The 136,314-nt window shown below is 38.1% G+C and overlaps 1 protein-coding gene across 2 annotated transcripts; it reads right to left on the reverse strand.

Moving 5' to 3' along the window:
• Nucleotides 1–4,635: 4,635 nt before the first annotated feature.
• Nucleotides 4,636–113,956, reverse strand: PIP4K2A (phosphatidylinositol-5-phosphate 4-kinase type 2 alpha). Of its 2 annotated transcripts, none has more exons than XM_005518740.3 (10): nt 113,676–113,956; nt 55,757–55,854; nt 54,581–54,677; nt 38,200–38,352; nt 25,884–26,030; nt 23,161–23,199; nt 13,562–13,675; nt 9,950–10,193; nt 8,717–8,820; nt 4,636–6,950 (listed from the first exon to the last, which is right to left on the reverse strand). In XM_005518740.3, the coding sequence occupies exons 1-10, from the start codon at nt 113,814–113,816 to the stop codon at nt 6,870–6,872; spliced, it is 1,218 nt and encodes a 405-aa protein (XP_005518797.1). In that variant the 5' UTR covers nt 113,817–113,956; the 3' UTR covers nt 4,636–6,869. The 2 variants fall into 2 exon arrangements, with proteins under 2 accessions (XP_005518797.1, XP_087918364.1); XM_088062238.1 differs by lacking the exon at nt 4,636–6,950 and adding an exon at nt 7,157–7,228.
• Between the last annotated feature and the right edge of the window lie 22,358 nt (nt 113,957–136,314).

Consider the following 136,314-nt stretch of genomic DNA (forward strand, 5'->3'; position numbering starts at 1 on the left):
TGCAGCATCATCCAATAAATTGGTGAGACACATGATGCACCTTCCCCAAGAAGGCAATTTAGAGCCCTGTTTGCCAACTTGAAGGCTGAACTGAGAGTTCAAAGCTAACTCCATGTACTTGAGAATGAAGAGCTGCTTCGCACTGGACCTTAGGAGAATGACAGTCTTTCCCACACCCATCTTCTCATCTGAAGACACTGTTCCTCTGTCAGCTCTCTCTTGCCCAAATGTGCCCATGAAAACAAGTGTGTTAGGCCAGACAACTCGGTACTCTTAATGAAGCCACACACAAGGTGTTTGTGGGGACTGTGTCTGATGAAGAGGCTGAGTTAAAACAGCTGGAGATACAGGATGCACAGAGCACGAGGAAATGTTTCTGTCCAAAGAATATCCCATCCAAACAAAGCATTTCCTAAGGGTGGTTTGGGTGATAGAAACAGCTTATTTTGATAATGGAAATGTTCCATGTAGCCATCTTCCTGCTCAGTCTTTTCTGTATCAGCATACTATCACATGACCTAAGTCCAGCAGTTTAATTATGTTTTAGGGGTATCTCTCTGAACCTTTTACTGCATTGCTTATAAATATGCTGTGGGTTTAGGCTTTTTTTAGGGTTGCTATCATCTGCTCTCTAGGCTGATCAGTTCCCGCTGATCAGTTCGCTCTACTTCCAATCTTACACCATAGCACTGTTCTCATTATTTCAGGTGAGAAGGTAATTATTGTAAAACGCTTTTATGGTGTTGTCAGTGTAGTAATTTATGCCTTTCCTTTTGGCATCATAATCTTTATGGTCTGAAATTTTTCTCTGCTCCCATGTCCTGCCCAACTCCAGAGCAGATGCTGATAATGCCAAACTCAGGGAGTATGTTCTGTGTTGCTTTATATTTTGTTTCTTATACTCAGCTTTATTTCTTTACTGGCCTCAGCTATGTCTCTTCCTTGCCACTTCAGAAAAGGTTTTTTGGTTTGTGCTCTCCTCTTATCCTAAACCCTTGTTACTGCAATCTCTGGAACCCCACTACTGACAGGTCCCCAGTCTGAGGTCACCCCATTCACTGTCACCCTTTCTACCCGACCCGTGAGCCAGCTGCTCACCCATCACATGATGTGTTTATCCAGCTGTGAGCTGGACATCTTGTGCAGAAGGACACCATGAGAGACAGCATTGAAAGCTTTACTGAAACACAAAAATATCATTGTATCAGCTGACTCCCCTTGATAAACCACTTGGGTTACCTTGTCACAAAAGGAAATCAGGTTTGATGAGCAGGACTTTCCTCTCAAGAGGCTGTGCTGGCTGTGCCCGGTCACTGCATTGTACAGAAAGCATGTTTTTCTCTCTCCAAAAGCAGCATTGTACTGCTGGGTGAAGTTTCAAAGTCACAGACACACTCAGCTTTCTCTCTTTCAACTGACTCAGTGCCATCCCACTCTCCTGCATTCTGGGGTGAAAGAGCAGCCCAGCACAGAGATGCTGCAGCCTGTGGCATGTGAAACACGACTTGCAAACTTCTGCTCCAGAGCACTTCACAGTGTAATCAGATCAAACACTGTAGTTCCTTCCATACAGATCTTTGCTCACCGAAGCAGCAGAGCAGTACTAAGCAGGCAAGCATGCACATCACTGCTTAACAAAAAGCAGGTTCTTCCCATTCTATGCTATGAAGAGATGATCATCACACGGTCCAATTTGATATTCTTATGCCTTAAATACAAAGTCCTTGGTGCAGCTGATGTACAAATAAATTTCTATCTAAGACTTACTTCTGAACTAAAAGAGTAAAGTCTTTAAAGGCAGAAAATGTTTTATTTTGTTACACATTTCCACAGTGTAAAAGAAGATAGGGCCCTGACCCAGAGTGTGAAGTTCAATTTAGCATTATGTGTTTGGTTAAAGTAATGCTAATTAATCAGACCTATTTGGCAGAAAGGATTCTTGTGCATCGCTCCAATCCAAGGTATAAACAGGGTAAATAGGCAAATCTCAGGAACACAGGACTTCCTCTCAACCAGAATCAAACATGACCCTGTTATTCTCAGGTGATGGAAGACAAACTAGAATTGTTGTCAGCCCAGCCACTGGAGCCACTTCTCTCTGCCTTGGTACCACACACACACTCTAGACATTACAGTGACTGAGGTATTCTTGTAACAAAATAGCTTTATGCACCCACTTAAAAATACATAAAATGGAAAAGAAAGTAGAGTGCTTTGGCCTTGGGCAAGGTGAAATACCAGAAATGTAATGAGTTAAATTACTGTCCAGGCTTGTGTGGAAGTGCTAAACCTCTTCATAATGCAAGGTTCTTACACAAACACCATTTATTCCAATAGGACACACACTGCTAAATAAATGAGTCACTATGAATGAATCAGGTGGAGTTGGAACAAAGTAGAAGCTTTTTATAAGCTCAAAACATATTGGGCAATAACTAAAATGCCTACATTTATTCAGAGTACTGGGTAAGAATGAATTTATGCCACCTTGCAAAAATGATTTTTTGTATCTTAATACTTATAGCCAAATAATAATTTTGATTATCACTAACAGATGAGACAGGAAGATGTGAAAAGGGAATATGATAAGAAAAGCTAAGATCATGATATTGTTTACTTTGGGAAAAGAGAAAAGCAGTATTTTATTGCAGTTATAGCAACAACTACAGCCAAGGATTAGCTGTGCTCATTTTGAAACTGCATTTTGTGCAAACAGCAATTATGACAATTCTTTCATTAGATAGATGGTAAATGAATGGCTAGGAAATTCTCAAAACAGAAATTCAAGAAGCACCATTTAAACTTTTTTTTTTTTTTTAATTAAAATGGAACAGGCCATTCTGCCTTGCTCTAACCATTCTGATAATTTTGTTAAATAAAAGAGGGAATATTCAATTTAATGTGTGCAAAAGCTAATATTTACATTGTTCAGTACATAGAGGCAGGATCACATTAAGAGAAACTGGAAGAAGAAGAGAATAAACTGTTCTTAGGGTCCACCGTAGACAGAACAAATATTAATGAGATTAAAGTGTAGTAATGTAGTCAGGTAAGATTTTAGGAAAAAAATCTTTGTAATGATAGAGCCAGTGAGGCATGGGAAGGGATAGCACAGGCAAGGCATGGAACTACCATCCCTGGGAAAGATTAACTCAATTTTCACCAATGTTTATTTACAGCTGAACTGCTCTGGGACAGACTACAACTATCTCTTCAAGTCCTCTCCAGACCTGTTTTTTAACAGTTTTAATAAAGCAATTGTTAATGATTTCACCTCACACTAAAAGGTTTTGTCACTTGACTTTGTAAGGGACATGCTGATTGCTGAAACAATTCCTGCCGTAGAGAAATCAGGACAGAAAGAGATGAAACAGATTTCTCCTTGAAGTTAACTGCTATTTTGTATTTTTTCCCCACTAAATATATGAGTTTGAGAGAAACCAAATGGACTGCACATATAGAGAGCAGGCACTGGATAAAGGCAGGCTTTGAGACCATCAGAATGTAATGGTCCCATGATGCAGGGACTTGCTAACTAGTATTACTTTGGAAAAGAAGTGTGCACAAGAGAGGGAGCTGGAAATTTGGAGTATACCTTTAGGTTATACAGTTGACAGAAAATTACTGTTTCCAAGAATTTTAATTTAATTATTTCTTTTGTTGCAGTCCTTGCATTAACAGACCAGCTGGTTCTCCTACATGGGATATCATCACTGCCTTCAGGAAAGATAACTTCTTCCACATTGTTATATACACACATCTGCTAAAGACAGGGTCCTGCAGCTGCTTGCTGCCCACTGTGGCTCACGGGCCGTGTAACTTGAGCAGCATTCCTCGAGCACCATGCCCACCCTAAACTCCCAGCAGCTGGAGCAGCTGTGTGAAGTGCAGCCTTAGATTACTACAGACATCCTTGAGAAATTAAAAAGCTGAATCTCCAGTCTCTATCATTTCACCTACTTTTAACAGAATTGCTCCTCAGCCACCTTGTCTTTGGGGTATATCTACTTTATCATTAACTCAGTCATGTATTTTACAGGTAATACTGCTGGAAATATTGTTTTGCAACATCTGTGCAATAAACTGAAAAAACCCAAAGTGACAAATGTATTAAAAAGAATTAAAAGTTAAATCAGAATAAAGTCAAAAAGACACTTTTCTACCATTTGCCCACAATGTGCAGCACAGGCTGTATCACACACTGAAAGTCCCGACAATCAAAGTCTTGAAAACCCTCTCTCCCTCCCTTCCCATGAAAGTTTGGACTTATTCCCAAATACTTTAAAAAGAATTGGTCTAGCATAAGATCACAACTAGCAAAGTTCTGCCAATCCTTCTATCAATTAACTATTGTGGATGATCTTCCCATTTTATTATTAATACTAGGATTTAGTCCACAGATTTGCCAATTACAAACCTCAGTATTTGCTCTCAGAACCAGTCTTAGCCCAAAACCCCAAAGACTAAATATTCCAGGCCCCTTAAAGTAAGCATGGAAGAAGCAAGTTAGAATCTAGTGAAAAACTTAAAGTTTAAATTTTGTCTTAATTTTTTTTCCTTTGTGATACAGGCATTTAACATCCAAAATTCATCTGTAAGCAATCAAAACCACAGGTAAAACACAAGAACAAAGGATTTACCTAGTGAGTCATCAAAGTGCTTTATTTTATAAAGCCTTGCTCATGTTTGGAGTGTAATCTAAGCACTAACATACACAATAATGAGTCTTCCTTGCCCTGTCCAAATAAACGGTTTATCAACAAGAGTGAGTGACAAAAATGCTACACAGACAAAAAGAATGCTTTGCTGTAAATGTCAAAAATGGTCTAAAAATGTACACTCGTTGGCCGCAATTAAATATGTACTCCAAGTACCTTATTTTTACTCCAGAGTCTCCCTGTGGCCTCATACCTTCAGAAGCTTCAGAAAACGAAACTTGGGTGAGAACGTAGACAACCAGGGTGTTTAGGGAAAGGACAAAAAAAAAAAAATCAAGCCACAGTACCAACTTATTTAAATACAATACAAAAGTATACACATACATTACAGTGCTGCAGACATCACTAAGTCAAATGTAACAAAAAACCCTGTGGGAAAGGTTGGGGAAAGGAAGCAAAATTAGTACACAGCAACAGGGATAGTATTGCCTTTGGCCGCTGAAGAGAGTGTAATTAAGGGGTTGCTGTTGTAGGGGCTCCTCTGAAGTGAACCACAACGTAGGTTATGCACAGTTACAGGCTGAGCAGCACTGACATTAGTTATGGAGAAGGCATGCTGGCACTCCTGATCCCAGTTAGAGATGATGAGAGGGAGGTTTGACTTCTCTTACGTTGCCTACAAAATCTAACAATTTCAAGAAAGAAATTTTAAAGGCACAGCTTTAGCACAGTGTATAAGTAGATAAACTTTTAAGCATATGTAAATTTGTTTCTTTCAAGCATGGAGTCTTTCAGGGAAAAATACAAGAGGAGAAGGAATACAATGTTGTTTAAAAATTTTAAACAAGTTAAACATGATCAGCACAGTTTCAGGCAATGTACTATACAATCAAAATTGAGTAAATGGTAGGACAGGTCATTTTGATGCTGAAAGACAACCTTGGGAAAAATCCCTCCGAAATATCCTTTCGCATTTTATTGTAAAAGAGTCTATCATGGAGGTGAGCGAGACATTCACTTTAGTACACTACTGCACATTACCTCTTGGAAGATGACAAACATTACTTCATTTGTACTGCAAAATAACTTTACATGTAAACTCAAAAGTCTTATATTGTACACGGCTCTGAAATTCAGAAATATCCCTGCTTTCCTAATAATGTAAACAGTAAAATTCAGGGTTCATTATTCAAGGGATAATCTATAATAAAATACCGCTATTTCAACAGTACAACATAAGCATTTAAACTTCAAATTCCCAGTAAATTACAAGGGAATGGAATTTCTATCAGTGTGCACATCTTTCAGGATGGGTAGAAGATGGAGCTACTATTGCCCAAAACTATGCGCTTCTTCAGATAAGCATTTCTTACACTTGTAACATTATTAGTTCCTATATTGCAAGAGTACAAAACAAATGAAAACTTCAGGTAACAAAGAGAAATAAGCAAAGTTTTCCCTTAATGTAAGTTTACTATAGCAAAAATGTACACATAGCATGAATTATGTTAGCTCTTTGTAAGTTAAGAGATGCCAGCTCTCAGATGTCTGAGAGGCTGAACTTCCTGATGCAATGTGCTGAAAAAGAAGACAAAAAATGGGAGAGAGAAGAAAGAAAAGGAAAAAACCAAACTGCTAGGAACCAAAAGGGAAAAGCCTCCGGCACCAAGGGCTGTTGCAGCTGTGTTTTAAGGAGTGCCAGTGTGCAGGGTGTAAGTGTAACATTCGCAGTAAGGTCTCCAGTATAATCACCATCATCATCATCATGAAGAATACTGTCATGTATCTTTTTTCAAAAAATAAACCGATCCACAGTTTACAATTTGATATCAATATTGTAAATTTAACATGCATTTACTCTTTCCCACCCCCACCCCGCGCCTCTTTGCTCATTTATTCCATTTCAGCTGGTAGCATCAGAGTATTACTGTCACAGTGCACTCTGAGTAAGCTGTTCTATTTATTTAAATTATTTTAATTCTTTTTTTTTGCACACACAAAAGAGTCAGAAATAGCTAGAACTATGCTGGGAATATCAGGCAGCTGTTAAAGCAAGTACTCCACCCCACTTCAGTCATCTTTGCCAGCAGATGTAAACAAAGGGGTTGCTTTCTGTAAGATGAGTGCTTCTCTGAGTTCCTTTCTTTCCCTACACTTGTAGCCACTGCTGCTGTCCCCAGGTCTTGTGTCTGTCCTATGTAACATGATAGGTTACGTCAAGATGTTGGCAATAAAGTCCAAGAAGCGCTTTGAATACTGTTCTGGATTAACAGTTGAAATTTCTGCACCAGCCTATACAGAGAATTGGGAGAAGAAAGAAGGAAGAACCAGTGTTTTATTTGATGCTTTTGTGATGGAGGATGTTAATAAATTTCATGTGCAGTTTCAGAACCAGAGACTAGAAACACAAATTGTAATGGCCCTCAATTAGAATCTTACTGGTGCCTTTTTAGGCTTCACAGGAGGACACTGATAGTCAGTACTCACCCCTGTAATAACTATCTTCCATTTCTGAAAAATTTTCTTTTTACTTTCCATGTTTCTCTTTACTTTCGTTGTACTTCAGTCTCCTGCATGAATTTTTACAGCACATTAGCCATGCTACCCATTGATTCACCAGCAGATTCTGGTCTCTTGAGCAGCTCTCAAGAGACACATACAGAGAAGACTGAACTGCCATACTTAGATCTGGCACATCAACAGTTGTGTAACAGGTATTGTTACCTGAATGCTACATAGCCTAGTTTGAAATACATGGTAAGAGCAACACTTCTTCAACATTTACGCATTTAAATCTGCACTCACTGAATAAGCCATACAATTGTTATTTCAATGAAGTCATGATTTCATTTATATTTTTACTGGAGTTTTTCAGAGCCTTACCCACATATTTATTTATATTTTTCCTGTTTTACAAAAGAGGAAAGCTGCATGCATACAATTAACAAATGAACTTCAGTATGATGTGGCTCAGGATGGAGACAGAGAAATAAACAAAATAGATGTATGAAAGTAATGTTCTGTAATAAGTTCTAATCACAATCAGCTTCAATAATCACAGCGATTACTCACAACATATTTCTGTTATTTAAGCCAGAAGTGTGAGATTTTAAAGTCTGCTACTTTCAAAGTTCAGTAATAATTGCCAGATAATGGCTGCATATGGTCTGTGTCAACTTTCAGCTGTCCAGAAAGCAGAGTAATGAGAGCATTGCTTTATAGAGACAAAAAAAAATACCTCCTACAGGCCAGGTCACATCATTCTCTACTGTAACTAAAAAGTCCAGAGCCCTTTGCCTAAAATTTCCCATAATGCCCTAACCCTTTAGATACTTAGACACAGGAGGGATTTTAGCCTCATGAATTAATATGCTCTTTTTAAGAAGTTTATGAAATTTGAATGTTAAATCACCACAGGAGTGATAATAGTAGATATAAATCATAAACCTGGAAGACTGGGCTGTTTCACCACAGTTCTTTGGTGTCTGCTGCTAAGCAGCAATTTCAGTCAAAATGAAATAATGGCAGTCAAACAGAAGCTTTCACCAAACAGTCTCTGAGTATTTAATATATAAATTATATTTTTATGTCTGATTTTGTAAATTGTACTTTTTATTTCCTGAAGAAGTCTTCTAGAGTGAACCACGTTATATGCTGAAGAACTAGCTTTCAGCAGACTGTACCAAATAATGAAACCATCATTAGGGCCCTGCATCCAAAATTAGATTCATGACAGCTTTCATAGAGTGGTGAACAGCTTTGTTTGCAAGAATAAGGCGCATCTCACAAATTTAGGACAAAGTCTTAAAAAGCATCTCACTAGAGCTCTTTGTGGGTGAGAAAGCTGTGCACACAGCTGAAAAAGGAGTTCCACTCTCAGTATGTAATGTATAGCAGTTATTCTACATTTTTATTGCACATCAAACTTGAAAAAATAAAAAAAAATCTGATCTAATTCGCCTTTCCCTAGATTTACTGAACAGTCCCATATCAGGGCACTAAACAAAAATGCATGAATATAAAGGGAGTAAGAGGAAGAAACCAAGCCAGATACTTACCCCATGCTTTACCGTTTTTGCGGCATGGGCAGCTTTCTTTTTTGCATCATAATGAGTAAGAATGTCAATAATGGCCATGAAGTACACCTCCTTCCTGGGTGCATCTGCCAACGGCAAACACAGGGCAGTAAGGACTTCTGAGACATCTTAACGAGTCCTCCTTCTAACAAAGGAGACTCAAGTAAGACTCAATCAGCAGCTAAGACACATCAATGTCAGTCATAACCAAGATGTCTAAAAATCACAAGCTCAAGCTGTTTTTAATTGAGAGTTTAACTGCAGTCATATATAATGCAAAACCCCCTAAATGAGTGCAAAATAAAAAACTAGCATGCAGAAGTATGAATTATTGCTCAGTTAAAGTAATGTGGATTTCATCTTTGTGGGAAAACTAAGAAGTTCTATATAAAAGGTAATGCTTCTGTGTCAACAAACAGGATCACAGAATGAACTGAGTTGGAAAAGACCTTTGAGATCATCAAGTCCAAACTATGACCTAACACCTCCTCATCAAAACTAAAACATGGCACTGAGTGCCACGTCCAGTCCTTTTTTAAGCATGTCTAGGGATGGTGACTCCACCATGTCCCTGGGGCAGATGATTCCAGTGCCCACTCTTTCAGTGAAGAATTTTTTCCTGACATCTAACCTAAACTTCTCCTTGTGCAGCTTAAGATCATATTTCTTTATGAATAAAACCATGTATTTATCTATGTCAATGCTTACAAACAAAAAGAAAATGTAACTTTCCCGTCTTGAACAGCCAGAAGTACCTAGTTATACTTAATTTTACACACTAACATTAAACTCAGTTTCAGGCTTCTTACACACTCCTTATGATGATTTTCTTAGCTGCAACACAGAATGTGGGTATGAGTGCACAAATTTTCAAAAGTAATCAAAAAAATGAAATATAACTTGGAATGCTTCTTGTCTCATTCTTTTTAGGCTGTGTTTAACAGTGTTATCTGTCAGAAAAGACCAACTATAGATACTAGACTTCCCAAAAGGGATGAAAACCCCATGAATTAACTGCTGAAGAACTGGTGAACTGGAATAGCCAAGCATTATAGAAATCTTCTCCTTTCTGCTGCACCAAAGAGCAAATTTCCTTTTCCACAGAGAGAACTTCTGTTTTTCAGTTTACATTTGCCTTTACATGTTTGTGAGGACTCTAGAAGTCTGATGCAAGAATCAAACCACCTTAACATAAAAATATTTCTTACTGCTTACTTTCATGGGATTTTATTCCGTAAACATCAATAGCTGGATCAAATTCCCCTGGAGCCAAAGGCAGTGAGCTGTTCAGGGTGTTTCCTGGACTGTCTGGAGGGGTTCCAATGGGGTGGGTCCCATCACTTTCACCTTCCTCTTCTCCATCATTCTCTTCACACTCTATTTCTTCCTGTTCAGCTCTTTCAACATCATGAATTCCAACCAGCAAGCTGTAGTCCATGAGTTTTAACTGAGCAAGGAACTAGAAAGTGATAATAAGCAGTCTATCAATATTGCTGAAAAACGTAAGCTTCACTTACAAACAGAAGTTACACAAAGGTATCACCAGTTGAGAAAAACTTCTAAGGCACTTCTGAGAGAGCAAAAGGGAAGTTTAAGTGATAAAGCTGGAAAAGAAATACCCGATTTTACTAAAATGTATTAGCAGCACACAAATCACTTGAAACTTATACTGTAGCCCACTCTTCCAAAAGACTCAGGGAAAAAAAAATGTGAGTAGTGGAGACCAGTGTGCTTGTAAGCTATTAATACTGTCTCATGTTTCAGTTGAATTACAGATTCATAGAATATCCTGGGTTAGAAGTGACCCCCAAGGATTATCAAGTCCAACTCTTGGTCCTGCTGTACAGAAACATTCCCAAGAGTCACACCATGTGCCTGAGAACATTGATCAAATGCTTCTTGAACTCTGTCAGGCTTGGTGCTGTGCCACCATCCTCTCTGCCCTCCTTCGGACAGCTTTGTATCTTCCTTATGTTGTGGTGCCTAAGATCACGCACTTGAGGTAGGGACTGCTCTGTCACAGCTCAGTGTCCAGAGCAGCCTCTGTGCTATCAGATGTAGAGCACACTATGAGCTGAACCCACCCTCCCAATCCCTTTTAAGTCTTTAATTAAAGAACCATGAAAAGTGTTCAAAAATTCTTGCAGTGGAAAAGCTGTGAAGTTTTACACTTTGAAGACATGAAGTGATGTATTCTCTTCAGTGACAGGCTCATGATTTGCATCACGAAAGCAAAACACGTACATGAATGGAAGGGTGGTTTTGAATAAAGAGTAAGGATGGGAGATGTTAGGAAATTGAAAGATGAATACACTCTATGTACAAACAAAGTTATTTTAGTTGAGGAGAATGGGATAAGGCAGAAAGAGGAGGATGGATATAAGGAAGGCATAAAAGCAGGAAAACGGGATAAGCAGCTCAAGGGGGTGAGGGATAGGCAGGACAGAGTTGTGCTGAAGCTTAAAAGAAGTACTGTGATTTCAAACTTGTGAAGACCATGCTTGTGGTATGTAGAGAAAGTGGCTTAAAATAAAAATTGCTTCAGTTTTTATAAACACTAAATGGTTATAAAAAGGAAGTTAGAGCAGACCAGGGAAGAAGGCATTTGAGCTAGACTTTGGCACAGAGCTAGTGATTGTGATCACTGAAAAAGATAAAATATTAGGTAATGAGAAACTCCGGTTTGTCAAAATCTGATTCTGAGAAAGTAGACAAGCTGGAGACAACTGTAAATTAAAGTTCTAGAAGAAATATTGTGAGACTGAGATGAGGTTTTAAGAAGAAGAAACTGCTTTAAATTGATTTCAGTATAATTTATTTCAGTAAAATAAAAAGTAGACTTCACAAGACTGGAAGGGATCTAAGTTTGAAGACATGATGCACAATATACAAGACAAATAGATGAGACTGGGCAAAGGCAAGGGGGTAGAAGAACTCCAGGCATATTAGTCACTACTTGGTAAATACAGGGGGAAAAAAATCTACCAATAATAATAAAGAACAGCATGAAAGAGAACGGACTCTTGGGGAAAAAACAGTAAGATACAAATTGGAAAAAAAAAAATCTGATTTTAAATAGAAAAAATATGTAGTTTTTCTCGGGACACTTGCAGTGGAATAAGGAGATGGGAGAAAAGACAAGGGACATCAAAATAGCAGTAATAATTTGTGTCTGAACACAGGAAGGGGACAGAGGACTTGATTAGGGGAGAAATATATAAACAAAGCTTAATGTAAAAAAAAACAGAGAGAAAGCTGTATAGCTCAGAATAGTACTCTATTATATGTTAAACTATAAATATTGTCTGATAAGATAATATACTAAGTACTGTGCATTTCTTTTCATTGTAGTGAAATGTGTGCTTTAACACATTGGTTACAAAGTGTGTCTATCAGTTATCTAGTAAGGGCAAAAGAACCAACAAAAGAAAACCAAGGTTAAAGAATAGCTTGCCATTGTCAAAATCAGGAGCCAGATCACTTCACACTAGTGGTTTACATGGATATTAAACAATTCTCTGTATAAACTTCAAACCCATAAAAACAGCCTCTCAAGTCATAATCTTCCATTATATTCTCAGTCTGGTAAATAATATAGTTCATAGACAATCTACTTTTCAGGGTAGGAAAGTATCTTCCACATCCCTTCCTCACACTTAAGATATTATCTGCAACTTACTTACTGTAAAAGCAGTAGTCAGCAACATGTTAAAAGAGCACAAAATTTTAACCCAAATAAACTTATCTCTAGAGCTGTGACATCAGTAGAGCACTATATTTTAAATATAAAATAAACACACATTGGTATTTCACAAGGTATTTATGTTTTCATCATCCTCACCATCATAAATTTCCCATTGTTACTATGATGGGAAATTAGATTTCCTCAGAAGCAAATTATTGGGTAAATTCTAAAGTAACAGTATTTTGTTTTGTACAACTAATGAGATGCAGATCTGAAGAGTTCAGAAAGTCAATTCACAGAGTTCTTTTGGTATAAATAACTGAAAGTCTTATTAAGTCACAGACACATTTTGCTACCAAGTCTCTTCCAAATCTGCCTTTTCACTTGAAAACAGATTTTAGTCTTTGAGTATAAGCTGCAAAGTACCATGTTTAGGAATAATATTTTAAATTATACAAACTAAAGGCAAGTTGTGTGAGCAAGTTAGTCTGATGTTTATTTTATTAGCTGAACAAAATCAGTAAAAATATTTCATTAAATTCATACATTAACACTTTTCTTTCAAGTATTTACTATATTCAGCCAAATAAATTACAAATGTATATTAAAGACTATATTAAGATGAGAATCCAGTTGCTGCATTTAGATTACTGAAGCACTCTACTGTTGTGATACTAAGAATGATTTAAAGCTGGATTACTATTATTAAACAAAAAGGTCATGTGCAGCTGTGAGCAGGGGAGATGCCCCTCCTCTGATATGGACTACAGTCCATGTTTGGCCTTAGCTCTGAGGGACCTCCACCTGTAAAATACAACTAACAATACTCACCTCTCTCTCAGGGGCATTTGGAAGTACTAGGCTTGTAAAGCATTTAAGTCCTAAGCAGTACCATCATTTTAACATCACATCATCAAGGCAGGAACAATGTATGGCAACCAGCTATGGCAGCAAGCCATTTATCACATCAGCAAAGCACTGACCAACTCCTGAAAGTTTAAATTGTGTTTCATTTAAAACAGCCAGTGTTTACAGTTTTATAAACAAGAGCTTTTACTATTGAATTACAGGTATGATTTCCTGGGACATCCATAATTTGCCACACATTTTAACCACACGTAACAGAACAGACACATTCTTACCTCAACATCCTTTTTGAGTTTCTCAAGGAACATCTTTTTGTTATTCTCATCGATATGAATCTTTTGGCCATCATTAATAAAATCATTGTCTTTGAACGTCGGCAGCTCTTTGGCCTAAAACAAACCAAAATTCCTGTAAGAGCAGGACTGTAAAGAGGAGTGTGGTGAAGCTGCTGGCCTGGTGCAGGCCCTGTGCTTCAGAAAGTCACTCCTAAGCTGCGTCTCTCCTTGGCACACAGCTCTCTGTAACTGCATCCATGGAGCTCTTTCCTTAGCGTATCCCTCGTGGAAATGCCCTAGAAGGTATCTGCCCACTGGGCAGCAAATGTAGCTAGGAAAGAATCTCCACTCAATACTGGATTTGCATTGAACACTGATTTGCATTGAGCTTCTTCCAAGATGTCATTTATCAAAGTGACTGGCAATAAGTGAAATCAAAACACAAATTACATCTCATAACAAAGGGCCTGCATCAGGTCTTACAGAGGAAGTCAGACTGGACTGCATTTTGCACAACTACTGTGAATGCTTACAAGTGCCCAATACCAAATAATCATTGGAAAGCATCAAATAAATATGAATTATGAAATTCTGCTTAAAAGTAGCAAATCCCAGAGAAGACCATTGTCTCTTCAATATGTAATTAAATATTCTTGATGTTGGAACGAATTGATTACCTTTGTCTTCAACTCCCTCATGAAGTGATTTGCAACACTTCAAATGGGCTCTGTTTTTTATGGGCAGTGACTAGAAGTTTGCACAAAAAACCCCAGAAAACTGACAAACAAAAGAGCAGTTCCTTCAGGAATATTTGGTCAAGCAAACTTGAAGTAATAATAACTCCTGCAGTCAAAGCCTTTAAAAAATTGACCCATTATAGGCAATCAACAGCCTTTCTCTCTGCCCCACCTTTAATCAATAGTATGGAAGAACAGGTTTCCTTTACAAAGAAAATGTTGAAGAACAACCAGTGGTGCAATTCCTATGAACTGTCAGTGGCCAAGAACTAGTGAGTACCCTGAATAAAATAATTTCCTCTTAATCTGAAAGTCCTTCTGCTAGGAATAAAAGGCAACTAACATCAGCCTACAGGAATGTCCTCTGTAAGTTTAACTAGCCAGACATTGCTTATAATCCTACTGGAGATGGTATTTTTCATAAAGTTTATTTTCTTCCTATGACACAGCAAGGAAAAGAACCTGAGAGCTTCTTTCCTCTGCTCCAATATATATACCTTGGAAAGCACAGCATTAAAATGTGAGCACCACAGCAGACTCTGAAAGGCCCTCATAGATTTTCACAGTAGCGATAAGTTTTTTTTGCTGTTAGGTTGTGTGTACTGAGATGGCCAAAATAGTCAGTTTCCCAACTGTCCAAATTAATTTTTTGGACCTGGAATTTGTGAATTGCTTGAGATCCCACAATGCTACTGTTTAGAAATAGATCCTTTTCTTCCAATAACTGCTCAAAACCACTTCAGAGATTAGTAGCATTATAATAGTTACAAATCCATTATTAAATCCACTGCATCCCGATACCTATGAAGTTTGAAAAAAACATAAGGTCCTAGTCTGGCTGCTCTGAATTATTATTGTCTTGCATCTAGAACATTCTGAAACATTAAAATACCCTCTAATAGTGATCCTCTATTTATATTTAGAAAAAAAAGAAAACAAACACCAAAGCAGCTGAGATGGTGCTATAACCATTACTCTATCAGAGACTCCACTTCCAAGGAGGTTCAGCACTGTTCTCCTGCTTTACTCAAAAACAATGCTGGACACTTTCTGAAGCTCACAATGAATTGTTTACCACAATATGACTGCACATTATGCATTGATTTTCTTTCTGGCCTACTCAGTAAGAGGTTTAGGACACAAATGAGCAGGGGTAAGCATTCCAGGCTAACAGCTGTAGAGATTACCATACTCAAGTGAGCATAGCGTCCCATGGACAGGGCTAACTCTGCAGAGGCGGGACTGTGGATCCAGGGATGTTGCCAACACTGGAGGATGGAATCCAGTGCGTGGGATGTTTAAGAATGGAGAGGAGATTCGGATGAAATAAATTAATATGAAGCAATAATGAAAAGAATGCAGGAAACCAAGATTCTTTCACTTTTATCCCAAAATTACTTAAAAAAAAATAAAAATCCCCAGATTATTTTTCCACCTAGTATATCCAAGTTATTGATGAAATCAGGCAGAGGTTAAAGTGAAACAAGCCCATTAACACAGAAAACTCCCCTACTAGTGCTGTTTAAAGCTAGGGGGTGAGCACAGTGGGAGGATGTGCTTGTGGTTAAGATGCTGAGATGCTTGTTTGCCTCTAGGCTCTGCCGCAGGCTTCCCACAGAGCACAGCCCCATCACACCAGCAGGGGTGTGAGTGGAAGCTGCCTCGCCACTGAGGACACTCTTATGGTAGTAAAAATAAACTTAAATTAAAAGCAGTGCCTTCTCTGGAAGATGCTAATGCTGGTAAGCCGGTTGTGCAGGTGCCATACTTCACTTTAACCTTGTCTCTGATCTATTTTTAATAAAAGTGAGCTAGCAAAGCTGACACTGCTGCAGTTCTTGCCTGCCATCACAAGACCCAAGGGGTACTCCCAAGGACGTTCCGGGCAGTGAGTCAGCATTCCCAAAAAATGCCAGACTCCTCACTGCCTTGCATGTAGGTTCCCCCAGCCCACAGTCATCCCTCTGACAATATTTATCTGAGGTAATTTTTATTCACCCAAATACCCATAGTTGTCAAGAACTGGCAAGTGTAGAACCACCTAAGTTAAAAGCCAGCTCCAAAGCAAGTGAAGAAAAAGGACAAAGTAAAAGCAGCATCTAAGCAACTGAAGCTAAAAAGCTCTGTGCCAGTGGTTGCCCTCGCTACATTATTTGTGGGATGCATCCCAGCCTATTCTCTTCCCTCTTTCTAGGTATTACTAGACAGACCTTTTTTTTTTTTTTTTGGTGTACTAGACAGTATTATTCTCCTTATTTATTTAAAGCCGAATAGTCCTAGGATACTGTTGCAGTCCCACATATTACTAATGACAGCCATTGATAAAAGTGATTCTAGTAGTACTTTAACTGAAATTTGTCTTAAGATTGATTTGTGAATTTAAGAATCAAAACCTATGAAACATTCAACCAGAAGAGGCTCTTGTAGTTATGTCAAATCAATAATACATTCATTTATGTTGAAAAATCCCACTATGTTCATTTCTTCCTTGGTAAAATAAACACAAATAGAGTCACATTGTGGCAGTTTAGAACATTATCTGAATAAAAAAAACCTGAGACTTTGCTTTAATGAAATAATTGATATGGTTAATTTTTTATGATGTCTCAAATATTTTCAATGAAGCACAATCCTTGTTGGAAAATGATTCTCCTAGAATGTAATTCATTATAATGAACATATTACTGTCATTAAAGAACTAAATATTTTAAGAGCTGCACAGGAGATGAGCATCTAACTACTTCCACTAAATTAATAATAGATTTTCTTTCTGAACCACCTCCACTGTTTTTAATCTCCTACTTAAAGATGCAAGAAAGGCACAGCAGATTTTATAAATATAAAATATTTATTTATTAAAAAAGCATGTTATCAGCACACTTCAGGTTTGCATTCCAAAGTTTGCCATGGTCACAGAGAATTTTAATGGCAGGAAGATTTCACTGCCTTTGAAAGGCTGAAAATCAATAAAGATTTCTACGTAACTAAGATGACAGAATGCGTAAAGCCTCTTCAAAATAAAAGTACACAGTAAGAGCTGATACTGCTTTGAATTAAAAGAAGTCTTGGAATATAAGAATCAGGTGAAGTTTTATTTCTAGATGAACATGGAAATAGTTTCTGTGTATTAGGACATCTTGGTTCAGCATCCTATCCTAATGAGTTGAAATGAACATTAACAATTTTTTTTTCCCACAAAGGGGTTTTTACATGCATTATGACATCAAATATAATGGTCATAGCTAACATTAATGTTGGCATTTTGGAAGCAGCTTGCTAAAACAGCTGTAGTTCTGGTAAGTTTCCAAATCAGGGATTGAAAAAAGAAAAAGACTAATTGTCCTCACGTTCTGGCAGAAGTTTCTCATCTAACAAAGACAAGGTTTAGATATTAGGAGAAATGTAGCATAGCAGCCTTATTTTTTCTCTGGAACTAGTCACAAGTCACATTATTCATGCAGATGATCATGTGAAAATCTGGCTTACAATTTATAACTTTCGAAAATTATGTAAAACATCTGCCAAGAGTTAAGGTCCACACCCTGGACTTTTTTAACAGCAAATGGCCCAAATACACCTTAATTTTTTAAAGTACTGGGCTCATCAGCATATATGGAAGACAGTGTTTAGAAAAAAAAAAAAGGCTATAATACTAAATAGAGTTTGCAATGACTTGGAACAGGTGATTTTGAATTGAATCAAAACTCTGGAGTCACAAGATCTACAAGATGGAGGAATAACTTCCTTTGGAATTATGCAGCTTCTTGCCTCCCATAGTTCTGTGAGCTGGGTCCAAACTTTGGTTGTACAAATTGCCTTGCCCCAGACAGGGGTTTCTATACAAAGAGTCTGCAGCTCCATTTGACATCAGAGGTCTGTAAAAGGCAATGGAAATAAAGCTGTAAACCCAAAACAGGGTTTGAGGGGAAACACTGGAATGACTTTAGCCAGTACAACAAACGTTTTTGTAGGAATGTAGGAAGAAAAAATTGTGCAGGATGCTGTAGAAGGGTTAAGTACTCAAGCATGTACCAAAATAGAAACTGTCTTTTCAATGCTCAAGGAAATGCATCCAGAATTATCCCTAGCATTAATGTCTTCCTGCTGCAAAATGAACATGCAACATATAAAGTACAACACAAAATTCCCCTGTTATTTTCTAAATTTTTTTTAACATATGGAAAGCAGACTTCTCTAAACAAAAATGAAACAAAACACCCCCACCCCTCAAAACCAAACAAAGGCAAACTAATACTTTGTTTTGAAAAACTGTAATGGGGTTGGTGTCATGAAAAGGCTAAAAATGCTGAAATCAAAACCCTGAATGTCTCTCCCTATCTTTGGAGTGTGATGTTTTGAAAGTTATAATCTCAGTACATTGCAATGTTTAGATTTATTTCACAGATAAATCTAAGACACTTCACAAGTCTCTTGTGTGAGATCAGCACATGAAGCAGACTGAAATCACTAATAAGAGGTAAGTACAAAAATGTTCTAAAATAGCAGGAAAAAATAGCTCATACTCTGGAATGAGGTACCTTGAATAAGGTTTTACATAGTGACACCAAAAGTAACAAAAAACCGAGTCAAGAGTGGGTGATCTTGTTGCTATGCTCCTCTACTAAAGCCCTTCCTTAGGTTATACTTTCCTCTCAGAAATCAATTACTACATGTTGTAATATATAAAGTAAAACACAAAGCTAACGTCTAGTGACAACTTTCCATCTAATTATCACAGCTGTGTATTTTGCATCCAATTTAATTAAGATGCAACATAGCTGTCAATTATGGCAATCTTTTTCCCAAAAGAAACTTGAATCGAAAATCCTTTATTCAATTACATTTGCTATAATTTTCCTGCATTTATGAAAGGTGATTTTGGAAACAACACATACTACTGAGGTGGCAATGCAACCAGTTTTAGACTGATTTAAAAAACATAATAATCTCTGAAATTGCTTGAGAAAGATGAAATGTGGTGGGCATCAGTTCAGTTAGGATTTTTCGTCTTCAGATTTCTTTCTGAACTGCTCACTCACAAGCAACAGCTTTTTTTTATCAGTATTTTTTTACATAGATTTTTTTATCAGTACAAGTAGACTCAGCTGTTACCCCTAATTTGATTTTTTACTGCAAGTACAGCATAATTGTGAGCAGCTAGACCACCAGGGGAGTTCTGCATTATTCTCATTTCACTTAAGAGGGCAAAATTGTCCAAAGAATGAATAGAAAATGCCCATTACTAAAATAAGAAAAATTTTTAAAGGAGCAGCTGTCAGAATCTAACAACTGCTGAAACATACTGTTTCTTTTAAAATCCAAGGTATCTCTAAGTGTATGTTATGATACATGTTGCCAAGAAAGTGATGCCTTTATTATCAAAAGTATCATTTGTAACACAAATGAAAGGCACTGTGTGTTAAGGTGAAATTTAACAGAATGGTGCTTGTTTCTACACCGATTATTACAAAATATTGAAATGACAGTTTTGGAACTGCTCATCCATGTGTTAGGATATTAAACAGCTGAAGACAGTCAAACAGGAGGTAAACTGTAAAAGGATGGAAAAGTACCATTCTCAATCTGACAACTTTTCATCCTAAAAACTGACTTTGAAAAATGTTTGAATACTAATACCTATTTTACACTACCAAATTAAAGTAGAATTATATTATTATCTCTGATTTCTTATTCATTAAATATTTTTGCATATTTGTCTCTTTTTCATTAACTGAGTATATAACTTTTAGTTTGACAGGAAGAAGATTCAAGAACATAAATTTCACTAAATTTGTTTTTAAAGTAATACATCTAGAATTTACAGTCTGCATTAGAATGTGACTGAAAAGACTTGCTCTTCTGTTTTCTGACTTGTCCAGCTTTAAGACAAGTAAACATTATTCTTGATATTCTGGTTATTTGAATGTTGTCATTTAAAACTCACTATGAATTACTTAAAAACCCATTTAAAAGCTAGCTACTGCCAGACAATTTAGCCATATATTTTAGTACCAAAAGCTTCCTTTATTACTGTCACATATGTGAATAGCTATATAGTTATAAGTAATTATACTGCCATTAATAGAAGTTTATTAATATTAATATAATTTTCAAAATAATATTAATAAATCAATGATTTAGCTTGCATCTGGCTAAAAATTAGCTAATAATTTACTACACCAGCTCAGTTTTCATATTGCCTGGTTTTGTTTAATCACTCAGGTCAATTTCTTGTATGATAGAACACGCCAAAATCTCTTCAGAGAATTTGTTAAAACGCCATTCCCCCCACCTGCCTTTCAAGTCAAATCTTTCCAGTTGTTTTCATATCCTAAGATTGATTTGAGATGCTCAGAGATGACAACAAGAAGTTTGAAATACTGGCATCTACTTAAGAGAAAATGGAAGTAAAAAACATGCTACAGGCTCCACTTGTCACTCAGGAATAATAGACCATTTACATATCCAGGTTCAACAGGTCCTCAGGTCCTGAAATCAGTGGCACATGTGCAGAGATACCTCTCATGACATGCTCAGAGTTTCAGAACCAAACTTCCCTTGTCTATTCATATAAATATACAACATCCTTTTCATTTAAACCTAAAAGCTGTGTGTTAAGAAATATTTGAGAAATTTGAGTGAGTAAATCTGTTGTCATGCATACTGCAGGAGATTCAGATCGTAGTGATGACAAATCTTCTCAACATCTGCAATCCACAGGCAAAAGGTATTCTGGCCCTTTCAAATCAAACAGCAGACTCCAAAACTTAAAAAGCCCCATGCAATAAGCAAAATACTAATTTTCCCTTGCTTGAATCCCTAAGAGTCTCGAAATATAAAATGTTATTCCCTCTATGAATTAGATGCCTATCCAGTAATTCCCTTCCTTAAAAATCTTTTTTCTGAATGCAATCTTGTCAATTCCCTGCTGCATTGCAGTGGGGTTTGAGGGGAATGATGAGCGACAGAAAACTGTTCTGAAAGCCTCAGACTGTCTTCTTACAACATCAGTAAGCTTTGTGCAGTTCCATCCCCAAGAAATCAAACTATTAAAATAGCAGAATAAGAATTAGGGGGTGATGAGGCTTTTATGCATTGTTTTGAGAGAAGTACTCAAAATCAAAGGGAGGGTTCTAGATGTGAAATTGGTAAGAATTTTTGTTACCTGCCTTATGGAAGTTATGATTTCACATTAAATTTACAGAATAATTATTGTATGCATTTATGTAAAAGTACACAATTTTGTTTCAATTTATCTCTAAGCAAGTTTAATAGTAATTCTTCCGTGAACTTACAGAGGAGCAAAATTAGGGCACTGTTTCTCTGAGGTTCTCAATGTATTAACTACAATATACATGTACTATCATTAATCTATTTATTAGTATGATGCATATTTCTAAAATTGCTCAAAACTACTTTGCTAAACATCTGTCTAGTATCACCTGCTGTACAGCTGACTATAGATAATATTTTTAAATTTAATGTTACTAGTGCAAGCATTAATGTTACAACCTGAAGCAGTCCCATCCAAACAATTTGTCCTCATCCTTTCTATCAGATTGTTTTAATAGTACAGCAGAGGTTTTCAATGACATGAGGTATTGTTTGTAAGACACTGAAGAGTTACTCCATGCACTTTAAAAACACTACAATTGCCACTAAACAAAACCAAAACCAGGTAACAAAAGGAAAGAATGGAGACCATTCAAGACATGATCTTGAGGGCCTGGTACAGCAAAAGAGAGCTAATGCTAATCTAGAGGCAATCTAACTGCAGCTCACATGTAGGGCCTTGGTACTGCCTAATGCTGGAAGAAGAATTTTAAGTGTGCCATCATGTCTTAGGAAAGGTGGAAAAACCTGGCACACAGTTTTTCATGTAGTGAGAACTGACATGTCCCTTTACTTCTTTAGTGCAGTTGTGTGATCTGTGGAAGATTCAGAGAGTCAGGTATGGTACAACTACTGCTTAGGAGAAAAACAAATTATCTGAATAGAATTTGGGAACAACATAAAATGAACTCTTTTAAGTGAACTGTTGAACAATCTCATGCTAATTCAGGAGGAATGTGCTCGGACAAATTAAGAAAACATGGGCCATGGGTTGTTAGACCTCACCCAAATTCGAGATCTAAGAAGTCTTGGATGATGGAGACTATGTTCCACTTCTAATTATCTGCAGAATCTCTGGAGAAACCTCTCCTAAAAGGTCATCTGGCTATTTCGCTAAAACCACAAAGAAAAACTGAGAACATTAAATTTTCCAAAAGAACTGAAGTTGGAGGTGAAGAAAAAGCAATCTATTTCCATTTAGAGCAAAGTTTCAGCCCAGAATTTGAGGGAGACTGTCTCTCATTATAGCTACATGTACATCCAAGTCTGTCAGTCGTTTGCTCATTTGTATGAGCTTTACATACCCAAGGGTTCTCATAATTCAAGGTTTGGTTCATTCTTGCTCTCATTTTAGAAGTGGTGTCCCATCATAGAATTCCATTAACTGACATAGAGTATTCATAAATCTCAATATTAAAAGAGGAAGAGAAAGAAGACGAAGCAGGAGAGAAGGGAACAAAGTTCTGATGTTTTCCTAGCACAGGATAGACTCTGAAGAAACTAAGAGAAGAGAAAAGGAAAAGGAGGAGGCAAAGGAGGTTCACTTACCTCTGAAATTTGAACACCTTTGCAAACCAACATTCAAAGGTCTGCAGGAAATAGAGGACAGATAAAGGAGGGGTAAGGTAGAACTCAAGAGGGAAGAAAATGGCAGAAAAAAGGGAAGGGATCAGAACAGCACCAATTATGTTTGTTCTGAGTCTAGCTAGAAGGTTAATTAATTTAAAAAGAAACAGAAATGTACCATACCTTTTCCTTGTCACTGGCTTCTCGAGCCACAGTAGAGCCCTGAAACAGAAAAAATGGATCTAAAAATGTGCATATGTCAGAAACTAATTAGAAAATGCTATGATAACAGGTCAAAAAGTGGATGAACTGCGTTCTTTTGAACTTGAGAAATGTTTTAAAGAATGGTGATACAGTAGGTAGAATGTCCAGGACTGCTGAACTGCTGCAATCATGTAAAGAAGATGCATCATGAGAGAAGAAAGATGGATTAAATCCTCAAATGCTCTACTTCTATTGTCCTCCTAATTCCTGGAGCTTTTTCTCATCTCTCATCCTCATTTTGTGTGTATTATGCTGGAAGTTCAGTTTGCTTGGCAGACTTCTCATCTTTCTGTGCCAATTTAGCAGTATGGATATGGAATAGCCTATTCTGTGTAACCGTCTGGACATTCATAATACACATTTGAAAAGGATGTCACACAATATAAACAACAAGTATTTAAAAGATCATGAAGTACAAACAAGAACAATGCATCTCACAGCAACATGGAGTAAAAATAAAAGAGACCAACTGTGGATTCACAAGACTTACAGTGCTTGCCAAAGACATTTTGGATTTTCTTTTTAAATTTATTTTTTACATTAAATGTAGTGGGTAATATGGTGCTTTCTGAATAAGCTGTGAGCTGCCAAAAAAAGAGACTATATTTCCTTAAAAATTTCTTGGAGCAGGACCACACCTTTAAATACCCAGCATCTGTTTATCACATAACAGTACTGCAAGAAATAGTAACTATAAATATGGTAACTGGACATTGAAAGATGGGTAAATTAGCTCTGCTGTTTGTTTAAGGGTGTGCATTATGTAAAGAAGTGCTGGAGTGGAGTCCTACTTGTTTAAAGAATGTGAGGATCCCCAAGCAGACCCTTTTATAGCATGTTTTATTCTGTTTACAGAAAGAAAATTAGAAAACTCAGAAGTGATGGAGAGAAAAGATATATGGGACAGTATCTCTTAGTTATTGTATATACATATGTATATACATATTATATATGTATGGCCCAGCAAGCAGGGATTTAATTGAATTATTCTTAACTGATAATAAAGCCTGGTAAAAGCTGAACATTTTAGTTTACTCAGGAGACATCTTTTATATTGTATTCTATGCTCCAACAGACTATTAGGCCGGAGAAAAAGATCAACTGAAAATCAAACTGAAGGAAAAGAAAAAAATATTCACAATAGAAAAAATTAGGGAGGATGTCAAATTTGACATTTGGTAAAAAAAATTACATTGAAGTAATTTTAACAAAATGCACCCATGGCCAAAAAAATACCCTTGAAATCCTATGCTGATCTGTGTTCTTTTTTTCTTGTATCTACAGAGGTAGAGACTTGTGCTACAAAATGAGTTCTAAGCTGGTGTCAAAAATATTCATGTACTAAAAAGAAATATGAATCTACAACTGCAGATGCCATAGCAAAGAATATCAAGAAAAAACAATTTATAATATATGCAGCATCACTATAAATCTCTTCAGTGAAGGAATTTGTTTTGAGGAATACGATATTGATGTTAAATTTGAATTGCATGAGATGTTAAAGCCATGCTGTCCAGCTGGACAAACTGAATAGACTACAGAAGCATTCACAGAGGTAAATAACAAAGAGTTGTTGACACCAATGTTAAGAACATACTGTATATAATTACTGTTTCTTTCTGTTGTGCTTTCGTACCCTTTTTAATGCACCTAGACATTACAATGCTCTAAACCACAGTTCTCTCAAATTAAAAAAAAAACTTTCTCTGGTAACAACTGCTGCCGATAGTACTGAATATCAGAAAGTAAATTGTTGACAATCTGGAAATCAGTTCTTATAAATCAAGTTCAGTCAACTATCTAAGTAATTGCTACAGACACTTGACAGTAGGAAAGGATAGTGCACTACACAGCATTACAAATCTCTTAATACAGAATGATAAATGAACATCTTAAAACAAGCTTGCAGAGGCACTTAGTGGTTCAGCACACAGAAATTAAATGTATTAGAAAGAAGTAGGTTTCTAAGGGGATACTTTACAGAGGAAATTAAAATACCATCCCTTGGGTAGAAAGACTAAGACTACATTTTGGGTATTTGTTGTAAGCACTGTATATTAACTACTGTCAGAATTACAATGAGCAGATAAAGCTTCTGAAACAAAAGTAAAACAGATATTTTCATAAAAACAGATGTTTAGGTTTTTTAAAGACTTTTCTCTTTTTCACTTGAATTATTTTTAAAATATTGGATAAGTTTTCAAGCTTTTGCAATAGTGATGTATTTTGTTAGCAGCATTTATTGGTTTAAATTATGCTATTCAGTTGTTTTATAAACCCCTTCTGCAGAATCAACTGTGGCTTTCCATAATGTTGCTAGAAACCTTTAAGAAGCAGAATTACTGCTGTACTAGTGTGAAGAGTTTTACCTTTAACTACTAGCCACATTTAGCAAACATACCTGACTAAATTGCTGCACATAAAAATGCACAAAACAGATAAATTTGTATAATATCTATAAAACCATCCTTTAGTTTTGCTGAAGCTAAATGTAGAATTAAATCAGTTATGCTGGCTCTTGTGTAATACAATTTTAAATTTATTAAAGTTCTGAGCAATATTCAAGCATCAGCATAATCTACCATTTATAGTAAAGATTTTCTGCGACTTTGTCAGTTATTTAATCAGCAGTTATTTCTCACCTTTAAATCATATTTTCTATAAACAGATAAACGATGGCTGAACACATTTCTTGTAACAACCATATATACTTCAACTCCGTCAACAGTAAGCCGGTACATGCCCAAAAACTGGGGAAGAAGTGTATTTCCATGACACTCCACAATAAACTGCAGAATGAAAAAAACAAACAAAAATGAGGTTTGACATATATTATATAAATACATATTTAGATTTTAGACATAAAATACAAAGAAACAACACATTTATTTGCTGAATATTTGTGTGGTGATAAACCTTCAAAAAACTATGCAAAAACAAACCCCCTCATCAGGAAGTTATTCTACTTTTAGGCCAGTGTTTAAAAATTAAAATCTTCAGCCACTTAACTTATAACTCTCAACTTCCACAGACAACCTCATAGAAAGAGAAGAGTCCATTTGACAGACCTTTTTAACTTTTATATTAACACAAAAAAGCAAACTTAAGCAGATAGCATGTATTTGGTAGTTATGTTGAAACCCAAGTACTTTTTTGAACATCACATTGCTATAATATGTACTGTGTTGTCCCAGACCATATTTAAATTGTATTCTCAGTATTTGTTTATTATGATGAACATTTATGGTGTTGTCACCAGCAAAGGGTTTTATTTACTGTCACCAGCTTTCTGCTACTTCCTATGTGGTGGTTGCATTTCGGGGTCAATACAGCTGAGCAATTAACTGTATTTTTTTATTTATGAATCCTCATATTTCCTTAAGGTCAATATATTCCACTAAAAAGGCGCTGTTCACCTTGAAAAAATTTGCCACCTGCAACCTGTCTTTTTTCTTCTAGCCACTTGCCTTACAAGTACTTGTTCTATTAGAAAGACCACTGGAGGAAGCAGAAAAAGCAGACATACATTGATGATGAGAACTATTAAAGGATAAATTTTTATCCTCAGAATAAAAATGCTCATATTATATTAATCCTACTCAAAAACATTCACTTATATATTTTGTGGTACCAAGGAAAAGTTAAACCACAATGATGCAAACCACAAAGGACTTGCCAGCTTTCCCCTTTCTGTTAGTAGCAAGTCTCAAACAGAGGAACTTGGAGAAAATGTAGAAACTCAAGGCCCAAATAGGAAACATGAAATCTAACCTACAGCCAGCTTTTAAATATTAATTGCATACTGAAGTTGCTCTTCCTTTGTGCCAAAGTGACCCAGTTATTAGAACTACAGATTTTAGAAGAATTTAGAAAAAGTTAACTGAATAAGCCATTTAAATTGTTTAACAATGGCAGGCAGTATTTGGTAGCAAATACTGTAACAAAGCTCTTGAAACCCTGGAGACTTTGCAATTTTGGGCTCCTCTGCTAATTTTAAGGAATTCTTCTCACTACCTTTATACTGGAATCAACACTTACCACAGACAGACGTTTTAATTGGCAAAATAAAAATAGACTTAAGACTCCTGAGAACAATTCTGTCCACCAAGAAACAAAGGAAATGAACAACAAATATAGAAATTGTTGACTGTCAATTGAACCCAATTTTGGCTGACATGTAAGCCCTGTTAAATCTTGCTGGCACATTTTGGGCTGTAACTCTACTTTCTGCCTGCCCTGGAGCTGTAGTGGAGGTTCAAGCCCTGAAGCACAGAACAAAGTAGTTGTGCCACTTCACAGCAAAGCACTTTTAAGCTCAAAGTGCCTATGAATAGGCAAAATACCTTAAGGTGCTGCAGAGACCCAGTGAATACAAATCAGAATCTTAGGAAAGGAGTGTGACTATATGCCCCAAAATGCAAAGAGAAGTTTGGCAGAAAAAGCCCACAAAACAAGGCCAGCTGTGAGCAGTGCACTAAGATTGATCAATTTGCACCTGAGAGGATTTCTGTATTTAAAAGATCCAAAGTTTTAAGCTGAAGTTCTCAGTTTGCAGGATTTTCAGTCATAGGGCTGTTAACAGCATCACAAAGCAGTTGTAACATATTACAAGATACACAACCTATTTTGACTATCATTCCTCTTAAAGATCCAATCATTAAAGTCCTAATCTATACTAGCAAAAATACATTGATAATTTTTTTATAAACGTCGAGTACTTGGCATATATCCTAAAGGTAAATACTTTTTAAAAGCTTTATAAGAAGTAAGAAAAGTTATTCCTGTAAAAACATTTACTAAGTGACTTTTACTTTAAGATTATTATGTTCTACAAGGTGAAAATTAATCTAGCTTCCAACAAGAGTTTAGTGTCACAGAATTTCTAGCTACTCAACTCTTTAATGGACCCAACCATTCATAATCTTACAGCTTTTAACTACAGAATTTGAATTAAAATAAAGACTATTGTTCCAGTTTTCCATATGGGCATCTGAGATGCAGAACCTTTATCTGAAATCATACAGAGAGTTTGTGCCATGTGAAGGAATGCCAGCTAGGCACATTGAGCACCAGACTAATAACTCCCTGCCCTTTTTCTCAGCTGTGCCTGCCACAGTATTGACACTTAAACTGTCTCTTCAATCCTAGCTACTGCTAACACTCAGATTTTAACCTTTCTGGTTCTGAGTGTACCCATCTGTAAAATGTCAATGCCATTACCAGAGCATGAGCACCATACCCACTGTAATATCATAAAATAAATTATTTGGTTAGCAGTATACAACGCCCTCACAAAATACTCTGTACTACGCAATGAGGACAAGAAGGCTACTAGTGAGAGTTGTTTCAGTTCTACTTGTAAGTTAGGGTTTTCCATCTGCTCGCACTGTTGTTTCATTATCTCAGTGTACAAAGACTTCTGAAAGGGCAGTGCTACCAGCATGCAACACAAGACATGAGAAGCTCTGCTAGTACTGCTCCTCTTGATAGAAAGGGACATGGCCATGCTCTAGCAGACTTCTAAGAGATCCTCTCAAAGCAGATCAAGGACCACACTGTTGTTTCCTATTTGCTGCTGACTGTGGACACCCATCCCATTGCAACTGAAAGAAAAGCCTCTACAATTATTTCAGTGTTTCCTATGACAGTATTTCTTATCCTGATAGGGAGACAAAGGAAACAGGGAGGAATGCCACTTGCTTTCAGCATCTACAAGGTTGGTCTAGAACTTCCTACCTTTGAAACTATCAATCCCCCAAATCTGCATCACAGAGGAGGCAAAACGTGTCATCTGTTTGGGTGGGAGTCCAGCAGGACTTGGTGATTGTGGTTGGCAGATTTTCAATTTGTCCATCTTGATATAAAGGAAGTAGCAATTTAGTCACCTCAAGGTGCTTTTTAGGAATGATTTCCTGAAGTTTCCCACTCACAGCTGGAAAAAAAGTGAGCCTAGAAAATAAGCCAGTACATGCTTAACAGGACTGCTAAATTTCAGTGAAAGAAAAAGACCTTCACTCCTTTATTTTTTTCTAAAAAGAACATTAAACAATTCTACTAAGCAGACTTGCTAAATAAAACTGTAATACTCAGCTAATACATTTACAAGTCTTTATATGCAGTAACAAAATCCATCTTTTTTTAAAATGAGTGTTGTAATAAACACCCCATCTTTTTTTTTTGTTGTTAATTTAGACAATTTTTATGTTTGTGCACAGCACGAGGACAATATTATTATTAACACAGTAAAGTGACATCAGCATATTGACACATTTTATCAGCTGTGCAGCACAGATTTCAAATAAGGAAATTTCTGAGCTCTCTTGAACCCCATGCTTAAAGTTGAAAATAAGTAAGAATTCTTTATGATCCTATTTTCTGATTAATATTTGTATAAATACAGCTTCAAGATTCCTTAGTAAGAATAAAACTTTACCTATCTAATTAGCTTCTTGCTTCCCTATAGCAATGCTATTAAGGTATCAGATACATAAAAAGATAACATAATGCATACCATTTACTGGCAAGAAGTTATACTACTTTTGGCTCTTTTTGGAAAAACAGTAAAATTCCTGTTTCTGCCATTCCTCCTCCTCCACTTGGAGATCATCTGTGGAATGATTTGACATTGGTGCATATTAAATCTTGAATTATATCTATCTTCGTTCTATGTGAAAAGTCAGCATTCCTATTTCTCACAGCCCTATTTTGGAAACATTAATTCAGAAATACACAACAAGCTCTTTCTCTATTGTCCCTTTATATATTATTTTCAAAAATTTTGGTATCATGATTAAGGCAAGCATTTGATAATTCAAGCACAATTATGTGACAAGTCTATACATTCACCAGGATACTTCCATTAAAGAAACTCAATAGCAAGTTACATATTTATTTAAAACCATTTTGGATACTGTGCAGGACCAGACATTGATAGTCATTTTTGTGCTCAACTGTTTCTTTTATATCCTTTTGTCTGCAATCAGAAATATCCTTCACCACTGTATTTTGTGCACAAGCTTCGACATGTGGAATCACTACCACAAAAAAAGACAAAGAACTTGTTCAGAGTTATAAATATTCCACTTATTGCCATTTTCCTGTACCCTAATAATTTCACAGAATATTATGCATTGGGTACTTATGTGATACATTGCAAGCATTAATTAGCCAAACTGCAGGACACACCAGAAAGTTACAGATTTTCAAGGCATATAAAGCTGTTTTCTTTGAATAAGTCATGTAAGAAAGTAATTTCATTTAAAGAAGTAATCAATAAATGCAGAGGTTTTTATATACAAGACTTATGATTCACAGCCTTACACTTCACATTGTTTCAGACATGGCCAGTTATTTTTACTTCTAAGTGCAGTGTAATCTCAATGTTACCACCACATGTGATTATCTAGGCTGCAGATCTGTTACCAGGAACATCATACTTCATACTGCTATAACTGACTCACTGTGTGGATTCTCTGTTCTGAAAAGCGCTGTGCACAACATCAATACCCTATATATATATATTAAACCCAACAAATACATAGAAAACATCTGCGGGTGAAACCCAGGCCTCCATAGAGCCAGTGCAGTCAAGACCTTTCTGCCATTTTGTGTATTTATTTACCTATGAAATGTCACACCTTTCAGGGAAGACTTTCAATGTGTTTTTATTTTTTTTGGTTACAGTTCCAGTCTGTGTGGTCCCTTTGCATATAAGCCTTCTGCAATTCCATCTGACAACCACACTAGTGAGTTTCCCATTTTTAGGGTGACCTTTTCTGTAGGAAGAGCAGGCCTGTTGGATGGAGGTGAAATACAGACTGTTTGGATGAGAACATGTACATTCTCATATCTCCTTTTTCTGCTTCTGTTTTTTCAGATGCTTTACAAGTCAGTTATCTTAGCACAGGGCAGGAGCTGCATTGTCTGCTGCCTCTTGATTCTCACGGAACTGCTGAAAGGATTTTTTTCAACTGCATTTCTTTGCAAACCTCCCAGAAATCTTCACCTCTTTACTATTTCAGGACATACAGTGTGAGGGTCACTGTTACAGCCTTCTTCATTCACGCTTGTGCTTAAATAGCATTACATTATACTGCCTTGCTTTGCCTTTTTACCTTTTTTTTGGTGATACATATGAATGCAACTCATGCAGCAAAAGCAGAGATGGGGGTTGGGAGGAAGCCACTGATAACCTGTGCACATACTGACATGGAGAGATGATGATACAAACTTTAATGTATCATATTTAATGTATCATAATGTACATAATGTACCATTATGTACAAGCTTTAATGTAGCTCTGCTTCAGCAACCTATAAGCTTGACAAGCCCATCCATGCCAGTCCAATTCCTAGGCACCTAGTCCCCATTTTCTTTTCTGGGATATTTTCCAGCTTATGTTGCAATAAATTCTTTGACTAAATTGCTTTTACCTACTATAATATTTCTCTATTTCAATATCTATTTATGATTTTAATTTTTCTCCTACATTCCCACAACAATCTGCTGCTGTTCCTTGAATCCTGTGTATCCCTGAACTCTATTATTGGTGCAATTTCTAATTTCTCCCATTTTCACCTCATTGCCTACATTTCCCCCCCCACTTTTATTTGCTTTCCCATTTCTTTCATATTTTTTCCCCTTCAGCAGCTGTCACATTTTTCTGCTTTTGTTTTTGTCTTTTATTTTTGTCTATTTATGTCTGTCATTTCCCAGTTTTTGCTCACTCTATTCTTTCCTTTCCTTCCCATTCAGTTCCCCATCACTCCACTGTTTGCTGCCTCTGGTAAACGGGCAGTCCCTCTCCTTTACCAGTATTCACTATTTCTGCTGGTTGCCAGGGAGACAAACAGGCAGTGCAATAGGTGTCAGTTCTGCATACAATTACCTGCCTAGGGAAGAGAACTGTGCCATCAACAGGGACAGCTGCCTACAGAAAAACTAAAGGAGACCTGCAGTCATGAGGAGCTTTATGCTGGAAGATTTGTACCCTAACAATTCTCCCCTGTTCACCTGCTTTGAGATGGCTTCTCTTGTCTTTACTAAAGTTACTTGGGTGTCAGCAACGAGCAGTAAGTCATCCCTTTTGAAGTCATTTTAATGAAAAAGAAAGGAAGTGTTTAAAAGGTGTTGGTTTATCCAAGACACTAAAATTGTTTTAATATATTTTTAAAAATGTCTATCCTGTCTGTTATCTGTTCTCAAAGAAAAGGGCTTCTCTTTTACACCAATTTAAGATTTAAAGCAAGTTAATGTCACTGGAAAGGGCTGGATGTCTTGATTCTGACATTTCAGATACCATAAAATCTGCTTTCAGAATTCTACTCAACTGTTACTGATTTCTGCCCTTGAAAACAACATTTGTATTTTAGAAAATATCTACAAATACAGCAATATCTACAATACATATTTTATATAAATTAATAAACTTTTTGCACAGGACAATATATCCAAAATAAATATATAAATGTACTAAATATATAGTCAAATATAAAGTTTTCATTTAGGAGGAAGCCAGGTATTACCCATTCCTTAAACACAGGGTGAAATTCTGACAACACACTTATCACAGATGACTATGCTGAACTCTCCCTTAACAATGCCAAAGGCAGCAGTAGGTTTTAACTCCATTTTTCTGGCCCGTGTTCTTGGGCTCACGGGCCTAGGTTTAAAATAAGATTCCACTAGATTTGGAGGTATTTCCAATGAATATTTGATTTTTCTCTCAAATACTATTTAATATAAACACCCTTGATCAACTTGCACAATTTTAAATGGTCCAGCTACATCTGTGAGCCCATACAGCAGTAGTTTTCCTAACACTTGAAAGTCTGACCCATTTAAGCATATCAATGGTTCTTTGATAAGTATTTGACATTTGGTCATTTGATAAGTAAATGACATTCAGCTGAGTAACACTGAATAAGTAACTCGTCACTGAGTTATGAGTTCTACTCATAACTGACAATACACCAATAATACAAGCAGTCCAAACTGATTGTAAATTATCAATAAATGTGATTAAAAGCAGTATTTCAAGCTATGTATCAAAAACTATTACTGTAGTTAGAAACTGGCTAGAATGGAGAGTCACAACATAAGAACCTAGCATGTCATGTATGCATTTGTATTTACCATAGCACTTCAAAACCCAGCTCTAGGCCATTTTGTCTTCCAAGTGTAGATAGAAGGCTGATCCATGCATGATGGTCTTTAGTCATAAAATACAGGATGACTTGCTGCATCAAGCACGGAGAAAGGTATTACTCCTCCTGTTTGCCTAATGGTTTGTTTTGCTGTGTTTTTTTTGTTTTTTTTTTCCTTTCAACTTTTGAAAAGAAAATAATTATCTCTAGTGTTTCTCCTCAATACTAAAAGTGTCAGACCCATCTGATGAGTTGACAGAAAGTGTCAGTGTTTAGACTGAAGTATTCATCATCTCTCTAAGGTTGCAGACCTGACTGCCACTAAAAAAAGCATCATAGACAGGGTAAATGATTTTGGAAACTCATGATTTTGGATATCAAGTATAATTTACAATTGTCAAGACCATTATTTACAATTCAACAATTTTAAGTTGGAATCACTACATATACACACATATATGCTGTTTCTATAACTTCTCCTGACACTCCTTCAAGCCCAGTTCACTTTCAGTTATTTACACATTTCTAGGATATAGCCCTGGGCTTGGAATTTATCTTTGATCAGATCATCTTTGATGATTTAAAAACACCGATCTAGATTTGAGATTTTTTAAACTTACAAGTGTCTACAGGCTATGAACTATTCCCACTCCTTTTGTGAACTCCTACATATACAGACCATGTAATGACAGTTCCTCTGAGCTCCAAAGAACAGAAAGGTTATTACACCTTCAGACAGATGGAGAGAGGAAGGACTAACGGAACTGCACGGGCCTGTGAACTGTACATTTCCATGATGTCCAGTTAGTGATAAAACAACTTTAATTTCTACTTGCCAATGGCAGTGTACATGTCTCTATCTAACCCTTTGGTGACTTCCCAAAAAAACAACTAATACTTGGAATCAGATTTTGGAGGTTCATGGGAAAAGCTGCTGTGCTACATTTCTCTGCCAACCAGACAAACTCCCAGATGCCTCATTGGTAGCTCTGCAGTTCAACAAGATGCAAGGAAAACAACAGCTTTTTTGTGAATGCCAGGATGAAAACTGTTTCTGTGAATGAAGGACACATAGAGTCTCATACTTCTGCCTTGTGATGGTTCCCTCTCCAGCATTCTTCATTTCAAGATAGACGTATCCCCTGGTATTTATTGTTAAGCAGTTCAAGCAGTCTTGGAAAATAATTGATAAGGCTTGTTTGTTCCCCAAGCAAGGACGGAGGTGCTTTCAAGGTCTAGAATGATTCTACCAGCCTTGTGCTATCAGCCTCAATAAGGAAACAGGTGAGTAAATATTATGGTTTAAATTAAACTCATTCAGTTTCAAGCTGGGAAAGGAACCTAGAATGAATTTGCAGAGGGGAAGAAAAAAGCCTGAAAGAGATCATCTGTCATAAATGGCATGAATTTCACTCATATTTATGTCAGAAGTAATGGAAGATAATCACTGCCCTCTTGGGCACTTAAAAGAGGGTGCAAGATAATTGTTTACAAGACACTGTTCTTAATAGACGGATGATCTAACTTCAGCTTCTTTAGGGGAACAAGGGAGAAAAAGCCTAAAATTCACATGAATCACCTCTCTCAACTTCATGTACCTGAAAAAGGCTGTCCTTTACAAGATGATCCCTGCACTACCTAATTGGGCGTGTGCATTCCCTTTCTCAGAAGGCAGAACCTTTCAAACACAACTCTGCTCTCAGAGCAGGCTGGCACAGGGTATGCTGCAGGGGCACCAGAAGTTCCAAACCATTCCCAGTCACTCAGGCTGTGAAACACAGCTCGGCCAGGAATTTTCACGTGTGTGAGTGCTGCTGACAGTCAGTGAACTGAACCTAGAGAAAAGTTAACAAGCAGACTTGTTGCAATCTGCTCCCGGGGGAGCCCTCTGTTCTACCTGCCGTGGTGAGAGTCCTGCTCTTCATGGAACATGGGCAGGAGAGAGGTCCTGGAGTGGATGCAACAAGGACTAAAAGTATCTAGACACAGGAGGCCCAAACTTGCTTGGAATGATCCCGGGTTTATTGTCTGTCGTCCATCCAGGGCAAGAAAGAGGCCAAAATGCCTTGGGTCTTATCTCCTATACTGGGGGGGGGGGGGGGTGTGGGGTGTGATCAGGGGACACAGGGAAGTTACAGCCAATGGGACAGGGGAAGGGAAAAGGTTCTCAGGTGGGGACTAATATTACACAGACTGAGGGTGAGTTTTTCCTTTGGTACATACCATGGTTTTTAGATGCACTACAACACAGACTTCTCCCTAAAAATCCCATATTTGGCACTCCAGTGTACAATTATAAACAATCAAGAAAGATACAACACAGTAAGGTATGAAAATCAATAGAAGGAACTTCACAATTCCTCTACTGGCAGAAGAGAGTACACCAAAATAAAACTGAACTTACGAAAACTTGTTTTATTGACAAAGATTTCTACAAGAGTACTAGGGCAGCATCTGAAAAGTCTTGTACTACTGCAACTGTGCCATCCTACAGAACCATAAAATTACATCCACACCAGTGAAATAGACAGGTCTTGGACTGTCCTCAGGCATCAGTTCCAGCTGGAATGGAATAACTCACATCTAAGTTATTACGCTTCCCTCTAAAAAATAGGATGCTTATATTCAAACTCCTTAGTAGGAATATTAACTCATCTTAATTAACACCTTTATTCTTGCCCAGAATTATTTGGGAGACAGTAAGCTGGCCCAAATCAAAACCACACTAGGGATTATTAATGAGCTCAAGCACCAGCAGATGGTATCTGGCACTGCACTGTTTGCTAGTAGAAAGGTAGGCTAAGGCAAATCTGTGTGGGACAACTTGGTCAAGGGAATTATTAATATCTTTCCATGAGGACAGTGGGTTCTCTAGACTTCGAAAAGCAAGGGAAGATAAGCTTTGTGTGCCTGAAAAACATCTAAAGAAATGGGAGGACAAGCTGCTGTACCTTGTGATCCCAAACATTCAATTTCTAGCAGCAGCACAGAGGACACTGTGTCAGCTGTCATTAGAGCTAGTAGGTTTAATTTAGACCTTGTTCAGTACATTGCTGAAGATACTGAAATGAATTTATTTAAATAAAAAAATCCAATTATTAAACTGTCTTTGTACTTGAGTGCTTCTTTATTTAGCATTTTATACATGTGCTTTCAAGTTCTGAGACAAAAAGAAATACAAGTTGTAACTTTATGAATCTCTTGGAGGCACCAGTGAGAGCTATTTCATATGAAAGATTTTCTAGTATAAAGTGAAATTAGGTGCCTGGTAGAGATCAATTTCAGATCATTATTCTTTGTAATCTAGCCTAATATGAACCCTGATGCTGGAAAGCATTAATGAAAAAGATTCAAAATTATTAAATTCATTCATGTTAGAACTATCTTCATTGATACTCTTGAAAGATTACTGTTTTGAAAAGCAAAAAGACTTTTCAGCTGGATTAAGTCTCAAAATCTGTATCATTAATACTAGCTTCTAATGCCAAATATGAAACAGACTGAAACTTTAATTCTGCTGTACAGCTTCACAGATCAAACCCTTTCAGATCAAAACTAAAATTTTAAGTTTTAGAACTCATATAAAAATAAATCCCAAAATACAATTAGATTTAAATTAGGTTTAAAATTTTCTTTGGTAAAACTGTCATTAGAAGATGTCTTAAGAATATTTCTGATAGTAATATTTATTCACAATGGTCCTACATGTTATTTAAACAGAGGAACACCACAGGAAGAGAGAAAATAGTTCATATCTAACATCCTGAAGGCTTCCCAAGTTACTCTGGACTTGGAAGGCCTTCAGAGATCTCCCTTACAAAGACGGCTGGCAATACCTTCAGTACCAAGTATCCTGAAAGAGTGTTTTGGCCTCTCAGCACAGAAGTTAAAACTGGTTTTACAAAAGTAATGTATCTAAAAAAACCCAAACAACAACCTCCTACAGACAAGAACATTGCACAACAAAAAATGAGTCACCTAAACAACAATAAAAAAGGCCAACCACAAAGGTCCTTAAGTCTTTACCTGGAATTCCAACCCACAGAAAGGAGAAGGAAGATGGAAAGAGGGACAAAAACTCCTTCCTACTGTGAAGCATATTTTAGGTGATTTTTTTAGAGGCTTTTCTGACTTCTGCAGCTTTAGAAGTTATGTAGGACTAAGAAAACTAGCACTGATTTTATTAAGGCTTTTTGTAATTCCCAGGTTCTGCTCCCCTCTGTGCCAGTCACACAAACTATACACCAGCACAGTACAACAGCTATCAAGGCTGTTTGAGGGATCTCCACTGTTCATTTTTAACTTTATTATTATGTATGAAAATTCCCATTATCAAAACCAATTTTTTTAATAGTAGGATTTTTACATTAATCATATCCAATTTTTAATTTCTTATAGAAACACAACTTTAAATCTTTTAAATCTGTTGTGAAACACAGAACATCCACTGACCAGATTAGAAAGAGAGGGTCACCTGCAGCACTCATACACATGTACACAGACATCTCCAAGCAAGCCCAGAATAAAATACCTTCAAGCCTGGGAGTCCACTACCAAAAGAAAGACCATCTTTTTTAGTAAGGCAAAGGACCTCACAGCCTCCAAGTTACCTTTATCATGTAAAGATATCTTTTTATGAAATGCTAGTGCAGCTTGTGAATTACAGACAAACAATAAATTGTTGATGCAAACGGATAAAAGTCTGAAGTGACTCTTCTTCTATAATTACTAATTTTAAACTTTTAAGACTCTAAAAAAGATTTGCATTATAATATTTAAGAAGACATCCCACACTTTAGTAGAGTTCATTTACCTGGTGGTACTTCTTCAGTATGTTGTGCATTTCTGCTACATCTTCACTTGTTATAGTTTTGATGATATATCTTTTGTCGTAAGATGTATGAAAGCGGGCACCACTGCGTGCTTGGGAATCATTGGCAAGGGGTGCACTTCTTGTCAATGAATTCTGTCAATTGATTTAAAACAAAAAAAGTATCAAGTCAGACAAAAGTATGTAAATTTTATTTAGAGCAAATATAAACAATTCACATTTATTTAAAAAATATTTTTCAATACATCTGCACCAAGCTGAATTCTGCAAAGTACATATTCACAGACCACATTATCTTGAGAAAACACTTCAAAAATACTCTGAGAGGAAAAGCAAGTTTGAGGAGGAAGATATTGCTCATTAGTGGTTCAAAACTCATCCTCAGCATTTAATGAGATTTTATTGGACACTGATACATACATATTATCAGCTTTTGGGAAGAAAACATACAATAATTAAAAATCCAGAAGGAACACTGCATTACACCACAACAATTATAAACAGAGGATTCATCCATCGTTACAGTTTCACTTTAACACTAGCAGGATTTGCTCTTGAGACTGTGATGTGGTACATAACCAAGATCACAGTTACATTTCTGAGTTCTAGTATCAGAGCTAGTCCAATGATTTTATATCTTGAGTTAAATAATGTTGAACAATACCTCCTTTCGTAAAATAAGCCTACCTCTGTACCCTCTCAAGGGAAGAAAATTAGTTAATGACTGTATAGCATTTAAAAGAGAGATTACAGGCTATTTTTAGAGTGAAGTTTAAAATTACTAGCGCTTCAACAGAAGCAAGAGAAGCCCTCTGTTTTTTTCAGAGAATGAGAATGAGGTATTTAGGTTACACTTCTTTATATTTTTAAAAACAAAACAAAAAAATTAGACTAAGTATAACAACTTCTTTTTGCCTGGAAACATCTTTCTTTACCAATAAGAACTTATGCCAATTGTTACATACTTGAATTTCACTAAAAAAATTTAAAAAAAATAGTAACATCAGTAGTACAGCCATTAGAAAACAATGATGTTTTGGACCCCTTGTGTCTTTCCATAAATATGTACATACTCTGAAAAGGTTAAACAAGTTAATTATTGACTACTGGAACACCTCCATGTTTATGAAACAAACTTGCAGTAACCATCTGGTATATCCCTACTCATAGCAGAAAACTCCAACTCTTGCTATCCTTCCTCATTGCACAAACAGCTCTTGTTAAATTGAAATATACCTCCCCTCTTTCCACATTGACACAGCATAATATACTCCTGTTAGGTGAAATGCCATTTTACTTTCAAAGGTAATTTTAATCAGATTTCATATATAAATGCAAACATTGCAGATTCCTAAACAGCAAAAGTTCAGCTCCAACAGTTACAGAATGAATGTATGTGTGGTGTATAAGGCACCATGAACTAAGTCACAAAACAGATGGGCACTAGAAGAAGGATGATGCTTTGAGAGAGTAATTACCAATACACTTCATCAACCACACTCAGATATCAAACCCACACAATTTTATTTTTGTAGCACCTATGTTTTATTTGGAGGTTTTAACCATTGTTAAATCTGTTCACATGCTCTATGTACCTCAGCAGGAGCTGGACATGCAGATTCAACACCTGGGACAGAAGATCAGTAATTACTATAAAGTAACCTCAACCAAGAAATCAGGGTAACTGTAGCCCCCAGTTTAGGAAGACTCCTGAACCCATATAATTATGTCTCTGTATTTTGGAGATCCATTGATTTCAATAGGCCTTCAAGCATTGTTTAATTTATCCCAACTGTGGGGTGCTTTCTGAAATCAATTTAACATGAAATAAAGCCATTTTCCCACAAGGTTACTTAGTTCAACAGAAATACTCAGGAGTAGCAGGAATAACAGTAAATCACCTAAAAGCACAGCTCTACAAGGGCTTATTAGAATGAAAACCTTAATTATGACATGTAGGAGAAATAAATCTTTTGCACTTCTTTCTGTGTATTCCTAGGCTTGTACAATGAACCAGAATAATTACTGATGTCTATGATAAAAAGTGACATCTTTCTCTATTATCCTCTCCATTCAATAACGAAAGAAAGGTTGTGGGTGCTTCTTCTCTAAGGTTTATAAATCAACAATTTTTCTAGACTAATCAGAAGAGAGATTTAAGGACACCACTGCAAACACTGCAGCTCCTTCTCTGCACTGGCTTTTGGACAGTCAGTTTTAACAAATGTAAGTCCTGATACACCATCACCTCACATGATAATGAAAACAGTAGAGAATTCAAGTATTTCAGCAGTTTTCTTTGACTGTTTTCAGATCTTTTCTGTTAAAATTAATTTACCAGCACTGAAAAGATTTTATATACTGAAGTCTATTCAAGGAAACAAGTATTATAATTGAATAAATTTTCTTAATGCTACACTTGACACCAGTGCTCCATTAATTTTCAAACTGAATTGTGGAGGTAGTGGTAGAAACCCTTTGTGTTCTACCATCAGAACTTGGTTTTGTTTCAGGCCTATATTTAATAGTTAAAGACGAAGAGCTGATAATACGAGTTACAATTTTTAAATTTTAGTTGCCTTCATTACAAACTGAAAACATGATAAAGTGCAAAAATTATTTTTAATTTAAAAAAAAAAGCAAATGCATGGGTAGCCACTAGTGTATGTAGTGAATTAAGCTACTGCTAAGTTATTAGGCTATAATTCAGTTAGTAATAATAAAGGCTACTGAGTAATTACTTGTTATTGTTCCCAGCAGAAAAGAGTACATTATTCTGAGGTTAACTATTGCAATAAAGCAGTAACCACAGTATTCTGAATGTATTTTTCCCACAGAACTCTAGTCTTCAGACTGTAATGCATATAATATGAACCTTGAAAGCAATTAACCTGGCAGGAGACTTAAGTTGTTTAGCTATAAAAAGCTGCAAAAGAGGGTATTGGATAGTCAGCCACTGAACATCTGAAGGAGGAGAAGGAAAATGTGAAGGACATGAACTCAAAGTTTCAAGTACTCTTAAGGTGTACTTTAATATCCTTCATGAAAAGACTTTCGTATTTGAGTGAAATACAGGCCTGGATTGTACTGGGTATGAAAGAGATGCTAGTTGACTGGATGTCAGAAAATTTGATGCCCATCTACAAGAAGATCCAGAAGGAAGATCCAGGGAACTACAGGTATGACAGTCTGACCTCTGCAAAGGAAGGTCATGGAGCAGATCCTCTTGAGTGCCATCACACAGCATATGCAGGGCAACCAGGGAATCGGGCCCAGCCAGCACAGGCTTATGAAAGGCAGGTCCTGCTTCACTGACCTCATCTCCTCTTCTATGAAAAGTTGACCCACTTAGTGGATGAGTGAAAGGCTCTGGATGTGCCTACCTGGACTTCAGGAAAGCCTCTGACACCATTTCCCACAGCACCTCCTGCAGAAACTGGCTGCTCATGGCTTGGCCAGGTGCTCTGTAGGACAGGTAGAGAACTGTTGGGATGGCTGGGCCCACAGGGTGCTGGTGAATGGAATCACATCCAGTGGTGCTCCTCAGGGCTGGCACCAGTTCTGTTTAATATCTTCAGCAATGATCCACATGAGGGGATCCAGGGCCCCCTCAGTCAGTCTGCAGACACACTGAGTTGGGTGGGAGTGTTGATCTGCTGGAGGGCAGGAAGGCTCTGCAGGGGATCTGGACAGGCTGCATTGATGGGCAGAGGCCAGAGGTCTGAGGTTCAACAAGGCCAAGTCCCCGTGCCTGCCCTTGGCTCACAACAACCCCTGCAGTGCTACAGGCTGGGGCAGAGTGGCTGCAAAGATGCAAGTTGGAAAAGGACTTGGGGGTGCTGCTCAACAGCAGCTGAACATCAGCCAGCAGTGCCCAGGTGGCCAAGAGGCCAATGGCATCCTGGCCTGGATCAGCAACAGTGTGGCCAGCAGGAGCAGGGCAGTGACCATCCCCCTGTACTCGGCACTGGTGAGGCCACACCTCGAGTTCTGTGTTCAGTTCTGGGCCCCTCAATTCCAAAAGGACATTGAGGTACTGGAGAGAGTCCAGAGAAGGGCAGTGGAAGTGGTGAAGGGTCTGGAGCACAAGTCTGAGGAGGAGCAGCTGAGGGAGATGGGGATGTTTAGCCTGGAGAAAAGGAGGCTCAGGGGTGACCTTATCACTCTCTATAACTGCCTGACAGGATGTGCAGCCAGCTGGGGGTCACTCTCTTCTTCCAGGTAACAAGCAAAAGGACAAGAAGAAATGGCCTTAAGTTTCCTTCATCTAAACTGATCCCTGTTTTTCCAGCAGTAGCTTTTTTCCCCTAATGAAAATTTATTCTGCCTGATTGCTAAGTATAATGAAAAACAATTTGCAAATACAACTATCATACCAAAAATCTTGCTAACAAAAGAATATAATATATCTCTGGATAATTACTTAGCTGCACTTTACTTTTTCTTAGTGTTTTAATGGGTTACAAATAGTAATGCATTTATTTTTTAGTAGATGGCTATTTTATTAATCTTGATACAGATAACTACTAAGAATGCACATAGCTATCATTTTACCACATGAATATTAATTTGTCAGAATAAACCAACTAACTTTATGCTAAGCAGCATCTTTCCATACATGCACAGATAACCCAAGTGCCCTCTCTACAATACATTGACTCTAGTAATAAATTAAGATCAGATGTTTAAACATTAAACGTGTTTAAATAAAAAACAACCTCTAATTAAACAACCTCTTTGATATTTTATTTTTACTAACTCCCCACTCTTATGATAGCTCTCTCAATATAATGCACTTTTCAAATACAGAATGTAGTTACTTTGAACTTGAAAAGCATGTGGACCATGTAAGATACTTAATATTACTATTTTCTGTGTTTTCTTTTGATACTTGCCCAAGTTTGTTAAGTAAATGTGGTTTAAAAAGAAGAAAAAATAAATCTAGTTATATCATATTGTGCAGATTATTGGTAATTGTCACTTTCTTGTGTTGATAAATACATAGTCGAGTTTTGTATGTAGATGATTTTATTTGTAATGGTTAATTCTCACTTCTGTGAACAGAGAAAAGTTCAAATTCCTTCCCACGTAAAGTTTCCAGGTACCTTGCAAAATACCCTGTCTCTCAACTATACTAGTTATACTTGTTCATAGATAGAAATTAGTCTTCAGTAAAATACATCTACCTGGTGCTGACAATGAGTCTTTGAGCAGAGACATGAGAAGAATTGTCTTGCACTGGCATATCATCATTAACAAGTAAGATCAAGAAACAGTTTTACTGAAATTATAAAATTAAGATTTTAGGGGCTTCAAAGAGGAAACAATATGGCTTTTAAAATCCACTATGATTCTTCTGTTTTGATGTAGGTGAAGCTGACTTACCTGTTAGACTGTTCAGGAATCTCATGGTGCCAAATACTAACAAGTTAATAGTATATGTTTTGGAATTGAAGACATTCTCTATTAGAAAATGTTCCTTTTGTTAGTTAAGACACAAGATGGCCAAGAAGCACTTAAGCAGTTTTGAAGCACAGACATTAGAAAACCTGTAACTAGTAAGAAATATCAGAAACACCACACGTGGTATAAAATCTCACTTTTAAATTAGACCTTAGATAGGCCCAGATAAGTTAACAAATTTAACTTACTCTGGGATTATCTTGTGCAAATTTCAAGTCAATGAAGTTTCTTATTATTGTCTGCCTTAAGATCCAGTTATGCAGTTGTGCTCATTAGACAGACTAAAAATATGCATTTACTTGAATTGTACTGCATTGTTATCAGACAGCTATTGGTCACATTGTATAGACTTTTAACTTACTGTTGAATGTAGTTTTGAGATATAAATGGTAGCTTCTGGAATCCAGACAGCTTTTGCCAGAACACACAGATAAATTTCAGGGATGATTTGTACAAAAAGTAAGAAAGATATGTTGCACTGTAGACATTGTGTACAAATTCCTTGGAAGCAAAGCTGACTGAACCTGTCTAAAGAGAGCAGTGTAGGGCTTTTCCTCTGCTTGAATCCAGCAGTGAACTCAGTTAAGAGAGACCCATTGGGGTCCCTGGCAACAGTATCTCCTTAAGTGAGGCATCTCTAGTGGACTATGGCAGAAATAAATAATGAAACCTAAGCATCTTCCTTTTCCAAAAGGAAAATATCAACAGGGTTGAGGGAGGGAGAAAGGAGAGACAGAGAGAGAGAGATATCATGGCAAATACCAGATTGAATTCCCCCTGGCTCTGCTTCTTAATTAGGGGAAGACTAAGTGGAATAAGAACAGATGGGAAATGAACCATTCCTCACTTAGCACAGACAGATCTATGAGCCACAAATCCAGAACAGGGAGGATATCCTTCTGATGGAGACAAAAAATGCCCAACTCTTACCCTCCAAGAGACACAGTTTGATGCTCTAACAGCCCTTGTACCATCACTTACTGCTACAACACAGCTCTTCCCTACCGTGCCATGAGCCAGCAGAGCATGTCTCTAGCTGTACAACATGGGGGTATTAGCCCCATTAAGTTAATAAAAATCAGCTGCTTATACAATAGCATTAGTGAGCTCAAAATTCAAAGAAGTAAGGGTCAGACTGTCCTGTCCTCTTCAGATTTTCCCAGCCTTCTCCAACTCTTGCACGGTGTGCCTTGGATCTCTGGCACAATTAAAACATCTGTCAGCCACGCATACCCTGGTCCACTTAACAGCTTCACCTAGCAACTCATTGCAGGTCTCCTGCTCTGAGTGTGCGTGTTCTGCCAATTCCCCATTCACTTCTCATTTGTGAAGTTTTAATCTTGTGCCTGCTGGTTTTTGGTCTCAAGAGAAAGAAAAGGTTTTGTAGTTTTAAAGTGTGAATACTTTCATGAGGTCACTTAAAGACTACACTAAATTACTTGTGTAATTACTTATACAACTGAAGACACATTTAACATGCCAAGCTCACACATACATCCACTAGATAAATTTCACCATACCTTCCCCTCTTTCCCAAATAGTTTCCCTCTGACAAGTCACTGGCTAGAAGCTTAAGTACCCTTACATAAATGAATATGAAAAAAAAAAAAGAAAGAAAATCACCACATACTGCACTGACAGACAGGCAACTAGAAACACTTATTTGATCTTCAGTATGGAGAAGCTACAAATCACAAAGAATTTGTCCAGTACACAGAATTTATTTCTGATAAAATAATAAATGTTAAAAAAAATAACAAAACAAAAAATCCTTTTAAATATAAATTACTAAAAGCTACACCATTTACTAGTACTTAACTTCCCAGGGAGTTCTTGAGGAAAAAAAAGTTAATCAGCACACCCAAATTACATGTCACCATTTCACCCAAGAACAGCATATTCTTTAGCAAATTACCTGAAAGGTTCTTTAATTTCTCTATAGACTCTCTCTCCCTCTTTCCTAAACTATCAGCAATCTGCACAGAGTTTCATTTCCTACAATAAATATGTATCAGGTAAGGAAAAAGGGTTTTTTTCTATGTTTTTAGGACTCGATATACAATTCTTTGACATTCACGGGAGCTTCTTCTAAAGATTTCAACAAAATTTCATAAACTAGATTCCAACAGAACTGCTTCCCATCAGAAACTATTTTATTTCACCCAGCACTTCCTAAAATGAACTGCAATCTCTACTTTTGGACCAGATAAGTTACAGAAAGGCAGTCATGATTTTTTCTATCTTTAAAAGACCAAGATTCACCACTGTAGTTTTTTCTAGTATTTAGCCATTTGTGTTGCTGGAAAAGGAAGTCTAATTTTGAATTTTAATTATTTCTTTCTCTGGTTATTCATATTTGTTTTATTCCTGAAATACCTAGTATTCTTTTTTGGCAAAGATACTCACATACTACTTACTTCTTAACTCTAATTTTGGCAAGTGCAGCAGGTCAGACTCCCATGCTCAACCAAATGGCATTCTCCATGTCTTTAAATTCCTTTGACGCTTTTCCAGTATTTTTTCTACATCCAAATTTCAACTTCCTTTTTTAAAGCACTTTTTACTAGCACCAAAACGAAACTATATATAGTATTAGCATCAGGTATATAATAAACAGAAGTCAAAAAGAAGTTAGAATGCTTTCTGATCTTATTTTTATGCCTTCTAATTTATCCACCCTAGGGTGCAGTTACTCCTAGTCTGAAGGTCCCCCTAGTGCTAAATTCTTGTCCTCTTTGACCTCTTGCTCCTTCTCAGAGCTACCACCTCCCTGAACACAGCCCTCTGTAGTTCTGCACTTATTTTTTAATCATGTAAGTATTAATCTCACTATATTTAAAGGATCTCATTTGAACAGGCTCAGAATGCCAGGTGATCAAAATGGGTTTTGTACAAAATCTTTGACTTTATTCTGCTTCAACATTTGAATGGATCTTGCATCCTCTGCAAGATTTCACTACATGAAATGTCAATTGCTCATTGACAATTAAATTTTGACTGCTGTAATTTAATTATCCATTATTTATATAATTCTTGGGTTTATTATAAAGATCTGCAATAATTAGCATTTTAAAAATCCAAGACATAAAATATCAAGGCAAATACTTTGTAAGCAGCATCCTCAGGAAACCATAGAAGCTAGTTAAAACACTACCTAATGCTTTATCCTTTGGAAGTCTACTTTTACCTTGCACATTGGTCAACAAAAATAATAACCTACTGTAATTCAATAACAATAATGATATGACTCAATGTTAGTTATACCAATAACGGATATCAAAACTAAGCTAATTTTCAGAGAGGCTTTGATTATTTCTAGAGTAATAGGTTAAGCTTGTTTAGAGCTATTTTATCTAATTGAAACTATTTTTGTGAAGACAACACATGGAACAAAGCCACCGAAGTACAGGAAGAACTTGTCCCCCATCTCACACCATAACTGCAAGCTATATTTATAACTGGCAAAGTATTGCCCCCCTCTTCAAAGACAAACTGCTGGTGAGGCTCTTCTTCCTCTGCCCACTTTGCTTAAAATGTTCACAGCATGAATTTTTATCTCCACAGTGGGAGGCCAAGGATTAGCCCCAGTCTCCAAGAGGGTGGAGAGATTTAAAGGTCAATTTAATTAGCTCATTCTAATCTCTCACATGCCTAATGTAAATGTCATTGTTTTCTAACTGCTACTTTAGCAGACAAGATTGTATTTTAGAAACTTTGAACACATGAACTATGTGTTGGTTGTAATACAAATACTATGTGTAACTAATTTAAATAGGGATTCTAATAAAAATTGTCACTGAGTTACAGCTCTTCCTAAGAGAAAAAAGGCAATAGGAAAATTCTGGTGGTAAAGCATAGAGACTTTTAGAAGAACAGTAATCTTTCAAACTGACTGGCTTAACAGCTTCTCATTGATTTAAATCTTCCCCATTTCACAACGTCTGGACAAAGGCAAACAACAGTTTCTGGTGCTGTGATCTCATCCAAAAGCTGTGGAAAACTAAAATGAGCTTCACAAGCTCAATGTACCCTAAAGACAAATCAGATCACATCCCAGACTATTTAAGAGTGCCTCTGGGCAAGCTTTGCATGAACAAATAGGCAAAAACAAGTGCACAGATGATGCTCTGTGATGACTGAAATCATAGGTCAGTGGAAAAGCTCATGGCTGTTGGAGGATGATGTACACACAGTCTGGCTGTTCTTCTGCAGCAGAAGTCACAGTGTTGCTCTCTGGCCCAAGCACAGCTTCCCAATAAGACAAACCTGGAGCTTCCCCCAACCTTTTTCTTTTTTTACAAGACCTCAGGAATCATGGATATTGCAATTAGACCAGATTACTGATTAAGAAGGACATCAGAGAGACAGCGTCATACAGCTGACATAGATGCTCCAAGGTTACTTGCTGTAATTTGAAACAAATAGCCCACTTCTGAGATGATTTTTCAGGACAGTGTTTTGTCAGTGACTTGTAGAGGGAAGAAAGGCAAAGCACTGGTGTTTTTTTAACAACAGAAGCACCAAACCCAGAGATATCTGGACTGTTATACAGGGGCAGGTAGGGACAACTTTTGGGTCTATTTTGTACGGTCACACTGTGCATTCTTGTCATTAAGCAGGTGCTTATCTGGAAACTGTTGTGGAAGCAAGACCAGGCAACACTGAGCTGACACTGGAAGGTGTATAAGGAGTCTGACATGGAGAAAAGCATACCTGACCTACCAGTAACATGTGCTACAAGCACATTCAGGGGTGTAACCTCCCCTGCCTTTGCCAGGTACATGGACAATTTTGCATGATTTCTTGTCAGCTCAAAAGCATGACTCTCAAAAGGCCTACAGTGGATGTCATGGGACCTCAAAAAGATGAAAACAAGACACCATTGGTCCTGTGCTGCACCCATCAGAAATATAGAGTGCCTTCTATGACCTTGTAGATGTACACACTCCAAACACTTATGAACATTTATAAAAAAAAAATTGTATTCAGGCAGTGATTACTGTGGTGGAAGATGTGAAAAACTTTGACAGAGAAAGGAGAAACACAAACTTTTTCTTTTTTTGTGTTGAGCTATCCTTCCAGGAGAAGGGTTATGGGCTCCTTGACTTCATTGAATAAGAGTTAATGAATTAAACATGAGGGCCTTTCCCAAATCAAGTTATCCTATTGAGACTGTAGATCTAGAGATTTGGAGCTGTCAGCTTAAGGCATGAACTTGCTTTGGAAAGACTTAGGGCTCTTTTTCTGGGAGTCTTTTCCCTTTAGCTCGGCAAAGCTTGGCTTGATGCCTTCCTTTCAACAGCTGTGTCTGTAAGAACTTGGGGAGTACCTATCAGTTTGTTCTTTTGATGTTGCCAGCACATGCTAAATTACTATTTTCCAGTTTGAATGCTTGGTTTTGAATGATACTCAGTTTAGGCAAGGAACAACCAAAAGCAAGGTAAATGAAATGTTTTCTATGGAAAACTGAGAAACCACAAGTTAGGATTTCTTATATTGCCATATGTACTAAGGTTAAGTCCCACCATCACTAAATTATTATTTGGGCTGACACTTAAGGTACTAAATCTTAGAACATTGGATTTAGATTGCAAACTTCATTTTTTATGTGCTGGAAAGACTACAAACAGCACAGCTTTTGTTACTACAGCTGGTTCAACACTTTACTACCACCACTGCCTATACTCATGTCAAACAAGATGTCAGCAGTTCTGAATGTCTTGGTGTCAATGTCCATTTGGGATTCATGAACTGAATACTCTGCTTACAGGAATCTCATCTGACAGATGAGCCCAGGAACTTTTCATGCACTGACAGACTTACCATGCTAAAATAAAATGACCAGCACTGGAATTTTCTTTACAAGACAGTTTTTGCTTTGACGACTTTTAAAGCACTTTTTGGAATTAACTGAAAAGATTGTCTTAGGAATAAGCTCCAACTCCTAACATGGTTGTTGCTGACCTTGCTGTCTGTAGTTTGATTCTAGAGGTGGGCTTGTTCGTTCCCAAAACAAGGGCCAAGAAACAAAAGCATGAATTTTAGTGCAGATGCACCAGCTGAGAGCTCTGATTAATATTTGTTTGTCTGAACAAACATATTGTGGATTGCAAAGTACTTTTTAAAGTTCTTAAAATGATGCCTTAGGACTGGATAAGTCACGCAAAATGAACAAAAATATTTAGAGATTGATAAGGATTTTGCTGATCTAAAGTTTAGAGACATACTTTAGACACAAAGTTTACATAAATCAAAAGAAAATTATATTAAAAGATATAATATCTGACATCTAAAAAACAAGCCTAGAATTTGCAATGTTTTCCTGATGTCTTGTTTTGAGTCCAGACTACAACTCCTTCTGCATAGAAACCTCTGGGAGATACTGAAAAGTCTCCTGAACAGTCTTAACAGAAGTTAAAGATACTGAGTTCATATGGTTTGTTATTAGGGAAATTGCATTAAAGTAGGAATTCTCATTATTTTAGTTTTCAATCTTTTATACAGAAAAATGTTTAGAGAAATTGCAAGCATAGGTTAATTAAAAAGAACTTACAGACCCATCTGCTAAAAGTTCTTTATGAATTATTTGTCCTGTACAGAGAATCTCTACAAACTGCTCCTGCAGACAGGAAAAGTCAGATCTGAGCCTGTCTCCTATTACACCAAGTGCTAAAACTTCAAGGGAAGTCAGTTGTGCTCTCCCTCGTCCCCAGTAGAAGGCTCATTAGGTACACTGGGACACTGGTGCCCTCTGGTATGAGCAATTGTACTTTATTGGGCAAGAACCCAGTCTTCCTCTTTTGCCTAGCAGAATCCAGATGTAGGATTCAGCAATAACTTTAAGCAAGAACAGATGTGTTGGAGCATAGTAAAAAAAGTTTGCCTTCCCAGATCAACAGCAGTAGAAGCATTTGTAACAGCAGTAGATCCTATTTTTCTGCAGATTGTTGGGGGGTGTTAGGTGAGCCTGCTTGTTAATCTCTTATCATTTTGCAGTTTACAGAAACTAACCCTGCAATTCTTCTAACAGAACTCTACTCTCATATTTTCTAAGATAACAAAGCATGTCAACTGACTTGAGGAGAAACCCTAAAGAAAAACAGCTATCCCATTAATTGTATGGGGGGTGGCCAGAGGGGGTAGAAATCTTTCTGTAGAATAACCTTTACAGTGTCTAAAACTGAAGGGGAATGCAGAAGTTAAAATTAATTTAGTGCTTACTGAGGGACAGTATTATAATATCTGTTTTCTAATCAATTTTTTTCTTTTCTACTAGAAACAGTTAATGCTCTCAAATATTCCTCTGTGAATATGAGAAGGATTCTTTTTCAATTAAACAAGAAAACACTAACAAAAATACATAATTTACCCTATCAAGGCAAAATCTGTCATTACTTAATGCTCTAGCTATTGGAATTATTTTGACACTTAAAGTAATCTTCAATCAGAGATCCATATGTACTTTCTTGTAACATCCAACAGTACAAAGTAAAACAATGGTCTCTTTCCCTTTGATAATTTATAGTCTTTATAAGTGGTTAAAATGGTTTTAAAGTTTTTCCATCATTCAAATGCAATTTTGACTCATACTGACTGATCATCACTTGTGCTCCTCCTTTTAAGTAAAAACAGCCAGACCAGTTTTTAATTTAATACAGTAACTGTTTTAGAATTTTTTTAATATAAGAACAAAGTTTCTTAACCTATATTAAAGACTTTATTTATCATAACAAATTTGTATAGGCAATCTTAGAATGAAACTCAAGGTTTCACTGATTTCATACTATATTTTCTATGCTGCTGTCCATTATAAAGCATGAATCACAAAGAAGTCCACACTCAGCATTAGCAACTGCGCATGTATCTCCACAAAACTTCAATCCCAGTTCAGTACTAAATGTCTCTTGGAGATGCCCAATTAGCTATGAAATATAGACAGATGCAGGACAGACTACCAAAAACATCTCAAAAAAGGGAGTTGGTTTGTGTCATGTGAAGGAAGGGAGTTCATTCCAGGAACCGTAATGGCCATTACTAGAAATGGCTTCCTGTAAGGCATGAACCATATACAATTTAAGGAATTCCTCTGACTCCAAAGTCAAGATTACTTGTAGGAAAAAAAACATGTCCTTGGTGAGATTTAAGTCTATCTTCAGAGACAAAAGGAGATCTCAGTAACACAAGTTCTATATATTAATTATTCCACATGTGAACTAAGTCTGTGTTAAGCAGTCCACAAAATCACTACAAAAATGAAAAACACAATGTAAAGAATTAAAATTAGTGTAGCCCACTACTTACAGCATACACTACCAATGTTTTTTCATGAGGTAGGTTTTGTTTTTTTTTAGTGCTTACTCATAAGGAAAGACTATTTGCCCTCTGGAACAACTCATCAAGGATATCAGCAGAACATTCTGAAAACAAAGGCATTTAAAATGAATGTTCTTTGAGACTGTGACTGATGTGTCTGACTAATGAACAAGGTAATTTGGTTTATTTATCTAAACCAATCCTTTCTGGCTCAATAATGAGAATGGCATTGTTCAGAGTTGACTAGGACTCCCTTCCTAAAAATCACTATATAAGGAAAACTATCAGAAAAAGTAACTTGATATTTCTTCTATAAGCTTTCCCATACATCTACACTGCAAATAATTTCTCAATTTCAGGTTTAATTCTGAGTATAAGACAATAAGACAATTTTAACCAATCATAATTGGATAAACTTCCTTGAAGATAAAGGTTATCTGAAAAAAAAAAATAATGAAACTCCCTTTGTCAAATTAGATTCCCTTTTCAAATCACAAACCGTAACATTAAAATGGAAGCAACTTCTACTTTTAATAGGGATAATTCCCATCTTACACATAGCGAGACAAATTTTCTTTATGTTTAGTTCTGTAAAAGTAATTTACTTTTGAAAGTGAGTTCAAAATACATTAATACTTTGAGCATTTAATTTCATTGTTTTTTAATCAGATTAGTCCAGTAGAAGAAAACTTCAGAGTGATAAATTGCTGAGGCTGAGGAAAAAAGCAATACTGAAGGCAGACATTGTCTTCCCTTAGGGTTAAAATTAATGTTAACTATCTTCTGTTTTTCAATAAATATGCTTTAAATACTAAAAAAAATGAGATTCTTTTTCTAATACATAATTTTGTTGTATCAAAAACCAGGATGTAGTTACATGTTCTTATTTTTGATTGTTGATTGGCTACATTACCAAAACACATAAATACAAAGAAGTATATTTGGTTTTAATCTGAAAATACCGTTTATCTAGTGACAGTTCCTTAATGCTGTTTTATCATTGTTATCATTAATAAATCCAAACAGCAGTATAACATAGTTACAAGAGGAATTTCTGCTGCAGAACAACAGTGCAGATGGAAACATTTCACAGTGCTGTGGAATGTAGCATTTTTGATTATGCCAAATTTGCCAGTTTTAACTCACTATAGCATCTTATGTCTTCTAACACTTACTGAACTGTACCTTCCATTGTCCAGTAATGTCCAAAGCCCATGTTCTAAAGATAGCAAGCATGAGTTGACATCACAATTTTAGGAGCAATCACATCTTCCTTCTTTGACACTCAACCTTTTCCTTTGTCAAGAAAAACTAAATCTTCATATAAAGGGACCAAGTAACTTCTCAAGGAATAGGAGCCTCCTTGGTCCATTAGCAGAACTGAACCAGGAATGCAATTTTGATATATCTGTTTAAACTGCTGGCCTCAGTCTTGGTGCACTTCCTTTTAAACAGTTCTTCATAAATAGGATAATGAAAAATCATGGAACACGATCATGACAGCTCTGCCAAAATAAACCAACAATCCTCCACTGACTGGCAAAGTGTCTTAGCACAAGGTCACAGTGGTTTTGAGATTCATAACCTAATCTCCATCTACACTCCTGCACACTTTAACCCACCTAGGCATTTCTAACATGTTGTTTGATCCTGAAAAGGGGCAAACTGGTAAAAAGGATTGCTGAAGGACTCAGATATAGATTTTGGCTGCAACATTCAGTTTGCTCTATTGGCAAGAATGGGAGTGTTATTGTACAAATTAATTTTGTACCATTTGTTTAGCTACTTAAAACCACTTAAAAATTCTCTTAATGCATTTTAGTGACATTATAAATGTAACTGCAGCTCAAAAAAAAATAGTTTAAAAAATCAAAAGAGTACGAGAGGGAGCAGTACTGGGTTACACAGCAAGCATTCTTTAGGACAGGACATCTTGCAGTGCGACTGCAGAAAGAATTATCCCTGTGACTGAAATGCTGTGCATTAGAAACTGTCAATAGGCAAATTGAGAACTGTCAGTGAGAACTGGCAAATCAGGCTGAAGCAGAGTTCAAGGACTTTCTTTTGCAAAGGCAGAAAGAAACTCTGACTGCATGGAACAACCCTGCCAAACCTAGAACAATTTCTTGGTTTACTGTATCTGCTTTACACAAGCAATTTGTTTCCAGATCCTCTTAACAATAGGAAAATGAGACATAATGAAACAGGATGAAGCTGGCAGGCCACAGGTCACCCTCTTCTAACCAAAAAGATCATTAGGGATAAAAAAAAATTAAAAAAATAGGCTGTGGTCATTTCAGAAACCACATCTCATACAGACAGAACACTGAAGCAACAGTTATCTAAGTGACTCAGCTGAATACAGAATCTCTTGTCAGAAGTGTTCAGGCATTATTTTTCCTTCTTATTGCAAGAGGTATTACCCTGCAGCTTCAATAAATTGTGCCTTATATGGAGGCACTATAATGGGAAACACAGAGGACTAAAGATGGCAGAAGGACAGGAACCAGAAGCCAGCTGGGGCAGGCCAACAGGTAAAACAGAAATGTGCATTTCACCAGTCCAGGCTTTTTTAAAGTGAACTTACCTGAAAATCTTGATCATCAATTCCAAATCTCTCTCTTAGATTACGGAAAACCATTGGACAATACTCTTTAAATTTGAAATGACTTGGCATATTTTCTCTGAAAGAAGACAAAACCAATTCAGCTTCATTACTGTGAATATATAATAAGTAACTCCAGAGAATTTTGTCTCAAAGCTATTCATAGAAAGCTGAGGGTAACAATCCTCTCACATTCTCTTCCAATGCTTTCTTTTTTTCAGTAAGATTGGGTTATTTAATTTTTCTTTACAATGTTTAATGTTTATTAGCTTGCTATAACATAATCATGTCGTAGCTAAGGAAGTACAATGATGAAATGAACACAAACTGCATTTCAACAATTCTGAAACATGGACTCAAAAGAAGAGAATGTTTTTCCACTGCCCTAAAAGATGAAGCCTTAGATTGGATTATACAAGAATTACTATACCATCTATGACATCAAAAAGTACTAATAGTGCCAAAACTTCAAGAAAATTTTACTCATTCAATAGAGAACTAGTTTTAACATCCTAGTGTTCATTTTAGTTATACAAGAGAAAAGCTATTTTGACCTATGTCACAGAAGAGACCCAAAGTAGCAGAATTTTTATTTTCTACCTAGATTTTTGAATAAAATCCAGGTTATAGACAAACCAATATTAATAGTTTTATATATCTGTGCATTCTGCTCATGGGGCATTTTATATTTAAGAGACAATAGATAGTGTGTGAAATTGTCATAATACTTTTGAAGCTTCTGTATGATGGGTATGATTTTGCATTATGGAAAATAAAAAGCTGAACATTATTCATGTTTGATATAGCCTTTAGATTCTCATTCAAACACTACACTTAATAACACGTACACATGAAGTTTTGTTTTTAGAAATACACAAATAAATGCTTATATCAGCCATAAATAATGACACCAAGAAAGGATCGCCTTCAATATCTAAGATCCTCATAAGGCAATAATAAACCATATGGAGGAAAAATTCTACCCAGCAGCCTTTGCTGTTGCTTTTTAGAACAGCACAGATGGTTATGTTTATCTCAGGATTAACTTAATCATCAAAACTTCAGTCCCATGCACTGAAAAATAACAGAGTTCATAGTACTTCATAAAAATATCACTGCCACTATCCACTTCTACACAAAATTGTTACTTGTACTTACTTGTTGAAAAGGTGATTGTCCACCTTTATCTTTGAGTATGCTTTGAAATCATCTGGCATCAACATAACAGGGATTTGAACATGGCTCAGTTCATTGATCTAGAGAAAACAGAATACATTTAGTTGCTGCTCTGTCTTTGCAGAGATGTTACATATATATCTTAATTCTGAAGGTCTACTATTTCCTGTGTATATATCCCAGGAGTGAATGCAGGTAACAGAAGAATGTAAAAGCAGTGCTATTCTTTCCAGATCAAATGCAACCTCAAGAGCGACACTTTGGAAAAAAAGAAACAGCATTCCACATTTAGACTTGTTTCAGAAATAAAAAAAGTGCTTTAAAGGACACCTGGAGTGTACTTTTATGGAAGGTCAATGACAGTGCCAGCAAAATGGTCTCCTATACCAACACATTGTTCTTGTTTTGTCAGTCAAGCTATGTTTTCCAAAGATAATTTGATGTCTTTATTTCCAATGACTATTTACCCCCATAGCTTATGAAGCAATCTTACCTGTGTCTTGAACTATTTATAGAAAACAAAGTGAAATTTTGCACCCAAGTGAATGTAGATACTTTCAGTTCAATATGCAGAAGTTTGTTTCTTACACTAGTGCAAAATCCAGATGGGTTTTTGTAAGTCACAGTACTCAGGCATTTCTTTGCTTGTTCACATCGGACAAACAATTTAAATAAATGTTGCTTAGAAATGAAATTAAATAGATAAATTTGCTTAGAGGTGCATGTAAGTCCTAAGGTTTTCCTTGTTTTCTTACATTTATGTGGACCACCTACTCCTTCTAGCTTTGAAATGAACACTGTCAGTACTCTCCAGATTAGGATTTTTCCAGTTATATTTGCAATTTACTTCTGACCACATCTCTACTATAAAATGTAGAGAACTTTACCATGACCTAGTTTGTAGGCATGTTTTTAGTATTGCATATATTAATCTACCCTTACTTTACTCAAGTTTAACTAAAGCACGATAAATACAAGACAGAATTGTTAAGCTTGTAATGGTCCTTCCAAACCAGGAATGAAATACCCATTACAACAACAGTCACCAAATACCCATGACATACGTTTTATCCATGTTTTTACGGCACTCTACACCCTGGTCACGCATCTCAATTTACCCAGTCAAATCTTTTTGCTCATACAGAGCACATTTTTTCTCAGCAGTTTTCTACAGGGTTTAGGGGGAACCCCTACTCTCTAAGAATGGAAATGAACACTAGGGCTAGATGCAGCAACACAGGTGTGCTCCTCTGCTCCCTAGCATTGCTTATCCACCAGTGTTTTCCAACTAGGAAGATACTAATTGCCTGTAAATGCTACCCCTGCTTAAGAGAGACTTCTGGAGAAACCTTTACTGAAGCAGCTATCAGTTAAAAATACTGGGGGGGGGGGGGAATGCACTCCCTGCAAGTGTGATCTTAACTGAAGTTAAACAAAAGAGATAAAGAGTGAAGAGTTTTCTAGCTTTTAAGCAGAAGAAAGAAACCAACATGGGCAGGCAGGTCAGGCAGTCTCGCCTTACCTTTCAATACTTTAAAGCCCCAGTAATGTTCCCTGCTATGTCTCGTTTTTATCATTCAGATCCTTACAGCCAACATGCAAACTGCTAAAATCTGTTGGATTTTACAGAATGCGTCTTCGGAAAGACCTGAAAAATTCTATCTAGAAGCATGGCAGCTATAAGCAGAGCAGAGAAAGGAAAGAGAAAGATGTCTGGGATGAGCTCAAAGTGCTCCACTCCTTGGAGTTGTAGGGAGAACACTCTTTCCCCACTCCAAAGGGAGAGAAAGAAGAAACTCCAATAAATTTTTGAAAACACAGCTGTACAAGCCTAATAAATCATGATGACACCTCATTAAATACAACATAAAATAAGAAAACGCTGATTGAAAAATCACTACATCCAACATACATGCTCTTCGCTGAGGTTGATACCACTGTACATCAATCTCACCCTGAAGCCACGAGGCAGTTCATGAGTCTGCAGAACCATCTAGCTGCTGTACAAATAAAACTAGGGAGATGTAGATATAGTACACAGAGATAAGAATTCTGAATTTGTTTTACCATCTCTTGCAGATTGCCAGATCACACAAATTTCACACTTGAACAAAGAGTAGCAGAAACATATGTGCATGTATATATATTCCAGACAAAAATGATCCAAATATTCTGCTGAATAGCTGTCAGAAATGCTGAATTCTAACATCTTCAGCTATCTACAACAACAGTGTGCTTGAAAATTTGCATTTTAGATTATCAAAACCGCATTGATCAAATTTTTATGTGTACTTGCTTTCTTAATTTGCTGATAGAAAGTTTATCTGCATACATCTATCGATTAGCTTTCATGCTGTGGATATTTAAATTTGTGCTAAGTAATGGCACAGTTTTACTTGCACCTGTAGGCCTTACAAACACCACCTACACAGTGGAATAAAAAAGCCTTTGTATGTGCATACTTTGGGGATTCTTTGATTTTAAGAAAAAAATTCCAAAATACTTCTCTTAAGAAGTTCCCTACAAGATATTAATGTACGCTCTTCCCATTCCTCAGTCGAGCATAAAAATACCCACTAACAAAGGGTATGATGGTTTTGTTTTGTTTTTTTCAGGAGGGATGACTTTTTCAGGGTGCACCCATTTATTTTTTTGTGTGTTTTTGGTTGCTTGCTTTGCTATTTTGGTTGGGTTTTTTGGGTATTTGTTGGTTTTGGTTTTTTTTTTTTTAAGATTAATCCAAATCTGAGATAAGTAAAAGTAATTTCTCTAATATTTTTGGGAATTCCTCTCTAGCAGAATAGGAAAATAAAAAAGCAGGTGATGAACACAGTAGAAGTGACCTCTGGTATAGCACACCAGCTGAGTAATGGCATATCCCAGCAGCACAGACCATTAATTAATTTGAACCTTTCAAGTATAACGTCTGGTTCTTTGTGCAATAGTACATTTTTGGATAGATTTGATGAAGCCAGACTGGAAAATGCACACAAGACAGAATGGAATACCCGTGTCATTAGATCTTGGTGGAAACTGGAACCACATTGTGGGGGGGAGGGAGAAGAAACAATATCCAAAACACCCCCCTCAACCAGCTCTTGAAAAGCTAAAAGAAAAGGGAAAGGTCAGAGGGATCAATTCTCTACTTTGCCATCACTGTGTGAAGAAACAGTCACATCTGAAAAACACTAAAAATTAAATGCAAAGAAAATATTTTGAGTCTTCCAATTTATCTCAAATGAATATTTTGCTTCCTCTTCTGTGTTTGAAAGTTAAGCACAACATAAAATGTGTTAAGATGCATATGATACCTTTGACAAGTAAAATGTCTATCTCTTCATGTTAGCCATTAAATACAGTTAGCTCCCTTAGCAATAGCAAATGAGGTGTGAGGATGAAAGTCTGGTATTCCAAATTACAACAGAAATTTTGCTACAATAGCTGTAATAATTACATAAGAAATACCCATTTTCCTCTAAGGAGTGCTTTTGAATGTAATAAAATCATAAACAAGAAACAATTTCCCACAAGAGATAATTGCAAAGCATAAATGAAGGAAAAAAGCTCACTGGACAGAGGACTGTGGGCCCAGGATCAAACATTCATTTAACTGCAATTACTTCTGAGAATCCACATGCACAGCATCTCTATAATAAATGCATGTGCATCATATTGAAAAGGAAAATTCTTTTAGTCTTGAACCTACATCCTTTAATTACCTTGAATTATTGCTGCCAATGCAAAATTTTGCTGCAGTTTGTCTTTTTAAATGGACAGATGCTTGCTGTATCTTTGAGGAATTCAAATCCCATAAAATAGTCTTAGAGAAAGTATTGTTTTAAATATGAATTACTAAAATTTTAGTTGGACAGTAACCATGCATATTATGTATAAATACCTCATGTGTATTAATAACATTTGTAAACTCATGCGCACACAATATTAACAAGTGACCCAGAAACCTCCCTTTAAGTAATTAATTCAGTATCTTCTGTGATATTACTATAAACACAAGCAGTTATGCGACTTGGAAACATCTCACAATAATTTACAAGCTTGATGACATTTAAGAATGTTAAAAGCCTAAGACTGGCATTGCCCCTTTAAACACACATACAAAAAACTGTGGCTCAGGGTGGTGGCTTGGCCATGGGAGGTAGGAGAGGGCCAAAGCAAAAAGAAGCTTTCAGGCAAAAAACCGACTGATTGCAACTCATTTTGCTCCTGCAGGTTTAGGATTGAATTCAAACTGTCAGGAAAACAGAGGTTGTAATTAAACTGCAAATAAGGGAATAATAAAAGCCTACTGGACATTGAATAAATAGTAAGACTCAGCTGGTAATGGTTTTGAAATTAGCACACAGAGAGGTGTTCCCACAAAGCCATCTTATATTGGTGACATTTCAAATAAGCTTCTCTAATTTATATGATTTGGAATCAAGCAATGAATATATCATAAATTGTTAGGCATTATTAATGGCCCTTATTTAATTCAGAGACATTCACCCTAAACACCACATTACTAGGGCAATGCATAATTAAGCATTAGTTTTCATTCTGTCAGAACATAACATTGCTTGTATGCAAAGCAGACAATGAGATATTTAAACAGCATATAATAAAGGCAATTTGCAGCATACATTGTATGTTTAGCTACAAGAGTCAGAACAATAACAATAATCCAACAAATACAAGGTGATGCCTATTGCTACAATTCTACAGCAAGAAAGCTGCCTAACACATGACAGCTGGTATTACTCATTTAAAAACCCAAATCAAGCAACCAACCAATCAGCCTTAAAAAATCCAAAGAAGCAATGCACAGTGCCCAAAATTTAATCCCAAACAGATCACTAATTGCACCCAGACTATTTAGCAATGTCTAGTTTCTTTTGAAACCCTCTTCCTATTTAAAGCCTTCACACTCTATGGGGTTTTTTGTATTTAATGTTGCAGCTTTAGTATACAGCATAGATACTGTTTCTTTTTAATTTAACGTATCAGCCTGCCAGACTCACTGAAACTACGGAGGGATGAGGTGTTTTCACACTGAACAGCCTGATAAAACATCACAATCGCAGTTACAGCTCTTGGCAGTTTCACACACAGGAAAATCCCTGCTGTTCCTGATGCTGGATGTGGCAGAAGTTGTGGAAGTGCTACTTTCTTTTCAGCTGTTTATCTCCCAGCTCTCTTTGTGTACTGAAGGCTAATTCACAGCAGTCTGATCTGCTGAGACAAACAAGCTACAACTGGTTTGTTACTCTGAAAGAAAGTCTAGTGCATTTTTCACAAATCTGTGTATTTTAAAACAATGATTTGGGAAGAAGTGGGAGATAGAGACTTCTGAAGAAAGAAATTATTTGGGTCTAAAAATAGAACTGAACTTTTAACACCACCAGCAGTTCTGAGATTTTTATGTTCATGGTTTTACTTTCTGCATCAAAGCTTCTCCTTTGGGGAAGAAACTTGTACAGAAATCTGAAGAGAAAATATATCAAACCATATTTTTGGTTCAGACACGAAGTCACTATTTTGAACAGGCCACAGTGGCACAGTTAATTCATTTACTGGTAGGTTAATGCTTATGAAAGGAAGCCTATGGGCTTCTAATGGATTGATCTTAGAAAACAAGGTGCAGGACAGGAACACAATGGAGGAAAACTCTTTGGGGGATAAAATTTGTCATTTAGGAGACTTATTTCTCATTCTTCTGGCACCTTCTTGATACTGAACACCCTGAAGGTCCTACAAACAGAGCATTTTCCTGATCACTAGAGCACAATCACCTCAAAGATAAAGTTTCTTAATCTTATTAATTCTATTGTCCTGTAAAAAGCCATTTCCAAAGCTGTTCCTATTCTGTAAGGAGCAGAGGTTTAGGTTAAAGCACAACAGGCCGAGTGGTGACAGGCAGAGCTACAGGCAAGCATTTACATCCTCTCATTCCCAGATGTGGAACACACTGTGGTATTGCTACCAGGACAGTAAACGCCTTGTGCTTAAGTATAAACTGAAAGTGAAGTGATTATTTTACAACTCTTTGAAATCTACCTTGAAGGGTCTGAAAAGGGTGGATGAGGTCAGCAGCTAATCAATTTTGTGGAAGACATTTGCCTGTTACAGGGCAAAACCATCATTTGATAAATGTCATTTGACAGTTTAAATTACACTCAAACCCATTCTTGCAAGAGAAATAAAAGGTTAAGCTAAGTTCTGCTGTAGAGAAATAAATCAGTTGAGCAAAATACTCCTTAATTTGTTTTAAATGAGGTTTTCATCATTTCAATCACTCAAAAAATTAATCTCTTTCCCCTACCTTTCCTCCCCCCGCCAAGGTAAAAACTATCCAGGCTTTTTTTTGAATTTTGCAATGTGTTAGATTTAGGCATAGAAGACTTCTATATAAGGAATTTCCAGTTACCTATTCAGAATCAAAGCCTGAAATTCATGCAATTATATGACTAAGAAAAACAGATGGTAAAGCATTTAACTTCCTCTGCGTGTTTAAAATCATTGAAATTTAAAGTGTATTAAAAGAAAAAGTTTGAATAACGTAGTTAAACCACCTTGCCAGGTAAAAGAATCAAAGTTTTACATGTCTCAAAACATCTACCAGTAATTACCAGAGCAGCTTTGTGTTTTTACAGTTCAGGTGATGCCTGTCATTAGATTTGTCTTTCAATAAAATTCAATAATTTAATATTAGAAAAGTAGGCCCAACTGAACCAAAAGTATTCCAAACTGCCTTAACATATACTTTTCCTGAAGTACTAACCACAGATGTCTGAAATACTCTGCAAAAGTATTAAATATACATCGTATTTAGCAATACTGAGAAACTAACACCTCAATTACAGCTTTTACATTTTATCTAAAAGAGTAGCAAGACATTTCTGAAGTCTTATGGTCTGACTTTGAATTAAAACAAAACAAAATTTTAAAAAAAAAACAACCAAGATATTTTCATGAGACTTCTTAGCTGCTGTTTTCCACAGAAAAAGGATCTGTTTGGGCAGGGAAGGTCTGTTGTACATGCATCCATGTGGAAAACAGGATATTGTGACATACTCGAGAAAGCTCTGGACAGGATTTTGTGACATACCAAACACAGTCTTAAGACAGAGCAAAGAAACTGTTTTCAAAGAGCATTCATGTTTGTTTTTAAATTTGAGTATCAGGGTCCAAGAATCTAGACAAAGGGTTTTATAGCTTGGTTATCACTCCTGTTCAGAGAGTTTGGAGTGACAGGGTTTAAAGAACCTATAACAAAGGCACTTAAATTGCATTTCCTTCCCAATTATTTTGATGCAAGTTTTTTAGTCTTTCAAGTCTCTTGGACATTTGCACAGTCTAGAATATCCAGAACAGCTGCTGTATATTGTCAGACAAGCATTAAGTCACATTTCTACAGATTTGGTTAAAAGTTCCCATGAATCTCCTTACACATTTCAACGAGCGCAAAAATGAACACTTCATAATGTGCCAAAGAATCAAAGGCCACAAAGAAATTAAGCAGCTCAGATATAATGTCTGCCATGATAATCCCTCATTCTGCTAAAAGCTAGGTCAAATGCCATAACATGTAGAAATACATTAATGCCCATGAATGAAATGGGAAATAGAAAAATAGTAATATGACTTATTTGTAGTGGAGATTTTTGACAAGCAAAAAAATTCCAGCAGCAAATGGCACACAAAAATAAAGTCCTGTATCTCAGTCCAAAAGAAAACTGTAAAGGACTGAAAGCTCTTCGTATTTGGATAAGTTGTGAGGCACATCTTACACATGAGCTCATCCTTGTTTGTAAATGCAATTGTTAAGAAGACAACAAGAAAGGGGCCCCAGCTCAGACAACAATTTGCAAGCAACTAGCTTGCCACAAATCTTAAAACATAAAAAATAAAAGAAAATTTTATTTTTTGAGCAAAAAATATCAAGCTGTCCCTTGAAACTTAGATTTGTGCTGGGAGGTTGATGCACTTTGATCATCTTTCATATCAATGGGCATCCTCAATTATTGTTTGGAATACTGATTTTACAATAAACACACTTGTCACAAGGTCTGATAGCCATCTGGTTTGTATTTTTCTAATTAAAAACAAAATGCTTATCTGGCAACAGATAAACTTCTAGCTCACTTGGCTTTGTCCTAAAGGCTTCACAAAAGAATGACTAAAAAGAGGAAGATGGTAGGAGGCACCAGGTATTTATCATAACAGAGGGAAAGGTTTAAAGAAGGTAGGTTCAATTCTATACACAAAGTAAAATATACAACTCACAGACAGATGTTCTGCTAAGTTTCTAAATTATTTATTTATTGTGGATTTTAGAAGAATTCAACAAGGAAGAACAAAATGAAATAAATTACACTTATATTCCATGAATGGTGTTACTCAGATTTGGAGAAAAACCAAATGTGACAACCAGTCAGAAAACAAACCTAAAGGAGTATATTAAATAATGCTCATCACATAACAGCTTTTCAGATTATATTTTTCAAGTATAGTATTTTTGCATAGGAAAAATTAGTTCATGAAATTAAACATAAAATTCCAGTAATCAATTGAACAAACAAGAAGATGTTGTAGCCTTATCTGAATGCTATAATTGAAAAATAAAAATCAATGGAAAAAAAGTTATCTTTAACACAGAAGGGCAAAGTATAATGGGAAAAGAAACCTAAGGAACCATTTTACCTATAACACTCAGCTGCTTAATGAAGAAAAAGGCTTTAAGAGCATCCTGCCTAAAAAAACAGCCTGGGAAGTATGCAGAACAAATGCCATAATGCAACAATTTAAGGCATCAGATGGGCCTCATTGTTTTTCACAAGTTGTAACAAATGTAGAAAACCCAATTTTTGGCCTATTTTTGCACTGGTATAATGAAGGTAATGCATTTCACATTAGTAGTAGTAGTAGTAGCAACAGTATTAAAGAAGACCAGTTGAGAAGGGGGTCTAATGTGCTGTCAAGTATTCCAGCCTCACAAATATGTTACCATTTAGAAAACCACTGAGTTGTGAAAAGATGACATTAAGGCATGATTCTTCTGGCCATTTCTGACTATGCATTAGGTGAAGGCTGGAGCTGTGAGGCAAATTTTCTTCAAACAGCAGCAATACTATTTGCATTACATAAATCTAATTTAAAAAGTTAATTAACTGACCAAGAGTGACACTGGAAGTACACGAAGGTCACAGCCCCCGTATTTCCATGCTCTGTAATGTGGTGCAGCAGTTGCTCTCAGTAACATGGACCAACAGAGTAATTGGAGAGCATAAGGGACAACTTGCTCTGCCAGCACGTCTTAGCCTGCAGCTAAATGAGCCTTTTTTAGCCTCAACCTAAATCTCCTATCCTTCAGGAGAAGGAATAACTTTACATGTAAGCACCATGTAAACTATTGTCCTAGAGATCCAAATGGGTAAGAACTGCATTTCCTTGGTTTAGACAAATTCCTCCATTCACTTCTCTAATGCATCTTGGTTGTTGCATTGTAGTCTTGCATTTATAATCTTCTACTTCAAAGTAGTACAATGCCTGAGGTTGGGCTAACATGACTGTAGTCAGTCACCTGTGAGGGTTATCAGCTTTCCAGGTTTTACCAGGCTTTGTCGTGGAGCACTGCCCTCTATCCCCTTTCCAGGCCGCATTGAGATCTGAGAAATGCTTGTTAAGCCTCAGCCTTGAAAACAGCACCCGAGCTCAGCTCCTCTCGAGCTTAACCAGAAACACTGTCTGCTCCCAGGAATGGCTAACCAGCTCCTGTTTTCCTTATGACCAGCCTTGGAAAACTTTTCTTGTCTGAATGGCATAATGCCATTCTTACATTTTCAGAGAAAGTGCTGACCCAAACTGCGGGCAGGTTGAAACACGGTTATGACTAAAGCCCACTCTCTTGTGACCCTATAAACAGTCACCCAAAATGAGTCCTTTGAGCTCCTCTGGTCTGCAGTGGGCTGTGACCAGTGACCTCCATCAGACTGGGGCCTCTCAGAGCCAGAGAGCCCTCATGTTTGCCAAACCTGGAGGATCACCAAACAACGAATCCTGGACTTACACCTCCACTCCTCGAGGCTCAACCCTTCACCCCTCAGGAGACTCAGGGCATTCAAAGGAAGTATTTCACTGACGTCTGAGGGGAATTTTTCACAGCTGCCTTGCCTGCACTGACTCTTTATGCCTGTGTGCATATATATGGTACAGTAAATCTGAGAGGAATGCTGCTTTCTTAGATGTTTAAGTACCTTGGATATTGAAGCGAGATAGGCCTGTAAGTAAGCTTGTGACATACTACTTAACCTTACTTAAATACTGCTAAGTGTTGGTCTTTTGCTGAGTTGCTAAGTATAACTTCAGAGTTGTAAGTAATATAAATTAAGTTTAAAGTGTAAGTTAAGTTAGATATAAATTAAGTGCTGTTCATTTGTTAAATTATTTGGTTTAAGGTAAAGGTGTAAGTTAAGTTAAAGTACTGCTGAGTGCTGTTAAATGATGTTTTAGGCCATTGTTCCCTTTTATCCTCACTCTCACCACCCTTTTATCACATGAACATGAACACACTCATCCCTAGATGTTCATTTCTCAGTTAATTTCTGTTTTGATTGCCTGGATTTCATTTGGTTTTGTTGTTGCTTGTTTTTCTTTGCTGTGCCTTAACTGCCCTATAAGTAGTAGAATGAATCTTGCCAATGAACTTTGTCATGCTGTCGCTTAATATTAAACCTGGCTTTTACTGATACCCTTGCCAATGATTTTTTAAGCTGTCTCAAACACTCCTTCATAACAGGATGCCATCCAGTCAGTTTTTGCTGCATGAAGCCACTGTATGGCCTTCATTTATGAAAATGCTCTCGGAGCCAAAGCAGAAGCTCTTGCTGGTCAAGACACCATAACATCTGGAAGGAGACATGAAAGGCCTTAAGTCCCAAGGAAACCAACGAGAGCCTAAGCTGAGTAGCAAGCTCAGAACAGACATCTGGGATTGTTTAAAGGTTGTTTTAGCACTTTCCTGTCCACCTTGTGGTCACTGACTTCTCTTATGTATAGTTTCTAAATATGCATTAACCTCTGCTTCTCACAGACATTAAAATACACATTTGTTTGCATGTATACTCTGCAGCTTCTGGCTACTGAAGCAATGAGTTTACATGTCACTCTTTCAGTGCTTGGGAAAGACCAGTATCCAGGTATGGTTATAATGAGCTATGTTTTGCTACTGCTCTGGATATCCTTTTTCCTCACAGAATATCAATTTATTTTGGTAGTAATACTACACACAAATTTTCATTGATTTGTTATCATTACGAGATATTGAATGCCCAAATAAAACTGCAATGTTCATCTTGCTGAGGGCCAAGTATTTAAATTACTGAATATTATTTCAAAACTCCAGAAAGCCTTCCCAGCCCTGCAGAAGAAGAGGGGAGAAGGAGCCTCACCAGGGGCTCATTATCTCCCAAGTCCTGTTACCCTCCTAGTCCAACTAAACTGGGAGTTGAGATAATTATACAACTCAAGGTAAACATCTTCTTTATCCCTTGATTATGAAATAAAATATAATTTGTTAAAAGCAACGTAATGTAATTGTGCAACCTTTTCCCCTCTGTTTACAGGTCAGAATTTTGCTATCAGAGGATTTCATAAGCTTAGGGGGACAATAGGACACGTTCAATAGGCAAGATGACATAAATACGCTTTCTATTTATTCTTTTTATAGCCCATAAATAAAAAGCAACCCCAGTGGTTTTAGTGCTGTTAATCTGAAGATACACCAGTGCTACACTGCCTCTGAAAGGAGATCAAACAGAAATTGCCAAACTTTGTCATTCAGTAAGCAGGGCAACAACAAAACATTACCTCAACTGTAAAGACAAAACCAAACTGTAATGACACAAAGTTTTCTGCAGCAGTTTCTATTATGCTAGCCATGGTAACACTGCTCCAAATCCAGTCAAAAAGCATATCCCATGATGTTGGTGACAGTATTTGATCAGCTGCCACTCATTTCCTCTCCTGAGCCCAGGAATCACATTTCCAGGACTCAGAGAGCAGAACTATCCCACAGAAACTCTCATCACTGACATTTGACTCAGGTTATGTATTGCTAATGAACAGTATGAGAAAGAAAATCTAGCTTTTTGATTATTTCCATATGTGAAAATCCAAATTAAAAATATTTAATGATTTAATTTATCCCTTAAGCAAGAATTTCATAAACATATGTACGTATTTTACATATTCACATAATTTAATAAAAAAAAGCCCTGAGCTACCAACACACATTTTCAACCATTAATGCTAATCTGAACACAGTAAATTCTCCAATCCAAAAAAAAAAAAATTAAAAAGAGTTCTGTATAATGCACCCACAGTGAGCACAACACTGCATTTTTGAAGTGCTGAAGCCATGTGGTATCAAACCAAGCAATATTTTTGGGACCAGAGGCAGGAGCAGGCTGCCTGCACAGCACAAGGGCCAGTTAACTCAACTCACAGCTGCTTTGCATCACCGCACCAGCACAGGCGGTCTGGAATGTGCACCCTCATGCCCTCCACATTCCTCTGTGCATACATACTCATTTTCTCATTTTCAGTCTAAGAAATATTTTCTGAAAAACAGTGTTAAAAAGGAAATACACTGCCCTTAGTTCTCATTCAAAGACCTGAAAAACATATTTTAATTTTTTTTTAAACTCACAGTAAAAGCCACTGTCATTCTTCTCAAAAAGACTGAGACCACAAGCTGCCATATTTTGTAAAATACACTGTAAAACGAGAAGTAACAGTAACTAAATTTGCACTAATGATAACACCACCACTGATTCTACTATTCTACTATTAATTTCTACAGCAGCAGAAAAGTGAAGGGGCTGCAGGGTCAGGTGTGAAGTGTTGGCCCTCCAAGCCATAAGGAGTCAGAGGGAAATTCACATGCAGCAAGTTAAGGATCGTGCTTGTTGCTTTTAATCCATCAGGTAACACACAAAACCCAAGATGGATTAAAAGTATTACTTCAAGCTTGTAAGCTCAGACTTTTATTTCTGGTATTTATTTCTGGTATTTGATGACCCACATATTATTCATATTATTTATGAAAGCATTTATGATTTTGTACAAATTTGAATGAAAATGTTAATACTGGGGCATTGTAGGAAGTCTAGAACAATTCTGTCTAGTTACAAGGAAGCTTCTGAGAAGAAAACAGGCTCAGTGAGCCACAGGTGTTCTCAGAAAAACATAAAAAGCCCTATGCTTCAAACAAGTCATTGTTGCTACCGTCACCGCAAAAGTAACACTTCAGATCTGCCCCATTATTTTCTGCTTTTGCACCAAAATTTTTCCCCTTCTGACATACCTATGGGGTGTGGTCAGTTGTGTGACAAACCAGAGGTAGAACCCAAACTAAACCTGCCAAAAAGGGATTTTTGTTCATTTGGATGACTTGTCAAACCTGCTCACTGCAAGGCTGCAGGGAAGTGGAGGCAGCAGAGAAATGTTTCCTTCTGCAATTCCTTAGTTTAAAGTGTTTGGACTAAGAACTAAAGCCCCTCAAACTGGGAACCCTACTTGCAGTCTGAGATGTGATTATGACAAAGTGAAGAAAAATTCATCCAAAAAATGTACTTTAAAACTTAAATGAAATTTTAACTTCAATACCTTGTAAAACATATCACAAAATGAAAAATAACAGCAACCAGAACTAATGACTGAACCTCCTGCACATAAACCTATTTTGGTATTTGATTTTGCTGCCAACATTTAAGTACTTAAACTCGACTTTGCTGAACTGCAAAACTAGATTTGGGTAACTAACTTGTTTTTAAGGTGCAGACAGAATATTTTCTTCATTTCTGCTAACAAAGTTGAACACATAGGTCATTCAGAGTTGAGAAACCAATTGTCACTCAAAAAAAGCAAAAATATACTTGTTTTCCTTTTCTGGTCCCCTAATTTAAAAATGTTATGGAAGATGAGATCTAGTTTTGAAATCTTAAAGCACGTTTGTAAGTTGAACTGATAGAGTCTTCAGATAATACTTCCTTTGTTTAAAAAAAAAAATATTATGATGTCAAGTATAAAACTTGGTTTGATTAACTTATTTTTCAGTTTGTGTATCCAGGATATTTAAGGCTGCTTTATTTAACTTAGGAAAAATAATGCTGGTTTAGTGCATGGCTTTGCAATTTATCAGATGTAGCTTGACAAAGGGGATTTAAAAAAGTATCTCTCTTAAAAAATAAACTCTTGTCTGCCAGCCCACTGTCAAGAATCTTCAGAGGAGACTGGCATGCAGTAGACCCTCCTACTTAGATAGTACTGATTTCATTAAATACAAACACAAAACAGAATTAAAATCAGTTACATATCAATACCAATCAGTTGCTTATCAATTTAAGCTTCATTTAAACTTCTGCTTTAGAATTCACTACAGTCTGCTGCCTCAGAGTCACTTCAGCAGAGCCTTGTTTGACATGGTTTTAGTCTCATGCTACCTTTTAGAACCTGAATGGATTTCTCTAATGCTCAAGAAAACAATCTCACCTACTCACAGCAAGAAAATATACATTTGCTAAGCAGTCATCAAGAAAATAGAATAATCCTCAATTCTTGGCTAAGAACTGCCATGCCTAAGCATCAACAAGACTGAAAAAGTATACATCATTTAGAGGAAAAACATTAGGGTATTTTTGTCTTAAAATATTGTCCTTCTTTAATTCAAGTCTGTAGGACAAGTATTTCATATTTATACATCTTTCCCAGGTAAATTTACTGTCTCAATATAAAAGAAGCTTTGTAAAAACTTTCCATCTTTGTCAAATGCAAGACAAACATATCCTTTTTTGGACATCCAGATATTAGGAAAAAACCCATTTACTCCAATGATTCTGAAGTTCTACAAGCCTAGTGTTAAATTTTTCTTTTTAAAGTCAGAAGCAACGAATAGTGACACACTATCTCTGCCTAGGCTTACAGAAACAGTTATGTCAATAAACTCTTTATCAGCCAACAAACTTCGTATCACAAACTCTAAAATTTGAATTCAAACAGCAGCAAAACCAAAAGCTCTGCTGAACTTCTGGTTAGGAAGATTATCTTAGCAATTCTCATCTCTGTTTCCCTTAGACTGAAGACATCTTTGCAGGCTTCAAACACAGAAAAGCTGCCAGCACTGTAAGGACAACTTCCTGTCTTCAGGATCCCTGTACTGTCTCCCTCCCACCTCTACTGTCTAGTAGTAGATAAGCCCAAAAGGCAAGACAGATCAAGTAAAGCCAATTTTCAGAGCTGCATTTGACACAACATGAGGACTATGTTGTTTTTATAGGGTCATAATCCAGCGGGGGGAGGAAAAAAACCACCAGGGAAAAATAAATTTAAAAAAGAAGAGGTAAAAAAAAATTTGTTTCGGACCACAACGTGTAAATACAATGGGATAAAAATGAGTCATACAGCCCTGGCTAGTTCAAGTGACCTCAAACACTAACACAGATACCATTAAAGAAAACACTAAATAAATACACATTCTAAAATAACATACCATCTATCTGCCAGTGCTAAGAATAGCTTGTACTAATCTCTTAAAATACTGAATGATGGATAAACAGATGCTGTCATACTGTGATCTCTCTAACCACAGCAGTAGTTTTGCTTACCAGACCCAGGACTGAAATATCTAAAAGCAAGCAAAAGTATTTTGTGCATGTCTGCCCACTGCCTAAGACGAAAGGTTCTCCATTTCCTCCACCACAAGGGCTCCTGGGTATCACCTGCAGTGCAAATGGGCTCTAGAGGAACCAATGCATAGGTATTCACAAACAATCAAAGTAATTTATCTTTCTGAAGAAGCAGAGATTTTGTTTCTCAGTGTCTCCTTAATGAAATAAAACACGTCAAATAATACAACTAGCTCAGATGAATCCCACAAGGAAAGCAGCCCAATTTCCTCAACAGTAAGGTGGAACAAGCAGGAAAGCATTTGAGTTACTTCTTTTGAAGTGTTAGTACACATGCAACATATATACAGAACACTGTATTCTCATATTTCAATTTGGTTTACTATCTGGAAATTAGTTTAATTCAGGTTGTAATGCAGCTACAGCTAGCTCTACACTTGACAATTTCACTAGTAAACCACAAACTAGGCCTAATTTATGCCAGCAAAAAATTGCACCTCTGCCAGCACAGCTTACTTCATATCATGTGAGCTGGAGACATTGGTACAAGCTGTTTCAGAAAGAGTGCCGTTTCACAAGCAAACTGAAACCACAAAATAGCTCTTGTCCATCAACTATGCTTGACAGAAACCAATTCCCTTTGAAAGGATGGCTGGTGCACCTGGGTCTCTTGCACCCAACCTTGCCCAGATTTTTGGGTGCCCACATTAGAGTACTTCTCTCCTGGTTTTCAGAAGAGTGCAACAGAAAAAAGCTCCCACTGACTCATGTTCAATTTTGGAAAGTCTGTGCTTCCAAGAGCTAGCTAGACAACATTTCTAACTGGGGTTTGAACATGAAAAATGAATTTCTGCAGATAAGGTTTAAAGTCAGAGCTTTCAAATGGAGATAGCATTAATTGTTGTTGAGATGTCTCTAAATTATAGTCAAAATAAAAATCCATTATGGACATAAGTTAGCACTAAATGATGAGTTTACTACTGCCTATGGGTACCATACAAGCCATGTTTTTTCTGTAAAATATACAGCTCTTACAGCATAAAATTAATAAAAGGCCAGTGACATAAAACAGGAACAACTTTAACTTTAGAAAGCACGAATTTTGCAATTTAAAGAACCTCCTGATAGAGCAAATGCTAGAGAGAGTGTGATATGAAAACAACTATTGTCCAATTTCCTTTTCAGAAGTGTTAACTCAAACTGTTACTAGCTATATGTTTTCTTTGTTTTTGAAAAAAACAGGGACAATTTTTAAAACCAGTATCATGGCAATAACCTCTCTTTCAGCTTCTGACACCATCTCACACACACGATGACATTTCAGCTCTATTTTAAATGAGTACTCCGGAAGAAGCAAAACATCCAGAGGACTTAAGGCTCCACTCATAGATAAGAAATGCATTTGCAGTAAAATTATTGAAAAGCTTATGTGGGTTCTTAATAGCATCTACCCCATCTTTATACAATTAGTAACTTAAATATTTTTTATAGTAGATTCTTTGAGAAGAGGGTGCTTAAAGAAAAGATGTTCCTGGGGTCACAAATTCCTGCAAATTTATTGTTTTATAGAACCTAGGGGAAAATAAAAATATAATTTATCCTTAAAGCATCCACTTCATTGTTAACACTTTAAACGTATATAGAAAGCATTTGGTGCAATAAAGAGGAAAATAATATTCAAAACATTAAGTAGATGGTTTCAACAAAGAAATTTATGCAACTTGCTTTTACCTTAAGAATTACAGATTGCCTTCTTTCCTTGTGCTACTAATGTATTTGAATAACAGGCTGAATTTGGCCACAAAGTGCTCTTTAACAGTATGCTTAAGTGCTCTGTTTACATTAATGCCTTTGGGAAAGCAGTAAAGCCAAAAGCAAATCTGGCCTTCACTACCTGAGGTGTAGGCACCTCCAAAGCAGTTTATTTGAGTGCTTTTACTAAAAAAAAATAAATCTAAGCAAACATCCCACTCCCAAACAACCCCAGGACACTTCACTAGCATCTACTTACCTAACAGATTGGTTGCTGTTTCAGTTGCTAGGACACACTTCCCATTCACGAGTGTAAAACAAATCAAAGATCCAGCCTGCCAGAGCCTGTTACCAGCTCACAGCTATATGGTGACCAAGAGTACCCCAAGTGTTCATACCAAGTTGTTAACAGCCTCTTACCTTCCTCTCTTCTTCATCCCATCCAACCAAAATCATCCTTTAACAACTCCTGATGTACAGGAAATACAGCAAACGCCTACATAATTTCTCATTTGCTTCACTTTCCTTCCTCTATCCTCCTTCAACAAACTTTGGTCTCCCCCACATAAAAATCACACTGATTGAAGGATTTAACTGTTGGCTACTTAAAGATTCAATGCACTTGTTTAAGTTATAAGTAGTTAATTCTGCAACTATTAATCAAGCAGAATTCAACTGACAATGGAAACAACAAGAGATGAAGCACAGGGCCCAGCTGCACTTGCCAACTGATCACGATGGAGACCTAGGCAACAATGAACTGGGTCCAGAATGATCTTGCCATAGTCCAGTGTTTGAAACAGGCCATAGGCTATAATGACCTCAGTGCAGAGAAAGAGGTGCTTTAATTCCCAGTGGAGCCAGGGGTGACCAGTTCAGGTCTAGACATCTGCTACTGTAGAGACATGGAGGACTGATTTCATTTATCATTCCTTTGCTGCTCTGCTATTCAAGTTCTTACAAAGTGCCTACTTAGTAGCAACTATTATGCAGCATGAAAAGCTTTTGAAGACCAAAGGTAAAGACAGTTGAGTCTCACGAGAATACCTTATACCTCACAGAGAATATAAATACACACAAGCAGATATCCAAGGGGACATGCAAAGGTGCTAGGAGAAAAAACCCATATCAGACACTCAAAAAGCAAGTGGCCTTGTGAGCAGCTGCCCTTTATGCAAGAACTAGACCTCTGCAAGTGCTCTGAACTAACAGTAATGCTCACTGCAGGCTGAAGATGGGGAAGAGAAGGAAGGAAGAAAAAAAATACATAGCCTTAGTTTTGGTTTCTTAAACTTAATTTGATGAGACTTTCATAAATAAGCATGTGTCTTGTCAACACATTTCGGCATGAAATATGCAGTGCTATTGACAGAAAATATTCTCCTGGCTCCAAGTCTGAATTATCAGTCATTTACACTATAACAAGTTTGAGATCTGTTCTCTTTTTTAAAAAGTATATTATGTTTCCTGAATATTTTTCTGATGCTTTTAAGTTTCATTTCGCAATTAGCCACAGATTATTAACTATTTTTTAATAAAAGTACAGGTAGGGAAAAGGAAAAAAAAAGAAATCATTAGCTAAAATAATCCTAGACTAAAAAGAGCAACTAGCAAACACATTTATACCACCAGAAATTATTTACTCCTTTCTGAATTCTTAACTGTGCCAGACTTTCCACCTCATGTGGAGCGAGTCTAATTTTTTGATTAGTATATAACCATTAGCATATGTAATTTCCATGTGGAATCTATTTCATGCACTAATTTGCCCATACTTTCAACTGTAGAAAGACTCCTAAACACTTTAAATATAAAATTCTGGGTGCACTATTTAACCTATAATCACATCAACTTTGACTTTATGAGATTTTTGCTTAGGAAATCTAAGTTACTAAAAAGCAAGAGTGCTGAACTTGAAGGACAAACTATGCTCCTCTTATCAGCTGTTGCTCAAATTAAAATATTAAGTTATAGCCAAAGCATTGAGAAATGGTTAATGGACTGGAGTTGCTTAACTATACTTCAGTAAAGAGCTGACAGGCCTTAGATCAACTCTTACAAAAAGCAACACACCTTCATCCCAAGAGCACAGATGAAAAAACCTGCTGCCACATTGGTGGGGAGCCATTTAGCAATGTGGTGATGTACAGCACCCTGGAAAGCCAGCTTGTGCTAAAAATACATGCTTTTTCTTTTTCTGGAAAAGTCAAAACACACTCAATCCCCAGAGGCAGTAATCTGCCTTATCAGAAAAGAAAGACTACAACAACAACAAAAGTCATAAATACAGTTTGTACATACAATGCAAATAATTAACTGATTACAGGATGGACTTGCTTTTTGAGAGGACCGGAACAATCCCAGGAGGATGCTCTGCTCACACTCACCTCCCAGTGTGTGCTGGTTTAGCACTGATTGAATTTGGGGAGGAGTAAAAAACTCCACAAAACCAGCACACAGTGTTACAGGTCCAGTGAAGATCTCTGGCTTTGGGCAAAGCAGCACTTAAATCCAAGCATCTTCATTTCCTTCTCCCCCTCCTTCAAACTGTGCTTCTTAAACAAGAAGCCTTAGACCAAGTGGGACAAATCTGTGGCTGCAGACATAATCAAGTTGAGTGAGCAGTTATTAAAAAAAGTGTGTAAAAGTTTACAGTTACAAAAAGATTCCTTGCAAACACTTTTGGCAGTCAGAAACAGGGACTCATCTCAATGGTGTCTTAAATAAATGCATGTCAGGGAGTCTTCCAAAATAATCTCTTGGTTTTCTGCTGAATCATCAGTAACGGGAAAAAAAAATCAAACTAGTTTCACAGCAGGTTTTTTGTGGGTAGCCTTCCTCTCTCTTTGAAATGCCACACCAAGACACTGAATTCATGAGAAAACAAGCCAAAGCCCTTAAAACATTAAGAACTTTTATCTAGAAGAGGAATCATTTTATCTAGAAGGGAAAAAAAAAGAAAAGACACCATTGTTTGCACGACAATGGCAATATTCAGTTTCAAGACAAACTAATACTGTATGGAATCTCCAAGGTAGGATAGATACCTTAAAGACAAGATATTTGAAGTGCCTTTGACTGGAGTCTTAAGTGTTCAGACAGATAAGCAATGCTGAAGAGACCTTTAGTGTTTCCAACTTTGACGTAACCACAGCTGTGTCCCAGCCAATATGTAGCAGACTGGTGTCTCCTGACGCCCAACGTTATGCACAGACATCATGTTATAAGCTGCTGCTTGACTTTCTGTCCCAAAGGCTGTGGATCAGAAATACCTATGATGATGTCTGTGGAGCTGCCTCATAAAACCAACGAAACAAAAAGGTGAATCACACACTCAGTGTTTGGTGTTTGCCTTCCCTATACTCAAGAGAATGCGGGCTAGGCTAAAGAATTGGAACTACAGTGACTTAATGGAAATACCTGCTGATACTGACAGGTCAAGAGGAAGAAAAGCCAAGAGCTGTGTAGAAAGAAACTAAATGAAGGAGAGAGAAACTCAGTGGTAGGAAGGAAGAAGAAAAAAAAAAAAAAAAAGAACCCAGGCAACTCCCAAGGTATCAGCATGATGTTCAACCTGAACCAGCTATTTTTGGAATTACAAGTTGTTCTGGGCACATCACCTGCCCAACTATCTTTGTAGTTGTGAATGTTTCTAAAATAAACAAATGAACAGAAGGTTACCTGGCCTTTCATACAGTGATTTGGAAGAGAAACAAAAGACTGAACGATAATATGAGTAAAATGGCAATTCTGCATTGTAAGTAAAGCACTGCAAGTTCATCAGTGTTATTCTTGTTCCAAGTCTTCTCTGACCCAGAGATTGTTATTGCAAGGAAGAGCTAAGTGAGCTGCTTTCTGAATTAAATTTAACTGCTTTTCTCTAAGCTGAACAAAAAAAAATTGTAAAGCCTCAGTAAGAAGAAATGGCAAAAAGCCCTCAAAATGGTATTTCCCCTCTTTTCCTGAAAACCAGTTTTCATATGAATCCTACTGTCAAAGCAATTTTTTGGTGGGGAGCTACAAAGAGCCTGACAATCTAGTGCATCCCATCCTTATGCCTCTCTCCTTACTGAGCCACAGGAACAGCTACTATGATTCCTCCTCCCTTCAGTGGTTACCTGGCTGAGATGGCTCATCACTGCACCACATCAGCGCCACAGCCAGCCTGAGTGGGATGGGGAGATAAACAGCATGATGGCAAACAGTGAATTAAGCTATACATATATATATGTATATAGCAGTGCACAGCATGACCCCATGACAGTCCTTCTGTCCCTACCAAGGCTTTCCATTCATTTGTGTCAAGTTATCAACTGGATCTAAGCAACTGGTGTCTTGCCTAAGACTGAAGGGGACTTTGCTGGGAGGTCAATGGGACATGACCATGACAGCCTAAACTGCTGGACCATAGACATAAATAAGAAAATAACATAGTATATATTCTTGAAGCTCCAGAAGTCTGCTGAACTTTCCAAACTTTCAAAGACTGAATTAATAAAACTAATTCTTCTCATATTATCCTGTATTGCTAAGGTAGCAGAAGGTTCTAGCATCTGATTCTTCTAAGGTACCTTCAGTTAACCAAGAAATTTAGAGATGCTTTTCCTCAATATTAAAAAAACCCACAAAAACCCATTCAAACCCCCAATAAAAACCAGCATTTCTAGTAAATCCACTCTATAGCCTGCTAGAACAGGGGTATTTAGTCTCTACATGGAGTCTACAGTTTGTCTGATTTTTACTTTACCTCCTTAGATAATTTGTGCTTACTTGAATGAAAAAATGAACCACCACATTTATTGTTTGGTATTAACTCATGTAGTAACTCCCATTGTGCTACCTACATACAGCTATAATAAATTATTAGTATTAGGAAAATTACATTTCATTTATTAGTATTAGGAAAATTACATTTCATTAAGCAGTTATGTCTCACTGCCTGTTTGGAGACAGTTTTAACACCAAACTGTACTCTCCAGTAGTAAGCTACCACTATTTCCCTGAAAAATACAATGAAATCAGGGATTCTCATGAGAAAATATGTATTTGATTATAGCACTCAACTTTCTGGAAGTTTAAAAATTAGTTTAAAAATACCATGCCCCAAGTTGAAAACATAAAATGCATTGAAAGGTGGCTCAGATGCAACAGATCAATCCAAAGCACATCTTCAAGATTTGGAAACACAAAGGCAAGCTTTCCAAGTTTCCTCCAGCAGCACTTAAGGAAGAAAGTGGCAAAGCTGAGAACATACAAACAAGTAATTTCAACCTTATCAGACCTGAAATTTTACCTAGGTCTACACAGAAGCATTAGGAACTCACTTAGGCATATATTTAAATAGGCCCCCACCTGCACACCAGTGAAACTCTGCCCACTTAAAGCCTTACCCAGGCCACAAAACCCATGCCAGAAGCTATAAAGCTTTCACTTCCGGGAAGCACAGAAGTCTATGTTGCTCCTGCAGTAGCAACAGTTTAGTCCAAGTAACACCACTCTGAGTATCCATTAACAGCATTAGAAATCCCTAACCAAGCAAGAGAAAGTCTTGGAGTTGGATGCTATTTACACTGATAGGTTAAACCTCAAAGCAAAAAGAACTAGGACAGAAATAGAAGGGTTGAGTCTGCCTTCAACTGCTGTTATTTCATTATTTTAGCACATTAAAAAACCAGTAAGACTCCAGCTCAAGAACTTGAAACTGCACAACAATTTTGTTCTCATGATAAATATTTATCACTGCAGACTACACTAACACTACAGTAAGAACCTTGGAGTGGACTATTCTAACAAGTCCTTCTAGTCTTGCTTAACTCAGTCTTGTTTTGACTTTTCAACTGGAGTTTCTCATCTATACAAATCACATTTCATTTCCTGAAGATCAATGAAAAAGCAAGCATGAATTTAAGACCAGAATTTTCCCCCCAGAATTGCTAGAGAAGATAACAAGCTCACTTGTGCAAGTCTACTGGAGCACACTGGCACACACTCTACCAACTCATGACTTTTACACATCCCTACTCATGCTTTTTGAGAACTACAGGGTGCTGCAGCAAAACATGTACTCTGACTAAACTAAAGGTTTAAGGACTTTTCCTTACAAATGAACAAACCCCAAGCCTTACTAATTATCACAAAGATTTTGAAGTAACAAAGATATATCTAAAATAGGAATAGTAAAGCCACACCACAAAATACTCTTCCTCTGTCCTTGCAGAGGTTAGTATTAGAGAAGAAGTAGTGCAAGTCTGTAATCTGGCTATATTTTACCCAGTACACACTTTCAAACCAGTGCCTGATAAACAGGAAACCAACGATCTAGAAAACCTGTACGTTATAGATTTTAATACACTCATTCTGAAGTGCAGTTTATGAAATTTGGAGCAGGCAATATAACTAAATACTGCACACATGGTTTTTGTCCTGTCTTTCCAAATAACTGTGAAATATAATAAAGACAGCTTCTAGAACTCCCTCACACACTTTGTTTGTTAAGGCAACTAGACACACCAAATGTAAGAAGCTGACTGTTGATGACATGAATCGTTTCTTCCACAGGAAAATTCCTTTATTCCTTCCTGAAGCCTGTTCCAGTGGTTTGGTATCCCAGGCTTTGCAGAGCCCCCCACAGTCCTCTTTGGCTGAGTTCCCAGCAAGCACAACACCTCAGGGCAGCAGTTGCCGTTCCAGTTCTGGGCTATTGGTCTGACCAATCTGTTTTTATTTTAGAGGAGAAAGCACCATTTTCCAAACCACTAAGATGACTACAGACAAGATTCCCGTTCCTCCTACAGTAGCGATGACAAGGAAAATGTGGCGGCTTGTGCAGCTCCTGTGAGCCTGTGGATGAGGGCAGTTTTGGGAGATTAACTCCCACACCACCAAGCACTGCAAGCTGCTGGAATTGGTTTGGAACAGTCAGGACCATTGCCACCTGCCTTGCCTTGACACTCTTACAGCTTGTCTCGCTTCTCAAAAGAAGAAAGTGAATCATGACAAGGACAGTGACAATATCCAGAAATTACCTTAGAAAGATGGAGTGATTTTTTATTTTTTTTTAAATGCATCAGAGATGAGCGTGGGCTAACAGAAGCAGACTGTGCCGCTCTGATCAGCTACTGTATGATGCCAGAATGAAAAGGAGCATTTTTCTTCCCTCCTGCACAATCCTGAGCTGTAGAGATCACACAATACCACAAGAATCTCTGTTCTGTTTCAAGCCAGCTATCATCAGCTGACAGCACGGTAGAAATCAAAGGATCCATTTAATTGCTAATCACTTGTTGTCAGATCAGCTGTAGATGCTTCTCTGACAAGGGTGCATGTAATTTAAAAGAGAAAGATACCACAACAGGAATGACTTGCTATTTCTTAGGAAGATGGTGCTTGTGTACTTTTTTTTCATTGAATTTGTTATTTTTGATACATCCTTCAGCCCATAAAAACAGAGATCTATTTTATTTGCTCTGGTGCTTGATCAAACCATCACATGTTCCAAACACTTCCATGGAAAAATGCAGAATATTATAGGAGCCTTGTCTATTTTTCATTGAAAGGTGACAGCTCAGTAGCAGCTTAAAGTAGCATTCACACATTCCAGTATTTCACCTTTTGTCCTTAAAATCCCCACTTACGTTCTGCAACCAGATAACTTAAAGAAATCTCTTTACTGTTTTTTTGTATCATATAAAGAAACCAACTTTTACAGACTGTGGTATAAGTGTATGGAAGAGTAGAAATAGCAACAAGAAACCAAGAGGCTTGAAACTCCTGAGGTCTAGCTGCAGTGAATTACAAACACCATGTTATCTCAGCCGTATCTTAAAATGTGAGGAAGGTGTAATCAACTCTCAAGCAATGGACACAGACTACCTCTACTGAGTGAGGTTCTTTTCCAGAAAGCGAATTCATTCCTAAAACATCTACTGCTGGTAATGGGAACAATATCCTTTGTCATTTACACCCCCTTTTTCAACATGAATTATTTTCTGGCAACAAAACTTCAGAAAAACAGATTAACATACAGATTCTTTTCCCCCTGACTTCACACAAAAAGCAAAACTGTTAAATGCTTCACTGATAAAACTTCCCAAGTAAGAAGAAAGTGCAAATAGCATCATTACTGAGACATACCACTTGGTTAACTAATGTTTTTAAACCCTAAGGCAATAGTGAAAGTGGAAATTGAGTGCTGTTTCTAGCACCAAGAGTTAGGCAGCAAGCTTTTCTTAGGTGCTTGCTAACCAATCTCCATGATGCTTAAAAAACAACTAAAAACACCTTATAATTGGTCTAATTCAGAAGTAGCCACAACCAGATATCAGAACTATTAATGTTCTTTTTATTCCTTTAATTATAACAGATATTTAGGATAGAGAGCATAACTGGAACTTATTACTAAGATAGCAAACTGATCTGCTCACTAGGGTACATCATGTGAGTAAATACTATTTGATTAAGGAAAGTCTCTGCTGCAAGCTTCTCAGCTGGTAATAATAGATCATTCTTTTCTTTTGGGAGCTGTTTGAAGGAGTAAGGATGGGGTGAGATTCCCTGTAGCACAAATCTGGGATCTTCCACTAAAATCCCCTGTACTTTACCACAGCTGCATCAACTCCTGCTGCAGAAGCTCCTGCTGTTTGCTATTTACTTCAGAAACATATTATCCTGAAGACAGTATCCAATTCTCTGAGCAAGCAGCAACTGATATTTCATTCCACTCCCATTAGACTTCAAGTCTCTACAAGCTATTTAACTCTAAATTTCATATTCCCTAAGTTTTTAAGTTTCCACAGAAACTTGTGAGCAAAGCACTATATTCTAAAAACCAAATAACTTACTGAGTAAAGGTTATGCTACAGTTCAATATTGTTTCCTCTGGTGCCTCAATATTTAGGATTTAAAATGAGACTTCAATGGAAATTATTGTCAGTTTGATTTCTTTCATGAAATCATCAACTGCCTCCTTACACAAGGACGTTTTTTCATTGTAGGAGGATCTGTACTAGCCATTCCCATCTCGGGAGGAACATAGTGTCATTAACTGTCACGCAGTGCTCTGAGGCTGCACAAACACTGCCAGGCTTGGCCAGTTTCTGCTCTTTTCTCAGTCAATATAGAGGCAATTCTAAGATCTAGATTAATTTATATGTAAAAATAGTTAAGTGCTGGTCTGTAAGCTGTACTTCTTATTTTCCTGTCACAAAAGGAAGTTTTTCTAAATATTCATCACTTGCAAAAACATGAGGCATGATAAAGTTGTTACAGCTACTATTTATGATGCATTTAGAAGTCCAACAATAGTATTTTAATTGAAATAGTAAGAAAAATATGAAGATATAAATTCTTTTTAATAGCTCAAAGGCAAGTATTATAAACAGTCGATAACAAAATTCAACTGAAATGTTTTAAGGGCAACCATACAGAACTGTAATCCTCCAGCCCCAAATGGCAGACTCCAGTGTAAAGTGATTATAATCCTAAATAGAACCATGGTACAGTCTGACTTTTTCTACTGACAGAAAACACCCCCACAATCCAGTCTTGTCAGTTTGGAGTCAGATGCCATCATAAGAACTACCCTGCACAGACAAGAATTTTGCAGTAAAACTTGGCTAAGAAAGTAAAAGAGTTGCTGTTGGTGTCACAATGTAACATTTCTATTCAGAAACACCTTCTCAGGTTCTAACGCATGTGGATTAAGATGTGCAACTAATGGCAAGTGAAGATACTAGACCCAGCCCAGACTAAGAAATTTGTACCAGATCTTTCCCCAAGATTAAGTGGCTAATCTCTGGTTTGAGCAGCAGCATGAGGACCTGAGCTGCAGTGGTCCTGCAGCACAAACCCTGCTTCAGCTGCAGACTAAATATCTGTAACTGAGTAAACATTGCAAGAGTGGGAATTCTCCTTCAGCTGAGGGAGCAGTTTGAGCCTGATTGTCTCAGTTTTGGAAGACGGGTGTCTGCTAGGGAGGGCAGGAACCTTCCTTGGAACGAAAATGTAGACCCCCTCCCTCCGAATTACTAAAATTTTGAAATCAAGGGGCTCGCAGGCAGAGATGTGGGGATAGGAATACCAGTTCTTTACTAGTATGTATAACAAGGCAAACAAACAACAACTACAGCATTAACAACGAAACAGAACCAGGGACCCTGTGATGGCCTACTCGCCTTTTCGGCCGAGACGGGAAGGGATGGAGGAGAGGCTTTGCTTCACAAACCCCCTCGGGCAGTCAGTCCCGGTGCTCCTGCAGGGCTCTGAGGAGCACTCAGCTGGAACAGCATGGATGAGCAGGGATCCTGGGCCGGGCAGCTCCACAGCGGTGGCTGGCACTGCCACACGTCCCGGCAGGACAGGGGGTGCTAAGCCACCAACAAAGAGGGAAGAAGAAGAAGAAGAAGCAGCTCCGTCTGGGTGATGCCGAAATTCCCTTCTCCCCACCGCAACAGCTGCCACGTGTCCTCCTCTGAAGCTGAAGAAGCCAGCCAAACTGTCCCCGCCCTCCCCTTTTCCTGCCCCCTTCCTCCCTGGGCCCAGCCGAACTCTTTGTGTTTCTCAAGCACCCACCGAGTACCAGCAGTCAGGTTTTCCCCACAACTAATGGATAAAAATTCCACAGGTGAGAGCTAAAGGAAGGACACCTAACCCCCAACACTGATGCAGCCCTGTGGTCTTTTATTTTATTTTAATAAAAATGCATTATTAACATGAGGAAACGAAAAGTAAAACTTTCACTGGGTTGTAGGGAACCAAGGTTGATGGTCTTGTTATAATATTTTGGATTAGTCTTCTCATTGTTCAGTCATGGTGGATAAGCAAGTAAGAATGTTCATCAACCATGAATAATTAGCTACGCACATAAACCATCTTTACATACTTACATAGTAATATGACTATCTTTGGTTCCACAGAAGTATTAAATATTAAGTCTTTGCTTTCAGAAAAAAAAAAGGTTATTTCCTAGAAGGAGGTGCAGCTTTCCTTTCTCCCTATCCTTACATTTGGCCATAGAGTGTCTTGCAAATGCAGATCCACAGTGTTTGCTCACTCATCTATCAAGAACCACCTCTTCTCCCCCACAAGTCAGAGCATATTTTTCCCTTGGAGTCAGAGGTTTTGCAAGTTCCTGTATCCACTTTAATTAGTTCAGTTTAATGTGATAGCTTCACATGCCAGTACATCTGGCTTATTTCTATTATGCCCCTTGGCATTCCTTGCTGCTTTCAGCAGCCTCATGTAATGCTGTAACTATGAGGGCAGAAGGATACCACTTCGAGAACTCACAGAGCCCTCCAATGTTTTACTCCAGAAATCTTTTAGAACCAACACACTCAGGCAAGAACTTTGGTGCTCTTAACCTCAGTCTTATTCCCAGTTTTTCATCAGAAGTGCTGTCAAGACAAATGTTGAACACTCACCAGGAACACTAGGATAGTTCATTCGTAGATAAGGACATCAGAGAAGGTGCTATTTCCCTATGTGTACTATCCTATTCCCTAATATCCTATTCCCTATAAGTACTAACAGCATGACAAGGAATCCCAAATGTAAGATAATTTCCCTTATTTTGTATAATAAAGACTACAGAGTTCTTAGGTAGATATACAGGAGGATAGCTACCTCTCTGCCTGCAGAAAGCTGGATTGTAAGTAAAGATACCTGATACTATAGTGCTTTTCCAAGTCTGGGGATCTTTCAACCCATTTTTAAAAAACTTTAAGTTCCCCAACAACTTCCAGTCAAAAATAGTAAAGTTAAATAGCAGCAAGTTAAATATTTATCTTCCAGAAACCTATTAGAGGGGAATTCACACCATGCAGCCCAGTACAAGACTACAGGAAGGAAAAAATAAAAGGAAAAAAAAAGCAAGTTGATTTTACACCTTCACACTTCCAGATTTCACTTGCTCTCACTCCCACATAATCCAAAGTACCAAGATGTTGTTTCCACCACAAGTTTTGACAGAGGGAAAACAACTAGTCTTGTCCTCCTGAAATTTTTGGGGTCCCCAACTGGTGATAAAAATGAATTCTAGGCCTTTTTTTCTCGTATTCTTTAGGAGTCACTGATTAATACTGGGTGGTCCTTTGTCTCAAAATCACTAACTTCAATCTCAGTGACGATTGGGTCATGTTTTCTGCCCACTGTCAGGTTTTCCTCCCCAGTTAAGAGGAATGGGGAGCACATGGGGCAGGCTGCTCCTTCATGACTGTTCTGGTGACAGGATGCAGCATCCTCAGGGCCTTCTTTTTAGCCTTTTAGTCTTGACATAAACAGCACATTCCTCACATTTTACAGCTAGGAATGGTGACCCCGGTTATCAACACAGGCCACATTTTTAACCCTTTTTTCTTCAGTTTTCTTAGACTATTACTATGCACACTTCTATTCATATTGCATTTGGAACAATCTTAACATTTATTTCACAAAACTTTAATTCCACAGATTTTTCAAATGATCACAGAGTTAATGCCTACATACGCTTAAAAGATTACGTCTCTAAGATATCTTCAGGCTTTTCTCTAGTCTAGTTTTGCTACAGAAAAGACAGAAAACACAGCACATCTTGTTCTTTCTCCTTTTGACTCTGCACGTAAATGCCCAATAGTATATTAGCACTATTTCAAGCTGAAAAACATGTTTGGGATGTCACAAGTAACCATTTGTAGCCTTGAAGCTTGTTGTTCAGTAATAAAACAGTAAGGCCAAAATAAGAGCCTTTTTCAGAACAGAAGACTACTGTTGCATAAAACAGAATGGGCATTACATGAAGGGATGCATCACCAACGTCAAAACCCCCTTGATTTATATAATACATATTAATCTCAATGCTTGAGCTTTAACTATAATTTTAATTTACCAGTGAGTACATACACTTTCCACTATAATAATTCTATTTTTTTGTTTTGCTGAGTAGTAAGATATGTACAAGCACATATGTAAACTTGTGGAACACGGACACTAAAGACTTCCTTGGCTTTTTAAAGTATTAGAAAAGAGCAGACAATTTTTTATCATAAAGTAGCTTTTCAATTCAGAATTTGTATAGCTTACTGAAAACAGCTTTAAAAATAGAAACCCAGCTAATGGTAACTGCCTAAACACTCCTGACTAATGGCTTTAGCAAAGCTGCTTTTTCCAAGTTATCTGTGCTTTTCTACCCAAATTGGTTACTTTTAATCACTTTCTTTCACGACTTTGGAGGTAGCATATTTGATTCTCTCATACCCCAGTTTTAGTCACACATGGAGCAAGAAGGTAATTGAAAATTTCAGGAGTTTTCCTAAGCTAAATAAGTTTACATAAAAAACCCTCTTCAACACCTACAAGTAGACGAAGCTCATTTCAGCAGTCTGAAGTTTTAATCAAGGTACTTGCTATAAATGAGCTTTTATTCCACTTTAGCATTCTGATCTTTAAAATCTGGGAAGGAAAAAAAAAGAGCATACAACATTTTAAAATTTCAACTACTGTAGCACTACTGGTACACTAAAGCACTTTCAGCTTTAGAAAGATATTGTTGCCTATTGAACCAATTAAACACAAAAAACCCCTATTAAAAATGGAGTTTTAACCATATCGTGTAAGAGATGACTGCTTGCCTGAATAACGTATTAGCACAAAGGCACTATATGATGCCTTCATTGGCACCTACTTGGAAAGTTACTTTTAAAACCCTAGACAAAAGCTTTTATTATTTTTATTCTCCAACCATATCTTTCACCTCCTGAAGTACTAGGACAAATTCCTGTACCTAGGTGGGGAGTTCTGGTGAGCACTAGGCCTGAGGCAGAAAGCTCACCTTCCCAAGGCAGATGGGAGCCACAGGGGATGTACAGCAGGGATGTACCTTCACACCTCTGCTTTAATTAAAGCCAACACACATCCAAACCACACTGCTTTTCAGTCCAAATTCTGGGTCCAGACAAAGCTACCGATAGTCCACTTGGCAGCAGAGTCAGATTTGGATGAGAAGGGAGTGCCAGAAATAATTTTTACATTGAGTGGGGAGGAAAATATAAGTCCCTTGTGTCCCCAAAGCCACCAGCAAATGGACAGAGTGATATTCAGAACTCCAATAGGATCAGTTAATCTTACTGATTTAACTGGAAACTAGATAAAGCCTTAGATATCTGATTTTATAACAATGCTTTTCTACTCTGCTTCAGTCAAACATGGCTTGTTACCCCAGGAAGCCATGGTACACCTTCTCATAGGAATCATTATTTTTCTGTAATTTCTTACTGTATTTCTGTCCAATAGTGGCCAATACATGTCAAATGAAACTATAAATTCATTGGAGAAAATAAGGCATATTTATGCTCTTACCACACTCTTAATTTTCCTACTAAAAAATGAATTTATGAGATTATTTACATGTTCAAGAACATTTCTTTAATATTAAAAGCTCAGACTCTACTGCTACACTTTAAAGCTGATGGTGACCATTGCTAAGAAGACCCAGGAGAGCCGGCAATCAAGTGAATATATACCTCCTGCCAAAACACGCCCATGGCAAATCCTGGACAAACCAAAAACCATTCCTTGCTGCAGTTCATTCCACTGTTGTTTTGCCATGAGGACTTACCCCTACCATCTGTTTTGTGATTTCATCTCTTGGTAAGTATCTAAAATAGTATTGCTGCAAGAGGTTAAAAGGGTTACTGTCCTCAAAAAAGGAAGATAAAGTCTCTCCCCCCACCCCCAAGGAAAAAAAAATTGGTCTACTATTACAAAGATCTAAACCACAATAGCTTAATGTACTATAAATAAAACTCTTACTTGCTCCAGTTACATACAAAAATCCATTACTATTGAATGTTACCGTTCAACAACATTGAATTTAGTAACTCCTGTTAATTTATAACAAGTATTATCAGAAAGTTAGTTTCTAGAATCATTGCTGTCTGTTACTATATAAGAACAAAGTTAAACTGCTTAGTCCATGTGCTTGAAGAAAGAAGCCCACGTATATAACCCACAGAACTCTGAAGCTAAAAGCAATCACTGAATGAGTTTTAATTTTTTTTCTGCAGGTCTTATCTTCACGTCTGGGAACTGACAGTGATTGCTCTGTCAGTATTTAGTCTTTCATATTTTCCAGATAGAGCTAACCAGTTGACACTGCTTTGTAGGTAGTGGGGACATGAACTGAATTTACACCCAGGGACAATTTCCTTCCAGGTTTTAAAGGAGCACTTATTTAAAAACCAGTCTGTTCATTTTCAAACAGCCTCCTTTATCTTTTACAACTCAGTCTCTCCACCAGGAAAAAGCCTGAGCATCTGCCCAACTTTGCCTGGTGCATTCAATAATCAGGATGTAGCAGGATTAATCCTGACCCTCAAAACAACACTACTGTGTTGTAGTTTTAGAGGAAAGTATGTCAGGAAGAAAAAAAAAGTCACATCTCATTCCCTCTCCAGCTTCATCTGGTATCAGATTCCTCCAAATCACCCTTTAGAAATACAGTATTGGGGGCAGTTGGGTTTTTTTGTAAAAAGGGGGAGGAGGAAATTAAAAGCAGCAGAAAGGCAGCAGTGGGTAGCTTGTTGCTTGTCTCCTTTAAAAAGGGCTGTCCAACCATTCTGCTGGGCAGCTGCTGGTGCAGCCAGAAGTAGGATGGAACAGATGAGACCTTTTAATGTATTTTCTCATGACATATGTTTAAAATCCCTACATTATGAACATTGGAACCTATATGTTTGTAAATATATTTAATGCACTCTCTGAAAACTGAAAGAAACCATCTGAGTGCTTCATCCATCTGGAAAATCAGATGGGCACACTGTTGACAGGCCTGTGGCATGGAGGGCAGAACGAGCTCTTGGAGAGAAGAGGTTCTCTGTTACATCTGCACCTCAGCTCACTTGGTTATGACTCTACACTCTAAGAAAGACATTACAAAGCTTTTGAATTTCCTTTTATTTTTGATGTTTCCATTGTTTGCTTTTCCCCTCTAGACAAGACAGTTATTTTTCATTTTGGGGCACTGACAGCTGTTACTGCTGAATTCAGGCTGCAAAACGTTACAGGGAAATTTTAATTCAACAAAATCTCAAGTGAAAGTATTAATAGACATAACATCAGGCTTAAACCTCGTAATAGCACATGTCTTTGTACATGTGTCAGGGGCACAAAAGACAGTAACATAACTTGCTTTAGTATCAGGAAATTAGTTTTGAAGTTTTCCTTAAAAATTTATTGGTATGATTAAATTTAGGACTAATTTGACCTCTCTCATTCACTGCAACCGGTGTATTTATCCACATCCCTTCTAGCCCCTGCACACCATTATCAGTAACTAATAGCTGAAGACATACATGGAATCCTGAAGAATGAAAGAACAGCTTTCTTTTTCCTTAAACTAAAACACATTTACACTTCTAAGCTCAACATTTTTCCTTAGTCCAAAAATACTTGCTCCTTATTGAGGTCAGTTCTGCTGGGGAATCAGTCTTGCAATATCTTCTCCCATGTGCTTTAGCCACCACCCAGTGAGTGTATTCTACTCAATCCAGCACTGTTAAATAAAATTAAGCTTGTGTTCTTTCTTCCTTCTGGAGAAGTCATCAGATGAGGCTGTACACACATTACTCCTTTTTCTTGATTATGATAAATAAACCTACTCTAGAATGTTCTTCCTTCAAAGCAGCAGAATTAAGTCAAACACAAGACTTAAATACATTTTTCAGGGATGACAATTAATGACTGGACCAACTTTGCCAAGATAGGATTCCCTGAGCAGAAAAACAGAGCTGGTATCACTTCTACCAGATATTGGTAACCCTATGGATTTTTAAGAGTTTAGCACCTTCTAAAGGTGTTGCTAGAATTTGAAAGCAGACACCTATTTTTAAAGGAAACTCTGCTTTCTTGTTCTTTCTTTCTACATAGATGCAAAAGATAAAGGCAAACAGAAAATAAAACAACCTTGTATATGTGGAAATGATTATAAAGACATAATGTTACTGGACCTAACAAGATGCATCAGCATATGAGCAAACTACAGGAGTTAGAACTGTAGCCCAAATTCTTTTATACACTTTGATGCCTTACAGCAATTTTACATCAAAGAGTAGAAACATCAGCTAACAGCATAAAACATCAGACCTGTGCAAGGCCAAGGTGTTGTACAACCAGAACAGGCTTACAGAATGCATTAAGGGACAAGACAAAGGGATGAGACTCTCACATCCTTAAAATACACAATAAATATCCTCAAGTGACTCTACAACACACTCTAAATACCCTTTAAATGAAACTGCAGGTTACAAGTTTAACACTGCAGACACTATTTAACACTGCAGGACTACTAAATGGAACAATTTTGCACCTTTCAGTAACGCATTGTGATGCCACTTCATCAAGGAACACAACCAATGCTGTCCACATCCATGAATGCTGATGCTGAGGAGTTTGCAGATTCAACTGTTTAAATTCCAAGTAAAATGATAAGTGAGAAACACAGTAAAAAAAAAAAAGGGAGAAAAGTTATTGCATAGAGAAAAACTTAGGTACATTTTTATCCCCTCTCAGGCACAGCATTTAGACTGACAGGCTACTGGAATACATGAAAGTTTATTTATAACCAAGACTGCATAGAGTCATACCAATGAGATTTAAGAGGTTTTATATCAAATTATGTCTAACTTTCAGCTACATTAACTACTAGTTTTTCAAGTCATCTTTTCCTCTAAGCTCAGTCTAAGCAATTTAACTTATAATCTTACAGAGCACATGAGATCTGCTTTATAAGTGGGCAAGTGAATCTGATCACATACTATCCAGAAGCTACAAGTCCACCAGAACATAATGAATGCAAGGCATTTAAATTTCATGTTGTCATACAAAAGCCTCTTTTTATTAAAATATTCATCTGAATAACAAAAATAACATTTCACATTAACAAGAGGACACTGAACAGAAAGCCTTTTACTACACATCACATAGAGAAGTAGGTAAGTAGTCATTAATTGATTTCCTTTAATGCTTTGATGTTTTGTCAAAGTCATGTTAGTAACTGCTCAGATCCTGTTAAAGCCAAAGTAAAAGAATCAAAGCCATTTTATTGGTTTTGTTAGACACTGCAAAGAGATTGCATAGTTTTCACCTTTGACCACTCATTGTAGTTCCTTTATTTCACTTCATTACATTTTTTTCATTAAAACTTACACAGAACAAGTAGCAACCTCAGACTTTGATAAAAGGTCACTTCGCATAATTTTGTACTATACTCATCTCCTAAAAGTTGTATGAAAAATTAAAATTACAGCTCATTCTTATATCTCAACACATAGTAAATAATATCACTCCATGCAAGACCAGATTTTAGTTAATTTTTCAAAACAACGGTATGAGGTAAATCTAACAGCACAAACACATATATGCCAAAAGAAGCCCGGGGTCATGGAAGCAAGAACTGCCACTCCTGGGTGATGCAGCATTGAGGGGAAGTTTTGAAATTCATCAACTGTAAAAATCCCATGTTTAAAAAAGCTAATTAACCAAGCTGCCAGCTACATGATTTAAATAAAGAAAGCAATCTTTAATGAAGCAATCTTTAATTTTAGCTGACATGGTATGTCGAGGACAAGGGCAAGATTTACTTCTTATAATAAACTCTTCAGCAGAGGTTTCCCTCCATCTGTCCCTTTAGAAGGGTCATCTCTTCAATTATTCAGACGTGCAACTGAAAGCACCAAGATTAGATAGTGAAGCAAAGACTAAACCCAGGTCTTGATTTCTTGATTATTGGCTACCTTCCTCACAGTGATGACCTTTTTGTACAGTGTTTAACATAAAACTCACTGAGCTCTTACAACTTAAACTGAGGAAGATAACATTAAGTTTGATCAGAAGAGTATTCCCACGTAAACTTGTACAAGCAACTACATATCATAACACCTAAACAGTAATATTTGTCATTGGATTTTAATAACAAATATGAAAGACATAAAACTTCAACTAATTAGCTAGGAAAGGCTTTACAGCAAGCAAAAGAAGCATTAAAAACACAGGCATGATTATTTTAGATTGGTTTCAAAATTCACTACAGTAAATTCACTACATTAGAATTCAGTTAAGTTTCTACTGTGCTGTTATATGTTTAAAAATGAACATAGGAAATATGCAGTATTTTTGAACTGGAGCAGCAGGAATAGCTTGTCATTGATGAAGTAGATGTCTATGACCTTGGTAGTTTAAAATTCAGTCCTTCTCTACCAGTGTAGACAGGAAGTCTATACAGTACATCACAACAATTTGCGCTCCAAGATCAAATAAAGATTGTTAGTTTTTATCTTCTGAAGTCTCAGATTTGCTGCATGAAGAACCACTTGGTGGTTTTGAACCCGACTTCTACATTTTTCATGGAAAAAGGCAGAAATCACTTCCTGCCCAGTCTTCACTTTAACTCATGACTTTTGAGACCAGATCTCCTTCAACCATCTATTTTCCATCCTGACAACTCTTGATTGTTAGTCAAGTATCTACACCAAATCTGTTCTGTATTTTTCATCATTCTTCATGCCCTCAACTGAGCTTTTAAGATCTACTATACCTTCCAGCCAGAGGAGACCATACAAAGTAATCAAAATGCTGATACAAACTTAAAACTTTGGATTTACAAAGTAACACAGCAACCTTTTCTTGTTTACTCTGTATTCCTCTTCTGGTGACTGACAATTGCTTGTTTGACACCTACTAAATAATAACAATACTAAGACCTTGCTGCTGCATGGTTATGGCCAGTTTAGCATCCACCAGTATGTGTAAAGCTGGGGCTGTTCTCCTCAACTTGTTCTCCTGACAAACAACAGCACTAGAAATTCAGTCATATGACTGTTTCCATGGGTTTTTTTTGGCTATACCTCACCCTCACCCCAATTAATTTGATATCAGCAGCAAGCTTTCTTCCCTACTGGTCACCAGAGCTTTTAGGTAAGTCTTAAGCAGAGTCTTAATCCCTACAGAAATTTGTCCTGCCTAGAAAGGACTTTCTTTACTCATACAGCCAAGCATTTACTTCTACCTTATTTTCTTTACAAATTAAGGAATTATTTATCAGCACGAAGACCATCCCTTCTTACGTTATAGCTTATTAACTTCCTTTAAAGCTAGTGAGGGACCCTCAAAATTCACTTAGAAACTAGAGACACCTAATCACTTTTATCCACATGGTAATTAACCCTCCGTTAGCCTCCATAAAGTTACAAGACAGGTTTCCTTACAAAAGGCACATTGACAGTAAGAGAGAAGGCAAAGACTACAAGGACAGAAGTAGTGGATAGCTGCATAAATAACACTACTAACTGGACTGTGTCACACATTTGCAGCAAGACTTACAACTTCTACAGTCTTCCCTACCTAAATTTTGGCTATCCACCCACCATTCTTGATAGCACTGGCAACACAATAGCTTTATACAAGAATTTACACATCAGCATTCTGCTATTTCATCTTTGAATATTTAGAGCCAGATTGAATACCACCCTGTGTACTTTGCTGCTGATAATGTTATCAGCTACATCCACAAACTCTTCTGCCTCTTCCATGTCAGACCCACCAGCTGAGGGATCCCTCACAAAAAAAAGTTCAGAAACTGAAAACTCTGGTTTCCTCCCCACTGAACAAAGACACATTTTAATCTCCTTGCAAAAGCTGTATCTACTACATATGCTTCATCAAGCAGCCATCTCTTACACAATTCCTATAGGGAGTGGAACCCTTCTGACCTGTAGGAAGAAAGCATCATTATAATTTTTGCTGCCTTTTGTTAACCATGAACTTCTCAGCGTGTTTCTACATTTAGATTACTAGACTCATGATTTTAACACATTTGAACATTCCTTCTGCTCTTTTGTTTGTTTTGAAGGCAGTTGTCTCCATGCTACTCAAGTTTCTTTTGCTCTTTTGCAATTCTGCTAGATGGCACACACTGGCACTCTGTTTCACAATCAATCTCCATACCTCCACCTGTGCCCTAAGTCACCTTGAGAGATCTAGATTTTAAGAGCTGTCTGGTTCCTTCCTTTTTAAGAAGGCTTTTTTTCCTATTTTTTATACCATCTCTTTAAATGAGATGGACTTCGATACATTTATTTGATGAGGAACAAAAGACTAGAATTACTTAAATCTTCCTTTAAAAAATGCAAATTAGTCTGTTCTCACCCACCATTTCTTTGAGCCATGCTGTGTGGTGATAAGTCTGTAATAAACACAGCTGGGCTACATCACATGTGGTGAGCACGTTACACAAACAGACACTTCCATTGATTCAACTTAGGCTCCAACACCCTTAAAAAGCAAAACCAAACCGGAGAAGGAAGGACAATACAAAAAAAAACCAACAACCTAAAAGACAGAGGCGTGGATTTGATAAAGTTAGATTTATGGCTCTCCTAAATCTCTGCCAGACTATTTTTTGTTTTGTTTAAAACACAGAATGGTAGCTGAACTTTACTTGTTCACCAACTTACTATCTTATTGCAAGATATTAGCACTAGAATAAATCCAGTTTCCACATAAGTAATTCATATGTACCTGCAACATTACATTCAAATTATAGAACAAAACTTGTGCTGAACAACAACAGTTAAAAGTCTGCAAAATCTACAAAGACTGAATAGTACCATTCATTTTGTTCATTTTCCCATCCAGACTGCATCACTTCTTATAGAAAAGAGATATGAGTAGCTATAATTTACACCACAACATTAAATTTGCATAAGCTATAGAATCAGTTCTCATCAGTTTCCAGAACAGTGGTGTTTAGAATGAGGCTAATGTGTTTCAAAACAGTTTACCTTATAACTCAAGATTGTGAAGGCAGGACCTTGATCTACCCACAAGACAAAGCAGAGGTTCAGAAATATTATTTCTTTCATCTTTCACCAAAACCTTAGTGTTTAAAACAACATTTTAGTACTCTGCATATTTAACATCCAACTGACAGTCACACTGCAATTCCCGATATTCAGTATTCCCTCAGAGTAGAACACTTGCCTTAAAACACGCTGAAATAGGAGTAACTAATGCTCATCACATCATAGCAACTAAGAAGTAATTTTTGAATTTTTTCAGTGAGGGACAAAACACATCTCCCTAGTTTCACCTCTCTTAGACTTAGAAAAAATTATTTTGAGACTAAGGCTAACTTCCCTACAAAATAAACATTCCCATTTTTGTAAGAATCAAGGTACTACCCTGCACATAACAGCCTCCCCTCACCATGGAGTCCTGGTTCATCTCTTCAGCATGAGAAAAAATGTATAGTGAAGACAAAGGAGTCTTGCTTAAAGACGTAACAGTTAAGTATTGCTGGAGTCTCATCAAACTCTGGGAAGTTTAGCAGGAGCTTTGAAGCCTTGCTGCAAAAACAGACTTAACATCTGTTCACTTCCAACAATTTGCAAGCTAACCAGCATAAGTAACAAAACTAAGACTGGAGAAAGAATTGCAGCAATAAATCTGATTTTTTTTTAATAAGCATAAAGTACTAAAAATCCATAGACTTCTGTAATATATCACATGTAATAGGACCCTAAAACATTGCAAATATTACAGAATTTAACAAAACTGAAGGTATGAAAAGGCATTTCCAAGATACTAAAACATATCTATATGACATCACTGCAGTTACATAACAATAGTATGATATATTAATAACTGGGAAGAAAAATCCCCTAATTAAGAACCTAAAAGGTTTCTCAAGTAATTCAGATGGGTGACTTCTCTTACAGATACAGTCTTACTTGAAGGTTTGTCATCAACAATTCTTTAAAAGAATTTTATTGAGGCATAGCCATCCATTTTCATAGACTCTTATACAGTTAAGTTTTTGCATTGATTGTTTAAGATATTTTCATTGAGAAGTATTACCTCATCTTTTACTGCTGACTTCAAATAGATTGACTTCTTGATCTGAAAAATTCATAAGGTAAAGAAATGAAAAATTCTACCATTCTTCTATGTAGAGAGTTGAACTAATCCAATATATAGCCACCTACTCTGTAGGATCATACCAGCACTCACACAAATGCTACAGTAATCTACTGTCCCCTTGTCTCAAACTGTTCGTGGTATTGATGTAAAAAGCATTTGTACACCCTTTTAACAGGAGTGCTCTTGCAGAACTGAACTTGCCTTTGGTATGAGCCTAGCAATTGTTATTAATTTATTCTTTGGGGTCTGAAGTTTAAGAAACTTTCCATTTCTTCCAAACTAAAAGAATAACCTCATCCTAAAGCCATCTTACTTTAATATAATCTTCCTTTCATTGATGGATCTGGAACTATAAGGGACTACCCTACCAGTCCATTTCTTTGCAATATTTTCAGCTATAGTAAAATGGAAAAGCAGTCAATCAAGCATGCTCATGTCCAAACTACCACCCTGAAGTCTTGTCAAAGGCCCCATTGACCATGCCACAATTCTACTATATTAGATTTTATTTTTTGTAATCAGTTAATTATGTCAACTATAGAACAGACTTCACATAACTAATGCAGCAGTGTTTCTTGGGAGGTTGCAAGGCTGCCAGCACAAATATTTCAAGGCTTTTACAACAGCTAGTTTTTATGGTAGGGCCTCTCTCATGCCACTGGTGTTTCAATCTTTATTGTGCTTAACATAAAGGAGAGATCTATGTTGTGAGGATACTGTAAAGCTGCTTTTGAGTATTAAAACAGATTTTAAAATTAAATACTAATTGTTAGAAAAGCTTACATTAACACGTACAGAGACAAGCAGACCAAGACTCAGTGGCCACAGTAAATTTAATCAGAACCCACACTCCATTAACAGCTGGAAGAGTTCCAGAAGCCGCCTGTGCCCTTGGCCATCTGCCAAGACCACTGATTGTGTTTTAAGTCCCCTGAAATTACAAGGATTTACTCAAATATGCCATTCTCCACTCTCGGTGCAGTATTTACAATTTTCTTTTGTGGCACATATAAAAAGTAGTTGTCTACCTCACCACCAGTACACTTGCATGCTACAGATGTACACAGTCAGACATGCTTAATGCCACCTAAATTGCAACTCTGGTACATTTTGCAAATGAACTGTAGAAAAGGCACTAGTGACACCTAACATCAGCAAACTATAAGCAACATCTAAGATTTAAATTCAAGTATGAAATTTAATCTCTTGAGACAAAACAGTTTTGAGCATTTACCAGAGCTATGTACAAGTATGTTAGAGACAAGCATCAATCAAGCATTTTGGGACAAGAATTGTGAAATTCTTGTCCCAAAAGCTTCATTCAAGTCTACTGCTCATTAGTCATGACACGCACTAATACCATAGCTCTTACAATAGTGTTGTGCAGAGAATCTTGAAAAAAGGAGGAAGTGTTAAAACTAATCACAATACCTGAAAGTCTTTACTATCAAAATGAGAAGTCAGTTTGGCACATACCAAGAAATCTGGTGAGTGTAGTATCTCCCAATAACATATGCCATGCAGTCACAATTCTCTTTGGAGATCTTCAAATGACACGGTATTTTACTTAGATATGATATCAGAACATCCAGGTTATGAAAAAAAATAAAAATCAAGGCAGGGAGAGATGACTAAAAACAGAAACAGTGGTAGAAAGGGAAGCAGAAAACACCCCACAAAGCACGTTACTTGTTCAGTTGCAGATGCTGAATACTCTGGAAGTATTTGATGCATAAGTTGTATGTGGAGTCAACTCAACTCTGAATTCCTCAAGCCCACATCAAGATCTGCCATCATTAAAGGAAGAGCTAGAGTATTTGCACAAAGTTTGTGCATTACGACTCAGACTAGAAGCTGCTCTTGAAAGCACATCAGTGCAAGTACCTACATACTGCCAGGTATCAGGTTTGATGTATGGAAGCCTAGCAGTGTAAGAAAGGGAAAATATTCATTGTCAGAATAAGTCTTTCCAACTCAGAAGACTACTGTACAATACAACACAGCACTACAGTGTTAACTTCGCTCACGGCTTTCTCCAACGTAGCTCTGTTGCAGCGTAACCCAGCTTGCCAGCCAGATCCAACCTCCCACCCCCTGGCATTCAACATGCCTTTTGTTGAGCTCAGCTGGTGACCTACCCAGACAGTAGCCAGTAGCAAGACCAGCTCAGGCTGTGGTTTTTCCAGCCTTTTGCCTCCCAGCTAAGGTCAATTACATCATTTGCCACTTGGCAAGTGGGAATAGTCCTGCCTCCTCCTTCCCCCTCTACCAACAAACCCTTCGATCAGAAAGCTGGTTGATTCAGCCTATGAATCCAGCAAAATACAAGAACAATATAAAAGCCCAAAACACAGACTTTTTGCCAGATTAGTGTCTGGTCTTTTGGCAAGCTGAATTGATTTACTGAATCATCAGACAAATATTAGAACCAGCATAAACTAAGCAGTAGGAACTCGGCCTCCTTTTATTAAAGCCACAGACACAGCAGAGAAGGGCTTGATCAGAGTACCTTAAGTGACAGGTAGCACTGCTGCTCTGCTCCAATTCATACTGCTGGGACTGCGACACAGCCTAATAGAAAGGTACACAAGAAAATATAAATAGGTCACTCAGGAGAGAAACCTGAATCTGAAGCATGTCTCTGACTGAAGCGGCAGAGAGAGGAGACATCTTTGTCTCTGAACAAAGGCAAACTAAAACTATGTTGGACCAACAGTAGATGCTGAAGGTCTTTTTCAGTAAGGCAGTTAACTATCAGATGTATCATGGAATACACGTGGCAGTGCACAGTGGCTGCACAAACATGTAATTTTAGAATTCTCTTACTTCTTCGCCCATGTAGATATTATACCTGCTTGCCCAAGGCACTTGACTTTGTAAAGTAGCACTGTTGGAAAAGTCTACAAGTGTCCCCAGTATGACTGAAGTAAAAACTGGGATGCAAGACACAAAAGCCAATTGTTTGATCCTTATCACAAGAGGACAGACTCATTTCTCCTGCATCCCACCAGGCAGCTCTGCCTGTCCCTTTTGCACTGACTGCAGTACTTGTCAGATCCCACCAGAAACTAAGTACTCAATTTCCTAAAAATATTTTCTTCTCTCAAGAAAACAGTTTGGCCAATGGTACAATAGTGAGAACAGTGAGGGGAAAAAAAAGAACAGGGCCAAACCAACAATGGCTACTGCTGAAAGGAGGTAAAAGTGAAGCAATACCTGAAAATTAACCACAAGTTATCCTTTCCAAGACTCCTATTAGAAGCATATAGTCAGAGTCCCTAAAGACACAGATGCAAGCAAGCTAATACAGCATTACCTATCTGCCAAAATGCTATTCAGATTAAACATAAATTGTCCCTCAGGGGATTTACTAGAGACACAACCCTAAATTGGAAGGGGACACAGCAATGGAGGTGTAAGTGATGTACATTCAAAAATAGAAGGGAAGAGACTCTAGGCATGGAAAAAAAGACAATTTTTGTGAATATTTTCAATAGTCTCATATAAGGAGAAGGCCAGGAAGGAGTCTCATTAGAGTACTAACTGAAAGAAGTGGAGTAACTTTCCTGTTTCTTGACAAAGAGGCAGGGGAACAGTTTGTTCAGGTCCCTGTATCACTTGCTACAAAACCCACGACATTAAAGATAGAATACTATGATGGACTAAGTCTAACACATCCATTTTTAGGTCCAACTATAGACTAAAACCGGTATCAATGTCTCCCACTGGGACAAGCAGAAGCACTTCCAAGATACCAAAAGATACCACGGATATGGACTATCTGTATTCCAAGGAGATTTTTACAAAATCCCCTACCAGAGACTATACTTTCATTTTCTTTATGTTTTAGTCGCCTAGCATTTTCTGCATATACATTTCTCCTAAAAGAATGATATTTAAACTGGCAATATCAGAGTTGTCATATTTTACTGCTTCTTTTCTTGACTTAGCACAAAATTGATTAAGTGTTAAGAGACTTGGTATCTGTTGCTGGAGGACAACAAGCTCAAGAATAAAGCAGCTTATTAGGATAAGGCTGTCGGTAAAACCTACAGAAGCACAAACTTCAAGCAGCAGTGGACAGAGATTTTACTTTCTCATCTATTGCTTCTCCTCTTGAGGATCACCACTACAATCTTCCAAGTTTCAAAATCACTACCCTCCATGCAGGGAGGCAAACCAACAGAGTCCCAAAATGGATCTGGTTCACAGCTGGCATAGACCAAGGCTTAGTCTTACCTCTGCAGCAAGGCATCACACAGCTCAACTCCCAGTGTGCTCTCCTGCCCACTGTTCCCAGCAGTGCTGGCATCCCATTCTTGTCCTTTCTGCTTCCCCTGCCTGCCTCCACACAGCGTTAGTTTTCAGCAGGTGAGCAGCTGACCTGGCTGACCAGAAAAACACACACACTGCAAGCAGCTGAGCTTCCTCATGGAAAGGGAGCAAGCCCACATTCACCATGAAGCCATGTTTTAATAAAACAACTTGGCCAGAAATCAGAGAAAGACAACTGAAAGCCACGTAAACCCCCAAACAAAACTCCCCTCTAGTCCGCAAAACACCCTTCCTCTTCCACATGTGGAGAGTGAAGGTACAACCCCAGCTTTAGATCTTTGGAAATCTTTAGGAGTGAAGGTATTACACTGCAGTATTACTCATGTCAGGTTAAGTTATTTCATACTTTCTGACCTTAAGTACACCTTGGAAGGGGGCAGGGGGGGAAGCCAATAAATAATTTAAATAGTTCATTAGTAAGTCACCATGGAAAATTAGCAAGATTAAATGTCTTCTGTTTCATACTGCTGGAGCCAAGTGACAAGGAAAGTGTCACTTAGGTAGAAGATGTTTATACTAACATAGGATATGTTTTAAATTTACAAAAGAGGCGTGCAACAGTTTTGCGGTCACGGCCTGGATAATTGAAGATGACTAACAATGTTGTAGAGTTTTCACTGGTGGTTAGCTTAATTTGGCTTTGAAGTAATCCTGCACAATTTTTTATTTAATTGTAATTTTTGGTGGCAATTACCATTCCAAAACTTTAGACATCCATAGCATGGGCACCTCTCTCTGATCAATCACCCTGGATGCTTTAAGAGCATAATTCAGCATCCACAACCTGTGCCAGCTTGACTGGCCCAAAAGCAGAGCTGCAGGCTGGATTTGTTTAACTGCACTTCTATCACTGTTCAATTTACCATGCACCTCCAAGGTGGCTGCAAAGCTGTCTGCTCACTGGGGGAGCTGAGAAACAGGAACCTTGTACAACAGTGAGAGCTGTCAACTCCACCAGAATCCCCAGTCAGATTCTCCTGAGAACTTTCCTTTGTGCATTAATTATGCAAACACATGTATATGCACAGGATCTCAGGGTTTTAGGAAACACCTCAGAATGCAGTAAGTTAATTAGGCAGGAAATCAGCTTATTTGTCCTGGAAGATAAAGTAAAATTCAACAATACCAATCCTTTGGACAGTCCATTAAAAACAAATAAAATCTGCAAGCTCCCCTCAGTTATGTAGCAGCAGTGCTGTGACTCACTGCACATTGTTTATTTCATGTTCAAGAAGCCCAAAAGCTGAGCATTTTCACTTCTGGTTGTCTGGCTCCTTTTGCCAACCCTACCCCAAGCTCTGAGACATTAGATATACCAAAAAAAACTTAAATAAAATTGCATGTTTTTCAAAGAGTGTTTAAGAAGTCTAGCACAAACTGTAGAGAGATTGCTATATGGCACAATTGCATCAATAACTATGCTGTAACAAAGTTTACCATTCCTGGACTAAAACTTCAACAACTGAGAGATCATTTCCATAAATTAAGTACCCTATATGGTTACAGCCCACAGAATTATATTTCAAGTATTTGACATACCAAGCACTTGAGCAGAGAGAAAACACAACTACCTAGACAACTACTATGAATCCATATTGCATGGTATGGAAAAGCAGGATGCATCAAAAGCATGGAACACAGCCCCAAATACACTCCGTAGCACCCAGAAAGACGAGCCTTTGCATCCCTCAGCAGAGCTGCCTAGTATGGGAGGTTACACAGCAATTTCTGTGAAAAACTTATATTCAAGTAAGGGTAAAAACAAAGCAAGCATGAATCTGACAAACCAATTCTGAGCTCAGACTTGCCAGCTAGTGAAGCAAAGGTAAGTAGTAGAGAAAATGTAGCTCAAGGACCATGCTTCACTATCTTGGCTCTGTTGCTTCTTCTACCTACTTGAAGCCATACTATTAAATTTCATCATCCAAATGATCCATGCCAGCTCACACCTCTATTTGAGTCTATTTGCAATAGCAGGTGAAGAAAATCAGGGAAACCTTTGCAGTAAAACTACTTGTCTTTACAAGTAGCTATACAACTTCATCTTGAGAACTTCACACAACCCAATTCTATGTTCTTCCTTTAAAGAAGAGCCTAGGTTTTTTATTATTTAAATACAATGCTTCCCATGTCAGAAATTAGCATGTCCCAAATTATCATTTTTCAAACCCTTTGACCAGCAAGTTGAATGTTTATAGGATATTTCCAACTCCCCCACTTGTTTATTCCTTTTTTTTTTTTTGGAGGAATAGGCTATATATATTTCAAGACTATCAGCAAGACACAGATGATCCAGGTTCCTTTCAGTTTTGCTTATCAAAAGGCCACTATTGGTCAGAATACAAGTCTGACTGAAAAACAAGCAATCCTGAAATCTCAGTTGTGCTTATATGTGACACAGAGCTCCTGGATGATGTCCTCAATTCAAAAGGGGTCCCATGGCAACACAAAAGCAAGCAGGTTACTTCAGGTATTTCTACCACTAGAATACAAGCATGTCTGTCTATGTCCTTGTGCCCAGGTTCCAGCTGACATCTTGGCCAACTCAACTACATTGAGTAAAACACATTAAAATATGACGGTTCAAATGAATTTCACCTTGTAAATAAAAAGGATTTCTTAAGCAGTGAATGCAGTTTTAAAGTGAAATTTTAGCCTTGCTATTGAGATTATCATATGCACATAGCAACAGAAACTTCAATGACTGAATTGCTGTCTGCCAGCTAGGCATTTCTATATCACTCATCTGTTTGTCATTTCTGAACTTTTCAGCATTGTGTTGCCACAAGAACAGTATGCTATCTTGTGACAAAAAAATCAAACAAGAACAATGTTTTCATGGCCCTAGTAAGTCTTCAGGCACATGGATAAAACAAGCATTTTTTATATGTCAAATACTATAAGGATGACTTAGCAACTTCAGCAATACAAATACACCCCCCCCAAACAACCAATCATGACACACATTCTTCTGTAAAACAGTTAGAAGCATGACTTTTCAGGAAAGATTCTCTACATTTTGAAGGGCATTTATAACGAGTTGAAGAAGAAAGCAGAATTGCATTCAGGCATATTGCTCCAGAGTAGCTAGCAAGAAGCAGCCCATTGTAAAAGAGTCAACACCTGAGAGAACCCAATAAATCTTCGTCTTATAGGTGACCAGCACATCATGCAGGAGCAACTACTACTTTCAGGCTTTTCCAGTACCTTCTTAGGTGCTTAGCCTTTTACTGTGAAGCAAGTCACATTTACCCAAGAACCTCAGCAAGTCATTCACATGAAAATGAAAAACTTGACTTAAATATGAAAGTCTGGGAGACTTCCTCAACAAAACAGGAATATTAAAAATATCCTATGGATCTTCCAAGATCATACCACATCTTCCAAGGAGAAACTTGCAATATACTTGTCTGAAAGATTCATCAAGTACAAAAATAATGTCTGAAGAGTAATCAGCTTGTAGAGTGAACTAAGAGCACCAATACCAGCACCAGGTAACTGCTGTAACATGGGCAAAAAAACTCAACAGGTGGGAGAGATTGTGGAGAAGGAAGAGAAATCCACTACACTCACACCAAGAAAAAGTAGTGCAGTAGCAATAGTCAAGATACTCAATATTTCAATACTGTTTTGCTTTGATGTACTGCAACAGAACAAGCAGAGGAGCAACAAGGCATGCAGGATTCTGTGAGCTCACAGACTTCGGAATTCTATTAACATCCCTGAGCCAACATAGCCTGAAGGACATTGCTCACTCAAATGAAATAACCAGCCACAACTGTCTGCAGCTGTAGGTAGAAAGAGAAGGCGCATTGTTGAATCAGCTGAGGCCCAAAATAACAGCTGGAAAAGCTGCTATATCAGGAACAGAATGGGAAAGAGGTTCTAAAGTCAGTGGTTGCAGTGCTTTTTGACTGCAAGCAGGTACACATTTATTAACAAGCACTAAGGTTTTGTTTCTGTAACCGACTTTTACCACTTGTCTTCTGTAAACCTGAGGAATATCCAGAAAGCTTTTCTTGTTTGGTCCTGTCCATTGTGTCATCACAGGAGAAGGCTGCTTAACATACCACACACTGCAAAGTGAATCATGAGTCAAACTGAAAGCATATTAATCTGACAATTCTGCTTAAGACCTAGAAGAATTATTAAATGAGAAAATTTCTTTTCAATTCTCCTCTGCTACTGAGGAAAGGGGAAAAACACATTAAGAGCAGCAGGGACACCCTAATTTGCATCAACCCCAAGGCACTGCACAGGAAGCTGGTGTCAAGCATTTGACACTGCATTTCTCAGTGAGTCATTTCTGAGCCCTCTACCTGCAAGTCTGCAGTGACTGAGGAGGTTTGGAATGGGCTTTCCAGTAAAGTAAATTTGTCTGAGACTGCTGTTTTTCCCAGAGAGAAAACCAGCTCTTTTGAATAGCCAGCTAAGACAGCATGTGTTAAGTCCTTCCTCTTCTAGAAGTAAAAATAGACATCCCATTCCTCAACCCAACTGTTTTCTCAGTTTTTGGTATTTTGCAACTTGGTCTCTCCAAACTAGCTCTATATACAGCTCAAAATACAAAAAGTCAGAAAGACCAAAGCGGGAAGCCTAGAGATTAGCAACCTCGTTTTTGTTATGTCAACTTTCCGATTTTTGCTCAGCTCCAGGAAACCATAATACATAAGATTTGCACATTGTAAAGGGCCTCAACAACCACAAACTTTAACAGCTATTTCTCTCTTAGCTCCTCTAGAAAGTTTTGTTATAGTCACTCAGAACCAAACCCACAAGGGTCACACCATACCATAACACCAATAAACACTAACTACAGAAAGCTCACATTTCTGAGAGAAAAGAAAAGCACATTGAACAAATAAAAAGCACAGCCAACAACACTGACATCATAACCCACTGCACCAAAAATGCTTTTGGTACCCACACGATTTAGCAAGGGTCTACAAAACACATGGCAACATGACTATTGAGGCTTGGCACCACAAACTAATCAGGTATTTTTCAATTTCAGTTCAGTATAGCAAAACTATTAATAAGCTGCTTTTTTTAACTGGTTTTAGGCTAACCAAGTTGGCTATTTTCCTCTCTTCCCCTCTCTAGACCTCCCCCCAAAAAAAAGTCAGCGACTGCTACAGCCACATACTTGATAGGCTGCAGGAGACTATTTAAAGGTAGGATTCTCAAGAATTGTTATTGTTTGTAAGTTCTTCCAGATGTTCGCAGTTACCTCTAAAAGCAACCTCAAAAACTCCAGCCCCTAGGAAACCATCACAACTTTTCTGAAGACATTTAGTCTCCAGATATACAAGTTATAGTTAGAGGGTTTACAATGTTCTAAAAACCAAGTCTGTAGAGATGACCAGAAATCAATGGGTGCGATATAGACAGTTTTGCCTTTTCAAAATACACTACTATTTCAAAAGACTAAAAAGTAGTTGAGAAAGGTCTCCTCATTAAAAGTGCAAAATCCAATGAGAGTTCTCTACTCAAGTGGGTTTTTCTACTGTGGACAACAGTTTAACCGGAGGTTACTACACATGAAACTGAGCTATAGACAGAAGATCAGTGCTAAGTCCAAGAGCCCACTTTAGAGCTTTACAGATCTCTCCAACTGACCTTAAGCTACGATAAAAATTCACCTCTAAGTACACATACATCAGACTCTTCCCTTTATGCTCCCCTGCAGTCTTTTAATTCCTCTTTTAAGCTGGGATGGACACTTACAAATATGACCTTTTGTGGTATACAACTCCTACCACCCCATTCACTTCTCTGCATTTTTTTCCCCCCCATTAGCCTATCTCCCGAAACAAACTTGTCATAGGATCAGACCAGCAGCAGAGAGAATGGAAATCAGTCCAGCAGCCCCAGCTTTAGTAGGCTTCAGTATTATGGAGGTTGTAGTCTGTCCAACCTTATGCTAGCTTAAACTGGCACTTCCTTACAAGGAAGTTATCTTCCTCTGTCTTTTCTGTTTTTGCATCAACTCCACATTCTTTGTGCTGGCACAACTGTTTGCATAGCTGGACCATGAACTTCGATAAATTATGGTCCATCTAAAAAACTCCTCAAAGTGTATTATTTTTGCTGGATTATTACTTTGGAGCAGAGTAATAACTAATCAGGAAGACAGATACGGCTGAACTTGTTAACCAGGAAGACAGCAATGGCAGAGACAGATAAAATACAAGCACAGGTATAGCTGAGTAGCGAGACAGCATATGACTAAGACATCAGGAGGGAGATGAGGAAAAGTGCAAGACTAAACCAATTAGCTCAAGCAGCTGAAAGGTGGTTCTGTGAGTCTCAATCTCACCAAGGAGCTCCACAGGCCTTCTAACAATGGCATATAAGGGAAAGTGATTTTTTTCAGTTTTCAGTCTTACAATCTGAAAGGGTCATGCATATACTTATAGCTGTGTTAAAACTATTAGGATTGCCTTGGGAACTTACAATGCACACAAAAGAGCTGGATTAGGCTAATTACCTTTCCTCAGTACCAAGGTAGCTGTTCACCAAGCCTGATGAAAATCAAGTACTCTAAAAGGTGTATGGCCATTAAGTACTTCTACTGGAAACTATTTAACCCCATCCTTTGAAGATAATGTTTTCAGTTTGAGATCCATCACTGCAACATCCAACTACTTCAAACAATTATCACAATACCCTTATTAAGCCATCTCTTAACAGAAAACTAATTAACTTATTATAGAAAAGCTGAGGCTTGACAGGAAGATCATAAGACAGATGATCACATAGCATACCACACACAAGAAGTCACCATCTTGACAATTCAAAGCTAACCCATTTCACCATGCACCAGGATGCAGACTATGAAAATGAACAGGGTTTGTCACTACCATCCATAGTGAGGCAGCAATTTCTTAGATTGCTTCAACTATTTTGCTAAGTGCATGCAAACACATGGGCTACCAATAGTGAAAATGAGGAAGAGAAATCAAAACTTGTGTTAGATATTGTACAATAAGTACCAAGTACAGGAAATGGAAATACATGGAAAAATGCCTTGGAAATAAACATTAAATAATTAATTCATACTGGACTATGGAGATGAATATGTACTACTTTCAAACCTTTAAAACATCACAGTTAACAACCAAGATTACTAAGCTCTCAACAAGGCAAGATATCCATAATCCAAAATGACTACAACTCCCAAGTGCTTAGTTTTGGCAAGATTACACCAAAGAACTGTAAATAATGGGTAGTTTCACCTTACTCTAAAGTTGTCATGAGGTTGCATAATGTACAGCTAGTGTACAGATCCCTAAGGCACAAGATGTTTTCAAGGAAGAACAGAGTGTAGAGCATGAACTGAATAATGGGGTGAGTCAGTTATTGTAAATAAAGTTTGCCACCCTGAAACTACAGGAGGAAGATAAACATCTACCAGGCCCTGGCAATGGGCATAATACAAAGTGTCTGCTTTAATGAGCAAGGAATTAAAAAATAATACTGTAGAGACTGTTAATACATCTGGTACAGGATATCCAAATAAGACAACAAAGTTGAGCCAACAAAAATTCATGCTGCCTGTTTCATGGAACATTGTCCAGCCCTCTCTGCTAGGGTTAATGAAATTCAGTTTCAAAAACCCACAGGAAAAAAAAAATGACACTAGTCTTTGCAGCATCTTATCTTGTAGATTGGAAGAAACTACAGAAAGTAGTTTTGAAACTGCTGTCAGAGCTCTTTCATAGCTCTTCTACTCTCCTCCTAACAGAAGCTATTGCATGTGTGCCTTTCAATAGTTTACAGAAGAATATGAAATATCACTCCCATTTGTATTTCATGAAGGCATGCTTACTACCCTTAACCTAACCATAATATTTACAATTTATTTTTAATAGTCCATCCACTCAGTTGCAAAAGCAGTATCAAATTAATTTCTGCAGTACACAGAGCCTGACACCCAAAAAAGAACCAAGTTTTCAATAAATAGCTCTTCCTGTTCTGCTTCCTTCTATATGCAAACATCTGGGCTGAGTGCCCAGATGACTATTTTATAATAGTTTTAATTGCTTTATTATCTGCTCTGATGTAATCAATGCTTTTTAATACATTGTTTCTTCTGGCTTCTTAGAAAGAGCCTTCTCCCATAGTCTTAACATAGCCTAACAGCACCTCCATTAAACAATTCACAAAATCGAGTTTTTTTCCAAGCTCACTGTTGAAAATCTTGATTTAGTTTTACTTTGCCTTAGTTTTGAAAAGCCACTTATAACAGCTACAGCAGCAATGTTCTGCATTAAATACAAATAGTAAGAACACACCTGACAAGTAACAAGTAGCCCTCCCCACCCTAAGATAGTTTCCAACCAACATGTTGTGCTGACAGCCAGTGCCATGAGTCAACATTATGGTTCCATATCCTCACAGTGCCACCAGTCACATCATCATTTAACACTACATTAAAAATATGGACACAGAAATTATCTCCTGTGACCTTTGAAGGCCTTCAAAAAAGTTACAGGAGTAACTACTACTAAGTACTGTGGGCTTGTTTTTTTCAACTGATCTCATCTTTTATTTAATGAAAACTAATCAAAAACATGGAGTTTGTATTCCAGAGGGCATCACCTTGTTTTCAATTATTCAGGTTTCATCATCCTACAGAACAACTCAATAACACTTTTTCAGTGTCCTTTCCCTACGTGTACAATGTGTCAAGACAAAGTTCTTAGGAGAGATTCTAGGTCAGTCAGGACTAAGAAAAGTGATTTATGCCACAACCAAGAGGTTCCACCTTACCTAACAAGCTCTCCAGTTGCATGTTAAAACCTAAGGACAGGTATTAATAACTGAGCTACTTGTGTATTTGTCCAGATAAAAGTTTGTGACAGGAAAGACCAACCAGTACACTAGCTAAGAAAACTCCCAAACTGAAAACTGACTAGAACAGACATTTACAACTTTCTACAGATACAGAAGCATTCATAATGTGACCAAATATATCTTACTGCATGGGAGGGGGAGAAAGATGCATTTACTTCTCATGCTTCTCCCCCCCCACCCCCGGCCCAGTTTCTGACTCTGAGGTGAAGAAATCCAAGAGGTACACTGACAGACAGGAGTCCACAACCCTTTTCATTATTCTGTCCTGGTGTTGTTCCACTTATGTTAAAAATATCAAGCAAGAATACAAGGAAGAGTGCAACAGTAGCATCAAGCTCAAAGTGTCTCATGTGAACAGTTGAAGAAGGTCATGGAGTTTATTATGTGTTGAATTTTTTAGCCACAGAAAGTACACTCCTGATGTACTCCACAAAGTGCTGGGGGGGGAAGTAATTTTATCCATGTATTCTTGTTTCTCCACTTGCTTATTAGGCAGCAAGTGCCACTGAGAAGTCAGACACTGTTAAATTTTTGGATCAGCTTGTAATCATCCAAGAAACAGATGGTGATTACAGATTCCAGGGGCTGGGGGGGAGGGGGGGTGCCTGTTTGCTTTTGGTTGGGGTTTTTTTTAAACTTGTACAGTACGCTCAATACCTTCATTAGGCATTCATGCTCTTCTCCCAAATACATTTAATTTAATGGTTAAGACAGTAGGCAAGCTCTCCAGCAGTCTATTGTTTACCTCAAAATAAGTTACAAAAAACCCCACTTATATTAGTTTCCTGCCATCTTTCAGGTTGATATTTTGAAGGACCTAAGCCTAAAAATTCCCAGCTTTCCTAAGAAGCTCCTAAACAGAAGCAGGCAACCAATTCTAGTGAGAGCACACTCACCATTATTGTGCCTGGGATGATTATCACAGGATACAGAAAACACAGAAGCTGTGGCTTTCATTTTTAGGCACAGAAAACAAGTTACACGCCACCTTCCTTCCCCCTCCTCCTTCCTACAGTCAGTGGAAATCCAGCAGCAGTGATAATATAGAGGTAAGAATGCTATTTACCACATCAGTTGTAAGTTAAATACAATTATGGTTAAAAATATAGCTTTAAGTTATACTAAACACTGAGTTAAAATATTTATTTCAGTAGGACAGCCAGATTATCTTTGACAGAGAGTAAAAGACCGAGATAAAATCAACTGTTAATGATGCAGATGCCTGCAAGATCCAAACACTGACAATTAGTCTTTGCTGCTACAAGTCATCAGTATTACAATCAGATCTACAAAATAGGACACAGTTGCTTTCCCTTTCACTTAGCAGCAAGCTTCATTCCACAGCATATGTCAGAACACTGAGAAATTAATTTAGAGCTCTGAATGTGAACACGTTTTTTCTTCCTTCGTAAGACATTTGGGTAACGTCCACATGTTTTCCTCTCACATGCCCTTTGAAGTTATTCAGTACTACCAAGCAGGATTTTGTATTAGGTATCTCTTCTACCTAAACAGCAACAGAGAGTGGCTTACTGTTTCTTGAATGGGCAGGTAATTGATAAGAACCTTGGGTAACAGACATGCCTCTGCCAATTTTTTCCCCCCATTAGAATTCACACCTCTGCTGTCAGCCTTCAACTTTGTGGCACCAACATTTAGGTTTTCCCTTTAGTCATGCTTCCTCCTAGGACAGGAGAGTTAAGACAACAGGCTTATTTTTCCCTTAACTTCTTCACATTCAAATTCTGAAAATCCTCCAAAACTCAACAATCAAGTACAGTCCTAAGATCAAAAAGTTAATAAATCTGCAGAAAAATCATCTTTTTCCTTTCTTATCTTCACCAAGTGTTTCTTTCCAAAACACGCAGCAATTTCAGAAATGTAGGAATGCATCTCAGCTTCACTGTTTTAATATACATATACTTATTCCCCAAGACAGTAAGACTCAGAGACATCTATTGTTTCATTAATTGACAGGCACTACAGGCAGACTTAAATGTAATTTTTCAGATGATTACTGTGTTCCAAGTTTAATTACTACCATCATGAACTATGATCTATGCTCAGTTCCTAGTCTTTGCTTATGGATTTCTGTTTACTCTGCTAAGAAACCTAAGGATTTTTAATTCCTCTTCTTAATTAATCCACACACACACTGTCTGTATTTCTCCCATGAAAAACTCTTATTTGTGATAACAGAGTTAAACCATGCACACTTCTTTTCATTTGCTGGACAGTGCCACATGAAGCATTACAAAATGACAGGAAAAGCATCTAACAGAGAAGCCTGCAACACTTCAATGCTGCATTCTTGGCCAAGAAGAGATGTTTAATTTGGACACATCAAATTAACTTTTTTTCCATGCTCTCTCATACAGCAGGATTTCACTTCCACAGGGCCTCCAAGCATTACTCATGACTACAATTTACAGTGGCGTAAGGAAATGGAATGCCATCTGCAGAACATAACAGATATTCACACCTCCAACCATCACCTTCATGTGAATGTGAAGCCTCTTTTCTCTGAGCCTGTTGTGCTGCTGGTGTTGTTTTTTGTGCCTTACCAATGAAAGGATTTTAGTTCACAATTTTGAATCTTCTGTGCATGAACCTACACACTTTATTACATTTTCTACTGGGAACAACTATGCACACTACAGCACATGACTGCAGGATGGTGAGGATCACATATGGTGTTGCATTTGTCGCTATTTACTTGGTTATTACTTGTAGAAAAGAGGTCTTTCCTCTAAAAGTAGTGGTATTTCCAGTATAAACTCATATAGCAATGAGCTGTTGCAACAGGAACACCTCTGCTTTCATCAGTGATCTTCTCCCTCTCTCCTCAGGGAGACAGTGAACAGCTACTACATGCTGCCATTCAGTACAAGTCTCTCACCCTGCAATTACCAGCTTGCTTTCTTTCATTAAAGAGGCCTGTTTGGGAATTTTCTGTAACACTAGCCACTAAAAAAGGAGCAAAATAAATGTGTGTATTTAAGCCAAATTCAGCCAAACAGAATATCATACACTTCTGCAATTGAAGATGTTTCTGTTTTGGAGATAAATAACTACTGTCTTATCGGTTCATGACATAGGATGTCACTGCTCACAACTGACCTACTGAAAACTTGAAATCATTTGTCACCATTTCCTAACGACTCACAGCACTACCTTAAGCAGACTATTCAACTTGACTGAAGTTTCTTCTCAGTCTGGTACATACAGCCAAAGCATTTCCCCATAAACCTCACTTCAGGCACTGTACTGTTTAACACAGCTCTAACAGGGCTCAGTCTTGATGCATCTCCAGGCTTTGGGCAAAAACTACTAAAACATCCACAGAGGAAAAAACTCAGGGGATATGGATGCGTAGGAAACAAAAGGACTAGCGAGTAAATACTACAGGCTGCTCTGCCGGTTTCACGTGGCTGTTTCAAAATATGTAGCCTAATCTCAAATTGCACACTGACATTCTTACAGACTCGCTACTCAGCGGCAGACGTAAACCATACAAACCCGACACAGCCGTACAGGCTTGGCTCCTCCAGCCAAAGGGAATTCGTTTTTTTGCTCAACTGCCCTGACATCCGATTTCTGGCGATCTTTGGGCTCTACACTTTTAACCTGCCATGGTGGCTATTTAAAGATGCAAGGCTGCGACCTCAGCCTCGTAATGCCCAAACCATGTGACATCTTTACCAGGCTCCTAATTTTAACGCAGACCAGCGCCCAGCCGGGGGTTCTCTCGGAGCCCGGGCCGCCCGTCCCCGCAGGGTGATGGAGCACTTCGCAAATGGTGCAGTTCTGCCGCTTTACCACACCAAGCCCTTCCTCTTCCCCTCCCCCGCGCACACCGGCAGCGGACGCTTGCCGAAGCGACCTGCACGGACACGGGACGTACTTGGCCAGTTCCCACTGATAACCGGGATTTTTCCCAACTGCAGTACATCCATGCGACGCCCGCGCGCGGCCGGTGGCAGGAGCGGAGCTGCTCGGGCTCCACTCGTAGCACCGTCCCCTCCCGGGCACCTCCCGCCCACTGCCACCGAGCGGAACCGCGGGGCGAAAGGGCGGACACGGGCTACCGCAGGCACCCGGCACGGCTCCCGCGCATCATCCGTTCCCGGGCAGGGCACCGCAGCCGCTCCGCGCCGCACTCCCCACGCTCGGTAACGCGCTCCCGGCCCCGCCGGGCGAGGGGCGACAGCCGGCGGGGAGCTCTCGGCGGCACGTGTCCCGCTCCCGCCCGTGCCCCCGCAGCCCCCGGGTGCGATGCCCCAGCGAGGCGGGATGGCTGGTGTGGGTCGAACGGCGGCGCTTACCGAGTGGTTGACCCCCCACATGAGGACGCTGAGCAGCGGGTCGCTAGCCCGGAACAACTTCACTTTTTGCGCCACGAAGTGCTTTTTCTTGGTCTTGGTTTTACTCGCCATGACGGGCACGATGCTGCTGGGGGCCGCCATGGCGCTGCCGGCGGCAGAAGTGGAAGGGGCTGGTGTGGGGTAGAACGGCGGGCGGCCAGGAGCGAAGGGCAGGGGCGGTCAGCGCCGCAGCCTCACGGGCAGGCGGGCGGCGGGCGGGCAGCCACGGGACGCCGGGCGCATCCCGGCCTGGCGGCTGAAATGGGCCCGCTCCGCGCCGCGGCCCCGCCCCCCCCCCCCCCCCGGGGGCGGCCGCCGCCCGCCCGCCACGCACCGCGCGCCCGCCCCCCCCGCGCGGGACCGGGGGCGCGCGGGCCCTCCCGCCCCACTGCGCATGGGCCCCGCGCGCGGCGCCGGCGCGGCCGCGGACAGCGAGGCGGGGGGGCCGCCCGAGCCTCCCTCCCCTCAGGGAGAGGGGCCTGCGGGGGTTCGTCCTGCCTCGGCGCCGCCCGGGGGAGGAGGTGGTTGTCGGCCGCTGCCCTCTGGCCCTCACACCCATCTCCAGTCCTCTGGGAAACCGAACCTGCTGTCGCCTTACTCTTTAGCTAGCTAGTCGGTTACACTGTAACTTTGTACAGTTTGTGTGATAGTTACTCCGGTTCCAGTTCCCTCTCTGTAAAACGATCTGTGGGAATGCGAGGGATCTCTGCGGCAGGGCTTTGCCAGCTGCTCCCGCCCCAGCTCGGCTCCCTGAGCAGAGCGGTTCCTTACAGCCGGCGTGCAGCAAATAGAGAAAGCTCGGTCCCCTTGAAGAGTATTGCACCCCTATGACCTCACTGTGCTGTTATACCCCCGGCAGAATGTTTCTTGATTGCTTCCATGGCCACAGAGGATGTGGGCAGTGACAGGCAACATCCTGCAAAGGCACATCTGCCCGGCTCAGAAATACCGAACACCGCTTTGCTCCGCTGTATAATGAGGAACTCAGTGACATCTGCCGTCACTGTTCGGGGTCAATACCCACGGGTAACACACAGCATACATCTCCTGTGCCTTTAATATGTCATACATGGGCTTCTGAATAATACAACCTGACCTGCCTGCTGTAGAGATTGCTTTGTTCATCAGCTAATGCTTCAGCAAGGTGGCCAGATCCTTAGGGAGAAGCAAGAGCAGGGCAGCCCCCTGAGGTGGCCAAACCACAAGTGAGGGTCATCCCACTGCAAGCAGTGCCCTCAGTGACAAGGCACGGGCCCACAGGATGCACACTCAGTGGGCAGGGTGCTGGCGAGAGCGCACATCACATCAGCAGTCCCAGAGAAGCTGAGGTGATGGAACAGAACCATCCAGGAAGGTACAGCGTAGGCACAGGGTCTGTCCAGGGCCAGAAACAGAGGTGCAGGCCTACCTACAAGAGAGGCCCAAGGTATAGCCACAGCACAGAGCTGGAGACAAGTATACCTACAACATAGCTCAGTCAAATACTTAAACTGTGCCCTACCTGGTCTTAAGTGGAGGTCCTGGGCAGAATATGTTCCCAGGTGTGGCTGTTCAGGGCAAGTAAGGTCAATACATGAGTCTGGGACCCCAACACAGTCTTACGTAAATTTAAAAATGTGCGGCACGTATCCATTTCTCTCTTGACATTGTGATCACAGCAGCAAAGTTGTCTATCATGCTGGAATCCAAAGCAGTAATGTTTAATCTCCCTCCTCCATAGAAACAGTTACTGGGATGTATCGTATGGTCCCTTTCCATCATCTTGTGGAGAATAGGACAAAAGAGAGATGTATTTAATTTTCTGTCCTTCTTATCAGAATTACTTAGGAGTTACAGACATATTAAACTGTAATTTTTGTTCTTGAAAATAGATTCAAAAACAAAAAAATCCCTTATATTCTGCTGCAGTCAATGGAAGCAGCTGAGTAGTCAGCACCTTTGAATAAAAGCAGGTCACTTAGATGCCTAAATATAGGTTTGAAGTCAGACTTTCAGAAGAGTTCAGTACCCATTTTATCCCTTACATTATGCTTAGAACATGACATCTGAGCATTCTGCAATGCTGCACACATCAACATGACTAACATCTGCCACATATGTGTCTTTCATCATCTTTCCAGAGTAAATCCATGAAGTGAATTGTTTCGGTTTATAAATAATAAATAATAAATAGCAAACATTTTAGTAGGTTTTTTATAGGGAAGGCTGAAGAAGGAAGTTGCTTTTTTTTTTTTTTCCAGAAGACTTTCTTGTCATCTTGGTGTAGATTCTAAAGAGCTCTTCCTTGCAAATATAAGTTCTCACTAAAGAAGGTTTTATCAGAAGAACAAAGGATGTTGACCATAACAATTACAGCAGAATTAAAAAAAAATCAAGGGCCTGGGCTATCTGCATGACAAGGTCTGAAGTGAAGATTTGTCCTCTTCAATTCTAAGTACCACAAACAAAGATACCATAAACAAAAACCTACATTCCTGTAGGGACCACTGTGGGCACAGGTTTTCCACTGAATCCATGATATAAATGCAGCTGGACTCAGGGGTCACTTGAAGAGACAAAACTTGATTACACTTGCAGCCTACACTCCTCTTGGGATGCCTCTTTCATTCAACTGTAATCCTATCCCTTAAAACGAAACAGAACAGAGGCTGAGGTCCTCCAACCAATGCCCACATTAAAAAAATTCCCAGTTCACTTCTTGCAGCCTAGACTTCCCTTTCAAAGCTCATTTAAGTCACCTTCAGCTGGAGCTCCAGGGCTCTCTCCCCCCCAGTTCTAGCACTAACCCTGAGGGAAAATGTGTTGTGCTGAGTCACAATGAAGGGTCCCCAACCATTGCTCACACCAAAACATTGTCACAGCCACATTCCTCTCACAGTCTACCCTTTCCTTTGATGTGTTCCCTTTTAAGATCCCTCCATCTGTAGCTCTAGATTCTCTCTGTCCAAATTCCCACCTTAACACTAACACAGATCTTTAGACCAGGACCTCCAGTCAGTGCCCTCAATAAAATATTCTCCCTGCCACATTTGCTCTACCCCACACATTTATTTTTTTTAAGACCTTTCTAGCTCCATTCCAGCTACAGCTCCAGGTCCTCTGTGTCTCTCAGCTCTAACCTTAAGCCTCAAACAAACCATATGCTGGGCTTTGGATGTGGTGCCAGTGCTTACACCAGGAAGTTCTTGCTGCCAAGTTCTTCTGGCAGCCTACACTTCCCTGGGACAGTCACTTTCTAGCCCTGAGCCAGCTGCAGCTGTTCTCTCTTTCCTTCTGTTAAACATAACCTCAACCCTCACCCTACACCTAGAAGTTTTGTTGAGCCTTGGACCAGGCCTCTCTGCCATTGCTTCCACCAACAAGTTTTTGCAGGAAAGCTATCTCTGTGGCTCAACCTCTTCACTATTAGCTGTTCTCAAGCTTCCCTTCATCTGGAGCTCTAGGCTCCCTTTGGCTCCCAGCACCAGCCCTAACCTCACACAAGCTGTGTGGTGGGCTTCTGACCAGGACTGCAGAGTACCAGTCACAATAGAAAGTTCTTGCAACAGTTTTTCCTGCACCCCAGGTGTGCTAGGCCTGTTCTAACTGCCGGACTACATTCTCTTGTGTTGTCAAAAATAACCTCAGCTGTAACTCCAGTCATAAGAGCAGGCTGAGCCTCAGACCAGCCAGCCCTGCCAAGTTCCTTAAACTTAGACTACCCCTTAAAAGCCTCTCTCTAACTCTCCTGTTGGAATTCTAGGCTCTCTCCCCCAGCCTTAACTCTAATCCTGATGTCAACATAATCAAATGCTGTCACCCCCCTTTTAATTTCCAAGGCAAAACAGTCTCCCAGCCAAGTTCACTTTGCAGCCCACCTCCTTTCCAACTCAACTCAATGTAGCTCTGGGCTGTCTTTCTTTTAACCCTAATTGTAACCCTAGCCTCTGTTGGATTTGCATGGCAAGGTTTTGGTAGTACAGGGGGTTATGGGGGTGATTTTGTGCAAAGATGCCAACCCACACTGGAGCAATCTGCTCCTGAAGGATGTACATCCAGGGGAATTGGCCCATGCTAAAGCAGTTTGTGAGGAACTACAGCCTGCAGGAAGGACTCATATTGGAGAAGGTCATGGAGAACTGTCCCTGTAGGAGGGGCCTCACACTGGAGCAGGGGAGGAAGAGGGAAAATGGAGCAGCAAAGACATTATTTGATGATCTGACCACAGGCCCCATTCCCCCAGTGCAGGGAAAAGATAGATAAAATTGGCAGTGAAGTTGAACCTGGGAAGGAGACTCCCCCTGTCCAGTTGAGGAGGGGAGTGATAGTGTAACTTGATGGGCATCTGATATCTAGCCAAGGTCAACACATCTCAGCCATATCAATAAACCCAACCCAAGGTTAAGTCTTGGGCTACAGTTTACCTTGGGTTAGGTCAAACAGAAAACTTCTGAGAGCAAAATTCTCCTTGGAGCTAACACTTCCAGTTATCCATTTGTTCACAGTCCCACTGCAGCAGAAGGTTGTGGCTCCATCTCTCAAGCCTAACTCTGACTTTGATATCAGAGGCTGGGCTTCAGACATGACCCTCAGCCACTGCCTAGAGCAAGAAGTTCTTGAAGCCAATTTCTCTTTGCAGCCTACCCTTCACTTTAAGAACCCTCTTATAGCCTCTTCCAACTGTCTAGCCCTTTCATAGGCTTTCTCTTTTTCTCAGCCCTAGCCACAACCACAGGGTGAGCCTTAGACCAGGATACCCCACCAATGCCCACACCAAAACACTTTCCCTTCCAAATTCTCTCTGCACTGTTTTACTCTGAAGTTCTTTTTAAACCCATTCCAACTGAAGCAGCAGGCTGTCCTTCCCTCAACCCTGATTCTAACTGTACCCTAATCCTTACTGTAAACTAACCCTTGGAGACAGGCTCTCTACAGAGAGAGAGAGAGAGAGCACACAGTCCAGGTCTTTTCTTTGTTCCTTTATGCCTTAGGGACAGTTTTGTGCAGGTGTGAGGGAAGTTTTATTCATACAGCCTGTCATGATGTGGAAGTTGTATTTCAGTCCATTAACAGTTTTTTTAGCATGACACTGTGAGTATATGGTGCAGTCAGCATTCATGGTGCCTATACAGAAATGGGAGATGAAAGACTTTCTGGGACAGGAAACACTTAAGAGCTAAGACTAAACCTGGTACCATGTTGCCTGTAATACCTACAGAGAGACATCTCCATTAGGAACCTGGTTTAGTGATAGACTTGGGAGCGCTAGGTTAATAGTTGGACTTGTTCTTAGAGGTGGTTTTCAACCAAAATGACTCTATAATTCTATTTCTTGGATCACATATCTCCACAACTGCATTCATGCTGCATTGCAGGCAACACTGCTTGTTTCAGTTCACAGATAACTGGTGAACAAACTAACTTAAATGTTGTGATGATGGTCCAGACACTAACAAAAAAATGAAGGGCCAAGAGGTGACAGTAAAACCTCTTTTGAAGTTTCGGTGAGTCCTTAGCTGTATCTTAGAAATCTAGTCATGATCTGGTTCCCATGTAAAGCACTTAGGAAAACAGAGGAGTTTAATTCTCTGGGTTACTGTGCATTTCAAATCCTGACTGGCAGTTCCTACTCAACTTTAAAGAAATCCACCTCAATATATACAAGTGTTTGAGACTTGGAATGTCCAGTTTTTTTGATAACTGAATATGAAGCTTTTGCACTCCACAAGGACTGAATAAGAAAGCACAATCAGGGCAAGCTCACATTGCTCAGAAACCTTATTAAAGAGGTTTGATGCCATGAGTGGACTAAGCTGGTCTTTTTGCAAGCACAGAATGTACTTTGCCTCTCATGAGCTAGTTTACTATCTTTAACAGAACAGAGTGTATGTAGAAGCATCAATGGAGACCAAAAGGAAGAGCCTCTGGGCTTGTAAAATGTAACAAAGTAGGCTTGGGGTAAACTATTTATTTTGCATTGTCCAGTCTGCTCCATTTTTTTCTGCCATTTGTACTAAAATTTCTCCTGTGTCCCATTTTGGTGCAAGATATTCCCAACTGGAAGCTGGTGGACAAGGGAGGAGAATGGTAAACAATGTAGCAAGACTAATGAATGGCTGGCCTTGACTGACCTCATAAATGGTTAGAATAAATTACAAGAGTGTGAACTCTCAACTTCAATTTTAAGAAAGGCCTGGGATTAAGCATGACGTAGCAAGCTTGCTTCTAAAATCTATGTTCTCTTTTTGGTGCTTGCCATAGAGTTTTGTTTAACATTATTATTTAAATATAAAACTCATTTGTTACTTTATATCAGTATGAAAAAGTATATGAATCTCTTGCTTTTTCTCTCACTGGTTACCCAGAGCATTTCTGCTGGTGAGTTGGGGTCTCCAGTTTGAAGGACAGGGATATCACATAGTTTGTGGGGCTTTACCTAGCTACTGGAAGGTAATATTTCTCTTTACAATTATTTTCTGCAGCTGCAAAGAACAGAAGGCTCACAGAGTTTCCCTGGGCCAACTGCCATAGAAACTAATTTCAACTAAGGCAGACTCATAAATTGTTCCATTACTCCATAAATTGGTCTGGGCACATGTCACTTCAAGCCAAGCTGGGTTACTTTAAATTTACCCTGTAGTTCTAAAATGCTGCCACTTTTTAAAAAAGAGCATGTCTTAAAGACATTATGAAAATAAGTAATGTCTAAAGTCAGTTAATATTCTGCAAGAGCACAAAACCTACAAGAATGTCAATTTATTAACCATTACCATTTTTTTTTTAAATACAAAAAGACCAGACCAATATTTTTAAGACAAATACTTTCCTTCATTTGTAAAAATGAAAAGGAGAAATAGAAACCCAGTATCTACCAACTATTTAAAATGCAGACTCTTTAATTGCTCCACATTCAGAAGAACAAGTCTATCTGTATGGGGGAATGCTTACTGGATACATATGTTTACAGGCAGAAAGCATTGCCTGCTTTCAGATGTGCCTTTAAGAGCTATAGGAATCACAGAATTTCACATTATTACATAAGATTCCAAGTGATCTACAGAACAAAATTTAAAATACAAATTCAAAATAGTTAAAATTAATTTGCAAAGATGAATGTAATAATTTCTTAAGCCAAAAGGATTCTGACATTTCATTTTAAGCACTACCATTTAAGCACTACAGTTTATTTTTGTTCCTCGACAGGAAGCACAGTACAAAACCAAAGCCCTGCAAAGAGATTATCAGCTCCAATTTGAGATCAGGCATCTAACATAAGTAATGCTTTCTTTTTTTTTATTTGTTTTTTTAAGGGTGAAAAAATAGCATCCCACTTCAGTCTAGGCTTGGGAAATTAGTACAGCCAGGTGCAGCTCCTGTAGCCACAATCTTAAAAACAGTGGAAGCCAGCACAGCTGATTTTCACCTTGCTTGGCTCTCCACAAACGAGCCAACTAAGTGTCCCTACAATCAGCATCCAGCAGTAGCAGTGTCCATTTTAGTTCAAACAAAGTCAATTCTCCAAGGCAGAAAAATGCAAAACCCAACTGTCCTGCTCCCTCTGGGGCCCTCTGCTTCCCTTTTATGACTTCCTCACTTCGGCAGCACAGCTGCCAGTTCCACCTCCCAGCAAGTTTAACAAGCCACAACTGCCAGGTTTTGCAGCTTATATGGTCTTTAAGGGCTAACCTCTTCCTTTTTCTGTAGAAAAGGGTTTTAACCCTTTTTAGGTTCTCAGGGCCTATAGTTCAACCTTGTGAGTTATTTGCTTGCAGTTTTCTAGAGTAACAGATTTTCCAGTGTCCCTTTGTTGATTCAAGTCCTGTTTTATCAGGTGCTATCAGCTAGGAAATTGCAGAACTGCTCCTGTACATTGTTGCTCCAGCTGGGGGGTTAGAGGGCAGTATATACAGTATATAAACCTTTTCTTTCCCCAGCAAATTCCTCAAACTTACTAGATTTCACTATTAAAATAATGATATTTTACAGAAGGCATCAAATATAATCTTAATAAGGACACTCTGTATATACATTTTCTTGTTTACTCTTCAACTTGAAAGATGTTTTGCTCAACATCAGGTAATAAATGTAATTTTGAATAATCTATTAATTGCTCTCATGCTGGTACAAAAGCTTGCTTTCTTTTTTTTTTTTTTCAAAATACACACTTTTTATCATATTGAAAAGATTTTAAGATTCCTGTATCTGCTTTTAATAACCCTTAAAACATAAAAGGACACACAATTGAATAATAGATTGAGAAATGAGATGTAGTATTTAATTCTTTAATTGCACATTCTTTAATAAAAAAAATCCTTGGTGCAGAGTTTATCTAATTTTGTAAAAAACCGGAAACACTGCAGGTTCCATTTTCCCCTAGCTGTTATATTTGTAATTTTCAAAATTTCAGAAGAATTTTCAACTCATAGCCCAGAAATACAGATTCCTTAGCATCTACCATTTTAGCATTGTGTGTGTAGTGTGGTTGATCACAGGAACTATAATAGCTGAAAAGCTGTCACAGAATTACAGTTGTTCCCACCAGTTGTTCTATTTTGGACAGTTGTCCCTGGAACTGCAGGTTTTGTTTTGAGAAAAGGTTATGCTTGTGCATTCTTTCAGAGTTGCTTTAGGACTTTCTAGCATTCTTCTGCTGGAGACCTTGAAATGCTCCACTGATAACAATTAGGTTAGCCCTGGAAATTCTGAAAGTCATGGAAAAGTAAGATACAGAGTTTTTGAAGCTCAATTTACAGAAACATCCTTTTATTTTTATGCCTCCATTCAAAACCTCAGATACCAAGACCCGAGCACTGTCAACAATAACTGAACTCTGAAGCTCTCATAGAACTTGTGAAAAATCATGTCTCCCATGTATCTAAACAGTATCTATACTGTATCTAAACAAAGTAACAGGTAAACATCTGCCCAACTTATATTGAAAGAAATCCCATGGTCACAATTGCACCACCTATCGGTTTGATCCATTCCAGTTCTGAAATCTCCAAAGAAGGAAATCCTGCAGTCTTTCCAGTATTTGGCTACCTGCGCAGGGGAAACATTTTTCAGTGTATCTAATAAGAATTCTAAATGATCCAACTTGTGGCTGTTGCTGCTTGTCCTGTCATTGGTGTCTCAGTCTGCTCTCACAAGCATGTCATGCAGCTCTATAGCTGTCCTGGTGGTTCCCCACTGCACCTGCTCCAGTATGTCAATGCCTTTTTTGTCCTGGCTACCCCCAAAGAGACGCCTCAGATACAGCCTCAGAAGTACTGAATAAAGGGCAATCAATGCTTTCCAGACAAGCGGAAATTAATACAGCCTATTTAATCTGTCCTAGAAGCAAGATCCCAGGCTTTGTTTGCCCTTGAACTTCGTGAGTTTCTGTCAGATCATTCTCCAGTCTGTCCAGATTCTTTGAACCACAGCTGCTCCCTCCAATGACATAATGCCTACAAACTTGCTGAGAGTGCACTCCATCCCACCATCCAGGTCATGAATAAAGATATTGAACAGTGTTATCCCCACTATGAATCCCTGAGGGAGGCCACTTGTACAACCAGTCACCAGTTCTGCTTCATATTGTTGATTGCAACTCTTCCAGCATGGTGGTCCAGCTGATTTTCCACCCCTGCTATCATCCACTTACAGAATCCATACCCCACTAATTTGGCTCTAAGGAGATAATGGGAAACCATATCAAAGGCCATGCTAGAATCAAAGTACCCAACATTCACTGCTCCTCCCCTCATGAGAGCAAGTCATCTCATCACAGAAGGCAATCAGGTTGTTCAGGTATAATTTACCCTTGATAATTCTGTGCTGGCTGTTCTCAATCACCTTCTTTTCTTTCCTGTGCTTGGAAATGCTTGTAGGAGACTCAGTATGTAACATTCCCAGAGAGTGCAGCACAGCTGAGTGGCCTGTACAGCCTCAAATTCTCCTTGTCCTTCTGAAAGATGGATGTGTGTTTGCCTTCTTTCTTTCTGGCTTCTTTGTAATATATTATTATTTCAGTCAATTTAAAAAAACCTAATGGACTCTAATATACTATTAAAGGGTTAAAATCTATCAAGTCTCTCTTTTAGGGAAATTTTTTATTCTAATGTAAAAATCATGCGATATTTAGGTTTCAGCAAATTGTGATGTGGTTCTGCTAAAGAAATTTTTATCCTAAATAACAATCTTATCTCAAATTCTTTTGATTTACATGAAAAATGCATATTTTCCAAGAAGTATTCTGTAAGAAAATGGAAGCTACATGTAGTAATCTCCTTAAATTACTTTTCATTACTAAAAAAAAACTTCCTAGATGCCAAAATATATTTAAAATATTACTTTTTTTATAAAATGAATGCAAACAATCAACTTGGTAAATACCGGAATATAAAAGGAAAGAAAGCAAATTATGTACTTGTCCCTCTAACTACTTTGTAATTACTACATAAAGCTCAAAGGATTTCAGAGAAGAGCAAACCGATTTCTCATGAGACCAGAAGGAAGATTGGTGTAAGAGCTGCTTAGGCACAAGACCAAAAGAGATTCTAGTGACATCTCCAAGAAACTGCACAAAATGCAGTAGACCTGAAGAGAAAGGTGTTTGAGTGCACGGTAATGTGCGGCAAATTTGTGCTTAGACTCGTCTTTGAAAGGTCTATGCAGCTGCAAGCCACAAGGCCACCACTGCTCTATGTGAGGCCATGGTAACGGTTTTGTTCAGTTTACTAAAACTCTTTGCTCTTGTACATGTTTGAAAACACACATGTATGAGCCCTGATCGACACGTTTGGTTTTTGCTAATGTTTTGTCGTTAGATGAGTAGTGTAACATTTAATGTAAATAGTTACCAGGTGCAGAGGTAACTGCAACTGTTTACACTAAACAATTTTACTGGCAAAAGTAGGTTATTTTCCGTTGTTAGAAGAAGTTGCTACACTATAAGAGCACCTTTTTACATGTATGTCATCTTCTGCCCTCAGATACTGTAGTGCTTTGCCTGTTACGGTTTAAAAAAGTACACTTAAACAGAATCATTACAGCTCTTCTAGAGCTGAGGAGGTGCCTCTTTGCCCAAGGTTTCTTCCTTGGTAAGCTTTAGCAGTGGAGGTGGCACTTCCTGGCGATCGTGGGGATGATAAAACACTGCTCAATCTGCTTGTGGCTTGGTGTCAGTGACCAGAGTCCTGGTGTGAGATTAATTAGCAGGGATTATCAGTGCTGTTCAAGCACTGTGACCTGTGCTTTGATAGTTATACAATGTCAATATATACAATCAAAGCTTTAATAGTTATACAATGTCATACAATGTCACTGAAAACTCCATGGCACTCTTCAGCAGCACATCTCCCAGGTTTGTTATCAGAACTAATCAGTTTTATGTTCTCTCAATTTCACTAGGGAAGCATGATAATTTCCAGAAATTCAGCTTTGGAGAAAGCCAGTGGTCCCATGAGGAAAAAGAAGCCATTGTAGGCAGGAGCTGGATCAGTTTGTTTGCTCCAAATTGATTATGTTACATCACTACCAATGTGTAGTAGAGGACTTGGGAAACTAGATATGGCCAGGGCTAAGACCAGCACCATTTGCATTGCAGATATTGTTTTGACAAGTAAATGAAAGTAGACTAGCCCCATTTTTCATTGGGGGCAAGTTGTAAAAATTCTAAAAATATGGCCAAATAACATGAGTCTTGTTTTATTTTAAAGTGACACAATATAAGCATGTGATTCATAACAGTTTAAAATTGGTTATTAGTGTATTCTGTGTTGGTTTTAACTACTTTCTCTACATTTTTTTTCTTTTGATATTCAAGAATCCAGCTTGTATTTATTTTGCATGAGCAAAATCCAGCAGAGTGGGATGACAATTGACATAACACAGGGGAAGTGAAGGTATAGAATTATCTATGTGAGTTACTATAAGCAAAAAGGAATGTCTTTTCTAAGCATAGAACCTTAACCCCAGCTAGTTCCTTTTCTCACAAAAGAAAAAAAAAAAAGAGCATAGCTCCTTTAAAATCAAAGAAGCTACGATGATTAGTACCAGGAGAGCATCTTATCTGTGATTAAAGTAGACTTGGTGATTGATTCATTGGGGGGGTGGGGGGTGTTGAGGGGAGGAGGACTGAAATCACAGGTGAACAAGTGATATATGCCCAAAGCTTGCTCTCTAAAGTAAATGGGTTTAAGTGTGTGACATGGGTAGGATTGGAGGGCAGAAAATGGAAGCAGAAGAAATACCACAAACCACAGCTAATTTTGCCTTCAGCTTTCTTTTGCTGTCACTGTTTCTGCACTTGGAGATGAAGCCGCAGCCACATTTCCTCTGCAAGGCAAGCAGAAAGGGTAGCTGAGAAGCTTGCAAACTGCAGAGTTATGTGCAGCATTGCAGGAGTTTTCACACTGATGAAAATGTCAGCTCTTTGATGTTAGGTGCTGCACGGTACTGCAGAAATTAAGGCAGAGTTCCTATCCTGTGTTGAAGAAGACAACAAGGAAGCCAAGAGGCTTTGTTTTTGCTTTGAAGCAAAGATAAACAGAGGGTGTCTACAAATAAAATATTCACATGTTCCAGTGTGTTTTTCAGTTCCTTGAATAACTATAGTTTGGTTTGAGCTCAAGTGTAAGATATGTTTTAAACTCCCACCCCGTGAAAGGAAAAGGCTCTGAGGCCTAAAGGCTGTTCTGAGTAAAGAATCAGGGTATTGGTGACACTGGACCAACACTACACTTTCTGTTTCAGACACTTATAGAACCAACATTTACTCACAGAAAATTGTCAAAAAAAAATAAGAATCAGACCTGCTTAAATATTTGCGATGGGGCAAAAAACTTTTTCCATCCAACTCACTGTTTGCAGACCACATGGTTTCTGTTGAGGTCCTGCTGGGAACAAAAGGGGAAGAAAGAAAATCTGGGGTAGATTGTAGAGTCTCTTCTATTTCCAAAGCAGAGAAAACACCAGTAAATATAACAATGTAATCTGATATTTTTGTGTCCTTTTCTGTATTATTCTGGCTGCTAAACACTGCAAAGGAGAGGCTTTAGCCATCCTTGTAAATGGCAAACAGGTCAGCTCTTTTCACTAATTGTTGGGCAGAATCTGTTTTTCAAGATTATTATCTGAGTACCAAAGAATAGTCCTAAGACACCATTAAAAAATTCCAAGAAAATATTATTTTTTGTCATTTAGTGCTTGCACAACTAGGCAGAAGTATACACACAAATACATGAGTCAGAAAGACTGTTACAGTGAAGAGCTCAAAAAAAGGGAAATGGAGGAGAGACAAGTACATAATACAATGAAGAGGGAGCGAGAAAGCAGTGGGTGTTTTCTTTCCTCTTCTGCACACTCTTTGTGACGAGAAAATTACTTTGGAAGTTTAGGCATCAGATACTAAAAAAAAGTAGCAGGGAAACCATGATTGAGATTGCTCTTTTGAAACAAGAATTACCTTATAAATGAAATTAAATTGCTTCTGCTTGGACAGCAGGTGTCATGAAGTATGTCATCAAAGTGACCCACTCTGTCAGCAAGTTGTGTTTCCCCTTTTGCCCAGAGAAAATAAACAGTTCGTATGACTTATCATGTCATTATTGTATTAATTTGTTTTCTTATCCATTACTGGGATGTTTTCTATCAGTTACTAAGTTCCTCTTGGCTTTGTCCTCATTATGTTCGCTTGCAGAAAGTAGTATTAACTTGAAACAAATCTCTCAAGGAGAAAGATGTATTTCTCTAAGCATTCCAATAACACTGAAATATTGTTGCTTCCAACAGTTTCTAAGGAAAAGTAGGGGAAAAAAGCCAAGTCAGTCTATCTTTTGGATGAGGAACTATTTAAAAAAATATGTCCTCTTTTGTATCTTAATTTGGTTTCTATGAAGAGAACAGTATTTGCATGTCAGGGAGCAGAGTGAATGGTACAGGAATGGTCTGTGCTGTGGTTAACCCTTACAGGCTGACCCCCTCTGTCCCATGCATGGGACACCTACACGGTGTTAGAGGAGTGTCACAGGCACCATTCCCTGACAGTATCCCTGTCTAGCTTCAGTGTATCCCAGCTAGTACACAAAGAAATTGCATGCTAAATTCCTACCATTCTTCCAAATAGTTAGGTAATAATAACAGTAATACCAAAGTAGTAATTATGAATATAGCAATAGCAAACATTGAAAAGATAAAAATATTCTTCTATGAAATTTACAGGAGAAAGTAATTTCTCTGTATTGCAGCCCTGAGATTATTCCCAAGTGTTTCAATAACAACGCTTTAACAATTTTAGGCTACAGTCTAACAAAGTGGATAGATACATTAAATATAAAATGAATGTAGGCTAGATGTGAAAATTTACAGCCATGTAAATAACATGTGCATAAGGGATTAAAGTTGATAGCTGAACCACTTAAAAGTTCCACTTTCTAATGGTTCCACCACTGTCCTGGAGAGTTTCATAACTGATTTTCACATGAATAGAAAATTTTAAGATCTAAAATCTTATTCCTGAATACTGTCCATAAACATGCAGACATATTTTCCATGATGTCCAGGTGAAATTTTTCAAGCTTAAAAGAAAATATCAGTCTGAAAAATCAGCTGCCAATCTGATGATTCCTTTTCTCTTTTCCTCCACTTATTTCTGACTCTAGAAGTTCAGCAGCATAAATGGTGCCCTCATTGAGTTCACCTGGTGAACTGACTGGGTTGGACCTCAGTAAAGAGTTTTGGTCACACCCAAAGTCCTTTCAGGAAGATGAGCTCTGCACTGCAGGAGGTAATGCAGCACTATAACAATGTTTTAAGCACTTCAGTAAAGAGTCATCTCACCAAATATACACAAAAGAGGGCTCTAAGGAGTAGGAAAGTGTCATTGATTACACATTTATCACCTAAGCAAAGCGCACTTGAAAAATATTAAGATAAAAACAACTACCTGAAAAAGAGCTATCCTATGGTAAAACTACTTCAAGCTGATACCTAAAGTGAAGAAAATGTGAATAACAGCATCTGACGACTGGTTATTTTGGTTTTTATGCAGGAAAATCACTCTGATTGAGGAGAATTTTACTCAAAGCATGAGATCTATTGGGTGCCTTGGGATTTACTTACACTGGTCTTGGCAAAACCATTTTTGCCTTGAAAATTAAAATTGATGGCTCAAAAGAAAGGCCCTGTTCCAAAAGGAAGAAAGTCCTGGGGCCAGTATGAAATCAGATACTCCAGGATCTCAGTGCACAGCAGGTGACCACAGCACGGGAAGCTGTTGCAATGAAAAAAGAGGGAGAAAGCAGCCTTAATGTCTGAAATTAAATGAAACCATGCACCTACCACCTCTAAGGCTAGAAATAACCAATTTGGGCATTGTTAGCTTCCTGATAGGGAGAAATTTCCAACATTGTAGAAATTTTCAGAATGCACATTTTGCCTGCTGAGCCTTTTTCTGCTGAGAGAAACCTGAAGTTTTAGCTGACAGGACATGTAGGACTTGTTGCTATCTTAGGAAAAGTTTATAATGCAACCAAGTTACTAGGAAGTTACTAGTGTTATTTAGTATTTATGTACCATATTAGCTTTTTAAAGATTGAATAAATTACAGTTGATTTCATAATTAACTGATTCTCAGCAGATGGGGAAAACAGACATTGAGAGATTAGAATAAATTGGCCATACAAGTAAATGGCAGTCAGGAACATGAATCAGTATCTTCTGGCAAACAGGGCACAAGTCTTTGCCAGTCTGTGACAATATGGGCTAATCTGGTATCCTGTGCTTGCTCGCTCCTGTTTGCTTTATGAGGCAGTGCTTTATGCTTGCCGGGAGGCCCCTCATCCTGGCATGTAGGATGGTCTGGCCACAGCCACTGCTCTACACCAGTCCTCTTTTCCCAGTGAAGGACTTTATTGCTCATGTACAAAAAATCCTCCACTGTTGACTTTTCAATACTTAAGTTCAAGCTTATTTCTTCACACCATTGTCAAAACCCTAAGAGACCTGATCCAAAGTAATTAGATTTACTGATGCATTTTAATCCTCAACCCTTATAGTAATTTTCTAAAAAGTTACCTTGTTTATCAGATGATTTATGTGATTCAAGGTCTTAATTTCTTGAGATCTCTGAAATTTAGTCAATGCATTACAGGTATGATGGACAACTGTTCAATATGATCATCTTAAACACTCTATAACTTATGGTTTGGTCTGCTTTGTAAAAATCTGTGAAGTTTTCCCCTTTCAGGCTGGAATCTGTTTTTCTCTCTGGATGATACACAACCTTTAAAGACCAATTAAAAAAACACAAAAACCTCTGATGCCTTCCCTTTCTGGGGATCAGTTTTAGGTAGAGAATGCTCACTTCATTGCCACCTGGGGATGCCAACACCAACACTTACCTGACTGCTAGCAGAGATATGTCATGTTGCAAGCTCAGCCCCTTAGGCTTGATTTCTGCCAAACCAGCAGTACTACTGGGACAATGGCTGAGGTTAGAGAAGGACTTGATTTGGGGTTTCAAAGCATTGTTGTCTGGATTAAAATATTGATCTTTGGGAACAGTTTTCTGAAAGCTATTATTGGACTACTCAATTATTAAAATACTTCCATGTGAAGAGAGGCCCAGCTTCTGTGAGTGGCAAATCTGACAATTTCTTCAGATATTCAAAGCATCTCTTATAAAACCATTTGGCCATGTACTCATTCCTTTCAGGGGAGCATCTATCTGTCAGCTTCACGTGAATTTATTTTATTCCTAGAAAACTTATTATGAAATAAAAAACATTATTCTTGGCATAATTGCAGAAGAACTTCCCTCTTTAAAATATTCACAAGTCTTCTGGATGTGGTCCTGGGTAACTGGCTTTTGGTGTCCCTGCTTGAACAGAGGGATAGACCTGGTGACCTCCAGAGGCCCCTTCTAACCTTAACAAGTATAAACATGGCACTAATTAATCTTTTGTCTTAACTTTCACTGATGCTGCAGTTCCATCACAATTTAACACCTCTTCACCCCTCACCCCTCCCACCTTGTTCCCCCTTCCCTCCCTTGTGCTACCACTGCTGCATGGCTCAGCCTGCCAAGATCCAGTTCACAAAATCGGCATTTTTTGAGCTTGTTTAAATCCCTGAACTGGTACACTATGGATCAGATGAGTACCAACACCAGCACAAGAGAGGTGAGGAGGCAGGCAGGGTAATTTATCAGGGAATCACAGCCTTAGGCATACTCTGAGGTGTGTTTTGGCCACAAAAGCCAGGAGCCATCTCATCAGCACTACACCTCTAAAACACCATTTTTAGGAGTATGTTCTCTTTCAGCAAACATACTGTTTCTCAAACAGTAAACTTGGAAATTTTCTGTTTGTCACTGGATATGCAGAGAGAGTCAACAATTATTTTTTGGAGATCCTTCTGTTTCTCTACAGACACTGTATTCCTCCATCTCTGTATCTCTTTTATTATACTGTGATTAAAGGCGTGGATTAATTGTTCAGCATCTGTGGAAATGAAATGGAATAACCTGAAATTTGCTTGAGATCTCCCCACCTGTGATGTGCAAAGTTCTGTTTCTTCCACTCTTTTGTCTTAGGAATTGATATTTAGACATATTTCACTGTAATTTCACTAATTTTGAGAATCACATGTAATTAAAATGTTACTATTTCGAAGTTTCAGCCTTTTGAGATTAGTGGCATCTTACAAATACTATGCATGCCATGATGATACTGCAGTTTTGGTCAGGGGCTAGAGTGGCACACTGCCTCTGTATCCCATTTCTATACTTTGAAACATTGCTGCTTTTTTTGCACTTTCACAGGCTTGGATGCATCCTTCCCTTGCAAACGGCCAAATTTGGACACCTCATTCTCCAAATATTGCTATTAAAATCAAAGAATGCTAATGGCTAAATATAATTTTGCTAAATAATATTGCTAAATAATATTGCTAAATTAATGAGAATATACCCTTCATCTTTTGCAATATAGGAACTTACTACAGTGCTGGCTATAAATTTGTCAAAAGAAAAGATACTCAAAAGACATGAGAATTGCGTTGGTATGTAATTAATCAGAATCTGCCTTAGCCATAACAAAGCCGAGTACCTTTTTCATTTCTTATTTTAAAGGAATGGTAAAAAAAACCAAAAAGACCACCTGCCTCCACCACACATACAACAATATTATTTCTTACCCTTTCTAAAGATTTGGAAAAAAAAAGGGAGAATGATTCAGTATTACTTGTCATACTATTAATGTATAAATATCTGTTGAAAGGGCAGCTTAGGGAGCAGATACTCAGGATATGCAAAGGCACTGAGCAGTTACTCATATGCTAACTGTGTTTTTCCCTTCACATTATCCTGCCCACCAGTGTCTAGCATTCAAATTGTACTTTGTCCTTTGATACTGTTCAGGTCTGATCCCAGTTTTTAAATGGAAAAATGTATTAATAGAGTCATAATCATCTTGCTTCCCTGGTCCCACTAGCTTCGGAAGAACTGCATTTCATACATTATATGTAACCAAATTAAAAGGCTCACATTTTTTTGTGTGTGATTTCTGGCTCACAGAGGCTGAGTATAATTATTTCTTCTAGGGTATTGCATTATACTGTAATTTGCACAATGGCCCAAAAGCCTTCCAGTGTGCCAGCAGAATCAAAAACTCTACCACTTTATGGTCAAGTGCAGTGCTGCTGCTCTGCTTGTTTCAGCATGGGTAGACAATTAGATGAATAGGGTGGAATTAACCCACTCATCCCCAAATTAGGGGTTCTACTAATATATAAAAAGAAACACTGAGGTTGGAATATAAACCTATTGATTTAATTTCATCAAAAGTCACTAACGTAATATTAAATAACATATGAATTAATTATTTTGAAGTGTGCAACTTGAAACGTTGAAGAGGTTCTACAAAAGATTTTCATACTGAGATTCATGAAATTGTTTCCCCTGCAGCCTTCAAAAGCAGAAACTATCCTTTCTGTTCTTCTGTACAAGTAAAATTAGGTACCATTGAGTCACAGCTGTCTCAGTGGACAGAAAACATTTTTATTGTGACAAAAAGTACCCTCATATGAAGCATTTCAGTAATGCCACCATTTCAGCTGTCAGCTGACATTCAGCTTGACATTTACAAGGTGACTTCAATGACATTTCTGTAATTTGACTAACTAATGAACCTGAATAATCAAGTGATGATAGCTGAGATAAAACCCAAGCATCTGAAACACATCTCCAACTTACATTTATGTCACACATTGCTATGAAATTTTGGTGATTATAAATATTTTAGTGTTTTTATAAAATCTTGGTTGGATAATGAATATCACAAAAGCAAAAAATGTAAAGGAAAATTAATCTCAAATCATTGTTAAATTTGTACACCTGGGCTCACCATTCACTTCTTACAGAACAGAATATCTTATTCTTCACATCACAGACATTTTTAATAGCCTATAATAAAACTCAGTAGTTTTTCTGCTCCCAGATTAAATTGTGCTTTCTTGAGATTAGATTATTGCAGTGAAATGCCACTTTTAAGACATTGGCTGAAATAGAAACAGTAGCTGTACCAAAGAGAAATACCAATAAAGTAAGTTCAACTTTTTTCTTTACTTGTCAAAGCAATTGTTCAAGGTCTCATTTAATGAATTTTGGAAGCAATTTCAGAGTTCCCATTATATTCAGAAAATTATGCCAATTTTCCTGCATGACTACCTTTTTTTTTTGTTATATAGAAAATAAATGCTCAGGGAAGCATATAATACTTTATTTTTCATACACTGAAATGCATATTTTCATACATATTTTCACTTAGTGTCCTGAGTTAATCAAGTACTTACTCTGCAAGTATTATTTTAAGAATATCTGGATCTGGAAAATTAAGGTATGTCACTGTAATGAGTTGCTGTCATCCTTTCTCCTGTTATAGCATGGCTAACGTCAACATTTCAAGACATTGTATCTATTCTCTTAAATATGTTTATTCAGATGTATCTATTTTCTTTTTTCCTTTGGAAGTGTTGGAAGCTAAGTATATTCCTTACTATTCTATTTTTCTAAAGAAATTTAGTTGCTTTTAATAAGTCAAAGAAACCTTTTATCTCTTCATCACTTCCCTCAAGTTTCTCCTCTCCTCTCCTCTCCTCTCCTCTCCTCTCCTCTCCTCTCCTCTCCTCTCCTCTCCTCTCCTCTCCTCTCCTCTCCTCTCCTCTCCTCTCCTCTCCTCTCCTCTCCTCTCCTCTCCTCTCCTCTCCTCTCCTCTCCTCTCCTCTCCTCTCCTCTCCTCTCCTCTCCTCTCCTCTCCTCTCCTCTCCTCTCCTCTCCTCTCCTCTCCTCTCCTCTCCTCTCCCCTCCTCTCCTCTCCTCCCCTCTCCTCCCCTCTCCTCTCCTCCCCCCCCCTCCCCCCTCCTCCCCCCCCCCCTCCTCTCTCCTCCCCTCCCCTCCCCTCTCCTCCCTGTTCTGGCTATGAAGAAGGATCAATTCGCTTAAAAAAAACAAACCACACCAAAAAACACATGAGGAAAGATTTGTTTCTGATGAGGCAACCTAGAAAGAGTGAAAGAGCAACACTATTAGGCATCTGTCATTTAGCTCCTATTACAGGGAACAGTAAGGACAGGTCAGTGATACAAACAAGAGAAATTAATTTCCTTACAGGAAGTGTACTGGCTGTCTTTTTAATTACTTCTGTTCCAAATGCCTCCATTTTATGACTTTGAAAATGTGCACTTTATTTTTGTACTTCAGTGGGTGATCATGCTCCTCTCTAGATGGGTAACTAGAGTGTTATTGAGAGTGTTCTTTTCAAGGGTAAAAAAATCCCCAAAACCTCACAGCATTTTGGAAAACTTATAATTTAATAGGTATTTTGGATCATATAGGCATTGTATGGAATAATCTATATTGGTACAGAACTTCTAGGGCATCACCCCAACCCTATTTGCATGATTATACTGGAATGCAGCTGCTTTTATGTAGCCACCATCACTCTTCTTGTATCTAAGTCTGTCTCAAAGGTGCAGTAGATGCCTCAACTAACCAGATATAACCTGAGAGAAAGAAGTCCTTGAGTAGAGAGAGGAGGCTCAAAAGTCATCCTGACTTTGAATGTTAATTGTAGGACTGAGTGAAGATTTTCTGAATATAACCTTTTGTTGTGAAATACTTATTTTATTAAAGAAAAAATATTTTCAGGCATATTTGCACCACATTTGTAATGGTTTAGACTCCACCAGCCTCCCACTTGCCTCTTGGTTGTTCTGTTGGATTTTTTTGGTTCATACTTTCCTATTTCACTGTGCTTTTCTGGCTCATTATCTTTGTCCACAGATGGGATACATGCCTGGGAAATCATACTAGCACAGGGCAAGCTTGCAGTCACTCTACAAGTTCCCTAGTAAAATGCTCTCAGCTCTCAGTACTTCTTAACCCAGAACTACATGTGTTTCGTTATTTATTGTGTGTATCAATGGATTTCACATGGGAAAGGATCAGCTTCAAGTTCAGCTTCACTTCTTCCGAAGTATATCTCAATATAAAGAAAGTTCAGCCTCATCTCTGAGTTCTCAGGTTGTAAAGATGTTCTTGTGAAGTCTTGGCAAACCTGGGAGCTGTCAGACACGTGATTACCCTAAGGAAAGTGGAATCAGCACATTTTTCAAAATATAAATTTCTCTACTGAACATGAGGAATCTGTGAGTTTGTAAGAATTTACAAATCTTATAAGAAGGGAGAATTGACTAGCTGAGTCTTTTTTTTCTATGCAAGATGGACCTTTTTAGCCAAAATTGCTGGGGATGTGCAAAGCTACAAGTAACAGGGGAGAAAAAATCTATGACAGAAAAAAAATATCTGTAACAGAAAGTATCAGCTGACCATGACAACTGTGCTGCTCTGCCCTGCCTCACAGTCATCTGCTGACCTATAGGGCACAACACTCATAGCACAATGAATTAGGTATTTGAAATGTTTTTTACACATTTGCTATAGACAAAACCAACATTGTACCACCATACTAGGAACACATATTACCCTACTTCCTTCTCTTAACACTATGTGTTGGATATATGCAACAGCTTGACTTTCCCTGTCCTCCCCTGTGATCTCTGCTCTTTCTGCCCTAGTCACTCAAAGCTCAGGAATGATGTAAGTCTCATTCACTGGAGACTTCAAGCTCTTGCCCCGGGCTCATCCTTCAGCTTGAAATGTGGGAGGTATGCTCAAGTCTTAGATCTGGTCATAGCAGTTTTTGTATCTTGGCCACTTTGGTTGATGTTTCATGCATGAGAGGCTGCATCTCACTCTGCATTCCTACAAAGTATCATTTGCTGAGCCTGGGGCTAATATGAAATCAGCCTTGAAAGCAAGGAGGAGCAGATCCAGCAATCCTCATCTCCATCAGGAGACACTTCATGTACTGCCAGTGTAGACCAGAAAAGTAGACAGGGACAGAGATCTGTATTGATGCTGATGTCATGAAGCAGCATAATATCTGGGAAAAGTATCACAGATAATAACTTTTAATTTTAATAATATATTTTTGGTGAGGGGGGAGTTTCAACAATGGTTTTCATTACAGATTTTGCAATCTGTTCTTCCAGCATTTTGAAGAGCTTTTTTTGGGCA

This window comes from Pseudopodoces humilis, chromosome 1, assembly GCF_049639895.1.
Source record: "Pseudopodoces humilis isolate 2021_Gansu_Grassland_sample_001 chromosome 1, ASM4963989v1, whole genome shotgun sequence".
NCBI classification, from domain to species: domain Eukaryota; kingdom Metazoa; phylum Chordata; class Aves; order Passeriformes; family Paridae; genus Pseudopodoces; species Pseudopodoces humilis.

Bases quoted from the DNA above. Each gene is read 5' to 3' on its own strand.
- PIP4K2A (XM_005518740.3), bottom strand. From the start codon at position 113,816: ATGGCGGCCCCCAGCAGCATCGTGCCCGTCATGGCGAGTAAAACCAAG. The intron at 38,353-54,580 runs GTAAGTTCACTT...ATCAATTGACAG, and splicing joins TTGATGATCAAGATTTTCAG to AATTCATTGACAAGAAGTGC. The intron at 10,194-13,561 runs GTAAGAATGTGT...ATCACTTTCTAG, and splicing joins AACTCAAAAAGGATGTTGAG to TTCCTTGCTCAGTTAAAACT.